Source organism: Mustela lutreola, chromosome 16 (genome assembly GCF_030435805.1).
Source record: "Mustela lutreola isolate mMusLut2 chromosome 16, mMusLut2.pri, whole genome shotgun sequence".
In the NCBI taxonomy this organism is placed as follows: domain Eukaryota; kingdom Metazoa; phylum Chordata; class Mammalia; order Carnivora; family Mustelidae; genus Mustela; species Mustela lutreola.
This window is the reverse complement of record NC_081305.1, coordinates 47,242,990-47,384,356: the sequence shown is the minus strand read 5'-3', so window position 1 is coordinate 47,384,356 and position 141,367 is coordinate 47,242,990. Positions and strand designations below refer to the sequence as shown.

Here is a 141,367-nt window from a genome sequence, read left to right as displayed (position 1 = left end):
GTACCAGCCCCCTCTTCCCTTTTTGCTCACTCCATGCACCCTTGGCTCACCCTGTGCCTTCGTCTGCCAGTGTTCCCTGCAAGATGCCAACAGCTTCCCATTGGGACACCTCCCAGCCTCCTTGTCTGTCCTCCAGCACTTTGTTACAGAGCATCTGCTGGGCCAGGTACTGGGTGCAGTCCAAGTCCTCATCATCTCATGCTCCAGAACCAGAGGCAAACAGACCACCCTCCTCCCCACCACAGCCAGGGCCTCTGCGAGCAGAGACCTGGGTACTGCTAGGTTTAGAGTCTCCCAAAATGATTTTTTTTTAAAGGATAAAATATATACACAAGGCACACTGTAATATATTTAAATGTATATATTGAACAACTTAACAAAAAGAGTGTAATGAAGTCGTGCTATCCGTGACTTGATTATAGAATTCCTTGAAACCTACACTGATTCCTGATGCAACTGCTCCTGGTGCAATCCTGTCACAGCCAGGTGGTGACCGCTGTGGTTTGAGGAAGCTGACATTGGCATGAGTGGGCCCCAGCCACTGGCTACAACATGGTCTGGAGGGGTGAAGGCCACACAGAGCTAGCCTTCAGATCATCTTCTTTAATTGACAGTGGTTTTGAACTCTTTGAATTTCCTATGAATCGAGATTTCACACACAAATACGAATCTTTGGCTCCTTTTGAGAAGTACAGCCCTAGTGCACCAGGCTTACCTGTCCGCATGGCACCTACTTGGTCGAGACCATCAGCTCCCATCTGTTTACAGCCTAGCCCCTGCAGGCATTGGAGTTTGTGAAAGCTGTTTGGAAAAAAACAACAATTAGGAGGCTAGGGGAAGATAACAGAGGGGCAAGCCCCAAGGGAGCTGGCCAGGGCAACCTGGCTCAATATTAGGGCTGGGGTATGTCCCCATGAGCATGCAAGTCTGTGTGGCACCTTCAAAAGCTTGTTACCAGGACTCGGCCCAGACCTGAGGAAAAGATTTCATCATAAATGTGTACATGCCTTCTGATACAGTTAAGGGAAAGTAAAGGGAAGCGTACACATTCCGTGGAAGAAGAAACTAAAAGTAAACAATTATCTTTTTCACATTTTGGTTTGCAGGTGAGAGAACTGATAATTGACATTTTATGTATATTTTAAAGACTTCATACTGTGGTATAGAGAAGGTGGGCTTTCCGTATGACAATCACAAATGTGAGCCTTTATAGTCTATGAATGTACAAGACACTTTAAAGAAAAGCTTGTCGTTGCCTTGTTTACATCAGTGCACTCTGTGTTTGAGCCATCTGTACTTTTCTGTAACAACCAGTGTTGTAGGGCTTATGAAATTTAAAGTCTTTTACTCATGTGAGAACCAGCCTAATCTTTTCAAGTGTCTTTATGTGTAAAGAAAAGGTTTCTAGCTAGGTTTTTCCCCAATGTGAGAACTCCTACTGTCTCTCTGCTGTTTTCAGAGTCAGAGTCGTTACAAATTGTTGTGCCAGACAAAGAAAAAACGCCCGCGTCTTGACACGTTTTCTCAGCTTCAGATCCAGCACGCCAGCCCTGGCTGGAATCAGTCTTTCTCAGCGGGCAAGTGCCCAGGCTCAGCCTCGGGCAGTCATGTCCGCTCGCGGCCCCACGGCCCGATCGCGCATCAGCGAAAGGAAGTCTGGCTCGTGGGGCTGAACGGCCACGGCGCACACCCCGTCCACTGGCGCCTGGCCCACTGCTGGCTGCCATCCTCGGGGCCCGGCGCCCGGCCGGCCCTGGTCCCACCAGCTTCGGATTCCGTCAGTGCGGACACACGAGCTCTGGACACTGCGTTGCTGCTCAAAGGCACACGTGACAGTGACGAAGAGCAGTTTAAACACGCATCCCTGGAGCCCGCGAGGGGGGTCGGTGGCAAGTGTCGACGGCTCGCACGTGTATCGGGTCGTGGTGAGTGTCTCTGTTTCAACTTGGGTGTGTGTCATTTTGTGTCTCGCATTTCCCGCTGTTTCCGGATACTCCAGTTTGTCGGACAACAATAAAGTTTACGGCACAGTGTCCACCGTGAACGCCGCACGTCGCTGCTCCCAGAGAACTCACCTCCCTCACTAGCCCTGCGCCCGCCGCCTCAGCCCGGCCGCGTCCTCCCGGCGGAGAGGGCCCCTCGGCGTCTTCCCACGGCCTCTGCTCCGCGTCCTCCCTCACCCCCTGACCACTCTACGCTAGTCCCCGGCCAGGGGCCGCGGTACGAGCGCGGGGGCGACGTCCGCGGGGCCCACCACACAGTCCGCGGGAACCGGGCACTTCCGACGGCGCCTCAAGCACCAGCGTCAAAACTCCAACTCTGCGCGACTGGACGGCCGGGGCGGAGGCGCTCGGGCCCTTGAGTGGACCTCTGGGAGTTGTAGTTCGGCGCCCGCCTGCGCAGGCGCAGTCCCGGTCAACGGCGGGCGTGGCCTTCGTCCCCGGTTATCAGACAAGGGAATGCGTCGTGGGAGGGTTTTAGGGCGGGTCGGCGAGGCTAAGGCCGGCGTGGGTCCTCGAGGCCGAGCTCGTACTGCGAGCGCGGTAGCCACGGCTCCGGACTCGGGCGAGGCGAGCACGGAAACGGCCGGAAGTGCGCGCGCCGCCCTCTGGGAGATGTAGTTGGGCACCCGCCTGCGCAAGCTCAGACCCGGCCGGTGACGGCGCGGCCTTTGTCCTGCGGTCCAGCTGGTAAGTGAGGCTGGGGTGGCCGGAACGGGAGAGGCCGAGACCGGAGGAGATCCGGGGTCTTCCCGCGAGCGCCTGTGGAGAGTCCCTTTTCCTGCTTTCAGCCCGGGGCCGGTCGCCTCAGGGGCGGTGGGGGCGGGGCCGAGTGGGGGTGTCCCCGGGTCTGAGAGTAGGAGTTGGGGTCAGTGTGGGGCCCTGGCTTTGGCCAAAGGGGTGGGAGCCACCGGCTACGGGCGTCACGGTCAGAGTGACCAGCTAGTCTGACCCTTCAGAGACGCGCCACCTGACCTGCAGCCTTCCCCTGCTTCGGTGGGACGTCCGGGGTTTGGAGGGTGGGGAGGGCCGAGGCCCCCTGCGAAGTCGTCCCTGCAGCGTCACCTTAGTGAGCAGCCGGCTTCTCTGGATGATGGTGAGGGAGTCCAAGAGCACACACTTTACTCCCAGCCGCCGGGGACCCAGGAAGCGGGCTCATGTTAAAGTCTTACTGAGTACCATCCAGGCTCCGTCATTAATTCATCAAGCACATGTTTAGATGTCCTGGGTGCCAGGCCCCACCCTATACCCCAGAGCCCCCAGGGGAATCAGGGAGATGGTAAGAAACCTGTCAACACATCACTGAACGGGAGAACTCCCATCTTGGAAACTGCTGTGGAGACAACGGGGCACAGACGGGATGGGCCGGAATCAGGGGAGCACAGGAAGCGTCAAGGGGAGGTAGAGCCACAAGGGAAATGCATACAACCTTGGGCCCGAATCAGGGGCACTCAGGGAGGAGGTGTGGGTACTCTGGAGATGCTCACTGAAGTAAGAGGCTTTTCCTGCTGCACTGACTGCCTTCATGTTTATCCTGCTGCGTACCATGCTCCATCTTCAGCCCTTGCCACACCTTAATTCCTATAATGTCTGTGCTGGCTCACCACTCTGATTTTATGAGTTGGAGAAACTGAGGTAAACAGTACCCAAAGACCCCCTATCTAGCTTTCTGTCATAGTAACAGAAATATCAAACATTTGGGCAACTGGGGGTGTGCCCTTTGCTAGCCATGGCCCTCAGTTTTCCTATTTGTGAAATGGGGTAGGAGAATTCAAGGTAGTCTGTCAGCAATGCCTGGAGTAGCACTGGGCACACAGTAGGTGCTTGGAGAATGCCAGGCTGAGGTTTTGCTGCAGTTGAGTTTGGCCTGGGCACAGGACTCCGGGCTCTAGCAGCCACAGCCCCTCCTACTTGCATGCACATCCTGGGGTGCGTGGTTCTGATCACCACAGGCACTTGCCCAGTCTCTTGCATCCCCTTCCCCACCAGAACTGCCTGCAGAGGAACTGGCTGTTTCTGGAAGAAGCCAGAGAAGGAGGGAATGACCGCTGGGCTCGTTGCTGCTGGGGCCCCGGTGAGTATACCACCACCCTCCCACTCAGGCCTCCCAGGCCTGGCCTCACACCCCCATCAGACTCATTCTGCTCTCAGGGCCTTTGCCCTTACTCTGCCCCCACCAGGAATGTGCCCAGCCAGCTCCATCTTCCCCCAGATCTCCCACCTCACCACCTCCGAGAGGATCTCCCTGAGTCTTTACCTGCCCTGTTCTATCCTGGAAGACAGTGCTAGTCCATTCCACTGATGTGTCGAGCACTTTCCTGACACAGGGTTCCGGTGTACTCCCAGCTCGCTCACTCCACTCAGTCCCCTTGGTAACCTGCCATTGACTAGGTGCCCTTCTAGGCATTGTTGTAGGAATTGCAGGTGCAGGAACAGACAAGCAAAAAATTACCATCCCTATGGGGCTTACAGTTCCTATGAGGAATGTAAATGTGCCACATGTTGTGCAAGAAAATGAGGCCCAGAAGAAGATGGCTTGGGCCCCAGGCATTACCCAGTATAGCCCAGAAGATTTCCCTGAGGAAGTGATCCCCAGAGACCTGCAAGGGGGCTGGGAGTGAGATCAAGGGCCCACAGGAAGAATGTTCCAGGCTGGGGAATACCATGAGTAAAGGCCTGAAGATGGAACCATGCCAGGCACTTTCCATAAGGGCCAGGTACATATATGTAACTGGAGAACTGAGAACAAGGTTTTCTAGGCCAGCTGTTGGGGGGCCTGAGGCTTAGGGCCTTGGGAACCAGTTCTGACCATCTTTGCCGTGTGCAAAGACCCAGAACACAGTAGGCGCTCAGTGAATGGGTAGAAATACGCCAAAGCCTGTGGTCAGTGCTGGACACACGGTAGGTGCACCGCATCCTACACCCACATCAGCCCCAGGAGGCTGCAATAAGGAAACCAGGACACAGAAGCACGTCCCAGCCCTGAGGCCACACAGCTGGGAGTGGCCAAGCCAGGCCTGAGCTCAGGACACTTGGGCCCAGCTCAGACCACGTGCCCTCATAAATGTCCCCAGCGCTCAGCACACATCCCAGTGCCTTTGTGGCTCTTGCAGACCTCTGCATGACCATTCCCGCAGCGCCCCTCCCGGCCTCCCATTTTTTCCGGCAGCTCCCAGACTCTGCGACTAGAGCAAGAGCACCCTGTGGCTAGGGGAGTGTCTGTTGTTACCTGGCCTCTGCAGTGCCCAGAACAGGGACCCACGCTCACTGGGACTCTACAGAGAACCACTAAGACCTACTAAGTGGGGAAAATGTAGCAGAAATGGGGAAATTGGGGACGCCTGGGTGGCTCAGTTGGTTGGACGACTGCCTTCGACTCAGGTCATGATCCTGGAGTCCCAGGATCGAGTCCCGCATCGGACTCCCAGCTCCATGGGGAGTCTGCTTCTCTCTCTGACCTTCTCCTCATTCATGCTCTCTGTCACTGTCTCTCTCTCAAGTAAGTAAATAAAATCTTTAAAAAAAAAAAAAAAAAAAAAAAGAAATGGGGAAATTGGTCAAAGAAAATCAACCCTGCCCCGAGCCTCCAGCACACCGGCCTGAATGGGGGCTTACGCAGGTAAAGCACCCATTCTGTGCGGGGCCTGGCACACACATCACGGGAATCTCTTTATGCCTCCCAGCAGCCTCCTTGGGGAATTCTCACTAAATCACAGACGAGGGCAGGGAGGTGCAGGGTGGACCTGGGGCTGGAGTTTGAAGCCCCATCCGTCTCAGGCCGAGTCTGGACAGCACCACCCCCAGATGCCTAGTTCACACCGTCTGCTGCCCCACATCTCCCCGCCTCTGGTGGGAGGAATGTTAGCAGAGGCAGATGCTGCTTGCTGGGCCAGGATCTAGTATTTGGACACCCTGTCTGTGTCCCTCACTCGGGGCAGTGACACCCAGTGTCAGGGTGAGCCGTGGACTTTGCCTCTGCCCCCACCCCCCCGCCCCAGCCATCCACAGCACTTGATTTGGTGAGAAGAAACTGCCTTTGTGGGGGATGGCTGCCCCCCTGCCCCTCACGTGCCTTTGAGAAAATCATGAATTCCCAACCCAATCCCGGAAGAAATTGGCCTTGTGTAGGAATTTCAGAAAACATACACAAGTGTGGTGGTGACGAGGATCACCCGAGGAGCCACCATTAGGCTTTCTCTTTGGGGATTGTGTTTTTACCCCAATATGTAAATGTCCAAAATTAGACTAAGAAATGGTTTCCAGGGGTCCCATCACTGGACACCCCTCCCATCTGGGTTCACTCCCTTGTTCTTCCCACCACTCCACTGGCTCCTTTCTTTCTCCCCACTTTGCATTCAGGTATTTGTTTGTGGGCAGTGTAGACTGACAGGAATCTGCAGCTTGGTGACTGCAGCTGTGGACACCAGGGGACATTCTACCTGACTCGTGGGAGGTTTTCAGCCTCCCGGGGCTGCTTTGTGCCCCTTCCTCGGTCACAGCCATGATGGCATTTCAGGGGTCTTGTGTTTGCATGACTTGGGTGTGTCCTCTTATATCCTAAGACCCCCTTTTCTCCAGCAGAGCCCCCAGACACACACACCCCCAGGAAAACGTGGTCCAAATTCTCAGACCTGAGAAAACCCCTCCCCCACTCATCTTGGCTGTCCCTGTCTGCCAGCTGCTCCCACTAACAGCCATCGCCGGGGTTGGCCTGGGTAAGAACACCTGTGTGTGACATTTGTTTCAGGAGCAAGTGACCTTTGAGGACGTGGTCGTGGACTTCACCCGGGAGGAGTGGGGGCAGCTGGAGCCTGCTCAGAGGACCCTGTACCTCGATGTGATGCTGGAGACCTTCAGGCTCCTGGTCTCCGTGGGTAAGGCCACACTTGAACACCCGATGGTCTGCGCCCAGCACAGACTCTAATTCTCCTGGTTTAACAGTTGGGGTAGGTCTAGGCCTTAAAAACAAATGCCTAGGAGTAGTTTGGGGTTTTAGAGACCTGATGTTTGGTTTCAAGTTACAGATCCCACCTGAAAATGCCAGGAGCCAAAAATCATGGGTTAAGAGGGCCCTAGTGGGTCCCATGACTGCAGAATCCCAGGGTAGACCTGAGTCTTCCTGTGGTCTCTCAGGAGCCCTCTCCCTTCATACCTCCTCCATCTGGGTCCAGGGCCAAGTCTTGCCAGTGCGTTACCTTCTGCCTCCATTCGCAGATGGGCCCCCTAGAGGTGATGGGAGCTGCCATAGTACCTCATCTGTGTCTTGTCCTGGGCCCCCTTGGAAGGCCCGTGGGTCGTCTTGTGTGGCAGCCAAGTCCCCTCCACACTGGTCCTTGTTGCTAGCTGTTGGTCGGGGGAGCAGCAGAGCTCTGACTGGCTGGAGCTGGGTCACACAGCCCTCTGCCCAGAGCCAGGGTTGGGTCCGTACAGGGCCAGGAATCGGGGCCTCTACCACAGCTGTGGCCTTTGGGGCCTGCAGCCAAGTGGGTCGCGGAGGAAGGAAGGTGGATTGGACAGAAGGATGAGAAGGGTCCTGGAATACCAGCGCATACTCATGGATCCTCCCCATTGAGCAGAATGCTGGCTCCCCAGGCCGAATGTCATTTCCCCGCTGGAGCAGGAGGAGCTATGGGTGGCAGATGCAGGGGTTCCCCAGCATGTGTGCCCAGGTGAGGGGAGAGCCCTGCAGGGCTGGGAGGAGCCCATTCAGCCCCGTGGCACTCTCTTTCCATATCTGCCCTCGAATTCTTCAGAGCGAACTGATGACTCAGTCTTCGGTAAACGTGCACCAAGGACCTGTTCTCCTGTGAGTGAGGCCTTCAGTGAGCCAACATCCTTGGTGAGGGAAGGGGTACGCAGTAAGCAGGTAGAATCATAGCTGCACAAGATACTTACGGTGTATGATGAATACTGAGGCTGGGCGCGAGGCGCCCTCCCCCCCGCCCTAGGTTGTGAGGAGGACCTGAGCAGAGAGGAGGCTAGCCTCTCCAGGGAGGTGATGTGTGAGCTGAAGCCCGAGTCATGAGAACAGTGCCACCTCGAGAAGGCTGGGAGAACAGAATTCCAGGCGGAAGGACCAGCAAGTGCAAAGGCACTGGGGTGGGGCAGCAGCCTGCTCTTTCTCTGTAACAAACCCTCTCACCTCAGAGATTTAAACCACAGAATCTTTAACGACTCACCTGACTGTGGGTTGGTAGATCCCATCTGGGCACTTCTGCATGTCTGTGCAGTCTGTGTTCTTGGTACATCTTACTCAGCTCCTGCGACCAGTACCAGCTCTGTAGGAAGTGGAGCTTTCCCGCACTGGTGTCAGGCCCTGACCTAGTTTAAGCAGCAGCCTGTCACCAGGGCCCAGGAAGAATGGCCAGTGTGTAGGAGGAGTCACAACCACGTCTCTATAGTTTCAGGAGCAAGCAGCCCTTGTCTAGGACATTCGCTTTCTGTGGGTGTTGTAATGAATTGCCAGCAGCTTAGTGGCTTAAAGCAGCAGGAATTGTCTCCCAGTTCCAGTGTTGGTGTTGGTGCTGCAGTCCAGGGGCAGCAGGCAGCATTCCTCCTGAGGAGCCTGCGAGAACCCATGTCCTTTCTCCTTCCGGCTCCCAGACGTGCCCGCATTCCTTGACCCACAGCCTCATCCATCCTCTCAGTGAGCACAGCTCTGAGGTATTCTCCCTTCACTCTGGTCTTCTTCCGTCACTCCCGTCACTCTGGCCCTCCCATGTCCCTCACTCACAGATCAGAACACTTGTGACCGCTTCCTCACTGGTTCCAGGAATTAGAATGTGGCCGTATTGGGGACCACTGTTTTGCCAGCCACATGTGGCTTGAGCTCTTTTTTTTTTTTTCCTGAACACTTCATCAGAGTGTGATGTAAATGGCAGGTTGCCCCCTCACACGTTTAAGCCAGTCCAGTGCTGAGCTGGGGACGCCAGGCTGAGGCTGTGGCTGTGCAGGGCACCCTGGGTACCAGGCCAGAAGGCAGTCCTGCCAGGAAGGGGGAGGAGGGGATGCATTCGTTTGTTCATTCAGCATGTCTGCTGGCCTCTGCCGTGGGTGGTGGTGCAGTGGTGACCAAGGTGGACAGAAGCCGTGCCCTTGGGGGCTCCCAGTGGCTGAAACAGACCCAACAGACGAGATCCAAGTCCTCTTGCTCACCTCCGGTCACTTATCCCTGCCTCTGGCCGTACACACGTCAGCCGGCTCCAGTCTGAGGAGCTGGTGGTTTCTCTAGATCTGGCCGAGCTGGAGCAGCAGCGTCAGGGCTGCGCCGGCTGGTCCTTCACCGGTGAGAGGCAGGTCTTCCTCCATTGGCGCCTGGCACTCAGGGGCGGCTTTCGCCAGGGCCTGGCCATTGCTCAGCCCCTTCCAGCCTGGGGCTTCTGCTGACAGCTTCCCCGGATGCTTGCCTGGATGCTCGCTGTCTGCCCTGCATCCTCTCCGTGCCCTCATTCTCCGCGTTCCCCTTGCCAAATGCCCCGTCTCTGACGATTCCCCGTGCCTTTTTCCCTGCTCCTGTTCCTCCTCTGATCTGCGAAGCTGTATTTTTAAGTGGTCGAAGCCACTGGTGCCTTCAGCCTTTCCAAACCACCAGTTTTAGTCTTTAGCCACCCGCCCATTGCAAATTCTTCCCCCCCCAAACTGGAATTAAGGGGCATCTCCATTTTTGTTTCTTTCAGACCTGGAAACTAGACCCAAAACCAGACTGTCCTCTCCAAAGCAGGACATCACGGAAGAAAGAAGCAGCAGTGACCTGGTGGAAAGGTTCCTGTGGGAAGGTCTGTGGGATGCCGAGGGTGACAATGCCGAGGGCCACTGGGGACAGAGTCACGAGAGCCAAGACAGCCGCATGGTGCAGGCAGCCTTCACGCCTGTGAGGACCCCCATGCAGCAGCAGCAGCAGCAGCAGGGGAATGGGTTCGGGGAAAATTTGATTCTAAGCCCCCGTCTCCCACCTCAGGCGATGACTCCTGAAAGGCAAGGCCTCCACATGCTGGGGACACGCGTGAAGAGGGGGAAGCCAGACCCAGGGTTCAATGCTCAACCAAAAACCTATACAAAGGAGAAGGCCTACAAGTGCCAGGCCTGTGGAAAGGCATTTAGTCACAGCTCAGCTCTTATCGAGCACCACCGAACACACACAGGAGAGAGGCCCTACGAGTGTCACGAGTGCGGAAAGGGCTTCCGCAACAGCTCAGCGCTTACCAAGCACCAGAGAATCCACACAGGCGAGAAGCCTTACAAGTGCACTCAGTGTGGGAAGACCTTCAACCAGATCGCCCCGCTGATCCAGCACCAGAGGACACATACTGGGGAGAAGCCCTACGAGTGCGGCGAGTGCGGCAAGGCCTTCAGCTTCAGGTCCTCCTTCAGCCAGCACGAGCGCACGCACACGGGCGAGAAGCCCTATGAGTGCGGCCAGTGCGGCAAGGCCTTCCGCCAGAGCATTCACCTCACGCAGCACCTGCGCATCCACACAGGCGAGAAGCCCTACGCGTGCGGCGACTGCGGCAAGGCCTTCAGCCACAGCTCATCACTAACCAAGCACCAACGCATCCACACGGGCGAGAAGCCGTACGAATGTCGCGCGTGTGGCAAGGCCTTCACACAGATCACACCGCTGATCCAGCACCAGCGCACGCACACCGGCGAGAAGCCGTACGAGTGTGATGAGTGCGGCAAGGCCTTCAGCCAGAGCACGCTCCTCACTGAGCACCGGCGCATCCACACGGGCGAGAAGCCGTACGGGTGCAACGAGTGTGGCAAGACCTTCAGCCACAGCTCGTCGCTTAGCCAGCACGAGCGCACGCACACGGGCGAGAAGCCGTACGAGTGCGGCCAGTGCGGGAAGTCCTTCAGGCAGAGCACACACCTCACACAGCACCAGCGCATCCACACAGGTGAGAAGCCGTATGCGTGTGGCGACTGTGGCAAGGCCTTCAGCCACAGCTCATCGCTCACCAAGCACCAGCGCATCCACACGGGCGAGAAGCCATATGAGTGCCGCGCATGTGGCCGCGCCTTCAGCCAGCTCGCGCCGCTCGTGCAGCACCAGCGCGTGCACACAGGCGAGAAGCCATATGAGTGCAGCTCGTGCGGCCGCGCCTTCAGCCAGAGCTCACTGCTCATCGAGCACCAGCGCATCCACACGAAGGAGAAGCCGTACGGGTGCAACGAGTGTGGCAAGTCCTTCAGCCACAGCTCGTCACTCAGCCAACACGAGCGCACGCACACGGGCGAGAAGCCGTACGAGTGCCCACACTGCGGGAAGTCCTTCAGGCAGAGCACACACCTCACGCAGCACCGGCGGATCCACACAGGTGAGAAGCCCTACATGTGTGGGGGCTGTGGCAAGGCCTTCACGCACAGCTCGTCGCTCACCAAGCACCAGAGGACTCACACCGCGTAGGCCCACCTCACACTGGCCAGGATGCTGTAGAGCCCGAAGCCCCAGCTCGTCCCTTCTGGACCTGACCCAGCCGTCCTTGACGGAAACACTGGTACAAGCACACACGAGCCTGGGTGCCCGGTCTGCGGCCTGAACGCCCTCCAACCAAAGGGATGGACATGACTGCGGGAACCCAGAGCTCTAGGTCGCCCATCCCTGGACAGCAGGTTGGAGGCAGAAGGGGAACGTGGAGTTCGTTCGTGTTGAGGGCCTTGTCATGAGTGCCCTCTAATGCCACATCCCAGAAACTACAGGAAAAAGGGGGACAAAATGTAGCCGATCTGGAGATGGCTTCTGTCCAAGGATTCGATATTCCAAACTAGGATTTTCAAAGCATTGAGAAACCCCACAAATGCGTTCTGTATACAGGAACCGGATACACAGAATTTATCATTACTACGTGTGACGTTTTGGGGAGGGGTGCTTATGGATGGTACAGGGTGGCTCTAAGTTCCTCTACAGGACTCACAGGCATTAGAAAACACACATGTTGCTGTTCCACAAAAAAGGAATATTTTTCCTTTGTTAAGCCACCATTTTAGCAACAATAGTGCCTCCACATTGAAACGTTACGTTTTGCAAGGTTTATCTCTGTTGAGAAATGTATGAGTTAATCTCTCAATTGTTGTTCACTGAGTCTTCTTCCTGGTGTTTTAAGAAGCTTTTGTTTCTGTGTTATTTATCTTGAGGGTCCACAGTACTACATTAAATCCTGAATCCGCTCACAGCAGTCTGACAACCACGACCCTTGAATGGTGACTTGCCATCCTCATTAGAACCCATACTTAAATTACATTGGCTGGATTTGGTCACCAACCATCAGGGTTCTGTCGGTTGGTTTGATTTTCTTTTTTCTTTTTTTTTTAAAGATTTTATTTATTTGTTTGACAGAGAGAGATCACAAGTAGGCAGAGAGGCGGGCAGAGAGAGAGAGGAGGAAGCAGGCTCCCTGCTGAGCAGAGAGCCCGACGCGGGACTCGATCCCAGGACTCTGAGATCATGACCTGAGCCGAAGGCAGTGGCTTAACCCACTGAGCCACCCAGGCGCCCGGTTGGTTTGATTTTCTGATCACAATGCCGGGATGTAAGTTCCCAGTTAACTTGAAATTTCTCCCCTGGGGGAAAACTATTACGAATAGTCTTCCCATAGTCCCCAGTGTGCTCGTGCAATGCCTCCTCTCCCTTTATCGGACTTCATAAGCTACTTAAGAAAACAGCTGTCTCTGGTAGAAACTATGCAGGCCACATCAGGAACTTTAGCTATTGTCATAGTCCCATTTAAGAAGCAAGAAGAAAGGTGAAATTAATGCCTGTTCCTGTAGATCCCAAATGTCCCCCTTCCAGCGTGCCACTATAAGAGACCACCCATGAGATGTTTTGCTTACTTCTGTATAGGGCACCTTTGAAATCCAGTGTATATTTGACTTTTGAGGCATATGTCAGTTCGTTGTAGCCTCCTTTCCGGTCATTTGCCACAGGGACCCAGCCAGTGGCTGGATGGGACTGGGCGGCTCAGTGGCCTTGGTCCTCCGGTCAGCTGTTTTATCCTCCTCCCTTTTCCTGGGCTTCTCTCCTTGTGTTGTGTCTTGTCCTCAAGGAAACCAGATGTTCTGAGTAGATGCGCTTCTTTAGGTGAATGTAATGACAGGCTCCTACCCCTAAATCTAGTACAGGAAGTGGGTCAGGCACAGTTCACTCTCTAGGGAGATACTTCTCATCGGAGAACACTGCATCTGGGAAAGGTTAAGGCTTCCCAATTTGAGTTCAGGTCAGTAAAAATGAAACCAACCACACTGTTTCGCACTCCTTTGAAAATGGCAGGTGACTGAAACTGAGTCACACAAGCTCTTGTCCCACACAGCCCCAGCTCTCCTGCCCCCACAATAACACACACAGGAATACAGCCCGGAGTTGGGAACCATGGGGAGGTGCCCACAGTATCACTGCCACTCTCCATGGTGAGCGAGATACACGTTTCCTGCCCAGCAGGGCCACACCAGTGGAGGGAACTTGAAGTTACACCAGAGTGTCAGGAAAATGGCAGGGACATGTGCTCCTGACCAGAGGGCCTCATTTACTTGGGAGAGTTGCTGGCATGTCTCAGTTACTGACACAGAAGTTGAAGACCCAACAAGGAAGAATGAGAGGCATGAACACAGACTCAGAAGAGGCCATGCAGTTTCTGCCTCACTCACTGGGACGCTTGTGCTCGGAACCCAGTGACGCCACGTGAGAAGTCTAACCACCACCAGGCCACCGTGAGGTTTCCTCAATGCTTTAAATATTCCAGCTACAGCCAGAAAGGATTTCAGCATCTCATTATTTTATATAGCTTTTCTAAGTTTTAAGTTTTTAAGAAAAATCACCGTGTCTAAAACTTAAGATTCAAGGGATACAAACATCATATTGGTTCTCAGTGTGAATGTGCTGTTTGCTTTCCAAAGCAGTCGCACTGGTTGACACTGGTTTACAAACTCAACCCAGAGCATGATGAAGGCCTGTATTAGTCCATTCAGGCTCCCACAACCGGATACCTTAGGGTGGGTGGCTTTTACCACAGAAACTGATTTTGTCTCAGTTCTGGAGTTGTTCTTTGCTGGAAGTCCAAGACCAAGGTGCTGTCCGGGTTGGTTTCTAGCGAGACCTCTCTTCCCCGTTTGTAGATAGCCGCCTTCTCACTGTGTCCTTGCACATGGCCTTTCTTCTGTGTGCACATGATGAAAGGGTAATCTCTGCTCTTCCTCTTATAAGGATATCGAGGCTGTGGGATTAGGGCCTCATCCCATTCCCTCCCTCCAGGCCCTATCTCCAAATACAGTTACATGGGGGGTTAGGGCTTCAGTGTGTAAGTTTGGGGTGGGAGGCAATTCAGTCTGTAAAAGAGGGTATGTAAGCATTTTCTTCTCATTGAAATTTATTCCCATCTTGCCAGTTTTCCATTTGTGGGATCCGCCCTCCCCGCCCACTCGGAACAGTCATTCTTGGACACCCTGTGGAAACTAGTCAGGAGCTCCATTCCATTCTTCCCACCAGTGCATCTAGGGCTCTCTCTTGCCCTCCAGATACCATGTCCTTTTTTGAGTTATGGCTCAGTGCCCCATGATCTGTACACTTCCCAGCCCTCCCAACTGTGTTGGAGACACTAGGGTCGCCGCCTTGTGCTTTCCATTTTCTCCATCTTTCTCAACGGGCCACATCCCTACCTCTTTGGATGGGAGACCCTTAACACAAACCCAATGCCCCTAATGCCTGAACTAAAGAAGCTTCCTCTGAGATTACCAAGTGGGAACATCTGGCTGTACTTCTGCCTCTCTGTAGAACCAATCATCCATCTGTGTGCTCTACCCTGCCTTGGTCAGGTTGGTGGCGGCAGGGACTAACAAACAAATCCTGATAGCTTTTCTAGGTTTGGTTTTTGTAGTGGTTTGGGAAGAACAATTCTGAAATGATTTTGAGAGGTCTTTTAGAATTTAGCATACTACTAAACATGCTGATTTCAGAGTTTTCACTATTGACATAATATGGGGGAATAACAGAATGTGCATTGAGGTACTGCTGTACATGTGTGTGCGTGCGCACGTACGAACACATACGGGCCTTTGTGTTTGTACCTGTGTGTCCACGTTTCCCAGCTCACTGGAAGATACTCTAGTAGCAATGAATACACCTCAGGTTTGAAGGCACTCAGATTTGGTCTCAGAGCAGCCCCACTAAAGGAACCAGTTCTCTGGAACTGGAAAATGGCTGATTTTAGGGTAGGAATAATTTGGGCTTGGAATAACTTCTTATACTAAAAAGAACCGTGCAAAAAAAACAGGCAAAAAACAGAGGCATGTCACAGGGATGCAGGAGCCTTCTTGAAGAGACTCTCATTGGCCACATCTGGGACAACTTGGGTGCCAAAATAACCAAGGATGGTACTAAGTTATAAAACTTGAAAAAACACGGAGAACACAAGAATCCCTAAATTCATTCTGATTATAAGGACAAATAAATGGAGAGAAGGGAGGGCACTGGCTTGCAGCAGGATGCCCAGGGCTGGGTGGCGAGCCCAGAAGGAGGACTGGTGTTAACCAACAACTCAGAGCACCTGCGTGGCTTGGTGGGTTAAGCCTCTGCCTTTGGCCCAGGTTGTGATCTCGGGGTCCTGGGATTGAGCCCTACATCGGACTCTCTGCTTGGTGGGGGGCCTGCTTCCCTCTCTCTCTGTCTGCTTGTGATCTGTCAAATAAATAAAATCTTCAAAAAAGAAAAAAAAAAGATAACCAACAACTCTGCAACCATCATGGCAAGAACCACTAATGGAAGAGAAACCGGGTGAGGGGGCATTTGGGTGAGAAGCAGTGTATCTCCACTATCTTCACGTGTCTCCCCACAGACTGCTTATTAGCTAAGGGGAAAAGCAACCATAAGTGGACAAACTGGGCACTTTGAGCAAAGGAATCCTCACTGGAGTAGTAACATTGACCCAGGCTCTCCAAAATGTGTGTGGAGGGGGCAGGGGGCATGAAGCACAGGCAAACGGGAAAATGTTCACAGGGAGGCAGTGGAAGATTTTCTATAAGAAAATTATTTCTAAATAAAACCTTAAAATATAAACAAAAAAGGCACCACCATGTAGCTGTGCACTAAAGACCACAGATGGGAAATGGACAGATGGAGAGCCAGGCTTTCTGGTAATGGCAGACCTATCAGTGGCCCTGAAGCTGAAAACAAGAGCACCTCAGGTGCTACCTCTCTGTGGCAGGAGAGGCAAGCTCATGGGTTAGGCTGGGAAGGAAAGTTCAGAGAGCAAATACAGGTTTATTTATGTAAGATTTTATTTATTTATTTGACAGATCGAGATCACAAGTAGGCAGAGAGGCAGGCAGAGAGAGAGGGAAGCAGGCTCCCCGCTGAGCAGAGAGCCCGATGTGGGAATGATCCCAGGACACTGAGCTCATGACCTGAGCTGAAGGCAGAGGCCCAACCCACTGAGCCACCCAGGTGCCTCCAAATACAGGTTAAAAAAAAAAGTTAACCAGAGCCACAGCCAGCTTAGGATGAGGGTGTTGGGGGAAGAGACAATCCCAGACACACACACGTGACTCGGGCTGCGAATCATGGCCCTCCAAGGACAAGAATGGAAGTGATGTGCGTGGTCTTCCAGCTGAGCAAGTGCGGCTTTCCCCCGAACACCAGGGGGTCTAGTGGGGAACAGAGCTACGGCAGGGACAGAGCCTGGGTCTCTAAATCACTACACGGAGCAGAGCTTCCCTCCCATCGACCACACACAACAGTAACAAACATGAGACTGTCACGTGAGTGCGAGAAAAAAATCCTTTATTACTTTAAGCTGCTGCTCTGGGCATCATTACAACAGACTGCCTGCTCAAACACAATGACAAAAAAGAGGCACCAGTTTATCTATAAGAAGCAGTTAAAGTTTATGCTCAGGCAAAAGAAACAATGCTGCAATCAGATTATACACACAAAGCAGAAAGTCACCTTAGGCAGCCCGAGGAGTTACGCTTCACCTGTCCAGACAGTCACATCTCATCAACCTCTACTGGTGTCTTCCACCTGCTCTGATCACGAGCCTCCATCCTCTGTGCAAGAAATCCATCGTACTTTGCAGGCTGCTCTTGTATTTAGATGCATGGCTGAGAAGTTTCACGAAACAATATCTGCCTTTACTACATGATGAATTTTTACCTATTTAATTCTACTTCATTGCTTTGTAGCACTGGTGGCCACCCACTAATTTGATTTCACAATTCACTAATGGGCAGAGATGCGTGGTTTGAAAACACTGTAACGAGGCTGCAAGCATTTCTGTGATCTCAGTTAAGCCACTCCACACTTGCAGACGCGTGCATTAACTAGGAGAGTCTGCTAGTGAGGATTCAGAAGTGAGCTTGACATCAGGTATTTATGAAAGGACCAAACAGCTTGAGCAGAAGCCCTGGGGAGCATGAACAGGAGGAGCAGAGACAAGACTGACTTCAGCAAGAGCTGGCAGATCATACCCTTTAAGGCAACTCTACGCTTAGCACAATGACAAACATTCCACTGCAAGGGTGGTGCTAAAATGGCTATGGAAGAAAGGGAATCTTCTTTCACACCTGACCGCTCGTGCTTGCATGTGGGCGTCTACATGGGTGTGTTTACAAGGAGACAAGGGCTTCCCGAGGGCCCGTCCTGGGTTCTAAGCGCTTTAGCCACATTAGCTCATTGAGAAAACAGATCACGTCCACACAGACACTGCAAAGAAGCCACGCAAGGGTTTCGAAGGACCGGATACATTACTCGGGAATCCCAGGCGGGTGAAGTTGTCCTCTAGGGACACTTTGAGCAAGTGGCTCATCTCTGTGCCTCCGAGTGCACAGGGAAAACATCGCCTGCCACAAACCCCATGCGCCCACTGAGCCTCCCGCTGTCATGGGCTCCACAGGCTGCAGGGTGGGGTCCCAGGGCCCTCCCCAATGTGTATAATTTCTCCTTCTCATGGGTCTTCTGGTGCTCGGCCAGGGCTAGGCTGAAGTGGAAGGTCTTCCAGCAGCCCGGGCATGCGTACAGCTTCCTGCCACTGTGGCTTCTGAGATGATCGATAAAGTGTGAGATCCATGCAAAGGTTTCCCCACACTCGCTGCACGCATAGGGCTTCCCGCGGGACAGCCCAGGCTCCTCAGCAGCAGGGCAAACTGCCGGAGAACCATCCTGGTCCGGCCTAGCCAGGGACCCTGCGCTGTGGCTGGCTGCACCAGGCTCTCTCACGTGGCACGGCAGGTGGCTGCTCACACGGGAGACACACTCAGGGCCCTGCCCACCCACATCCTTTGGGCAGGGCCTCTTTCTCCCAAGGCCTTGGCGCGTGGTGGCTGGCATCACAGGCACCGCGGGACTCTCCCCGGCTGTGCCCCTGTCCTGGGCTGGCTCCCGGATGACTGACCGCCTGTGGGCCATGGTGACAGGGCTTGGTTCCCCCTCCTGAGGATCCAGAGCCTTCTGCAGCTGCTGCTCCTCCTCTGGGGCGGCTCCCGTTAGGGGGCAAACGAGAATTTCCCTCGTGATCCTCTCCATCAGCGTCTCACACATGTTCTCTCTACCTTCCTGCCACCTCCTGCCGCCTGAAATAAGGTCATGATGTGAGCAGTCCCAACTCCAGGGACGCCAAAGGGGTCTGCCCTTCGGGAGAAAACTAACAAAAGGCGCAGTCCAGCGACTGAGATGAAGCAGGATGGAAAGCCGGGGCAAAAGGGAAGCAAGTGAGGACATGGTGCTCGCCACGCACACCATAGTCAATCCCCTCCACAAACCCAGGGGCGATGGATTTGAACAAGACTACTGAGAAGACTGCCGTGTGTCCCCCATCTTTTGCAGTCCCCGAGCTCAAGTGCCTGCCTAAAGACAGTCACTCCCAGCCTGCCTTGTGCTGAAGTGGCCATGTGACTGAGTTCTAGCCCACGAGATGCACATACAAGTGTAAGGGGTAGGGATGAGTCTCATTTCTGCACTGGGGATGTGAGCTGCAGCGGCCACCGTGACCCGTGTGTGAGTAGAGCCTGGCAATGGACCCATGAGCTGGTAAGCCCGCATCCTCACCAGAAGGGCCCGACGAGCACTTGCGCAGTATACTAACGTGTTCTAACGGGGGCCCCCGATGAAGCAATCTCCTGGGATTCAGGCCCTTGGGAAGTGTCCCACCACACACATTCACACATACAACCCATGCACCATGAACACTGGTTTGACCATGTGACCTGCTAGTCTAGGGGACTTATTAAGTGTGCATGATGCAAGCAAAGGCTCGCAGAGCACCACAGGACGGTGCTGACCCTCCCAGAACGCTCCCTCTCTGACCCTCGCTGCCACACTGTGAAGAAGCTCAGACCAGCCACGTGGAGAGGCAATGAGGAGAGCGCAGGCTGATTGCTGCAGCTGAGTTCCCCATCAAGAGCCAGCACCAACTGCCACGGTTGAGTGAGACCACCCAGGACAAGTCTCCGGATGACTGTGGCTGTGTACACAGCCCCACAGCCACCACAGGGAAAACAGAGGCCCAGCCAATCCCAGTCAGCCCCGCTGGTGCTCAAGTGACTAAGCTTTGGGGCTGTTATCCAGCAGGAGATAGAACGGCTGGACTGCTACCTCCTGCTCTGACATTTGTGGGGGGGGGGGGGGCGGCAAAAGTATGGGACATGGGGTGGAGTAGAGTGAGGTCCAAGTTGAGGTCTTTGTTGAGCCCAGTGGAGCTTCGAAGAGCTCCATCAGCCTCCGAAAGGCGCACCCTCCACCCTGGCCTGACCACAGCTCTTGGACCTCACCTGAGAAGCTGCCTTCCGGTGGTTCCGTTTCAACTAACCGGAGCTCCTCCATCTCCAGCCTGCAGGTATCATCAGGCTGGGCCAGCTGAAACCCTGGGTGGGATCAAAAAAACCAAAAACTGAAAGAGCCATCAAGAGCAGACTACAAACAGCCAACGATGCACCTCAGCTCTCACAGGCTGGCCGGGGCAGCCCCGATCCTTTCCTCTGTCCTGGGACATCCGCCAAAGCTGCTCTGAGCCCTAGAGAGCTGGGGACTCCCGGCAAACTGGGGAAGGTATGAAGAAGGCCCACTGAGGAAGAAAAGGAAAGCCCAACAGGAAGTGGGAAATTCAAGGGAGAGCAGTCAGAAAAGACCCTACAACTACAACCACAAGGAACTCAGAAGTCTGTGCTGGGTTCTGGTCTGTGGGCAAAGATGTCCACAAAAGAGGGAAGACCCATGAAGGCCAAGAGGCTCCGTCTCTGCACCGAGGAGGAAGGGAAAGTTGACACACTGGGGCCAGGAGGCCTTTCCACGTTCAGAAGCTTCAGGTCACAGAGCAGGGGTTACAAACTCAAAAGCCCAGGGTTCTGGCAGTCCTCAAATGTGTAGATCGAGAAGGGCAGGGCCAAGGTGGGGGCCCTGGCTAGGTCATTCATGGTCAAGTATGTTCAAAACACTGTGGGGCCTTAACCAGAGCCCCACGTGGGAGTTGGAAACCCCTAGACCAATGCTTCTGGAAGAGGGCAGAGGATGCAGTATGAGGCCGTGGGGAAAGGTCTCACCCCACAGGAGCAGCTTCCGGAAGGTCTTCAGGTTCTCCTCCGCCGGGTCCAGGTGGCCCCACTCCCCTAGGTACAGAGGCACCTCCGGAAATGTCAACTTCTGAAACAGTAGCACCGCCATGGCTAAGGCTTCCCGAGCAGAGGAAGGATGGACCCTTGTCCCACAATGCCAGGGACCATAATGGGGGTGGCACTATCCTTGGGGGGGCTCCTCCCCCCCCAACCACACAGGTCCTGGACCTGGATCCCAGCTTAACCTGATGGAAGGGTTTCTTGGCCTGAGAACTACGGACTTTTTTTTTTTTTTTTAAAGATTTTATTTATTTATTTGATGAGAGCAAGCAAGTGCACAAGCAGGGGGAGCAGGAGAGGGGGATGCAGGCTCCCTGTCAAGTGGGGAGCCCGAGGCAGGGCTCAAGCCCATTACTCGGGGATAAGCCAAAGGCAGATCCCCAACCAACCTAGTGGCCCAGGTGCCCCAGAGCTAGGGACTTTGTCAGCTGGGCCTGCCCCAGGCACTGCAGATGTTTCCCGCCCTCCTCCCTGTGGATGTCAGCAGCACCTCCTCCCCCAAGAAGTACTGACAAGCCAAGCAGTCTCTAGACATCACCCAATGTCCCCCGAGGGGTAAAGCCACCCTGGCTGAGAGCCACTGCTGTAGACGACCCCAGAGTCTCCTATGTCTGCCACCCCTGCACGCCACACAGGGCCCAGGCCAGCACCTGTGGGGACTGGGACAGCCATCCTCACTGCCGTCAGGAGAAGCAGTCACCATGACAAAGGCCACGGGCTCTGTAAGGTCTGGGGGAGCTGTCTCCCGGGGAGAGGTAAAGGCACGTCCAGGCCCAGAGTGCCGAAGGGCAGGGGGCATGGGAGTGGGGAAGGGAGTCGTGGCTAGCAACAATGGTGCACCCCAGAAGAGAGGAACAGTGCCTTGGCCACAGCCAGAGGGATGAGGGCCAGGGAGTCGCCATACCGGGTGGGCAGGTTGCTGACAGAAAGGGAGACCCTGTCCAACATTCCTAAGGGGGCAGTGGCAGCACTCAGGCTGCTTACTCTGATCCCAGAGACCTCTCCTTGCCTCATCCCCACCAACTCTCAGCCAGGCTCATGTCTTGGTTTCCTGGGGTGGCAGCAGCTCAGGTGTCCAGCCCTGGAACCTCAGCCCACCCCAGCTCCTCCTGTGGAGCGGGTGGCATGTTAACAATGGGGAGAGGGAGAGAGCCTCACAAGATAGGATGACAGATCCACCTCCTGGGAAACAGGACCGATGAGCCCCCGGACAAGAAAGACCCTACTCACCTTCGGCTCGACCTTTGCAGGCTTGGCCTCTTCAGTCTTCTTGTTGCCGATGTTCCCCTGTTCCAGAAGCACAGGGTCTGGAGAGGGACAGGCTGGGAGAAGGGGAGACAAAGATGAGGAGACTGGTTTTACACAGCTGGGCAGCCCGAACCAATGAGGGAGACCCCACCGCCTCCCTTGCATAGGTCCCAGAGAGTGAAGAGTTCTCCAACTCAGAGGAAGGGAGGACCAAGTGCTCATGTCACAGCAGGTCCCAAGCTCAAGGGGCCCCACAACTGTCCTCAACTGACAGAGCAGAGCACACCAAGAAGAAAGCAAAAAGAAGTTCGAGGTCAGTAGTGGCCCCAGGAATTCAAACTAAAGCCACAAATCAGAGAATGCTTTCATACCCATTAGCATGACGGAAATCTTAAACAGCAAGAACGTACGGTGCCGGCGTGGATGTGGGGAAGTGGGCACCCTTGTACACTGGCACTGTGTATGCTACGGAACTTCTACAAAACCACGTGGAATGTCCTCTGTCCAGTGATCCCGAGGAACCCACCAACACAAACGAAACCTCCCACACCAGGTACAGGCCTGAGGACGTTTAACAGCACATTTGTAGGAAGAGGCAGAAACCTTAATGGCAGTAACTTCCAACTCGGGACTGGGAAGGGCAGATCCTGTGAAATGCCATGAAGGTAAAAGAATGGCACTGGATATCTGGCCACCATCTGGAGGGGGCTGGCTGGGTGACACACTCTGAACAGTATGAGCTCAGGCACAAAAAAATCACCTCCAGGGAGAAGGCCACAAATCCTCTGAGGAGACTCCTGGGTGAGATGTGTGTGCACCCAAGAGATGTGCAGAGACACATAAAGGAACACATGCCAGGGGGCACCACTTGGTCTAGTTTTAGAGGACACATGGGGTGGAGAGATTATTACTTTTTTTCTTTGTACCTCAACACTTTTCACTATTAATAGCAAAGCACGTATACCTTCTATGATCTTTGATAACAAATTTAATTAGAAATACTTATCATGTTCACCAGAGCCTATAGGAAGAAGTCAGCACAGACTTCCAGGCTTCGGTTACCTGGCCTCCCTCTAACTCCCTCCCACCCTCTCCCAACCTCCCCCAATCAAACCCTGGCCCATACCCGCCCAAGGGCTAGCTGGTCACTCACAGTTGTCAGGGGATGCCTGGGTCTCGCTGGGCTCCAGGTCTTCACTGGCCCTCGCAGGCCCACCTGGTAGTAACGGACAACAGAGGCTCAGCATGCTTCCCACACTCCCCCTTCCTCAAGGCTGTGGACAGCTCCATGGGAGACTCAACAGCATTCCTGCTTATACTCAAAGGGCGCGTGAGCCCAAAAGGGAGAGATGTGCTAACAATCACACAGTAAACCTGCAGGGGATGGGCATGGACATAGGCTTCTGACCAAGAGCCCAAGGCTCCAGACCACCCCCACCACCAGTCCTTCAGGTCCTGCCCTCAAATGTGGTTAACAGCCCACCCAGCCCCACGGCTCCTCTTCTTACCTTATTGAGGGGATAGAAACAAATGCCCAGAACATTTACTCAGCTTTTAAGGGGCTGGTTCCCTTCTGCTTCCTTGCATCGGGAAGGCAGATGTGAGGGCAGGAGCCTGAGCAGTCTTCCTGGTCCATGTGACAACTCTGAGGATGCCGCCACTGGGCAGGGTGGTGAGGCTGCAGCCCCCACCAGCTCTGGGATGCTCACCTCTGTGTCTCTTATACACCAGGGAGCTCAACTCTCAGGGAAGCCACTGACTGGCTTGGGCTCTATGCTGTCAATTTTACGCCTTCCAAGGCTGACCACCCCACTTCCTATTTCTTCTGTGGTCTACTCTCCTCTGGGGTAGCTGCCTCACCTGGCTCTTCCAGGGCCTTGGTAAGGTCCTTCACCAGGGAGGCTGCCTTCTTGCAGCTCTCAGGACACTGTGCCACCACCAGGGGCCGGACATTGTCAGGCAGGACGCTCAGGAACTGCTCCAGCACCAGCAGCTCCAGCATCTGCTCCTTTGAATGCACCTCGGGCTGCAGCCACTGGCGGCACAGCTCAAAGAGCTCGGTCATGGCCTGGTGGGGTCCAGCCGCTTCCTGGTAGATGAAGTTCCGGAAATGCTGGCGGGAGAACTCAAGGTCCCTCCCGAGGACAGTCTTGGGGTCCTCCTCCTGGTCCTCAGCTGCTGATCCTAGCAGAGGCAGTTCTGGGGGAATTAGGGAGCCCCGAGGGGTGGCAAATGCCTTCTCCAAAGGCAACATCTTTTCAAACCCGCACTGGGAAATGTGACGAGCCAGGGACAGGCCAGGGGTTGTGGAGGGCGAATTCACGTAACTGCAGCTGCAAAGGACAGAGAGAATAGCAAGACGCTCTGGGATCTCAGCCAGAATCCAGACCTGCACAGGAAAGACAAGAGATGCCTACACAACGAGAAGCCAGCCACAAGGCATCCATACCAGAGAAGAACAAGTAGGGTCCCCTGAGCTCATCAGTCCCACTCACCACACCAGGAGTCCATGCAGAATTATTTCCAAGCAATCTGCTTGTTAGGTATCAGCAGAGTTTTACACTTGCATAGATAAAAATTAACATAAAAAGTGGGAGGTGGGGACGCCTGGGTGGCTCAGTTGGTTAAGCAGCTGCCTTCGGCTCAGGTCATGATCCCAGCGTCCTGGGATCGAGTCCCACATCGGGCTCCTTGCTCCGCAGGGAGCCTGCTTCTCCCTCTGACTCTGCCTTCCACTCTGTCTGCCTGTGCTCGCTCTCACTCTCTCTCTCTTACAAATAAATAAATAAAATCTTTAAAAAAAAAAAAAAAAAAGTGGGAGGCGGAAAGACTCATTTTGTAAGACTGGTATTACCAGGATTAAAAAAAAATCAGTCACAGCTAAGAGTAAAGTTAAAGGATCTCACTTTCTAAAAATGTAAAAATCTTAAAACATTACAAAACTCACTCCAACAATGTATACTCAAAGCATGTGATACCATGCCAGATTTGGGTGTATCCCAGACTTCTTTCACCTTTGGAAGGGCTAGGTATCACCATTGTCCCTCCTATTTAGATAACTGTAAAATTTGAAAACACAGCTGACCCTTGAATACCTTGAACTGCATGGTCCACTTAAGGTGGATTTTTTTTTTTTTTAAGATTTTATTTGTTTATTTGACAGACAGAGATCACAAGTAGGCAGAGAGGCAGGCAGAGAGAGGAGGAAGCAGGCTCCCTGCTGAGCAGAGAGCCTGATGTGGGGCTCGATCCCAGACCCCTGGGATCATGACCTGAGCTGAAGGCAGAGGCTTTAACCCACTGAGCCACCCAGGTGCCCCAAGGTGAATTTCTTTTTTTATAAATCAGTACCATACTTAAACGCATTCTCCCTTTTTTACAATTAGAACATTTTTTTTCTCTTAACCTTATTGTTAGAATACAATATTTAAAAAGTGTTATATACAAAACGTAAGTTAACCAACTGATTATCTGTAAGGCTTCCAGTCAACAGAAGCTATTGGTAGATAAGTGTTTGGGAAGCCAAAAATTATACACAGATTTTTGATAATGCCCTAATCTTCAACTTCTTCAGGGTCAACCATAGATCAGTAAACAATCAGCATCTACTTCTGGAAATGGCACAGGACTGCAGACCCAGCCTGACCCACCCTCAGAACCAGGTGGGAAGCAGAAGTTGGCCAGGAGGAGAGTACAATGGTGGGGGGAGAGGAGAGACTGTGGTGTTTAGGTCCTGGGAGTTCAGGTCCTGCTCTGTCCTCTCCCCACCCCCAGTGGATCCTGATGGGCAGCGGCATCATCTGAGAGAAGCTAGATTCGGGATGTTTAGGTGAACTCTCTTGACTGTAACTGCTGGCAAACAGTGAGCAAGCTGAACAAGGAACCCGGCAGGCCACCACTGGCCAGGCCACCTGCTGTTGGCTTCAGGCTCCCAGTGCCTTCACCAGCTGTGAGTACACAGGGATATGCACTCCAGCTCCTCCCAGAACCTGCTGGGTCTGCACTTTTCCCCGCATAACCGGGAGATCCACAGACCCCACCAGGAGGGAAACATCCCAGACAAAAGCTGCACCCAAACCCCGTGGGAATGCTCTCCCTGGCTGAATCACAGAAACCAACGTTTTTCTTCCGTACACGTCTGGGGAAGTCAAGAAAATGTAGTGAGGATTTTGTCTTTTTTTTTTTTTTTTTAAAGATTTTACTTATTTATTTGACAGAGAGAGATCACAGGTAGGTAGAGAGGCTGGCAGAGAGAGAGAGGGAGGGGAGCAGGCCACAGAGCCCGATGTGGGACTCGATCCCAGGACCCTGAGATCATGACCTGAGCCGAAGGCAGCGGCTTAACCCACTGAGCCACCCAGGCGCCCGAGGATTTTGTCTTTACAGAGAAAACTGCAATGAGGACCCGGGCACCAATGACCTCCTCCAGAGAAAGGGAAGATGTGCTCTGACATTCCACCAGGGCACAGGGCCCAAAGACCTTGTAGCTGGGGGTGTCAGATTCCAATCACATCAAATGTCCAGAAGAGGCAAGTCCACAGAGACAGAAAGTAGCTCAGTGGCTACCAGGGGCAGGGGGGTCAGAGTCAGAGGGACTGCCCTGCACTTCTTCCTGGAGTGATAAAATGTTCTAAAATTCACCATAGTATTGGTTGTACAACTCTGTGAATGCGCAAAAACCAACAAATTGCACATTTTAAATAGGTGAACTCTTTTGGTATGTCAACTGTATCTCAATAAAGCTGTTAAATATAGATGGGGAAAAAAAAAAAAAAACGTTGGCAGAGGCCCCAGGGCCCATCGCTCCCCCTCTCTGAGGCTACACCAGGGGTCTGAAGCCATTCCACACAGAGTTCCATTCCCTTAAGGAAGAGACAGCTGGGCCGCACCGTTTCCCTCGCACACCCCGCCTCAGCCTGCCCTGCTCCCTACAGCACTCCTCCTGTCTTGCACAGGTCTGGGCTCTGAAAGGGCCCCCCATGGAGACCTTCCCTCCATCCACACCTCCTCACTCGGTCTTACCTGCCTATCACCTGCTTTCCCTGCTGGGAACGTAAACCCCAGGAGAGTTGAGGTTACTCACGGCGAACGCTCTGGGCAGTTCCTGGCTCAGTATTTGTTGAGTGCGTAAATTATCTTTTTCAACTCATTTTAGAGAGAGAAAGAGCACAACAGGGTAGAGGGGCGGAAGGAGAGAGAATCTCAAGCAGACTCGCCACTGACTGTGGAGCCCCACCATCCCAGGACCCCGAGATCATAATCTGAGCCAAAATTAAGAGCCAGCTGCTCAACCCACTGAGCCACTCAGGTGCCCATTATTTAAATCACTTTTAAATGGTTCCAGTCCTCTAATAACAGGCATGCTGGCTATTCCTAATTTTTGCTGGCCATTACCCTCATATCAAGCTGGGGATATACCTGGAAGGTCAAAGTAGAAGGAGGACCACTGGGCATGTGCTGTGACCCACAGCAGCCCACTGGAGGCAACCCAGCCTCTGCCACCCACTACAGCAGTGCTCACCAGGGTTCTCCTTCCCCGCACTCTGCATGGGGGACCTCAGACCACAAAACCTGCTCCTTCCACTCTGTCAGTCAGCGGCCTGCTTTTCGATGGCACTTATAGCTCCCTATCTATTAAGTAATTAAAGTGGTCTCTCTCTGGCTTGGTCTTGCCAGTGTCCCCGTCTGTGGCTTGTCTTTTTAGTTTATGCTCTTTCAGCTATAAGGGTCTAATGTTTACTTTTCTTTTTTCCCCGAAATAAATTTCTGAGTTCCAAAACTTGTTTGTAAAGAGCTTCCCTGGGGCACCTGGGTGGCTCAGTCGTTAAACATCTGCCTTTGTCTCAGGTGCTTCTCCCTTTCCCACTACCCCTGCTTGTGTTCCCTCTCTCACTGCCTCTTTCTATGTCAAATAAATTTTTAAAATCTTTAAAAATAGATGAGTAAGTAAAGAGCTTCTTTCCCTACCTCAGGATGAGAAATGTACTCTTGCATTTCCTCTGCTAGGGCCACGAGGGGCAAATGCAGGACAGTCTCAGTTGTGAGAACGCAACTTTGCCTGGTGGCTAAAGCAACCAGAGAACCTGTCTGTGTCAGGTCTGGGTGTGTCCCTGTTACAAAAGAGGCTGCTGGCTGGGCTTCTGGACTCTAGCTTTTGTAACCACGTTGCTGCCGTTGACTAATCTAGAGCCTCTTCTGGCAACTGAAGTGTTGCCAGCTCCAGCCAGCAGCACAGCCATATTTATCCTAACAGGCACAGGGTACACAGAGCTCTATGTGGAGCACGGGCAGGTGTGCGGTCACACAAGCAAGTAATTTGCGTTTCCTTAGGATACCACAGGCACTACTGTTCTGTGTGGGTCCTGTCTCAGAAGCTTACCTTGAACTCACTAGAAAGTGCATGCACAGATCTCATCGTCCTGCACTGGAGCCTCATGAACTGGTCACGCTGCTGCAAGGATGTTGTTAGGCAGAGGGACCACCAGAACTCTTCCCTGTACCCAGCTCCCTTGAGTAAAGCCATTCCCCACTGCCCAAATTACTCCTGGCTCAGTCACCAGGCAGCTACCCACCCCATCACATACACATCTTGGGGCCTCGGGGGATTTACCTCAGATGGGGATGGAAATTTCCTAGAGCCCAGGCTCCCCTTGCATCCCTGCCCACAAGTCCTAGGATGCAGAGGAAGCCGTGGGGGGCCGAAGGGGGAGCAGGTGAGCTGAGAGGTCCCCAAGCCCTGTGGTGCTCCTGCAAGCAAATCCCTCTCACACTGGGCTAAGCAGAGCTCAAGGTTGGCTTCTAACTCCTCAACTCTACCTCCAGGCCTGCCCTGCCTCACTTCCCCCTCTCCACATATGCCCATCTCAGGTGACTCAAGATACTCACAGGGTCTCTTGGCCTCAACCAATAATAATTTACTCATTACAAAGGGCGCCTTTAAAATGAGAAAACGGGGGCGCCTGGGTGGCTTAGTGGGTTAAAGCCTTCAGCTCCGGTCATGATCTCAGGGTCCTGGGATAGAGCCCCGCACTGGGCTCTCTGCTCGGTGGGGAGCCTGCTTCCCCCTCTCTCTCTGCCTGCCTCTCTGCCTACTTGTGATGTCTGTGTCAAATAAATAAATAAAATCTTTAAAATAAAATAAAATAAAATGAGAAAACGAAGATCAAGGGATCATCCTTAACATCTTAGCTGTCTTCTATGGTCCCTGCCAAGAGTGCAAACTCTGGATCCACTTGGGAGAACAGATCGGCCCAAATCAAGAAAAGTCCTACACAACTGGCCTGAACTTCCCAAAAGCCTGAAGGACAGAACACAAAAGTCAGAAACTCACAGAGGCAAAGAATACACATGTGGCCCTGGACCAGAAAAGGTACAGGACATTGTTGAGGTTTGGGGGGAAAAAGGGGACCAAACCCTGGTACAGAAAAGAGGATGGTGGAGCTGTCCAGCTCAGCCTCTAGGGTGTCAGCGAAGACATACAAAAGGTATGTGAGAGAGAAGTGGAGAAGGGGAAAAAGGGAGGAGCGGGGAGAGGAGAGAGAGGGAAGGAAGTGGGGAATGAGGAGGAAAAGTGACATAAGTACAAAACAAAATATTAAGAGATGAATCTAACCAAAAGACGTGCAATTCTAAGATCTTTCCTTAAAACGCTTCTGAACATTTTCCCCCACAAACAATATCCTCAGTCATCCCCATTTCCTCTTGCCGGCTCCTCCAGCAGCAAAATAGAGAGACCCATGCTCGCCTTTCTCTTGGGTTTCTTCGCCCACCAAAGGGATCTAATACAAGGACAGACAATCCGCCCCGGGCAACTGGGAAGAGGCAGGGAGTCAGGGAGCCTGGCAGCAGAGATGACCTCTAATCCCCAGGCCCCACCTCGGGTCCCACCCCGGGTGGCTCTGCACCGCCCCCTCTCTGAGCTGCACACTCGGGGTACCGCAGCCCCCTCCCTGCTACCACCCAGGACGCCACAGTCTGCCGCTCCTCCCGCCTAGGGACACCCTCAGCCCTCGAGTCCCCTCTCGTAATCCCCTCCCTCTCCCAGGCCGCAGAAGGGTGACCTCAATCGTTCCTAGGCCCCCCTCTGCGGTCTCTCAGCCACGTCCTCCCCGCCCCATACCCTGGGGCACCGCACCCCCCACCTCATCCCCACCCCAGGAGCTCCCAGCCTCCACCCCTAAGCCGCCCGGCCTCACACCGCAGAATCTCCTCCCCTCCCCAACCCGGGGTCGCTCCCTGCCCCCACAGGTCACCTCCGAACGCAGCTGCGCGAAGCACACTGGCGGGACCGTTACGATCCGCTCGACAAAAGCACGCCGTAGAGCATCCCGGCCGCGGGCCATACCTACCTCCTGCGTAGTGGTCCTCGGCCGGTTCCAGCCGCCAGGAGCTCGGCGCGATGACGTCAGTCAGACTGCGCGTGCGCACTGGGCCTGCATCGCGGACTACGACTCCCAGACTGCAGCGGGGCGTTCCCCAGGGCGAGGGCAGAGCGAAGACGCAACGACTGAACGGACAGCCAATCAGGGACAGAGCTAGCCTTCCTCAGCTTCTAGGGCTCTCGTGCGCCTGCGTCATTTTCGATCCATGGCAACGCGCTAAAACAACGCGAGGGGGGGAAATACACCGCCCTGAGAACCAGAGACGAGGAGACACTGAGGCACTGACAGACAGAGAGAGACAAGAAGACGCAGGGACAAGGAGTGAGAGAGATGAACCCAGAGATGCAGAGACAGGGACAAGGAGACCAAGATTCCCAGAATCAAAGAAGGCGGTATACAGAGGAGGGGAAAGTGAAGGGGAGGCCGACAGACAGAAGCCCTCGAAGGAAGAAAGATCGAGAAGGGGAGGTCTAGGCACGAGGAAACTCAGACATGGATGGAGCCAGCGACAGCGACAAAGTCCGGGACAGACAGAAATGGGTAGACCCACAACTGGGAACACAAAGACACACAAAGACGGTAGACTTTGACGTAAAACCAGAGAGGGAGACAGAGAAGGTGAGAAGCGGGATGTGGAGAGACCCAGAGACTGAGCAACAACGGGGCAGACACCCAGAGACAGACGGAGGCACTGAGACCCAGGGACGCTGATTGGCTGAAAAGGGAGATGGGGTCTGCATATCCAGGAACTGACAGAACTGGAAGACTAGCCAAGCTGGGGGATTCGGGAGTCGCGAAAACGGAGGAAAATGTAACAGGCCGGCTGGGGTGAGTGCCCAGAGGCGCAAGACAGGTGTCGCCACTTGACTAGACGGGACAAACAGGGCAAGGGCTAGGACGCTCCTTCCCATTCCAGAATTTTCTAGATAACAGTTTATAGGACTGACATTCTGTGCAAATGTGATTTTCGTTTTTAATTGGGGGCTAGGGGCAGGCAGAAGAGGGAAGGAGAATCTGAAGCAGGCCCAGGGTAAAGCCCCTTGTGGGCCTCCATCTCGGGATTTTGAGATCATGACCTGAGCTGAAATCAATAATTCAAGCTTACCTAGCTGAGACACCCAAGGCGCCCCTGTAAAATCTGATTAAAAAAAAAAAAATACACACACACACACACACATTTGAGAGAGAGAGAGATCATGACCAGGGTTGGGGGTGTGGGGTAGAGGGAAAAGCAGACTTCCCAGTAAGCAGGAAGCGGGATACCAGACTCAATTCCAGGACCCTGAGATAAGCCCAGCAGAAAGCAGATGCTTAGCCAACTAAACCACCCAGGGGCCTGAAAACTGATTTTTAAAAACATTTATCTTAACAGGTCATTTTATATATTTTATTTATTTACAACAACTCTCACATTTTTGGGTATTCAGTTCTATGAGTCTTAACTTGTATAACCACCAACACAGAACAAAGAACAGATCCACTGTACAACAAACTCCTTCCTGATACTCCTCTCTCCCACCCACAACCCTGGCAGCCACTGATCCATTTTCCATGGACTTAGAATCAGAGTAGGTGGCCGTTTGAGATTTGCTTTTTTCACTGGACATAATTCCTTTGAGTTGTAGTGATAGTTTGTTCCTTTTTATTGCCACTTTTCGATGGTTTCAATATACCACAGTTTGTTCGAACATTCAACTACTAAAAGACATTTTTGTTGTTTCTGGTATTTTGCTATTACAAATAAAGCCACAATGAACATTAGTATAAATGTTTGTATGTAAACCTTCCTAAGTCTTCATTTTTCTGGGATAAATAACCAAGAGTGCAACTGCTCAATTACATGGCAAACAGATGTTTAGAAGTACCATTTTAAATTCCTAGGAGCAACATATCTGAACACATTCTTACAGCAATTGATGTTCCCCCTTTTTAAATTTTTTATTTTTTTAAGTAATCTCTACATCCAACATGGGACTCCAATTTACAGCCATTAAGTTTAAGAGTTGCTCCACCTACCAAGTCAGCCAGGTGGCCCAGTGTTTATTTTAGCCATCCTGATTTGTAGTGACATCTCATTGCTTTTAATTTGGATTTCACTAATGATTAATAATGTTGAACATACTTCCATATTCTCCATCTGTGTATCTGCAGTGAAACGTCTGTTCCTGTCTTACGCTCATATTTTACTTCTTAAAAAACTGTTTCTAAGTTTTGATATTTATATATTCTAGGTATGTTCCTTGTCAGATATACGATTTGCAAATGTTTTTTCCCAGTCTGCAGTTTGTTTGTTTTTTTAAAGGTTTTATTTATTTGACAGAGATCACAAGTAGGCAGAGAGGCATGAGGAGAGAGAGGGGGAAGTAGGCTCCCTGCTGAGCAGAGAGCCTGATGCAGGGCTCAATCCCAGGATCCTGAGATCATGACCTGAGCTGCAGGCAGAGGCTTCAACCCACTGAGCCACCCAGGCACCGCTGTAGTTTGTCTTTTTATTCCCTTAACAAAGCCATTAGCAGAGCAAACCATTTTAATTGAGCTGATGTACAGTTTGTCACTTTTTGCTTTAATGGATCATGCTTTTTGTGTTAAGTCTAAAACACTGCTTAGCCCCAAGGATTTCCTCTTACATTTTTTCTAAAAGTTTTATAGTTTGGGGGTGCTTGGGTGGTTCAGTTGATTAAGCATCTGCCTTTTGCTCGGGTCATGATCCCAGGGTCCTGGGATCAAGACCTGCATCAGGATCCCTGCTAAGTGGGGAGTCTGCTTCTCCCTGTCCCTCTGCCCCTTCTTCCTTCTCATGCTCACACACACACTGTCTCAAATCATTTTTTATAAAAATAGAAGTTTTATAGTTTCACTTTATACATTTGAGTCAATCATCAATTTTGACTTTTTTATAAAAGAGGTGAAGTTTAGGGGTGTCTGGGTGGCTCAGTGGGTTAAAGCCTCTGCTTTCAGCTCAGGTCATGATCTCAGGGTCCTGGGATTGAGCCCCGCATCGAGCTCTCTGCTTGGTGGGGAGCCTGCTTCCTCCTCTCTCTCTGCCTGCCTCTCTGCCCACTTGTTATCTCTGTCAAATAAATAAGTAAAATCTTAAAAAAAAAAAACAAAACACTGACTTAAAAGAAAAAAAAATTTTTTAAAAAGAGGTGAAGTTTATATTTAAGTTCATTTTTTTCTCCTATGGATGTTGGGCTTTTTTCCAACACTAATTCTAACACCAAATATGTAGGATTTTTTCCAACACCACCCAATTCTCCAACCCAACTGGATGTGCAACAATTCAGTTCTAAGCTACTCAGAGTTAGGACAAACTCCACATGTCAAGGGCTTACTTGCACAAGACTGTTCCCTCTCCAGATCACAGCCACAGGCTACACACACTTCTGCTCAGCTGACTACAAATTCACCGGATCTCCAGACCCCACCTCAGGTTTGAGAATTCACTAGAATGACTCACAGAACTTAAGAAAACACTTTATTATGTTTACCAATTTAATAATAAAGGCTATAACTCAGAAACAGCCAAATGGAAGAGCTACATAGGGCAAGATTTGGGAGGGGTGTGATACACACACATCTTTGCATTCTCTAGGAATGCCTCCTCCTTCTCAGCACTTCAGTGTGTTCACCAGCCCAGAAGCTCTCTGAATTTCCTTGTCCACGAGTACGTATAACAAATCTCCAGCCTCCCTTCCCTCCCTGAGATCATGGTGGGGAACTGAAAGTTCCCAACCTCCTTCTAGTGACCATTACCCATCCTGAAGCTACCTATGGGACCCAAACCAAGTCACCTTATTAGCATAAACTCAGGTGTGGTCCAAAGGGGCTCTTTATGAATAACAAGACATTCCTATCACTCAAGAAATTCTAGGGTTTCTTCCAGGAATGAGGGACAATGACCAAATATGTTTTGTTATACGACAACTGCTCCAACACCGTTCATTAAAAAGGCTATCCTTCCCCAACGGAATAGCTTTGCACACTTGTCAAAAATAAGTTGAGCATGTTCTTGTGGGTCTATTTTTGGGTTTTCTATTCTGTTTTATTCTGACTTATGTGTCAGCCAAAACCACAAACTCTGGGTTACTGTAGCGAAATAGTAAGGTTTAATATCAGTTATTCCTGGGACACCTGGGTGGCTCAGTTGGTTGAGTGGCTGCCTTCGGCTCGGGTTATGATCCTGGCATCCTGGTATTGAGTCCCGCATTGTGGTCCTTGCTCAGCGGGGAGCCTGCTTCTTCTTCTGCCTCTGCCTATGCTCACTCTCTCTGACAAATAAATAAATAAAATCTTTTTTAAAAAAATCAGTTGGGCGCCTGGGTGGCTCAGTTGGTTGAGCAACTGCCTTTGGCTCAGGTCATGATCCCGGACTTCTAGAATAAGTCCCGCATTGGGCTCCCAGCTCCTTGGGGAGTCTGCTTCTCCCTCTGACCTTCTCCTCTCTCATGTTCTCTCTCACTCATTCTCCCTCAAATAAATAAAATCTTTTTAAAAAATCAGTTATTCCTCTTTTTCAAAAATTATTTTTGGAACAATTTTTTTTCTATTCTATGTCTAGTATTTTCCCATGTAAATTGTAGAGTAAGCTTGTCTATGTTTAAAAGATTATTGTATGTCTTATGTCTCTTACCTATGTCTTCCTGGGAGTTTGATGAAAATTGCATTTTGTACACTTCTTGTATTTTTTTCTTGCCTAACTGCATTGGCTAGGACTTCCAGTATGATTCCAGTAGCAGTAGGGAGTGCTGCCATCCTTATCTGTGGTTCATCATTATGATGTTGGCTATACATTACTTACATAAGCCCTTTCAGATTAAAGAAGTTCCTCTTTATTCCTAGTTTGCTACTGTTATTATGAAAAGAGAATGAATTTTGTCAGATTCTCTGTATCTATTTGTAAGACATGTAGTTTTTGTTCTTTAGTCTGTTAATATCATGGGTTACACTGACTGGTTTTCTTTTATTTTTTTTTAAGATTTATTTAAGAGATTTAAGAGATTTTTTTTTTTTTAAGATTTACTTAAGAGAGAGCACATGAGCAGTGTTGGGGGGGAGCAGAGGCAAAAAGTAGGCTCCCCGCAGAGCAGGGAGCCTGACATGAGGCTCCAGGTCTGAGATCATAACCTGACCAAAGGCAGACACCTAAATGATGGAGCCACACGTGCACGCCATGACTGGTTTTCAAATATTGGAACAGCCCTGCATTTCCAGGATAAACCTCCTGGTCATGTTGCATTGTTGCTCTTATATCTTACAGAATTCAATTTGCTGACATTTTATTAAGAATATTTGTGTTAAATTCATGAAGTCTATCACTCTGTATTTCTCCTGTCATTGTCTGGTTTTAGTATCCCAAAATCAAGGAGGAAACACCTTGATTTTATAATCACATTTGTAAATGTGAAAACAAACATTTTCTCAAAGTGTGGAACTGGCATCATTTCTTAAGTGTTGGATAAAATTCATCAACAAAACTACCATGGCCTAGAGTTTGTTTTGAGAAAAAAAAATCAACTACTTCAGGGTGCTTGGGTGGTTCAATCAGTTAAGTGTCTGCCTTTGCCTCAGGACATGATCCTGGGGGCCAGGGATCAAGCCCTGCATTTAGCTTCTTGCTTAGCAGAGAGTCTGCTTAGCCCTCTCTCTGCCCCTCCTCCTTGCTTCTGCTCACTCACTCACTTTCAAAATAAATAAAATCTTTTTATTAAAAAACCCAACTATGGGAGCACCTGGGGGCTCAGAGAGTTAGACCTCTGCCTTTGGCTCAGGTCATGATCTCGGGGTCCTGGGGTCGAGCCCTGCGTTGGGCTCTCTGCTCAGTGGGGAGCCTGCTTCCCCCTCTCTCTCTGCCTGCCTCCCTGGCTTACTTGTGATCTTTCTGTCAAATAAATAAATAAAATCTTAAAAAAAAAAAAACCCAAACACCCCAAGTACAGGTGCCTGAGTGGCTCAGTTGGTTAAGCAGCTACCTTCAGCCAGGTCATGATCCCGGGGTCCTGGGATTGAGCCCCACTCACCAGGAAGCCTGTTCTCCCTTTCCAACTTCCTCTGGTGCTCCCTCTCTTGCTGTCTCTCTCTGTCAAATAAATAAAATCTTAAAAAACAAAAAAAGAGCATTCATGATAATAGCAACAACAAGGATGGAAGCCAGAGTGCACAACCAACTAATACACACTGAACAGTGACATCCCAGGCACTCTCCACACCTCACTTAATCCTAATGGAATAGGGCTTGTCCACATTTTAAAAGTGAGAAAGTAAGGCACAGAGAGGTTCAATAATTCAGTTAAGATCACACAGGCTATGAAGATATAAGCCTATGAGAAACCCAAGTCTGACTGACATCAAAAGATGCACTCTTAACCATGACACTAACACTCATGTGGCCTTGGTCCAATGTTTTCATACAATTTCACACAATTTTTCTGTAATTAGCTGGGTTTCTGGTACAGGCCTTCTCAGCAGCCAAGGATTTAACACTGACATGAGTACCTACTGACTGTCAGGCACAGTGTTTTCCTTTATAAATAAAAGGTTCTGGGGTTCCTGGGTGGCTCAGTGGGTTAAAGCCTCTGCCTTTGGCTCAGGTCCTGATCTTAGGGTCCTAGGATCCAGCCCCGCATCGGGTTCTCTGCTCAGCAGGAAGCCTGCTTCCCCCTCTCTCTCTGCCTGCCTCTCTGCCTACTTGTGATCTCTCTCTCTCTCTCTCTGTCAAATAAAAAAAAAAAGAAAAAGAAAAAAGTAAAGTACTTTGCAGTATTATCACTCTATATTGGCTAGTCCAAAAACTCATTCTTTTAACTCAAGAGTTTTGACTAGATTTCTTACCAAAACCTCAAACTTGTCACATTAGCCAAATCTTCTGATACAAGGAAAGGCAAGAATTCCAAATTAAAAAGAAACAGAGGGGCACCTAGGTGGCTTGGTCATTAAGCATTTTCCTTCGGCTGGGGTCATGATGCCAGGGTCCTGGATTCAAGCCCCGAATCGGGGTCCCTACTCAGCAGGAGGCCTGCTTCTCCCTTTCCCACTCCCCGTGCTTGGGTTCCTTCTCTCAATCTGTCTCTCTGTGTCAAATAAATTAGCTCTTAAAAAAAAAAAAGAAGAAGAAACATAGCAAAAGAATTCTCCCAATTTGGAAGAGAGGAAAAAATGAAACAACAGAAACCAGAGAGGAAGACAAACCATAAGAGATCTAAATCTCAGGAAACAAACTGAGGGTTGCTTGAGGGGAGGTTGAGAGGGGCTGGCTGGGTGATAGGACACTGGAGAGGGTATGTGTTGTGATGAGTGCTGGGTGTTGTGTAAGACTGATGAATCACAGAGCTGTACCCCTGAAACAAATACATTATATGTTAATTAACAAAAGAGTTCTCCCAATTTCTTCTATAGACACAATGTCTCAAAAGTTTCTGTTCCAAGGAGTAAAGGATAAATTCAATTATTTTCAAAGAACTGCTCTTCAGTACAGTCTCTGACAATAAGTAATGAGAGTCTGACAGAGTCACTGTCACATTCACTGAATCCCCTTAGGTGTCTTTCTAGTGTGCTAACTCTGGTGTCTAATAAAAGCAGAACTATTCTGGAAACTTTTCCCACAGTTGAAACACTAGTACAGGGTCTCTTGAGAATGTATCTTCTAGTGCTTGACCAGACCACAGCTGTCCCAGAAGCTTTGGCACACTGATTACTCTCATAAGGTCTCTCACCAGTATGAGTCCTCTTGTGCCAAATGAAACCAGTGATATTACTGAAGTTTTTGACACTGGTTACAGCCATAGAGTTTCGTACTAGTATGAATTCTCTGGTACCAGATGAGATTAAGGGCTCTCAAGACACATTTTCCCACACTCTTTTACACTCAATAGTGTTTCTCTCCAGAATAATTTAAGATTTTAACGCAACTTGGGACTCAAATGTACAACCCTAAGATCAAATGTTGCATGCTCTAACAACTGAGCCAGCCAGGTGCCCTGGAGGGATTTTTTTTTTTTTTAAATGCACAATGAGGTGACCGTTGCAGTTGAAGGATTTTCCACATCCATACACTTACAGGATCTCTTTCTGTTGTAATTTCTCATGAGAAAGCATGAGATATTAATGAAGGCCTTTCCACACTCTACATACATAGGACTTCTCTCCTATGTGAATTCTCAGACAATGAGGTGGGAATCATCAGGGAAGAATTTTTCTCACATCTACATCTAATGGTTTTCTCCAGAATGGATTCTGTGATACAAAACAAGGGAAGAGTGATGGTTGAAAGACTTCCCACACTGGTTGCACTCATGGGGCTTCTCTCCTGTGTGTGCCCTCTTGTGCTCAATAAAGACAACAGCTGGCACTGAAGGCTTTCCCACAATTATTACATTTATAAGGATTCTCTCTACATGGATTCTTCGATGCACAATCAGGAGGTAATCCTTAGAGACGGATATTCCATGGCCATTACAGGGATAAAGTCTGTCTCCAGTATGAGTCCTCTGGAGCCCAAGGAAGTGAGATTTTTGTCTGAAGGATTGTCCAAACTTGTTGTATTCAGAGCATTTATCTCAAGTTACTTCTGCTCAAACACCTGCTCGCATCCCATCTCTCTGCATGGCTGCCTTTCTCTGACAATTATACCATGTTTGCCAAGAGTGCAGAATGGTTGGAGAATCACCACTTTGGGTACATCTGGAGGGCTTATCTCCTGTTAGATTTCCACCAAGGTGGCCAAGTTGATCAGCTTGGCTGATGGCTCTTCTATAGTCATTTTCATCAAATGTGTGAACTTTACAGCTGTTCCAACAATTACATATGTAACAGGAATGCTTAACATCTGAGTCAGGCTCACAGAAAGTTTTTGTGGCATGACTCTTTTGAGATGGAGCAGACTGAGCAGAGACTCATCCTTTCTCCATATTCACAACAACCACAGCCTTTCACCAGACCTTTGTGTTCTTCCGGGTGTACGCAGTTTGCCTCAAATGCTTCTCAGGGGTTTTTATGAAGCATTTCTACCTCTTTCTCATATTCTCAGATTTCTCCTAATGTATATAAACAGGAGTCATCCCTCATGAATCCTTCAATTTTCATGAAATTAGGTGGTTCTACCCCAAGAACATCCTGACAAGATGAAAGGATTCACAGCTTGTGGGGAACACCTCAGGCTACATAACTACCCCTTTGTCTCAATTCTCAGGACTCCTAGCTAGACCAGATCTACATGCAGGACTACAGAGAGCCACCTCTGCTCCAGACCCTCATGACCTCCTCACATTCATCCTCTTGTCAGAATCATATTCTCTCCATGTCTGCCCATAAACCCATGTCCTCTTTTCACATCACACTCGGGTCACAAATCCATGAACTCAAGCTTACGCTGGCCTCTGGGCTGCTTTTTCATGTACCAGTCCTCACCTTAAGCCAAAGATACCCAATAGTTGGTTATGATGTATTTCAAGCTGTGGAGACGGAACTCACCAAAAGGATGCTATGATATATTTTGGTTTTTTTGTTTTGTTTTGTTTTGTTTTGTTTAAAGATTTTATTTATTTGACAGAGAGAAATCACAAGTAGATGGAGAGGCAGGCAGAGAGAGAGAAAGGGAAGCAGGCTCCCCGCTGAGCAGAGAGCCCGATGCGGGACTCAATCCCAGGACCCTGAGATCATGACCTGAGCCTAAGGCAGCGGCTTAACCCATTGAGCCACCCAGGTGCCCTATATTTTGTTTTAATTGCAATTTTTATTGAAGATAACTATAGAGGAGCGCCTGGGTGGCTCAGCGGGTTAAGGCTCTGCCTTCGGCTCAGATCATGATCTCAGGGTCCTGGGATTGAGCCCCGTATTGGGCTCTCTGTTCAAAGGGGAGCCTGCTTCCCCCTCTCTCTCTGCCTAACTCTCTGCCTACTTGTAATCTCTCTCTCTCTGTGTCAAATAAATAAGATCTTTAAAAAAAAAAAAAAGATAACTGTAGATTCACATGCATTTGTAAGTAAGATTAGGGAATGGCACCTCGCACACTTTATCTAGTTTCCCCCAATGGTAACATCTCTCAAACCTTTAGTAAATATCACCACGACAGTACTAACTTTCATATGATCCACTGATCATACTCCTATTTCTCCAATTTTAGTTGTACTCATTGGCTTGTGTGTGTATTAAGTTTTATTCAATTTTATCACTGTGGTAGGTTCCGGAGCAGTTCCAACACCAAAAGTATCTCTACCACGTATTGCCCCTTTATTACTACACTCACCTTCTTCTCAAGCCCAAAGTAATGCTTTTAATACCTTCTTTGTTTTCCAAGATCATTTTAAGTAAAAGGCATCATGGGAGGACCAACATCTGAAATCTTGCCTCTCTCTGATGATCACTCATATTCCATCCAGGGTTCCTCCTGATGCTTTTATCTTTCATTCATCCTCCACATTTCTTTTTCCTTTCCGTGTAATCAGCCCACAGCACAGAGATGCTGCACCTCATCCAGTACCTCTTGAGGCTTCAGACTGAGTTATTCTTTTAATTATGAAAAACAAAAGGTCCTCTCTCTTCTGAAGAAAACAGGGTTCTCGACAACTGCTGCTTTCTGCCATGTTTTTATTTTGTTATATTGATTCTGAAACACTGGATCATCACTCTAAGCAACCCAGCTATGATAGAAATATCCTTGGGCAGCCATTCTTCTCTCACCAAGAGACCCATCACCTCTTATTAAATATTTGACTTTGCATTTCCAATATCAGCTATTATATAAAGAGAAACAAAATTTTGAAGATGTTTTTGACGCCTATCTAATTCTATACTAATATTAATAATATAAATTTATTTCAGAGATTGTTCATAGGAAAGATAGAAAGATTTGGAAATTTGCCAAAGGCCTCACTGTGCAGAAGTTTCCATACCCTCTGGGAAGGGTGACTCCCACCGTCCCCAAACAACCCTGCACCACACGCCAACAGAGTATTTCTTCTCTTCCATGCTTACCTTGCTGTTTCTCAGAATAAAACCCCACCACTCGATTTTCTCATTTCTACCTGTGGTTTCAGCTTTCCTGCCTAGACTCTCTGCTAAAAATCACAGAATAGAAACTAGATCTGCAAAAGACGATCTCAAAGATTCCATGGAAATGAGTGAGCCAGGTATTTCTAATTACAAATACTTTCATGGATATGGGATTTCAAGCTGATAAATCCTAGGTAAGTGTCAGATTGATTGAACTGAGAGATGAAGTCAGGATCTCCAGGATCATTTTTAGTCCCAAAGGAAGAAAAGACTTCATCAAAATGGACTGCAGCATGAATACCAGTGAAATAAGAACTAAGGCTGAATAAACTGGTGAAAAGTATTCTCCTGGTGACTACTGGGAATATTTAGTGTTATTTTTACTATTTTATATTCTGATGGTTATATAATCTATTTCCAATCCTTAGCACAGTAGAATATTTTTTAAATGATTTCTCATTCTCATTGACCCTTCAGAATCCAGGATTAAACACTTTCCCAAACCTCTTTATTTGTAAGAGCAACGTGGTTATTTGCAGAGGTTCTAAAAGGACTGGTCTTCATTTTTAACAGAGAAGTTGTGTAGTCAAGCACATATCTGAAGTGTCGAACCTGAGAATAAATTCTTCCATACATCGATGCCATTATGTGACACGCCCATCATGAAAGACAGGGATAAACTTCCTTTGCCATCATCTTACCACAAAGCTCACCAAGGGACAGCTGGAACCCATTCTGCAGCTTACAGTCTTGTAGAAAGAAATGAAGGTCCCTGGCAAGCTGGGAAAACTAGCATATTTGAGATGTTCAAGGAAAGAGGAACTGACCCACATGTATATATAGTACAGATGCAGTCTTCATGAGTTTTCTGGGGTTTTTTCACACTCATTATAAAAAAGAAAACCAGAGTGAACTACAGAAACCACTGGAGGGAGTGAGGCTAGTGAAAACATGGTCCTAGATCCTTAGTAAACCTGCAGGAGGTTCAGAGTCACTGAAGAGAAGCACCATAACCGCGCTGTTTACTCTGGGTAGGAACTACCATTGAAAAAGGCCAGAAACACACTTCTAAGAAAAAAGAAATCAAGAACTAGCAATTGTGCAAACAACAAAAGCTGTTGGTTTCTACACATACCTATGCATCATATGTGACTCTGTTTTCAGAGGTTTCTAGAAAGGATCTAGCCATATAGCTGACATCCACTAATGGAGATCTTTGACCTTGAACTGTCTCCAAGATGCTGCTTTGATGACTTGTGATGCTTTGGTTCTCCTTCTGTCCAAAATCTCCTTTCTTTCCCCCTCTGCACATTGTATTCCCAAACCAGCACATTATGCTAGGCTCTCGTTTTTATACTGCCTTTCCCTTTCCCAACCTCATGGTTCCTCTGAATCTGCGTATTAGACAGCTGATGTCTCACACTCTCAGAGCTCTGCCAGACATTGTACACCGAAGAGCTAAAAAGCTGAATGCCAGCGTCCTACTCTGACAGTACCCACCCACCCATGCTGCTCCTCCCAGTAAATGGGCACTTCACATTCCCAGTGGAGTGGACCAGAAACATGGGCCTTACCCCCCATTCTGTGTCTTTTCTCAAAAGTCACATCTAATTTGTCAGCTCTGACTTACAAATTCATCCAGAATCCCACCTCTCTGCAATTCCTCCACTACTGCGGTCCAGGCTGGAGTCATTCATTTAAAAGAAGAAAGATATACACACACATGTATATGTAACCTGTTCTATTCCTGGAGAATCATTCTGGTATAGTTGAAGTAAAACTGAACTGTACATACAATTTTGGGTCCTTTTTTTTGTTTTTTCCCAGTTAATATTATGGGTAGTTTCCACATCATTAACACGTCTTTATTAGCAGAAAAAATGGTGCAGTCCCTCTTAAGAACAATTTTGGGTTGAAATTAAAATTTTAAAAATGCAAAGCGTGTGGTAGATCAACATTAAAAATTCAAAACTAGGGGCACCTGGGTGGCTCAGTGGCTTAAAGCCTCTGCTTTCAGCTCAGGTCATGATTTCAGGGTCCTGGGATCGAGTCCATCGGGCTCTCTGGTCAGCAGGGAGCCTGCTTCCCTTCCTCTCTCTCTGCCTGCCTCTCTACCTACTTGTGATCTCTGTCAAATAAATAAAATCTTAATAATAAAATTCAAAACTAACATTAAGAGGACCTGGCCCTTGGTGTTATTTCATCAAACTTTTGCTCCAATTACATATACATATGTGTTTCTTATAATGCCTGGGTCAAACAAAACAAAACAAAGAAAAAGAAAACCCCAGGCTGGAGAAACTCTTAGCCTTTTTGCAAGGACACATGTTCAAGATGCCCACTAAAGCACTGTTGGGAACACTGAAAAACTGCAAACTCCCAGATGTGCATCAACGCTGGGGAGAAGGGGTAATAATTTGTGGCAGCTTCACAAGGTAGAACACCGTACAACAGTGAAAACAGTACATGTGGAAACCAAAGATTGGTGAGAGAAGCAGACTGCAGAAGTTTACATATCAAGCATGTCAATTCCAAACACACACAAACCATACTGGAGGCTACAGGTACTATACAGGGAAAAGCTGTTAGCAGCCTGAAGACAAAGGTTAAGTGTCTGCTAGATGTGTCACAAACCCCTTCTGTGATCTTAAGTCTCTTGGGGAGGGCCTGCTTCCTCTTGTGGTCACACTGGGGTGGCCCTTTTTCATTCACTAAACAAATGTTTGCTGAATGCCTACTGTGTGCCAGGTCCTGTTCCAGGCAGGGATCAATCAACACTGGATAAGAGAGGAAGACCCTGTCTGGTGGAACTGGCTTTCTAGCGGGGAAGACACAAAGAACAAACTGCAAGGTGTCTCCATCACTCACTCTGCAAATTCAGAATGTACACATACGTGGATCCGTTTTCTTAGTTAGCACTGGTGTCTCTGACTGCCCCTATCTCTACCTGCTGTTCAAAACCCAGAAACCAAGCAGATTCTGGGAATACACTGCTCAAGGAAGGCGGCAGGACTGTGACACAAGCTCCTAACCATGTGCACCCCTGTTCTAGAGCTCCCGAGGGTTCTGGCCATTACTAGGGGTGCGGTGGGAGACCTGGGACAGAGAACAGATGTGATCTGACACGCACCCCCCACAGACTCCCACTGGCTAACAAAGGAACAACAGATGGTGGGGAGGGCAGAGGCAAGGGAGCAGGGAGGAGGTACCTGTTAAAGAGTGAAAAGGGAGTGGTGAAGGGGTTGAAATCTGGAAATACCTTAGAGTTACAGACACGAGATTTTTGGGCAGAGAATATGTGGAAGTTGGGGAAAGAGAAAGATGAAGGTGGACATTGAGGCCTGTGGGTAGAAGGAGTATCCATTTATAGAGCCTGGAAGGACTGGGCTTGGGAGAGACCTGAGGCTTAGCTACGGACCGCAAGGTCTGAGGTGTCCTGTGGGGAGGGGCAACCCCGTCCATGACCGGAGATGGAGGTCAAAACTGGGAGGGCGAATTTAGTGCATAGGAGTACGATGGGAACATTAACACGCACTCCAAAGGTGCAAAGAGGGAAATTGGACTTGGAAGGGGAGGAGGCAGGCCCAAAGAGGAGAAAGCACCCTAGAGAACGGGACCAGAGAAACAGAAAAGGCTGTGCCAGCCCAAACCCTGTGAGGGAGAGGAGGGGCGTCCACCCAGACAGGGAGAGGGCAAGGAGGCAGCGCACACCTGCGAGGCGCCAAAACAGCAAGGACGGCTGTGCTTACAAGAGTTCTGACAGCTCTTACAGCTCTTACAAGAACTCTGACGGCTCTGACGGCTCTTACAGCTCTGACTCAAGGTAAGAATGAGTCTCCGGGAGCTTTCCTAGAAAGGCTTATTGAAGCCTATAAAATGTACAGCCCAATCGATCCTGAGGCACCTGAAAATCAGAGGGCAATGAATCTTGCTTTTGCCAGTCAGTCAGCCCCAGATATAAGGAGGAAACTTCAGAAAATTGAAGGATTTGAAGGGAAGAATCTGAGTTAGTGGGAATAGCAGAAAAGGTATTTAACAACAGGGATGCACAAGAGGAAAAAAACAGACAAAAGAACTGGTTAAGATTTTGGCATTACATGAGGTGGGGAGGAGACGGGTAGGGGATAGTAAATGGAAGGAAAAGCCTAAGCACAGAGAAGGCAGGCGGGAAGACTTAGATTCAGATCAGTGCGCTTACTGTAAGGAAAAAGGACATTGGGCTAAAAGGAAGACAGCAATGCTTGCCACCAGAGACAGAAGGGGCCATGGTTTGGAGCCCCTGCCCAAACCTCGAGTAAAAACTGAAGTGGAGGGGAAATCAGTTGATTTTTTGGTGGACACGGGAGCCCAATTTTCATCATTACTTAAACCTATGAGAAAACTATCTGGAGAGGAAGTTTGGGTACAAGGAGCAAATGGCAGAGAGAGACATAAAAGGACAACAGAAAGGACTTTAAATTTGGCCTTGGGAATAGTTAAACATCGATTTTTGGTCCTCCCTAATGCCCCATATAACTTGATGGGAAGAGATCTCCTCTACAAGTCAAGAGCTGGCATTCAGTTCTCAGAAGGAGACATGACTGTAACCTTGAGACAACCCACTGTACAAGTGCTTATGGCAGCAGTAGATGAATACCTCTTTTACAAGCCAGTCTCAAAACCAGAGGGAACAAAGTGGGGGAGCCTTTTCCAAATCCTACAGGACGAGTTTCCCCAGGTCTGGGCAGAAGGGAAGCCCTGTGGCTTGGCCAAGGAACAACCTCCAGTGGTGGTACAATTAAAGGCGACAGCTATGGCTGTTCGCGTTCAGCGGTACCCCCTTCCCCAGGAAGCAAAGGAAGGGATCAGAAAACACATTAACTGCCTCCGAGGAGACAGGATCCTAGTTCCTTGCAAATCTCCATGGAACACACCTTTGCTGCCCATTAAAAAGGCCGAGACTGAGGAGTACTGACCTGTCCAGGACTTGCGGGAAGTTAATAAACAGGTTGAAATATCCACCCGATGGTGCCTAACCCCTATACCCTACTCTCCCTCCTGGGCCCCAAAGGAACTGTGTATACTGTCTTAGATCTCAAGGATGCATTTTTCTGTATATCTTTAGCAAGAGAATCTCAGCTCCTTTTTGCCTTTGAGTTGTCCAACCCACAGAAAGGGTTTCAAGGCCAGCTCACCTGGACAAGACTTCCCCAAGGGTTCAAGAATTTGCCCACTATCTTCGACAAGGCCCTACACGAGGATTTGCCTGAGTACAGAATCTCCAAGCCAGGAGTCACTCTTTTACAGTATGTTGATGACTAGCTAGTAACCGCTGAGGACTATGAGTCATGTTTGGGGGGAACGAGAGCTCTCTTACAGACTCTGCAGGAAAAAGGGTATTGGGTGTCAGCGAAGAAAGCACAGGTCTTTCAGAGCCATGCCACTTATCTAGGCTTTGACCTCCATGAGGGAGTGCGTTCACTATCTAAGTCCAGGAAACAGGTGATCACCTCATACCCCCGCCCCATCATGTCCCCAAAAGTGAGGGAGTTTCTTGGGATGGTGGGCTACTGTAGGCTGTGGATACCATGGTTTGCGGAGATTGCCCGACCTCTCTACGAACTGGCAAAAGGAGGGCTCACTATGATAGAGTGGAAAGCTGTGGCAGGAGCATTTCAGGAATTACAAACAGTCTTACTGAGTGCCCCAGCACTGGCCATCCCAGATGTTACCAAGCCCTTCCAATTGTATGTGGATGAAAAGGCAGGGATTGCCAAAGGAGTTTTAACTCAGACTCTGGGGTCTTGGTGAAGGCCAGTAGCCTATCTTAGCAAGAAACTAGATCCAGTAGCAGCTGGGTTTCCCCCTTGCCTCCGCATAATTGCTGCAATGGCCTTCCTGGTCAAGATGCACGTAAATTGACTTTGGGTCAAAATCTTATCGTAACCACCACACACGCTATTGAGGGCCTCCTCTGGACTCCACCAGACCGATGGATGACGAACGCCTGAGTGACGGGGTATCAGGCCCTTCTCCTCAACGAACCAAGAGTGACCTTCCGACCCCCAGCAGTGCTAAATCCAGCTACACTGCTGCCAGAGGAGCTAGCTGACCATCCACACGACTGTGGGGAGGTCCTAACCCAAGTCACAGAAATAAGGCCGGATCTCAGAGACATTCCCCTCCCGATGCCAAGATGACTCTGTTCACAGGTGGGAGTAGCTACATGGTCAATGGAAAGAGGTATGCAGGGGCTGCGGTGGTTTCTCCTGAGCAGAAACTCTGGACAGCAGCCCTGCCACATGGAAATTTGGCACAAAAAGCAGAAATGATTGCACTCACTAAGGTACTGCAGATGGCCAAAGGTAAAACCTCCAACATCTATACAGACAGCAGATATGCCTTTGCTACTCTTCATATACATGGGGCTATTTATAAAGGAAGGGGCCTATTAACAGCAGAAGGAAAATGAATTAGAAACAGAGGAGAAATATTGGCTCTCCTCCAGGCTATTTGGGACCCAAAAGAGGTGGCTGTTATGCATTGCCCGGGACACCAAAAGGGGACTGATCTGATTTCAAAAGGAAACCACTTAGCAGATCAAGCCGCAAAGGAAGTAGCCCAAGAAACAGTGCAAGAAATGATTACACTCCCGGCTCCAGCCCTACCAGAAAAAACGAACTATTCAGAAGAAGATTTAAAGTATTTACAGAAATGGTTTAAATTGGACTATGAAGGGTGCCGGGGTGGCTCAGTGGGTTAAAGCCTCTGCCTTCAGCTCAGGTCATGATCCCAGGGTCCTGGGATCGAGCCTCACATCGGCTCCCTGCTTAGCAGGGGGAGTCTGCTTTCTCCTCTTTCTCTCTGCCTGCCTCTCTGCCTACTTGTGATCTCTGTCTGTCAAATAAATAAATAAAAAATTTTAAAAATTGGACTATGAAGGCGACTGGGCTAAGACTAAAGCAGGAAAAATAATTCTTCCTCGAAAACTAGGTAAGAAGTTAGTAGACCAGATACATCAGGGTTCTCATTTGGGGATATGCAAACTCAAGGACCTTATAGGCAAGCAATTCCAGGTTTCTAAATTAGGGCGTATGGTTCAGGATGTAGTTGATAGATGTGCTCAATGCCAGGCAGTTAATGTGGGAAGAACTAAAATGGAAAGAGTGAAAAGAGAAAGAGGTAAGGAACCAGGAATTTATTGGGAAATAGATTTTACAGAAATGAAACCCAGAAAATATGGGCACAAGTATATGTCAGTTTTTATAGATACCTTTTCAGGCTGGGTAGAGGCTTTTCCCGCCAAACATGAGACAGCAGGAGTGGCAGCCAAAAAGCTACTAGAAGAAATAATTCCTAGGTTTGGGCTGCCTCTCACAATTGTGTCAGACAATGGCCCTGCATTTGTGAGTTCAGTCTCACAGGCATTGGCCAAGGCCGTGGGCACTAATTGGAAACTACATTGTGCCTATTAGCCTGAGTTCTGGGCAAGTAGAGAGAATGAACCAGACTCTTAAAGAGACCTTGACAAAACTAATTCTGGAGACTGACGGTGGATGGGTGGATCTCCTTCCTATCGCCCTCCTCAGGGCACGATGTACACCCTATTTAAACAAGGTGACCCCATTTGAAATAATGTTTGGGAGATCCCCTGCCCTGCTCTGTCCTCGGCTACAGGAGGTTGCCCTAGCAGAAATGACTGATCAGTCTGTACTCCAGTCACTGCAGGCATTACAGTCTGTCTTAAAAAAAAGCCCATGCAGGGATCCGGACTGCCCACACTGGGACGGAGACAGAGGTGGAACCACATCCTTACCAACCCGGGGACTTGGTTTGGATACATCGTTATCAAGTGGGGAACTTGGAGCCTCGCTGGAAGGGACCGTTTACTGTTATCCTGACCACCCCCATGGCAGTAAAAGTAGAAGGCATTAGAGCCTGGGTTCATGCAGGTCATGTCAAACGAGCCGAGAGTTTAAGGACACCCCCCAGAGATGGAAGCTGCAGCCGATAGACCTTGCTGACCATGGACTAAAGTTAAGACTAAAAAAACTGTTAGGAAAAAAAAAAATGTTAGTTTATTGTTGCTCCTATTGTTACCTGTTTATGTAAAGTATAGGTGGGAAATTAGATGAACGGAATTAGGTAAAATGGAAAAGGTTATACAAAGTGTTGAATAGCTAACTTATCAGTCGACTGTGTACTACTGTTACTTTTTGGCCCCTGTGTTATAAACGCCCTAATGTCATTTGTACCAAAGAAAATTAGAGCGATAAAATATTAGTCTTACATGCTCAATATAACATAGAACTGGCTGAAAAGTCAAGGATTTGACTAATCTCTAAAGAAAAGGGGGGAATGTAAAGGCCTGGTTGGCCAGAGGGAGCCATTTTGTTTCAGTGAACTTAGATTGACCCTGCCCCTCCCAGAGGAACTTACTTGCAAAGCCTAGATACAAGGGCGGGTCAGGCCAGGTGAAGACATCCAATCAGTGGGGCAAGCATATATTTATTGAGGTGAGTTTAAATCCCATTGGCCACCCGTGTGTGGGCTCAACCACCCCTATAAAGGTTAATCTGCGAGGCTGAGGCTGGGGAGGAGAAGGAGAGCCGATGGAGGAGTAGGAGAGTCATCCGAGCTGGGAAAGCCGTCAGAGCTCTTGTAAGAGCTGTAAGAGCCGTCAGAGCTCTTATAAGAGCTGTCAGAGCTGTAAGAGCTCTTATAAGAGCTGTCAGAGCTGTAAGAGCCGTGAGAGCCGCCAGTGGCCCCGCCGCCCCGAGCCGCGGCCTCGCCGAGCAGCCTTGCTCGGGTCATTGTCGTTACCTTTTCGTAAGAGACAGCCCTGACCGGTCAGTTTGACTCTTGATGCTTGGCGTGAAATAAAGCTTTGCTTGACCTTCACTTTGTATCAGTCTCATTCCTTTGATCATGGACCCCAACATTACCATTTACAGAAAAGTTTGCTGACCTCTGACGTATAGTGAGATATGATCACTGAATTTTAACTATTGAAAAGTTTGCAAAACCAGAAGATAATACTTCATACGCACTAGGATATCTATAATCCAACATACAGACAATAATAAGTGTGGGGGCGCCTGGGAGGCTCAATGGGTTAAAGCCTCTGCCTTTGGCTCGGGTCATGGTCCCAGCGTCCAGGGATCGAGGCCCACATTGGGCTCTTTGCTCAGGGAAGAGTCTGCTTTCTCCTCTCTGCCTACCTCTCCGCCTACTTGTGATCTCTTTCTGTAAAATAAATAAATAAAATCTTTAAAAAAAATAGTGTGCAAAGGATGTAGAGAAATCGGAACACTTAGACATTGTTGGTGGGAATCTAAAATGGTACAACTATGAACAAGTTTGGCAATCCTTCAAAAGCTTAACCAGAGACTTAAGTGAACCCAGAAGTTCCACTCCAGTTATCTGCTTAAGAGTGTTGATAGCATAAGTTGACACAAAAACCTGGACATGAAGGGTCATAGTAGCATTATTCATAATAATGGAAAAACCATGTCCACAGACGAATGAATGAAAGGTGATATAGACACACAATGGATTATTCTTCAGCCATATAAGGAATGAAGCACTGACACATGCTACATCATGAACTCTGACAACATAATGCTAAATGACAAAACTCAGTCAAAGAGGACTACATATTTTACGATCCCATTTATATGAAATGTCAAGAGAAGTCTAATCTGTGGAGACAGAGAGTAGATTAGTGGCTGTCAGGGGCTGGGAGGAGAAGGAGAATAGGCTCCCCACGAGCAGGGCTTGATTCCAGGACCCTAGGGATCATGACCTGAGCTAAAGGCGGACACCTAACTGACAGAGCCACCCAGGTGATCTTTTCTTTAACTTGAAAACTGTTGGGGCGCCTGGGTGGCTCAGTGGGTTAAGCCGCTGCCTTCGGCTCAGGTCATGATCTCAGAGTCCTGGGATCAAGTCCCGCATCGGGCTCTCTGCTCAGCAGGGAGCCTGCTTCCTCCTCTCTCTGCCTGCCTCTCTGCCTACTTGTGATCTCTGTCTGTCAAATAAATAAATAAAATCTTTAAAAAAAAAAAAAAAAAGAAAGAAAATTGCTTAATCTATTTTATCAAAAATGACCACTGATTCCGCTGAACTGCTTTGGTCACTATTGTAAGGGCCTGGTTAGCCAGAGGAACTTACTTGTAAACCCCAGATATAGGGGCGGGCCAGGCCTGATGGAGACATCCAATCAGTGGGGCGCGCATATATTTACTGTGGTGAGCTGAAATCCCATTTGCCACCTGTGTGTGGCCGGGCTCAACCACTCTATAAAGGTTAGTCTGTGAGGCTGGGCGGGGGAGTAGGAGGAGGAGTTAGAATAGCTGTTAGGATAGCCGTTAGAATAGACGTTGGGACAGCCCTTAGGGTAGTCTTCGGGAAAGTTGGAGCATTCATCGTACTCATAGGCAGAGGCGCCACGGCAAACGGCATCGCTACCAGCAGCCTAGCCACAGTAAGCGGCCTCACCACCACTGAGCCGCGGCCCTGCCGCGAGCGGCCTCGCCGCCCCGGCTGTGGCCCCACTGCCCCGGCCGGGGCCCCACCACGAGCGGCCTCACCAGAGCGGTATCATTCTGGGAGTGGCCCCATCTGGGGAGCGGCCTCGCCAGAGCAGCCTCATTCCAGGGAGCAGCAGCCCTGTCTGGTGTGCGACCTCGTCAGCAGCGGCCTCATCGGGAGTGGCCTCTTCTTGGGAGCAGCCCTGTCCAGGGAGCGGCCTCGTTGGAGCGGCCCTGTCCGGGGAGCAGCCTCTTCTGGAGCGGCCTCGTCCAGAGCGGCCTCGTCGGGAGCAGCGTCACGGAGATTAGAGTCTGCGTCGTTAGGGCTGTCGTCCTCGTCATCATCGCCTCTTCGTCGTCAGGAGCGGCCTCGTCTGTCTGGGGAGTGGCCTGTCCGGGGAGCGGCCTCATCCTGGGAGCGGCCTCCTTGGGAGAGCTGCCTCGTGGGGAGAGGCCTCATCCAGAGTGGCCTTGTCCGGCGCAGCCTTCTTGGGAGCGGCCTTGTCATCCTCTTCTCTTCATAAGAGAGGGCCCCTACCTGTAGGTTTGATTTTCCATGCTTGGCGGGAAATAAAGTTTTGCTTGACTTTCGCTTTGCATCAGTCTCGTTCCTTTGATCACGGACCCTAACAACTATAAGCTTAGAAGCCTGTATACTTACATCTTTGCTATTCCTTTCTCCTGGGACTTGGTTATACACACTCTCAACCCGTTTATCTTTTCGTGTCTCAAGTGTTGTCCTTGTAAATGTGGATTTTTTATTTGGCAAATATGCAGCCTTGCAACCCACACCCAACTTTTCTCCAGTGAAGCAATCTCCCCAATTGTTTCCCATGAAGGGATCCCAATAGCTTTGTTGCCCCTCCCTGGTATTTAACAGGTGGAGGGAGTCTCTCCTCCCTAAATCCTGTTCTCTCTTGGTCCATAACATCACCCACCCTGGCTTCCAGCCTCCCTCCTAAGCCATTTCTTCTTCACCTGGCTAACTCCTTTCTGTTCTTCCCATGATCGACTGCTTCTTTGGTCACCACTCTTGAGTGTTCACTTAACATAATCAGGTCTAACAAGCCTCTTGCCTGCCTCATCGTGCCTGCTCTGATGCCCCCACAATCCCTCCTGTGTCAGTACATACTGCTTTCTGCGTGAGGCAGTCTTCCCTCCTTACCCCTTTGTTAACCTCTCCTCCTCTTACAACTCACATTATGTTTTCATGATTGTTGGATAAATGCCCAACTTGCTCTCTAGCTGGACAGCTCCATGGGGCTGGACACGTCTGTTGTCTTCCACAGGGGATCAATGTGCCAAAAGGAGATACTCACCAAATGTTTGCTGATTTGTATGAACTGAAAGGCATATTCCAAGATATTAATAATGATTGCTGGTAACAAGGGAGATGCTGGATGCAATTTCTTAATTTTGTTATTTTTCTGTACATCCTGAATATTTTTTTTCAGTGAGGAATAATTACTTTAGAAATAGAAAATAAAAAAAAAGAAGAAGAAGAAAGAAAGAAAGGAAGGAAGGAAGAAAGGAAGAAAAGAAACAGAAAACAAAGATACGCACCCAAGATATGGCTGTCCACTGTTCACTGGTGCTGGCCACCTCCATCTAACTTAGTTCAACAAACATTCATGTGGATGTGCTACAGTATTCTAAGGGCCAGGGATACAGCAGAAACCAAACCAAGAGCTTTACAGGCCAACAGGAAAGATAAACAGGTACAATGAATCATGTATCAATCAGTTGGCAGTCAGTGCCTTGAAGATACATGAAGTAGAGAAGGAGAATGGGGGAGTGTGTGTTGGGCAGGGGCAGTCTCTCTTAAATAGAAAAGTCAGCAAAGAGCTCACTGAAAAGGTGATGTCTGAGTAATGAACTGCAGGTAACAAGGTGATCCCAAAGGTACTGGGGGGAAAGGATCCCCACAAAGTGAACACTGATTGCAGAGGCCCTGAGATAACATGACTGGCATTTGAGGATTTGAGGGAGGCCACTGAGACTGGGACAGACTAACTAAGGGCGATATCAGAGAAGAGGCCTAGGAGGTGACAGAGGCATGAATTAAAACACTGCCAGGCCATGGGGTACCTGGGTGGCTCAGCTGGTTAAGTATATGACTTGATCTCAGTTCTGGTTCTCTCTTTTAAGATTTTACTTACTTATTTGAGAGCAAGCACAGCGGGGAGAGCAGAAGGACAAGCAGATTCTTCACTGAGCTCAGAGCCCGATGCAGGGCTCGATTTCAGTACCCCGAGGTCATAAACTGAGCCAAAATCAAGAGTTGGACATCCGACCAACCAAGTCACCAGGGTACTCCTCAGCTCCAACTTCTGGTTCCATCATCACCCCTCCTCTAACTCTGACCCTATAAGGGCTCCTGTGATGACACTGTCACCACCAGATAACCCAGGATCATCTCCACATTGCAAGATCTGGATTCCATCATGTAGCCTTCCAACAAGTGTTCCTGATTGTTGTATTGAAGAATTGCAACCCAGCCTGTGTGAGGATGAAGAAGACATTGGGTCTGCACATATGGTTAAAACTAGTCATATTGGGGGCGTCTGGGTAGCCTGGTCAGCTCAACATCTGCCTTTGGCTGTCATCCCAGGGCCTGGGATTGAGCCCCACATCTGAGCAGGGATCCCATTTCTCCCTCTCCCCGGGCTTGTGCTCTCAAATAGAATCTGTTAGAAACAAAAGCCAATAAAACAATAAACTATTGTTTTGGCCATGTACTGATCATGAGTTGGGCAGGGCCTTTAAGGGGCAACGCACGAGACTCCTCACAGTCCATCAACCTCACAGTTTCAGCTGTTAGCCCTACGTACCCAGCTGCAGTATCTCCAAAGCAAATGAAGAGATTTTCTTCTATACTACCCCAAGGAGCTCCTTTTCTTAACTAGTATGGAAGGGAAATGTAAATTGGCAGTGGCCCTGCTGGAGTTTCAGGAAGAAGCAAGCAAAAAGAGCAAAAGAAGAGAGAAAAAGGGCTGGTGAAAATTTCCTATAATGCTTGTGTTAGTTTTCTATCACTGCCATAACAAATTACCACAAACTTAGCAGCTTAAAACAACACAAACTTATTATCTCATTTATTATCTCACAGCCTTTATTCCATGGCTCTCAAGGGGAGCCACCCACAGGGCTCTGAGGCTATGCCAACCAGCTGTGGCCAGCACTGTATTTCCACAGGTGGGACGTCCCTATGTGGCCAGCACTGTATTTCCATAGGTGGGACGTCCCTAGATCATCCTACACCTCTCCTGGCCTCCTACTCCTCATTTTCCGAGACCCATCCTCTCCTCACAATGACCTCCAAGTCTCAAAGAAGGAAGTTATTCCTATTCCCCTAACCATGGGATGCTCTCACATGAGAGAAAACTTCTTCCCAGATGTTTCCCATCTGTGCTTACAGTGGCCCTGTGACCCTTCTGGTAACAAAAGATCCAAAGAAACCCAAAATTTCCCTTCCTCTGGCTCCCTCTTTGTACCCCTTATCAAATTATTATAGCAACAAAGTATGGCTTATAAGAGAAAAAAAAATCATACATGATTGTAGGCCCCAAGAAAACCACATTTATTTCTCCATGACCAATATCCAGTCTACATCCACATGTGTACATACCTTTACATGGCAGTAATAACAGCAAGTCTTCTATTTTACGCCTCTTTTACTGTTGTTCTTGCCTACCATATTATAAGCATTTTCAGCACGGTAACAAAACCTTCATAATTACGGTTCAGCATGACTGCATAGAACAAATTAGAAATGTCCTGGATGAACAATGGGGGGAGGTGATAACAGAAACATAGGAACTCATTATATTTTTATTTCCACAACTAAAATAACACATCCCATTTCTCAAAAGCAGCCCTTTCCATCTTGGTACAAGCCAGCTTCAGTCCTCACAGGGACAATTTCATTGTTGACTCACAAGCAACAACCTCATCCAGTCGCCCCTTCCGAAACAAATCCTTTGTGCTTGAGAGGATTGTGACAGAGGCAGACATACAAACAGCAAAATCTAACTACAGTTCTGTGGTTGCCATAGGGTAGAGAATTGTGTGCAGGCTATCACCAGGATGTCTTCGCTGACACAGAGTAGACGGTATGAGCTGCCAAAAGCTTTTCTCACTGATTATACTGGATCCTACTAAGAGTTTGCTTATGTACGAGGCTGACATTCCTTATTAACGAGTTCCACAGACCAATTACTTACTGAATGCGTTCACAGCCTCTTTACTGTTTAAGCACTCTGACGCATCTCCAGGAAGCATCTTGCTGACATTCACAGATTTTATTCCAGTGTGTGTGCTGTTACATTTGGTATTGGCTACATAATTCCTGAAGGCTTTTCTACACTTATTACCATCCTGCTTTCCCCAGGAGTTGCTTACTGTACAGATTTAACAGTATGGCTAAGGAAAGCCTCACATTCAGTAATTCACTGGGTAGCTCAAAGACTCCTGTTCTACCCCTGAAGACATTCCTCCTTCATTCAGCTTTCTGAGACCAAGGCAGGAGACGAATGTGGCCCACATTCATCATATTTCCATGGGTTGTTCTCCAGAGTGTGTTCTTTGATGTCGGATGAGGGAAGAGCTCCTTCTGAATGTCTTCCCACACTGAGGACACTGGCTGGAACCCTCTCTGCTGTGGAGTCTCTGATGTACTGCAAGGTGAGAGTTCTGCTTGAAGGACTTTCCACATTCAGGACACTGGTATGGGGTCTCCTTTGTGTGAATTCTCTGGTGCTTGGTCAGACAGGAGCTATCCCTGAAAGCTTTGCCACACTGATTACACTCATAGGGCTTCTCACCAGTATGAGTCCTCTGGTGCCGGATGAGGCCAGCAATGTTTCTGAAAAGTTTCTGACACTGGTTACAGCCATAGGGCTTCTCACCAGTATGAATCCTCTGGTGCCGAATGAGGTAAGCACTCTCAATGAATGTTTTCCCACACTCTTTACATTCATAGGGTTTCTCCCCAGAGTGGATTTTTTGATGTACAATGAGGTGAGAGTTTCGGTTGAAGGACTTCCCGCACTCCACACATTCAAAGGGTTTCTCTCCAGTGTGAGTCCTCTCATGCTGGGTAAGGTATGAGCCATCCCGGAAAGCCTTTCCACATTTGCTACATTCATAGGGCTTTTCCCCAGTGTGGATTCTGAGATGCACAGTGAGATGGGAGATGTCGGTGAAAGGTTTTCCACACTCATTACACCTATATGGTTTTTCTCCTGTATGAGTCCTTTGATGCAAAATCAGAGACGAATTTCGGTTGAAGGTTTTCCCACATTCTAGACATTCATAAGGTTTCTCACCAGTGTGAATTCTCTGGTGTTGTGTGAGAGCTGACCCATCACTGAAGGCTTTCCCACATTTATTGCATTTATAGGGCTTCTCTCCTGTATGGATTCTTTGATGCACAATCAAGTTATAGTTCTTGGAAAATGATTTTCCACATTCATTACAGGTATAAGGTTTCTCTCCAGTGTGAGTTCGGTGATGCAGAACAAGAGAAGAGTTCCGTTTGAAGCATTTGCCACATTCAGTGCATTTATACAGTTTCTCTCCAAGGTGATTCCTCCTGTTTTCATTAAGAGATGAATTCAGCGTAAAGATGTCCCCAAAGTCCTTACCTTCATACAGTTTCTTCCCTCTTTTCACTATTTTTTCTTCACCAAGAGGGGTAAAATGGTTGAAAGATTTACCACTTTCAGGGTATTTATAAGGTTTCTCTCTCGTTTGATCTCTTCCAAGTTGAAAAACTTCCACAGAGTGGTTGAAGGCTTTTCCACATGTGTCACTGTCACTATTTCGCTTAGCTACATAATTTTTCTGACAACTCTGTAAAGCTGGGTCACAATCCAAACTTTTAACATCTGAATCACATATATGAAAACCATTTGTAGGTACTCTCTTAGATGGCAGAAGGTCTGAGCTTGCACTCAAATGCTCTCCAAGTCCAGAATATTGACAGATTGCTTCCTGAGCCCCTGGTTTCTCCTGAGTTAAAGCTGATTGCCTCAAATAACCCTCCCGGTTCTTACAGTCCCAATTATCACCTAGAATGGAAAGATGGGGACCCTCTCTTGTAAATCCTTCCATTTCCACGTCACAGGTTGGTTCTTCCTCAGAAATATTCTGTCATTTTCAATCTCATGTCTCAGGCTGAAAAGTAAACAATGAAAAAGACAGACTTAAGTATGTAAAGCTATACCTGGAAGAGGAATAAAAAATAATGACAGGCCAGGTATGTGGATCCATATTTTTATTTTTTTTAATTTTTTTTAAAGTTTTTATTTATTTATTTGACACAGAGAGAGAGAGATCACAAGTAGGCAGAAAGGCAGGCAGAAAGAGAGGGGGAAGCAGGCTCTCCGCGGAGCAGAGAGCCCGACACAGGGCTCGATCCCAGAACCCTGAGATCATGACCTGAGCCAAAAGCAGAGGCTTAACTTACTTGGCCACCCAGGCGCCCCCATACATACCACATCTTAGCCATTCATCTATCAGTGGGCACTTGGGTTGCTTCCATATCTTGGCTATTATAAATAATACTGCAATGAATAGTAGGGCATATATTTTTTCCAATTAGTGTTTTGTTTCCTTTTTGGAGGTAAATAACCAGTAGTGGAATTACTACATCATACGGCATTTTTGTTTTTAATTTCTTGAGGAAACTCCATTCTGTTTTAGACAGAGGCTGAACCAATTTACATTTGTGGGTATTTTGACTTCTTCAAACTAACACCTGTACAAGGGGAAGGTAAAGAGTGTCAAGAGACGGAGCCAAGAACAGTTTCAAAGACCTATATGGCATCTTCATTCCCCTAGAGAACAAGCAGGAGGAACAGTACAAACAAGTATCACCAAAAGAATGAAACTGAGATGTAGGAGACCAGAGGTCAGGGGTCACTGCTCACACTGGAACACCATCTTGGCTATTGTGTGCTAGCCCCTTCCACCCACTGCCCACATCGACATTCAATACATATTTTCAAAGACCCAACCTCTCCATGTGCTTATGATAGTGCTGAATGAGCAGTTTTCACCCCAGCTTTGTAGTCAGAGTTCTGTCTCCATGGATGGGACAAAGCATAAACTTGAAGACATGAAGGTTTAAAAGTCCTAGATCTGTCACGCTGCAGGGTTACTATGAGAGTTAGATCATGTCTAACACTGCCTCTGACCTCGGGAATGGATGGCATTTTGTATGTGGCTGCTAGGTCTCCACCATTATTGATCTTCCTCTAACCAACCCCCTACCCCTTTGATTTCATGATAACAAGACAACTGGCTCCTCGTTTCTTTTAAGCAAAATGAAATTTGCTCCTTACCTCAGAAAGAAGTATTTTTTTTTTTTAAACTCTAGATGGAGAAAAATACCGACACAAAATCAAAGTTTAAATTACACAGGATACCTTCATGATCAATAAACATAAACCACACAGATAAAGAATAATAAATTTAATATCAACATTTTAAATTTCCTCACAAAAACAAAAACAAGTAAGAGCCAAAACACAGGGGCAAATGAAGAAATAATGTCATAATATATAAAAGAGACAAAGGAAAAGTGCCTAAGATCTATAAAGAATTCTTACAAAATAGCACATAAAGGGGAAAAGGGACACCAAAAGGCACTTTATAGAAAACACAAATATCCTGAAAACATGAGTATCTGCTCACTTTTCATTCAAGTGAAAATAAAACAAGGCATGAGAATATAAAGCTTAGGCACCTCATGGAAAAGAGTGTTGGTGGGCATGTAAAGTGGTCAGTACACTCAGCAATACAGAATGGTAGCAACATCAAAACATAAAATGGGGGACGCCTGGGTGGCTCAGTGGGTTAAAGCCTCTGCCTTCGGCTCAGGTCATGATCCCAGGGTCCTGGGATCGAGCCCAGCATCGGGCTCTCTGCTCAGCAGGGAGCCTGCTTCCCCTTCTCTCTCTGCCTGCCTCTCTGCCTACTTGTGACCTCTATCTGTCAAATAAATAAATAAAATCTTAAAAAAAAAAAAAAACCATAAAATGGGCACATTCCAATGTCCAGCAATTCCACATGTAGGCATCTCATACTGAGAAGCAGGAGTCCCAAGCATAAGTGGGTATCAATCTATACCTAGGAAGACAGTCTTAAAGACCAACAGAGAGAAAAAAGAACACTGGGGAAGGAGTAAAAAGTATCTTAACAGATTTTTTTTTTTTAAAGTTTTATTTGAAAGAGAGCACGAGAGGAGGGAGGGTCAGAGGAAGAAGCAGAATCCCCACTGAGCAGGGAGCCTGAAGTGAGACTCGATCCTGGGACTCCAGGATCATGACCTGAGCTGAAGACAGTTGCTTAACCAACTGAGCCACCCAGGCGTCCAACAGATCACTTAATAATAGCAAAAGTAGAAACCTGAAAGTAATGGAAGGTCATTTTAAAGGTGCTGAGGGAGGGGTGCCTGGGTGGCTCAGTGGGTTAAGCCTCTGCCTTTGGCCTGGGTTGTAGTCTCAGGGTCCTGGGATCGAGCCCCGCATCAGGCTCTCTGCTTGGTGGGGAGTCTGCTTCCCCCTCTCCCTCTGCCTGCCTCTCCGCCTACTTGTGATCTTTGTGTCAAATAAATAAAATCTATTTTTTATAAAAAAGTGCTAAGGGAGATATGAGGAATTTGAGAGGCAAAGTGGGGGGGCTTGGGGGGAAGGGAAGAAAAAAAAAATGAAACAAGATGGGATCAGAAGGGAGACAAACCATAAGAGACTCTTAATCTCACAAAACAAACTGAGGGTTGCCGGGGGCAGGGGGGTATAGAGAAGGTGGTTGGGCTATGGATATTGGGGAGGGTATGTGCTATGGTGAGTGCTGTGAAGTGTAAGCCTGAGGACCCACAGACCTGTACCCCCGGGGGCAAATAACACATTATATGTTAATTTTAAAAATGTGGAGAAAAAAATAAAAATAAAAGCATCCGATTGGGGGAAATTGCTGAGGGGGAAATACTCTCAGATACACTACTGCATGGGGTAAGACAAAGACAACTTCAGAAAAGCAAGAGTTTATCTCCAAGGATACTAGCCAAAAGAATTAGGAAAAGTTGGGGGTGCCTGGGTGGTTCAGAGGGTTAAGCCTCTGCCTTTGGCTCAGGTCATGATCTCAGGGTCCCGGGATCAAGCCCGGCATCGGGCTCCCTGCTCAGCAGGGAGCCTGCTTTCCCCTCTCTCTCTGCCTGCTTGTGATCTCCCTCACTCTCTCTCTGTCAAATAAATTAATAAAATCTTAAAAAAAAAAGAATTAGGAAAAGTTGTTCTTCACAGGGGGAAAAAAAAGAGAAAAAAAGAGAAGGAAATGATGAAAATGTATTTAAATCAAATCCAATGTATCAAACGCAACATCACAAAAAAACGCAGCAGTAACAATGACGGGGAGTTAACAACAGGATGGACTAAAATGTCAAATGGCAATGCGTTTTGAGATGAGAAAGGCATAACAAAATTAAGTGTCCTGACATCCATCCATTGGTCAGAATTCACATTAGACCTAGTCAAATCAGAAATAAGAGAATAAATACAATGTAAAACTTCCAAACCCACAGAGCAGTGGTTTTCAACCAGACTCAGTGTTACTCCCTAAAGGACATCTGAAATGTGTGAAAACGTTTTAGGTTATCATGAATGTGGGGGGCACATGCTACAGGAATCTAGGAAGCAGAGGCCAGGGATGCTGCTAAACACCTTTAAATACACAGGATAGTCCCTCAAAACACAGAATGGCCCAGCCCCAAGTGTCAATAGTGCTGAGGTAGAAAGCCCCTGTTGTAGTAAGACAGAATGAAGGAGAGAATGTAATTAGCTAGCTTGACCCACAGCAGGATGAAGAGCCACAAAACAACAGTTAGAGCCAAACAAGTGCTTTCTGAGTGCAAGCAGGACATTTGCTAACACTGCCAATAAACCCGGCCAAAGAACAAGTTCAAACAAAGACCACAGTATGACACAGACCATGCAGCCTGCTTTTTATTTTTAAGATTCTTATTTATTTGAGTGAGCAAGTGAGAGAAAGAGCACAGTGGGGAGTGGGGGGAAGCAAAGGGAGAGGGAGCAGCAGACTCTCCCCTGAGCAGGGAGCCCAAAGAGTGTGTGTGTGTGTGTGTGTGTGTGTGTGTGTGTGTGTTTTAAGGATTTTTTTTATTTTTTATTTTTTTTTTAAGATTTTTATTTATTTATTTATTTGATAGACAGAGATCCCAAGTAGGCAGAGAGGCAGGCAGAGAGAGAGGGGGAAACAGGCTCCCCGCTGAGCAGAGAGCCCGATGTGGGGCTCGATCCCAGGACCCCGGGATCATGACCTGAGCCGAAGGCAGAGGCTTTAACCCACTGAGCCACTCAGGCGCCCGTTTTAAGGATTTGATTTATTTATTTGACAGGGAGAGACGCAGTGAGAGAGGGAACACAAGCAGGGGAAGTGGGAGAGGGAGGAGGAGGGAGTCTGATGCAGGGCTCTATCCCAGGACTCTGGGGTCATGACCTGAGCAGAAGGCAGACGCTTAAATCACTGAGCCACCCAGGCATCCCAGATCCCAACCTCTTAATTAACTAGAAATGTGGTCAAGTTAAGAACCAGTGGCAGAAAGAAAACCAAATACAAGAAAAACATTAAGTAAAACAAAGTTCTACTTATTGGGAAAAACAAAAACCTATTTCTCAGAATTCAGAGATCAAAGAGAAATCTCAACAAAAATTAGAAAACACCTAGAACCAAACTGAACAGTGGAAATGGTATATCTCAAAACATGTGGCAAATCAGGATGCAGCTAATACCATTCCTCAGGAAATATTGACCTTTAAGATTTATGTTTAAAAAAAAGACAAATAAATAAAATCTTTTAAAAAAATAAAAAATATATAAAAAAGACTAAGTCACGGTTCAACTTAAGACTTATGGGAAAGAGCGAAGGAGTAAGCCAACAGGAATAGAAGGAAGGTGATAATAAAGGTAACAGCAGAAATTAAAGAACAAAATAAAGAATATACAAGAAGATAAAGAAAACCAGGTGCCTGGGTGGCTCAGTGGGTTAAAGCCTCTGCCTTCAGCTCAGGTCATGAACCCGGGGTCCTGGGATCGAGCCCCACATTCAGGCCCTCTGCTCAGCATGGAGCCTGCTTCCCTTCCTTTCTCTCTCTTCCTGCCTCTCTGCCTACTTGTGATCTCTGTCAAATAAATAAATAAATAAATCTTAAAAAAAAAAAAAAAAGAAAGAAAGAAAACCAAATCTGTTATCTGAAAACCAAGTCTGTTATTTGAAAGACATACTTTGGCAAGAGTGACCCAAGAAAAAGAGAAGGCACACATTAGCACTATCAATCATGGAAAGGGGATTTAACTAAGACACAGAAGAAAGTTACCAAAATGGCAACATTGGATTTACCCTAAGAATGTAAGGACTGTAAAACATTAGAATGTTTAGGGGCACCTGGATAGCTCAGTCATTAAGTGTCTGCTTTCAGCTCAGGTCAGGATGCCATGGTCCTGGGATAGAGCCCTGCATCAGGCTCTCTGCTCCTTCTCTTCCACTTCCCCTGCTTGTATTCCCTCTCTCACTGCATCTCTCCCTGTCAAATAAATCAAATCCTTAAAACACACACACACACACACACACACACACAAATTAGAATGTCTACTAATGTAACTCCCCATATCTTCTGAAAAAAGTAAAAAACAGTCCCCTACACCATGTCTCAATAAACTAAGTAATTTGAGGAAATCTCACCCAAACTCGTGACCAAACTGCTCTCAGATTCAAGTCGTAGACCCCCTTAACCTCTATCAATAAATTCAGAAAGTGCTTTAAGGAAACTCAACTCTTGATGAAAATTTCTAACAATTAGGGACACAAGGAATCAAAGTAAACATCACACCTAATGTGAAAACACCTGCTACATCCACAGCATTCAACGCTGATATGGAGGGGCTAGGTGGGCAGTAGGACCATGTCCCAAAATGTTACTCCTGAACGTTTTGCATTCCTCACCTACAGAAAAGGCCTCCTAAGGATGCCCTGCCACCATACTGCATGTTTCCCATACTGGGTCTCCTGAGTACACTGGGGCCTGGGTGGCCTGTGGAGGTCCCGTGAAGACAAGAGATAGAGAGCACCTTACTTCGGGTCTGTAGGGGAAGGATGCATTTGTGTTCTTAAAAGAAATGAGTCAGACATATATACACCAGGATATCACTTGGGGAAATTTTCTAGACACACATATTCTGCAAGTAATGCCCTAGCAAGACACCTACCAAAGCTGTGATCACGACTGCCGTGGGCACATGGAGAATGGGCCTTGAGGAGCAAAGGGAACACCCATTCAATCTATAATAGCTACCTCCTTTATTGCAGTACGAGTTAGACACCACTAAGAGAGTGAAAAGTTGGGCACCTGAGTGGCTCAGCTGGTTAAGAGACTGCCTTCAGCTCAGGTGACAATTGCCAGGGTCCTGGGATCAAGCCCCAAATTGGGCTCCTTGCTCAACAGGGAGCTTGCTTCTCCTTCTCCCTCTCCCTTTATCTGCTACTCTGCCTGCCTGCGCGCGCTCTCCCTCTCGCTCTGGCAAATAAATGAATAAAATTATTTTAAAAAGTGAAATGTTGGGACGCCTGGGTGGCTCAGTTGGTTAAGCAGCTGCCTTCAGCTCAGGTCATGATCCCAGCGTCCTGGGATCGAGTCCCACATCGGGCTCCTTGCTTGGCAGAGAGTCTGCTTCTCCCTCTGCCTCTGCCTGTGTTCGCTCTCTCTCCCTCTCTCTCTCTCTGACAAATAAATAAAAAATCTTTAAAACTTAAAAAAAATAGCAGCACTTCAGAGTGGACGGAAAGCCACCACGTCTGACTCACACGCCCTGTGGGGGAGGCGGACTGTGCCCACCACACTCCCAGCGATGAGGAGTGGCACTTTGTGAGGGCCAAGTGGAGACTTGAACCTGGGGCCTCAAGCAGCACATCTTGAACCCTTTCACTCCACGGCTGCCTCCTAAGAGGGTGGCAGGGAGACCGGACCCCGGGGTCCTCAGGCTGGGGGCCTTTCCATCCGCCCGCTTTTCCCTCACTCCCTCTCCGGGAGAAGGAGCTGCTCGGGATTTTGGGGAGGGAGGGTTTCCGGGGCCCCTGGGCGGGTGCGGCTCACATTGCATTGTGTTTATGACCATGTAGCTCATGTTGAAAATTAAAGTTTTTGGCTTTTCTAAAAAAAAAAAAACCAAAAACAAAAACAAAACAAAAAAACTTAAAAAAAAAAAAAAGTGAAATGTTAACCCATCAAATGGGAGAAACTATTTACAAAGCATACGACTAATAATGGACTTATATATAGAAGATATAAAAAAAAACTCTAACAACTAAAAAACAAAACAACTCAAATTTTAAAAAGAGGCAATGGATGTGAACAGGCATTTCTCTAAATAAGACATACAGATGGCCAATAAGCACATGAAAAGATGATCAATATCATGGTCATTGGAGAAATGCTAATCAAAACCACAGTGAGATACCACTTCATAACCATGAGTGTGGTCAATATAAAAAACAGACAATAACAGGGCACCAGGCTGGCTCAGTCAGTTGAACGTCCGACTCTTGGTTTTGGCTCAGGCCATGATCTCAGGGTTGTGGGATCAAACCCCACATATGCTGCTTGGGAGTCTGCTTGGGATTCTCCCCCTTTCTGTTTCCCTCCTCCTCTCCTCTGACCCTCTAAGATAGAAAAATAAATAAACAAATAAATAAATAAAATCTTAAAAAAAAAAGTTTAAGATAGTTATGTTAAACTTTATCAACTCTATTCCTGGTTTTCTACTCAGGAAAAATGCAAACATATGTCCAACACATAAACTTGTACACGAATTACAAGTTGATAGCAGCACTATTCATGATAAACAAAAAGTAGAAACTCAAATAAAGGGGTGCCTAGGGGACGCCCGGGGGGCTCAGTGGGTTTAAGCCTCTGCCTTCAGCTCAGGTCATGATCTTAGGATCCAGCCCCGCACTGGGCTTTCTGCTCAGCAGGGAACCTGCTTCTCCCTCTCTCTACCTGCCTCTTTGCCTACTTGTGACCTCTGTCTGTCAAATAAATAAATAAAACATTTTAAAACAAAAAATGGGGGCGCCTAGGTGGCTCAGTGGGTTAAGCCTCTGCCTTCAGCTCAGGTCATGATCTTAGGGTCCTGGGATTGAGCCCCGCATCTGGCTCTCTGCTCAGCAGGGAGCCTGCTTCCCCCTCCCCAACTCTGCCTGCCTCTCTGCCTACTTGTGATCTCTTTCTCTGTCAAATAAATAAATAAAATCTTTTTTTAAAAAAACCCACAAATAAATGTCCAACAACTGAGGAATAGCTCAACAAAAACACAGAAATCCACATAATGGAATACTGTTCAGCCACAAGAAGGAATTAATTACTAATAGATGGTCTAACAACATAGATGAACCTTAAAAACATTACGTCCGGTGAAAGAACATTGACACAAAAGACTACATTTTATATGATCTCATGAAATGTCCAGAACAGACAATCCCATATAGACAGTGGTTGTGGTTGCCAGGAGCTGGGAGAAAAGGGGAATGATTACTAATCGGTACATGGTTTCTTGCTGGCCTAATGAAAACATTTTGGAATTACACAGTGGTGATGGTTGCACAACTTTGTGAATATACTAAAAACCACGACTTGTGCACTTTGGATGAATCGTATGATATTATGAATTAAATCTCAATAAACCTGTAATAAGTAAATTTTCACCTTCAAGAATGATGCCAGTGATGCTAGACATAGTCTCTTTCACCCTGTATCTTGACCACTCTTGACCTTGATAGTACTTCCGGCAAGCATCTCAAAATCCGGGGAGGTGTTAGGTTGTCAGAAAGCTGCAGGCAGCTGGGAATACTAGATTTGCTACAAGGCTCAGGACCACATGATGTTCGAACACCCTGTGGACCAAAGTCCCTGCAGGTATCAACTCGGGATACCTTAGAACAGAACAATACTTCATGTACTACAAGACATTAAGAAAAAGGTGCCTTCATTCAAGAGAACCAAGCTAAAAAGAAATCAAGCTAATTCCCTGAATTTATGGACTCATTGCCTATTCTACATCTCCTTGACAAAAACTGGCCATTCCAACTATACCCTCCATCAATGAGGGCCTGAGGGCCATAGTGAAATTACAGGGGAAAAAAAGAGAGAGAGAGACAGACAGACAGACCTGAGGCACCTGGGTGGCTCAGTCAGTTAAGCGTCTGCTTTTGGCTAAGGCCATGATCTCAGAATCCTGGGACTGAGTTCCATATCGGGCTCCCTGCTTAACAGGATGGAGTCTGCTCCTCCCTCTACCCCTCCTTCTTGCTTGTGCTCTCTTTCTCATGCACTCTCTCTCTCTAATATATAAATAAAGTCTTTTTTGGGGGGGAAAAAAAAGAGCAAATGATCTCCAGTACACAGGAGGACATTAGAATAGGCTTTAGGGAAATAATATTAGGAAATTTAACATGGGAATTATACTGAATTTTGTTAATAAAGATTGTCTTAAAAATATCTCAGGTTGGGGCATCTGTCTGGCTCAGAAGAACACGCCGACTCTTGATTCTAGTGTTGTGAGTCAAGCCACACACTGGGTGCAGAGATTACATAAATAAGTAAAACTTAAAAAAAAAAATATTGGTGCGCCTGGGTGGCTCAGTAGGTTAAGCCTCTGCCTTTGGCTCGGGTCACGGTCTCAGGGTACTGGCATTGAGCCCTGCATCTGGCTCTCTGCTCAGCTGGGGGCCTGCTTCCCTTCTCTCTGCCTGCCTCTCTGGCTGCTTGTGATCTCTCTCTCTCTCTCTCTCTGTGAAATAAATAAATAAAATCTTTAAGAAATTAAATAAATATCTCAGATTATTGACTTCCTATATATTTATGCACTATTCCTTTTAGTAATATAATACAAAATTTATGCTGTAAAAAATTTACCTTGGTGCCATATACATATTTTGGGGGTTCCGTTTCACCCCAACTCTTCTTCTGAACCTGTCCTCAGATGTCTATCATACTACTTCTCTGAAGCCCCAGTACTCTCCCCAGCCTGTCCTTCTCTTCCTGTGGCCATCAAAGAAGGCAGTCTCCAAGGCCTTTCACACACTGAATGTTGCCCCAGCACAGGCTGAGACCTCAGGTCTGAGGAGTTATTTTCTGTCATAAATTGTCCTGATGCTGTTCCAGGCCAAATGCCAAGGGGTGACGGATCCTCCACCTGTGACTAAGTTCCAACTCATCTCAACAGCCTGGGCTGCCTTAATGCATCTGTACTTAGAATCTGCTTTCAGCAAAGTAAGGTCTGTCTCCCTTTTCCATGCAATACAGCTGGTCTGGGTCCAACCCCAGCCCTCATAGTTCCAGCAGCATCCACATACACACCCCGTTCAGTTTCACTGAGGACAGTAACTTATTCCTGCCCTGTTTGTCTTAATTCAAACCTTCAGCACTGGACTGCTTCTTATGTCTTCTAAGATATTGTGCCCAAGCATTTAAATAAAGAAACACATATTTTTACACAAATGCCTTTCCTGTATTGTTTTTTTTAACATTTTATTTATTTGAGAGAGTGAGTGAGTGAGAGAGAGCAAGAGAGCAGCTGGTGAGAAGCAGAAGGAGAGGGAGAGTTAGACTCTTCACTGACAGGGAGCCCGATGATGGGCTCAATACTGGGACTACAGGATCATGACCTGAGCCAAAGACAGATGCTTAACCCACTGAGCCACCCAGGAGTCCCTGCCTTTCCTTTTATTGATTCTTTTCATGCATGTAAGACCTTAGCATTTTTAAGTTACATGGATGTTTAATATTATCTATAAAATTTCTTTTATACATATTCCAGAATAGTAAAACACACAGTGGAACCACATAGGGCTCCCTGCTCAGCAGAGAGCCTGCTTCTCTCTCCCCCTCTCCCTGCCATTCTGCTTACTTGTGCTCTCCATTTCTCTGTGAAATAAATAAATAAAATCTTAAAAAAGAAAATAAAAATTTTATGTATTTATTTGACAGAGGGAGAGAACGCATGGGCTCACAAGCAGGGGGAGCAGCAGCACAGGGAGAGGGAGAAGCAGGCTCCCTTCTGAGCAAGGAGCAGATGCCAGGCTGGGTTTAATGTCTGTCTGCCTTAGGCTCAGGTCATGATCCCAGGTCCCTGGGATGGAGCACTGTCAGGCTCCCTGCTCAGAGGGGAACCTACTTTTCCTTCTCCCTCTACCTATCTCCTCCACTCATGCTCTCTCCCCAATAAATAAAATCATTTTTTAAAAGATTTTATTTATTTGTATGAGAGAGAGAGAGAGAGCACATGCACGAGCACACAAGCAAGGGAGCAGCAGAGAGAGAGGGAGAAGCAGGCTCTCCACAGAGCAGCAGATCAATAACCCGCTTAATAAAGGGGCAAAGGTCTGAATTGGTAATTCTCCCAAGAAATATATAAATGGCCAAATAAACACTATGAAAAGATGCTCAACACCAGTAACTATTAGGAAATGCATATCAATACCACATTGAGCTACCGCTTCACATCCAGTAGGATAGCTGTAATAGGTTTCATCCCTAGGTTGTTATCCAAGAGAAATGAAAACACACATCTACCAAAAAATAAAAAATTTTAAAAAGCATACATCAGGGGCACCTGGGTGGCTCAGTGGGTTAAAGCCTCTGCCTTCGGCTCAGGTCATGATCCCAGGGTCCTGGGATCGAGCCCTGCATCGGGCTGTCTACTCCGCAGAGAGCCTGCTTCCTCCTCTCTCTCTCTGCCTGCCTCTCTGCCTACTTGTGATCTCTGTCTGTCAAATAAATAAATAAAATCTTTTAAAAATTAAAAAAAAAAAGCATACATCAATCTTTACAGAAGCATTATTCACAATATCCAAAAAGTGGAAGCAACTCAAATGTCCATCTACTGATGAACTGATAAACAAAATGAGGTACACCAATAAACGAAACATTTCTCATCCATAAAAATAAGCTAGGTACTGATAGATGCTACTCTCCTACACAGATGATCCGTAAAAACATCATGCTAAGTCAAGGAAAGCCCCCAAAAGGACTATTTATTGAATGGTCATTTATTTGAAATGTCTAGAATAGGCAAATGCATAGAGACATAAAGTATATTAATTACTGTCTAGAGGTTGCAGGGATAAAAGATGAGGACTGACTGCTAATGGGCATAGGTTTTGTTTTTTGGGGGGTGATGAAAATATTTTAAAAATTGGGGGCACCTGGGTGGCTCAGTCGCTGGGCGTCTGCCTTTGGCTCAGGTCATGATCCCAGGGTCCTGAGATTGAGTTCTGCCTTGGGCTCCTTGCTCAGCGGGAAGACTGCTTCTCCCTCTCCCACTCCCCCTGCTTGTAAGCCCATGTGTTCTCTCCCTCTGTCGCTGTGTCTCTACCAGATAAATGAATAAAATAAAAAAAAAAAAATTAAAAAAAATTGATAGCAGCGATATATGCACAACCTAGTGAGTATACTTAAAAACACTGACTTGTATACCTTAAATGATGAATGGTATACTATATAAACTATATCTCAATAAAGCTCTTTTCTGGGGCGCCTGGGTGGCTCAGTGGGTTGGGTCTCTGCCTTTGGCTGGGGTCATCATCTCAGGGATTTGGAATCGTGTTCCACGTTGGGCGCTCTGCTCAGCGGGGAGCCTCCCCCCTCCCCCTGCCCGCCTCTCTACCTACTTGTGATCTCTATTCTGTCAAATAAATAAACAGAATCTTTTAAAAAGAAATAAAGCTCTTTTCTTTTTCTTTTTTTTTTTCTTCCATGCTCCACCCCAACCCCCGTTTTCTTTACTGGCAAAGAATAACGGGCCTTTCTGAGGTGACAGTAATTTTGATAAAGCTTTGGGTTCTATTTGTCAAAACTCATCCGGTGGTACAATGAAGATCTACGCATTTCACCGTTTCACTCTAAGTCAGTTTTGCCTCATATTTTTCGAAGAGCAATAATAAGGTGCTTGAGGGGGGCGCTCTGTGAAATCTGCAACTCACTTTAAATGTTCCCCCAAAAGATGAATGGATGGTTGAAAAGACGGAAAGGGGAATACGTGGGATAAAGCAAGCAGAGTAGATCTTAACGGGTCGCAGGAAGTCGCACAAGACGTCAGCTTCTATGTACGAACACTTTCTCCACGAACCAGTGCGCGAAGAGGAGTCGGGAAAGCGAACGACACGAAGGAACAGTAAAGCCGGACACCCACGAAACGGGTGGGGAAACGCGGCCCGAGCTGGCTGGGCAGCTATTAGGTGGAGGAAAACCGGGATCTCACCCCTGCGGGGCTCCGCGGTAAACAGCACAGTCGCCGGCGCAAGGTGGTCACTCGGGCCTGAGACCCAACGACCGGGACCCACCGGCTCCCGGCAGAAGCGCGGCCGGGCCAGGACATCCGGCAGCCCGGGCTGAACGGTCCCTGCGGAAGGACCGGCCGGATGCGAACGCGGAATCCCGGAGCGACGCGCAGGAAAAAACAGAAGCGTCCTCACCCCCGCCGGGTGCGTCCACACCCGCGGCAGACGTTGCGTCCTTCGTCGCCGGGGCAGTCGCGCCCTGGGCCGACCGGCGCCTCTGCGAGCCGGACGCGCCCACTGCCCTCGTGAAACCGCCCGCGGACGCGCACGCACACGCCACACCAGGATTCGGCGGACCTCTCCCCGCCTCAGCACGCCCCGCTACATACACACATCACCTTCCCCAGGGAGTGTGAGGAACCGAGAGGTCCAGAGCACGGGGGTACTCACCTCAGGCGGCAAGGCAGACGAGCGCGAGGCGGCGGCCATGTTTGGGGCGGCTACGCGTGCGCGCGCCGGGACCCGGATGTGCGCGCCCAGGAGCCTCCGCGGCTGCGACCTCCGCGAGCCGTGGAAACGGGTGTGTGCGATGTGCCGCCGATCGTGGACACCACGGCCGGTGTACCCCTCCGCCTGGGCCCCGGCCGCCCCGCGTCTGCACCTCGCTCATCCTTGACCCCAGCAGCGCGGGTCGGGGGAGAGAGTTCTCCGGCAGAGCCGTCCCTACTCCCCTTTTTACTTATTGACCCGAATATTTATTGAAATCAATACGGGCTCACGGGTAATTTTTTTCTCCTATGGTTTTAATCTGACGCCATCATGATTGTGCAGCCTTATGTTTATTTACAGCATATTTTATAATTTTAAATAATTTAATGTAATTTAATTCTATAGTTATAATTTAATTAATACAACTTAATAATTTTAAAATAAACTCTATACCATAATAGGTACCGTAATTCTATACCATATACTATAATTTATACCATAATTTATCATTTATTTATAATTTGCCATTTATTAATTTATCTTTTATTAATTTATCATTTATTTCTGAGAAAGATAAGTTAAAAATTCAGGTAAGTACATCTCATTATTCGTTGACAATATAATTATTTCCTTAGAACAAACTACACAATTTTGAATAAGACAGCTAAGTAAGGATTTTAGATAGAATATTAATAAAAATCAGTAAATACATTATGGAAAATATATATTGGTAACAAGCAGAAAATATGCTTTGAAAAGAAATACTTGAGGGCGCCTGGGTGGCTCAGTGGGTTAAGCCGCTGCCTTCGGCTCAGGTCATGATCTCAGAGTCCTGAGATCGAGTCCCGCATCGGGCTCTCTGCTCGGCAGAGAGCCTGCTTCCCTCTCTCTCTCTCTCTGGCTGCCTCTCTGTCTACTTGTGATTTCTCTCTGTCAAATTAATAAATAAAATCTTTAAAAAAAAAAAATAAATAAAAAAAAATAAAAAAAAAAAAAGAAAAAAGAAAAGAAATACTTGTTATCAATTTTATGTACATATGTGTAATTATTTATTATGGGTAATTAATTCCACATGTGTAATTAATAATTCCAATAACAATTTAGATTGATGGCTAACCCACTGGATGGCTCAGTGCAGTGGGTTAGGCCTCTACCTTCTACACAGGTCATGATCTCAGGGTCTTGGGATCGAGACCTGCATTGGGCTCTGCTCAGCAAGGAGCCTGCTTCCCCCTCTCCCTCTGCCTGCCTCTCTGCCTACTTGTGATCTCTATCTGTCAAATAAATAAATAAAATCTTTAAAAAAAAAAAAAGAAAGAAAGAAAGAAAGAAAGAAATACTCCTATTCCCACCATCCAGCAGTAACATTGGGGAAGAATGTGCGAGACCCCAGAGTAGCCCCAGCAGGGTTTGAGGCTCAGGGTCCTAGGTCGGGATCCTCCAGCACAGCCTGGGAAAGCATGAGGAGACTCAGAATCTCCACCAATGTATTTTTTTATTCTAAAGGGCAAAACAGTACCTTGACAATGGAGAAAACTGGCAGGCACCACCTTAACCATCACTTCAATGGAATTCTTGTCAAAAATGCATTGTCTCGGGACGCCTGGGTGGCTCAGTTGGTTAAGCAGCTGCCTTCGGCTCAGGTCATGATCCCAGCGTCCTGGGATTGAGTCCCACATCGGGCTCCTTGCTCAGCAGGGAGCCTGCTTCTCCCTCTGACCCTGCCTTGCACTCTGTCTGCCTGTGCTCGCTCTCGCTCTGTCTCTCTGACAAATAAATAAATAAAATCTTAAAAAAAAAAAAATGCATTGTCTCAATCTAATCAAGAAAAGCACCAAAGCCAAACTGAGCGACATTACCAAAAATAACTGAGCAGTACTATGTAGAAGGATCAGGGTCATGAAAGCGAAGGAAAGACGAAGGAATTGTCACCAATTGGAAAAGACTAAGGAGATACCACAAATAAATGCAATGTGGGATCCTGGAACAAAAGTGGACGTTTGGGGAAAAACAGAATTCAAGTTTGTACTTCAGTCATTAACAGTGAACCAGTGATCATTTCTTAGTTGTTTATTTTATTTTTAGACTTTTATTTGAGAGAGAGAGCATAAGCAGGGGGAGCAGCAGGCAGAGGGAGAGGGAGAAGCAGGCCCTGGCTGAGGAGAGCCTGAAATAGGCTCCATCCCAGGACTGCTCAGGAGATCAGGACATGAGCAGAAGGCAGATGCTTAACTGAGTCACTCAGGTGCCCCACCTAGTTGTTGTTTTTAAAGTTATTTCTACACCCAACATGGGGGACTCAGACGTTGAGAGCAGGAATTGCGAACTCTTGCCACTAGAGCCATCCAGGCACTCTGGTAGTTTCCTCAGTTTGCTAAGTATGTCATGGCTACCTAAAATGTTAGCATTAGGGGAAGCTGGTGAAAGGTCTATGAAAGTCTATTATTTGCAGCTTTTCTATGTTAAAAAGAAAACCACAGGGGAACCTGGCTGGTTCAGTCAGTGGAGCATGTGACTCTTGATCTTGAATTTGTGAGTTTCAGCCGCACTATGGAAGTAGAGATTACTTAATAAAAATGTTTTAAGGGGCGCCTGGGTGGCTCAGTGGATTAAGCCGCTGCCTTCAGCTCAGGTCATGATCCCAGGGTCCTGGAATCGAGCCCCGCATGGGGCTCTCTGCTCAGCGGGGAGCCTGCTTCCTCCTCTCTCTCTGCCTGCCTCTCTGCCTACTTGTGATCTCTGTCTGTCAAATAAATAAATAAAATAAATAAATTTAAAAAAATAAATAAATAAAAATGTTTTAAAAAAGAAAACCACAGGCCCAAAATGGTATTACTTAGGCCAAGCCACCAAACCAGGGCTTAATACCTAAACTAACTGCACTCCAGTCTCCCTCAGAAATGCAGTGCTAGGGGGGCGCCTGGGTGGTTCAGTGGGTTAAGGCCTCTGCCTTCTCGGGTCATGATCTCAGGGTCCTCTGATCGAGCCCCGCATTGGGCTCTCTGCTCAGCGGGGAGCCTGCTTCCCTTCCTCTTTCTCTGCCTGCCTCTCTGCCTACCTGTGATCTCTCTGTCAAATAAATAAATAAATAAATATCTTAAAAAAAAAAAATGCAGTACTAATCCATTGTCAGGACCAAAAGGACTGATGAGCACCAAAAAGGTAATCTGTCACAAGGGCCCTTTTCATTCCCCAAAGGAAAGTGAATCCACCTAATAAGACCTAAGACCTGGGGCGCCTGGGTGGCTCAGTGGGTTAAGCCGCTGCCTTCGGCTCAGGTCATGATCTCAGGGTCCTGGGATCGAGTCCTGCATCGGGCTCTCTTCTCAGTGGGGAGTCTGCTTCCTCCTCTCTCTCTGCCTGCCTCTCTGCCTATTTGTGATCTCTGTCAAATAAATAAATAGAATCTTTAAAAAAAAAAAAAAAAAGACCTAAGACCCTTTTGTCCCGAAATGAAGTGACCTCACTAATAATCTTTTTTTCTTGCTTGTCCTGCCCTTAAAAACATTTCCCATTCTGTAGCCCTTTGGCGCTCCTCTCTATTTATTAGATGGGATGCTGCCCAATTCATGGATCCTTTAATAAACCGAATCAGAGTTCAAATGTACTGGGTTGAATTTTGTTTTTTAACAGTTGTAAGATTAAAATTACTTATAAAATAAAAATTTTAGGAAAAAAGCTCTACTCCTGATGAGGGATAGAAACAGAAAGATGTTCTCCTTTAGCCCAGAGGACTGAACTACAGCCTGTATAGTTCCTTTAAGGATCAAATAAGTGCTGGTTGCTACATTCTTGAACAGTCTCACGAAGGCCTGTACACCTCACCAATAGTTAATACCAAGCTGAATGATAAGCACCAGAGAAATCTTGCAAAAGAAGTTTACGAGTAGAAATTCGAAGAAGACATTGATGTTTTAAAACTGCCTGCACAGTCCCTCCCCCTTGAGCACTAGCATATAACCAAGTTTCATACAGCAAAAATGCAGCTCTTTCTGCTTACAAATACTGTCCCTGTGCTACTTATTAATTGCACCAGAAAATGTATTAAGAATTCTTTTTTGACCTTAATGCTCAACAATCTCACAACACCCCTGTAATTATTCATATCAAATAAATTCATCTTAATAGTAGGCAAAAGCTTACACTGAACAATACTGTGATTCAATTTTTGTAAAAAAAAAAATAGAAAAAGAATTGAAAAACCATAAATGTGGCTTATGATGGGGCAAATCACAAATCGGTTAAGTCTGTTGATAGTGTTGTTTGAGTCTTTATATCCCTATCAGCCTCCAACACTTTTCTGTTAATTACAGAGAGAGGAGTATTAAAGTCTCCAACTACAATTATGTATCTACTTTTCCTTTTTTTTTTTTTCCTACTTTTCCTTTAATTCTACCAGTTTTTGCTTCATTTGTTTTGGAATTCTGTTGTCAGGTGCATACATAGATAGGATAGTTATGTCTTCTTCATAAATTTCATCTTTTATCTTTATGTAATTTCCTTTCTTATCCTGAGTAATTTTCTTTGCTCTAAAGTCTACTTTGGGGGCACCTGGGTGGCTTAGTCAGTTAAAACCTCTGCCTTCGGCTAGGGTCATGACCCAGTGGCTCAAAGACTCTGCCGTTGGCTAGGGTCATGATCCCAGGACCCTAGCCAAAGGCAGTCTTTAATCCACTGAGCCACCCAGGAGCCCGTACATCATTCGCTTTTAATGTAATTATTGATAAGGTTAAATTTAAGGCTTACAATATTATTATGTTTTCTCTTTGTGTCTCCTATAATTTTCCTTTGTTTCCCCTTTTCTGCCTACTCTGGATTATTCAAATTTTTGTAGCATTCCATCCTAGTTTATCTGTTGGCATTTTAGCTATATATCTTCACATTTTTTTAGTGGTTCTGATGAGGCGGGCAAGCTAGTGGAGAACAAAGCGGAAGCTGACACCCCACAACCTTCTCCCCCCACCCCTGTGTGGGATTATGAGTGACATTTCTCTTGGATTCTTCCAATTATCTTAGCATGAATGCCTTGCTAAAGGGAAAAACAACCTTAACTTCACAAAGGCAAGGACTCAAGTATCCTAAATCTTTAACATATGAAAATCCTTTTGAAACCTCCCTTTTCCTTACCTCTCCCAACTCCCAAGTATATAATCAGTCACCCCACACAACTTCCCCACTACAGCAACTCTTTCTGCTATGAATCCTCTCCCCGTGCTTTAATAAAACTATCATTTTGCACCAAAGACATCTCAAGAATTCTTTCTTGGTCGTCAGCTCCGGACCTCACCCCCACCAAACCTCATCTACATTCCAAAACTACATCAGTTCCTCTAGGGATTATGGTATGCATATCTAACGTTTAGTAGTCTACCTAGGGTTAGTATTTATGTTATACTTCAAATAAAATATAGAGGGGCGCCTGGGTGGCTCAGTGGGTTAAGCCTCTGCCTTCGGCTCGGGTCATGATCTCAGGGTCCTGGGATGGAGCCCCGCATGGGGCTCTCTGCTCAGCGGGGAGCCTGCTTCCCCCTCTCTCTTTGCCTGCCTCTCTGCCTACTTGTGATCTCTGTCAAATAAATAAACAAAATCTTAAAAAAAAAAAGTTTAAAAAATATTTTTTCTCGTTGCTTTCAATATTCTCCCTTCCTTCCTTCCCTCCCCTCCTTCCTTCCTTTTTTTTTTTTTTTTTTTTTTGACAGATGGCAGTTTTCCGCAGTTTGATTATCATATATCTGGGCAGGGCATAGTTTTCTGTTGGGGATGACTGAAATTCCTGATTTTGTAAATTTGTGCCTTTTACCAAATTTGGGGAGTTTGTAGCCATTATTTCTTTTTTGTTTTAAGATAAATTGATAATTGCTAATTATATAATAAGATAAATTGATAATTTTTAAAGATAAGTTGATAATTGATAATTTTTTTAAAGATAAATTGATAATTGCAACAACTGATTCATCTCAGGATTGGCATCCAGGTCTTTTCCTTTAAGTGTTGGTCATTGTTCACTTGCCTGGTTCTCTTTATGTCAAATAATTTGCATTGTGTCCTGGATATTTTGAATATTATGTGATAAGACTCTGGGATTTGTTAAAATCAGCTGGAAAATGTTGAATTTTTGTTTTATCAGCAATCAACCAAGCTAGGTTTAAAGTGTAAGTTCTGCTTCATTTTCAGCAGATGATGGTTCCAATTTCAGTTCAGTTTTGTTTTATTTTATTTTATTTGAGGGAGACAAGGAGAGCAAGAACTGAGGTGGGGGGGCAGAAGGAGAGGGGAAACAGATTTCATGCTGAGTAGGGAGCTACTGTGGGGCTCTATTCCAGGACCCTGAGATCAAGACCTGAGCAGAAGCTGGAGGCTTAATCAACTGAGCCACCCAGTTTTCCCCCAGTGTCATCTGTTTTAGTTCTGGTATGGTGTGTGGGTCTACCTGACATATGCATCACTCAGAGTTATTCTAGAATTTTGGTGGTGGCTTATATTTTAGTTCTCAAACCCTTTCCTTTTGGCTGTTTCAATATTTGCTCACAAGGGTGAGGCCAGGATTTATGTCATTTCAGAAATGGATTTCAGGATGCTCTTCTTCAGCTCTCTCCTTACCAGGATCCCCCTTGCCCCCCCCCCCCACACACACACTTGGGCACCCAGCAGCTCTTTTTCCTAGTTTCTCTGGCCAGAAATTTGGGGTTCTTTAAGAGTTCAGTTCTATCCACTGGAGCCACCATTTGCGTATAGCAGTGAGGAAAACAACAGAAAAAGTAACAGAGATTTCCCCCGCCCCCACAGTCTTCAGACAGTAGTGGCCTTTTTTGGTTTCTCTGGCCAGAGAGACAAGCTTCTCTGTTTTAGCCCCTGTGCTATTATGCAGTTCCATCCAATGGGGTATGGTTTCCAGGCAATTGGTGGGTGAAAAAAGTAAGAAAAATTAACAGAAATCCCCTGAAACTCTTTGGTCAAGTACAGTTTCTCTTACTGGTCCTCTGGCTAGAAATATGGAGGTGGGGGAAGGGTCCTGGAGTTTTGCTCTTTGTGCGTACGGTATAGTTCCAGGATTTGGCCTGCTCTTGTGTCAAAACTAGGAGAAAATGTAGGGGGAGAAAATACAAACCACACCTCTATTACATACATATCATCATTCAAGTTTTTATTTTGGTCCCCAATCTGCCCGCTGTTGTTTACTTTTCAGAGTTCTTAAGTAGCTGGGGTTTTTTGTTTGTTTGTTTTTAAGATTTTATTTATTTGACAGAGAGAGAGGGAAGGAGGCTCTCTGCTGAGAGAGAGCCTGATGTGGGGCTCAATCCCAGGACCCTGAGATCATGACCTGAGCCGAAGGCAGAGGCTTAACCCACTGAGCCACCCAGGTGCCCCTTAAGTAGCTGTTTTTGAACTCTATTCAGAGATTTCATTTGTAGTCAATTGGAGAGGTAGGCTGTAATTGGCTTACACCAGCTTGACCAGCACCAGAAACTATATGCAATTTTAGAACAAAACTGTAGAAACAGAAAGCAGGTCAGGATTGCAAGCATCTTGGGTGAAGAGAGGGAATCAACTAAAAGGGTCACAGGGCACTTTTGAAGTAATGGAAACTTTCTCTATATTGGTTGTGTTGACCATTATAGAATTGCATACATTTCTCAGAACACAATCAACATAAAACGGGTACATTTTATTGTTCATAAATTATATCTCAATGGTGATAATTAAAAAACAGGATACTAAATCTCACCTACCAGAATGGCTAAAATAAAAATGATTAATAGTATCTTTGCATTGGCAAGAATGTAGTGCAACTGGAACTTTCATATACTACTTGCAGGAGTATAAGTTAGTAGAAGTACTTTGGAAGACTGGCAGCATCTACTAAAGCTGAACAGGACAACCTGTCACCCAGCAATTCCACTCTGAGGCATAGTCTCAATCAGAAAGGCATACGAAGCGGCGCCCGAGTGGCTCAGTGGGTTAAGCTGCTGCCTTCGGCTCGGGTCATGATCTCTGGTCCTGGGATCGAGTACGGCATCGGGCTCTCCACTCAGCGGGGAGCCTGCTTCCCTTCCTCTCTCTCTGCCTGCCTCTCTGCTCACTTGTGATCTCTTTCTGTCAAATTAATAAAACCTTAAGAAAAAAAAAATACACTCATCTTTAAAAAAAAAAAAAAAGGGCATATGAAGATGCGACTAAAGCTATATGCAAGAATGTCCCTAACAGTAGTTTCATAAAGGTCCCAAAGTATAATCAACCCAAATACCTACCAGTGGTAGAATGAACTGAATCTGGCATTTTCATACAGCGGGATATGAGACCAAATAAACCACTGCTTACTCAATTAAAGGATGTCTTTAAAACACAGTGTTGGGCAAAAGAAGGCAAAAAGAATACGTACTTAACTCCATTTATGCAAAGTTCAAAAACTGCCAAAAGGAATCCATGGCAATAGAAATCAGGATAGTGTTTGTAAACCTTCGGAGGAGAGATGATATTGACTAGAATGAAACAGAAAGGAAGCATCTTGGGGGCACGTTAGTATTTTATTTTGGGGGGCGCCTGGGTGGCTCAGTGGGTTAAAGCCTCTGCCTTTGGCTCAGGTCACTATCCCAGGGTCCTGGAATGAAGCCAGGCATCAGGCTCTCTGCTCAGCAGGGAGCCTGCTACCCCTGTGTCTCTGCCTGCCTCTCTGCCTACTTGTGATCTCTGTTAAATAAAATCTTTAAAAAAATATATTTTATTTTTGATTTGTGTATTTGTGATAACTCCTTCCAGAATTGAGAAAAGGCCTCCCAGAGACCAGGCCAGGGACCCTGGAGGACACAGAAAAGGACGTTCTCTTCCAGAGGGAAGAAGCAGGGCAAACAAAATAAAACAAACCCCGCCTAATCACTAAACTCTACCTCTGAAACTAATAATACACTATATATTGATTTTAAATTAAAACAAACAAACAAAAGTCTCCTCTGTGGTCAGGACAGGATTTTTAAAGGGCCGTACACTGGAATCTGCCTTTTCCATTGAGAATCTGGTTCCTGTTCACCACTGTACATGGGGAGTGGGGGGGGGGGGGCTCAGAACTTGCCCTTTAGCTTCAAGGTCAGTGGATCCCAAGGACTCTAGGGCCCTCAGCAGTCTCTTGTGACTGGACAGGAACTGAGCTACCCCCTGGGAGGGGAGCGCAGTATGTGTGGGATGTACAGATATACAGGGGCCAGAGAGGGTCTGCTCCTCTCTACAGGGGCCAGAGAGGGTCTGCTCCAGTGCCTCTCCTCCTCCAGAAGACGGACGTCTTGCTGGGAAGCGAGGTTGGATCTGCGAAAGGCTCTGTCCAGACAGCGTATCTGGAAGAAGACACCCCAGTGACAGCCAGCAGCAGCCACCTGGCCCCACTAAAGCCACCCGCGACCCTGCCCGGGGTCCTCCCGGCAGCCCCACCGCCGCCTCAGCCCTAACGCTAATCGCGCAGCTTTCCCACCAACAGCAAGATAGACGCCAGGATCTCCACCACTTCCCAGTCGCAACGCTACCGCCCACCCCTGCCGGAGCAGGTGCACCCGCTTCCGATTCTCCGCTACGCGTGCGTACTCCACCGTCGCCTACATCTCCCAGAGGCGGAGGGACGCGGCGCAACGCCTTTTCCTGTAGGTTGCATTGGCTGCGGCGGCGGCGCCCTCTATTGGCGATAAGAGGAGACGACAGCGGATCCTGGAATGTTAAGATCCTCGGGGCGTTCACGAAGGATTCCGATCGCGACGCTCTAAGGTGACCCCACAAGTAAAAGGGAAACTCATCTGCTGAGTTCAGCCTCGAGCACAGGCCAACAAGAGCCTGAAATCCACCGCAGCCTCATTGGATTCCCCTTGGCCGACTACACGCGGAGCACCCAGCCGGCCTGTAGGGGCGGTAGAGACCTTTTTCTGGTGACTGAAATGTACTTTGGGCTCTTACTATTTTTAATATAAGGAAAAGTCAGTGGCTTGGAGACGATCTGTCTAAAAACGAATGAGGGGTAACTCCCTCAGCCAGAGATATGTGAACCTCAGAAAATATTGCATTTATTGGATTTACTTTTCCTCAACATTCTGTTTACAACATTTTCGGATATTCAGATAACGAGATTGTGTGAGCAGCCGTGTACCCTGCTCCTAAATTAGACAATATACGTTTGACAATGTATTTTATCACTGTACACATCTGATAATAATCAAATGGGATTAAGAGTGACTGGATTTAAACAGACACAACCTGTGCCTCAGATTAGCACAGATGCTTCCCAGCTCCCTAACCCAAGTAAAAAGACCCCAACTCTCTAAGACTTACCATCATCTGCAAATCAGAGTAATAAGAAAACTGTGAGACTATACTGCTCATATCTGTGCGCTCGACGCACACTAAACCCTCAATGTAAATTCACTATTGTTTAATTACTAAGGTCTTTTAAAGAAGAACTTCTAGAAGTGCAACTCCTAAATATATAAACTCATATATATATATATATATATATATATATATATTTTGTTTTTTTGTTTTTTTTTTACAGAGACATAGCGAGAGAGGGTACACAAGCAGGGGGAGTGGGAGAAGGAGAAGAACGCCTCCCGTTGAACCAGGAACCAGACGCTGGCTCCATCCCACCACCCCAGGATCACAACCTGAGCTGAAGGCAGAAGCTTAAGGACTGAGCCACCCAGGCGCCCCATAGCATAGTATAAACATTTTAAATACTTTCATGTTTTATGAAATCTCCCTTCATACTTTTCGCACCCACATTGGCCAGCAGGTGTTTCTGAAGTCAGGTCTTTGGGACCAACAATAGAAATGGGGGGCGGGGCGCCTGGGTGGCTCAGTGGGTTAAAGCCTCTGCCTTTGGCCCAGGTCGTGATCCCAGAGTCCCGGGATCTAGCCCCACATTGGTCTCTCTGCTCAGTGGGGAACCTGCTTCCCTTCCTCTCTCTGCTTGCCTGTCAACCTGTGGTCTCTGTCTGTCAAATAAATAAATAAAATCTTTAAAAAAAGAATAGAAAGAAATGAGGCAGGACCAGAAATCAAAGGCAAGGATATATTGGGGTGACAGCTCAAATGAAGGAAGACAGCACTGACACAGGACAACTAAATTCACCAGTCCTAGCTGTGGAGAGGCCCTGCTTATATAAAGTGCCGCCCTGCTAGGTCTCCTCCTCAGGCCCAATATGCTAACGGTGGAAAGGGGGGAAATGATGCATTCTGATTGGTAGATACTGGCAGTCAACTCAGGCAACTCGTTGGTGCTTTTTGGAGTCAGGGTCCTCTGTTTTAAGTCTGGGTTGTATATGGGGTTGGTCATATCCTGGCTGCACCCCGGTTCTGCTCTTTGGTAGAAGCGCCTAACAGTAACAAAGCGCCCAGGTATACAGCGTTTTTCACCTGGACTTGCGCCTATTTCTATTGTTGCTCTTGCTGTATAACAAGCTACCGTAAATTTAATAGCTTAAAACAACATGCGTTTATTTTCTCATTGCTCCTGTGAGTCAGAAGTCTGGCAAGGCTTAGCTGGATCCTCTGTCTTCGGGTCTCCAAAAGTAGCAGTCAAGGTGGCAGCGGGCTGCATTCTCATCAATAAACTTAATGTGTAAGAACCTGCTTCCAAGCTCATTCAGATTGTGACTAAATACATTTCCTTGTAGCTGTAGAGCTCACAGCAGCTTGCCTCTTCCAAGCCAGCAGGAGAGTGTCCTGGGCACCTGGGTGGTACAGTAGGTTAAGTGTCTGCCTTAGGTTCAAGTCGTGATACCAGTTTCCTAGGATGGAGTCCCGCATCTGGCTCTCTGCTCAGCGGGGAGCCTGCTTCTCTCTCCCTCTGCCTGCTGCTCTGCCTACTTGCGATCTTTCTTTCTGTGTCAAATAAATAAATAAAATCTTTAAAAAAAAAATGGATAGAGTCTCTTAACACTCTTTTCAAGACTTCACACTGGCCAAATCAGGCCGACCCACAAGAATCTCCCATTTGATTCAATTAAATCAATTAATCTGTAACCTTAATTGCATCTTCCAAATCCCATCGTCTTTCATACAAGCTAAACTACTCATGGTGTCACATCGTTAGTTTCTGTTTGATCCTCCTGTAATTTCCCCTCCCTTCCCTATTCTACCTGCCTCAAATGGGTTAGTGGGGAATAACACCGATGAGAGACAAAAAGACTAAAAAGGGGAGGAAGCACTCTGTGACCACAGTGCCGCCCAGCAGTGTGCTCCAGAGAAGAGACTGCTGGTTACAGGAGCGTCATGTTAAATGCAAACATTCAGGCTTTTGGAACATGGCCTTACTCGCTTAGTGGCCAGGGCTGCTAGGAAAGGAGCATGACCTTGGCTCCTGGAGGAACTCACCGCTTATGATGGCAGGCCCCTCCTTAAAGGGGAACTCTAGCAGCAGCCAAACCAAGTCTCTATCCGTGGCACCTTCTCCTCTGTTGATACAGGTGTCCCTTTTTTTTTTTTTTTTAAGATTTTATTTATTTATTTGACAGAGATCACAGGTAGGCAGAGAGGCAGGCAGAGAGAGAGGGGAAGAAGGCTCCCCACTGAGCAGAGAGCCCAATAATTCGGGGCTTGATCCCAGAACCCTGAAATCATGACCTGAGCTGAAGGCAGAGGTCTAATCCACTGAGCCACCCAGGTGCCCCACAGGTGTTCCTTTTAAGACTAGATTCCTTCATTCAGTTCACAAGGCCATGCCCCTCGGCTACGGCAGTTCTAGCCCCTTGGTGTGTGTGGCCTCTGATCTTTCAATTCCTAGACATCCTAGATTTCCATGAGGCACAGAAATCACAGTACCCAGGGTCAAAGCTATCTTTAGGGGACCACAAAAATGGTATTTTTGGGGGTGACTAGGTGGCTCAGTTGGTTGAGCATCTGCCTTTGGCTCAGGTCATGATCCCAGGATCCTGGGATCAAGCCCCACATCGGGCTCCCTGCTCAGCAGGAAGCCAGCTTCTCCCTCTCCCCTCCCCCTGCTTGTATTCCCTCTATTGCTGTGTCTCTCTCTGTCAAATAAATAAATAATATCTTTTTTTTTTAAAAAAAAAGATAGCCAACTATATTAGGCCTGGATGCTGCAAGTTTGCTGACTCCTAGCTTAAAACACCAAACATTTGATATTGTCACAGTTTCTGTGGGTCAGGAATTTAGGAGCAACTTAACTGGGTGATTCTTCCTCAAGGTCTCTCATGAGGCTATAATCAAGATATTGTCTGGGGCTGTGGTCACGTGAGGCTTAACTGTAATGGAGGATACATTTTACAAGTTTTCTTTAAAATTTTTTTTTTAATTTATTTATTTGTCAGAGAGAGAGGGAGAGAGAGCGAGCACAGGCAGACAGAATGGCAGGCAGAGGCAGAGGGAGAAGCAGGCTCCCTGCCAAGCAAGGAGCCCAATGTGGGACTCGATCCCAGGACGCTGGGATCATGACCTGAGCCGAAGGCAGCTGCCTAACCAACTGAGCCACCCAGGCGTCCCACATTTTACAAGTTTATTTATTTTCTTTCTTTCTTTTTTTTTTTTTTTTAAAGATTTTATTTATTTATTTATTTATTTGACAGAGAGAGAAATCACAAGCAGGCAGAGAGGCAGGCAGAGAGAGAGGGGGGGGGAAGCAGGCTCCCCGCTGAGCAGAGAGCCCGACGCGGGGCTTGATCCCAGGACCCTGAGATCATGACCCGAGCCGAAGGCAGCGGCTTAACCCACTGAGCCACCCAGGCGCCCCTACAAGTTTATTTATGTAGTTGTTGGCAAGAAGCCTTAGATCATCATTGCTTGAGCCTCTGTACATGGCTGCTTGAGTGTCCTCATAACATTCCTCCAGAATGAGGAGAGAGAGAGAAACAAGTCAAGACTAAAGCCACAGTGTCTTTTACAATCTACTCTTGGAAGGGATGTACCATCACTTCTACCACATTCTATGAGTTACACAGACCAATCCTGGCACAGTGCAGGAGGAGGGAACCACAGGACAGTGTGAATTCCAGGAATGGGGAATCACCAGAGGCCATCTTGGAAGCTGCCTACAACAAAGCATTTATTTATTTTCCTTCTACTTGATCTCTTGTGAAACATAGTACTTATCAGGAAACACTGATTCAGGACAGAGGCTGCAATAATAATGAATTTGGGGGAAAAGCTGATTAGAACTTGACCCTTCTTCCACTATGCAATGATATCAGAGAAGTCATACGCAAGAGAGATCATATAAATGTAATGAATGTAGAGAAGCTCAAACAGAGCTCAACCCTTTTAACTGAGAGCAAATTCACTCAGGAGACAAACTTCACAAATGTGTTGAGTGTGGGAGACTTTTCACTGAGAAATACTGCCTTTCATAGGTTTCAGAATTCATACAGGATAAAAACCTTATAAATGTATAAACACCAATGAGCCATTACTCAGTACGAGAGAATTTATACTTAAAGAAAACTTTATATTTGCAGTAAGTTCAGGAAATAATTTTCAAGGATGGACTGCTTTACTCTACAACTAATAATTTATAAAGAAGGGAAACACTACAATGCAATCGTTCAGGAAAAATTTCATGCTTTTCTCATTCTTTTCTCAACACCACAGAATTCACGCTGGAGAGAAACCTATGGAGATACTCATTGTAGAAAAGGCTTTAAACATAGCACTTATGTTGCTATATCAGAGAACTCATACTGGGAAAACCCCTGTATATGTAATCAACATGGACCAGCCTTCAGGAGGTGTTCTCACTTTTTCAACACAAGAGGACTCATACTAGAGAACACTATGAATAGAGTCAATGTCGGCAGGCTTTCATCTATGGCTTTCACCTTAGTTGACCCTGGGAAATTCATACAGATTTGAGAAACTCATTGATTGTAATCAATATGGAAAAGCTGTTAGTTGGAGTTCCATTTCATTTAACATCAGACATAAACCACAAAGGAGGCAGAATCCACAAAGTGACAGAGGATGAGGCCATGGGCCAAGGAATGCACGAAGTCTCTACAATGGAAAGGACAAGGAAACGGATTCTCCCCTACAGCCTCTGAAAGGACTGCATTTCTTCCAATGTCTTCATTTTAGCCCATTAAGATACATTTGGCCTTTTTATTTTATTTTAGAGAGAGCAGAGAAAGAGAGAACACAAGTGGGGGGAGGGACAGAGACAGAGGGAGAAGCAGACTCCCCCCTGAGCAGGGAGCCAGATGTGGGGTTTGATTCCAGAACCCTGCAGATCATGACCTGGGCCAAAGGCAGGTGCTTGACTGAGTCACTCAGGCACTCATATTTTGGTCTTCTGACCTCCAGAGCTTTGGATGAAAAATTTGTGTTGTTTTAGGCCACTAAATTTGTCGTAATTTGTTAAAGTAGCACAGGAAACAAATATACCCCCCAATGCCGATATTTTCAGCCAAATGTTTTATGGCTCCATGTAGTGCTTGAAACTGTGATAACCACTTTGAGACCATGGGGACACAAGCCTTAGGAATAACCAAGACAGTACACTACAAGGGACAGTACCTGGCTAAAGGTGATAGTCGAGCCCAGGAACTATCCCTGGAAGCCCTTTGCCTCTGGATTATGCAGTGTCAGATAATGAATGGTGGCATATTCTGTTACCTGGAAGAGAAAACCCACAAATTTCTTTATTGTAACCCTTTCTCACTCCCAGCCAGCTTCTGCTTTCAAGGCTCTTCCTTAGTCATGCTGAACCATGATTTAGGGAGAGAAGTAGCTATCATAGGTAATCAAGTTCTGCAGGCTCGGGTTGACCCGTGCTCATTTGATTTAGAGCCAATCCTCAGGAGGTGGACAGCCCACAAAGAGCACAAATCCACCACAATCAGCAGGAAGGGCCAATCCTCTCAGCTGCAGTCTCACAGGCATAGCCAAGGGGCTACAGAGAAGGCAGAGAGACATTTCAGAGATCCAAAGGTACTAGGTGAAAACACAGAGCAGCTCCAGGCTGAGATGGTGGCTTGATCAAATTACACATACACACATGGGTAGTCTCTCCCTCATGTCCCTTTTCATAGTAGGTGACATAAGAATGCTTGAAACAAACCATATGCCTTTATCTAAAAATGTGCCAACTTGCTGAACCATAAAATGAGTCTCCCACCACCACCATAAAAAATGTTCTGTGATGGGGCACCTAGTTGGCTCAGTGGGTTAAAGCCTCTGCCTTTGGATCAGGTCATGATCCCAGGGTCCTGGAATCGAGCCCTGCATCAGGCTCTCGGCTCAATGGGGAGCCTGCTTCCACCTCTCTTTCTCTGCCTGCCTTTCTGCCTACAAGTGATCTCTGCCTGTCAAGTAAATAAATTATAAATCTTGAAAAAAATAAATTTACTGGCAAAAAAACAAGGACTTTTTAAATTTTATTTTTTTTAAAGATTTTATTTATTTGACAGAGAAATCACAAGTAGGCAGAGAGGTAGGCAGAAAGAGAGGGGGGAAGCAGGCTCCCCACTGAGCAGCGAGCCCTATGCTAGGGCCCAATCCCAGGACCTCAGGACCACGACCGGAGCTGAAGGTAGAGATTTTAACCCACCGAGCCACCCAGGTGCCACACAAGGGACATTTTTGAAGTAGTAGTTTCTGGGACCATTTCTCCTTAAGATGAGTTTGAATCCATCTTGATTTTTCTTTTCTTTTTTTCAAGATTTATTTATTTATTTATTTATTTATTTATTTGAGGAAGAGAGTGGGGAGGGAAAGGGAGAATTAAGCAATCTCCACTCTGAGCATGGAGCCCATTTCAGGACTCCATGCAGAGATCCATGACCCTGAGATCATGACCCAAGCAGAAACCAAGAGTCGAATGCTTAACTGACTGCACTACCCAACCACACCAACCTTGATTGTTCTTGTGAAGAACTAGTCAGTTCCTTCCCTCACATTTTGAGGAAGAAGGAAATACAGAGTAAAGTCCAAGGTCCAGGATCCCAACAGGCCCTGCTATAATCCTGTTTCCTCTTGAATTGAACCTAGTGATCATTTGGGATTTATAATTGGACTTCCCATCCTGAAATATGATAAGCGTTTTTTAAAATGTAAGTTTACTTGTAACTCTTTCCAGAAACTTATTTTCCTATAGGTCCCCTGCATTTCCCAACAAATTAATCCCAGATATTTTATGTACATTTATTTATATAGTATTACTATTTACATGGTAATAATTTATAGGTAAAATGCTAATTCATTCCTGCTTCTCCAACCTTAAGTTTTAAAGGTCTGAGGAATTCTGAGAAGTGGCCTAGAGGCCTGTGTTTCTTCTTTTTTTTAAGTGACTTTTAAACATGTGCTCCCCTTTGCATGAAACAATCTGAGATGCTCTGTGTGATGAAAAAAGAAAAGAGAATGGTGAGTGGAGATCAAATCGGGTTCATGATTGAGTCTCATGGCAGGTTTAAGACTCAAATGAATGCCACTAGCTGCCATAGAGATTTGGCCAATATACAGTTCTATATCTCTTATTCTTAGTCATATGTTGTTTAAATTAAATCAGTAGAATACCAAGGAAGCATAAGGAAGAATGCTAATATATTTCAATAATAAATATGTCTTTGACTATACGGGGTATATGAAGAGAGGAAAAGTACAAATTAAACTTTGGTATGGAATGAAACAAGTATTATTGCTAATCCAGCCATTTTTACATAACCCAAATGCCCTTTCTGCAGTTCTAAATTCCCAAATCTTTGCTAATCAAGATTCTTCCTCTATCATGTATCTGCCAAATTTATCAGAAATAACCAGGGTATGTACACATTGTCTTTCTCCAGCTTAGGGTGACTCTTCATGTATTTTGCTACAGCTATATGTATATAAAGCCAGATGTTGTCTCAGACCTGCTGAGCTTGTTACATACTGTGTGGTGAATGCACCCTACCACCCTGCTAAAACCCTTGTGGGTTGCAAACTAGTTCTGGCCCTGAAGGTTTGAATGAAGGATTGGGGCCCTGAGTGCAAACAGGATGCATAACATTTTTGATATATTACATGCATAATAGTTAACATTTGTTCAGAAATGCTCTAACACGGGGTGCCTAGGTGGCTCAGTCATTAAGGGTCTGCCTTTGGCTCAGGTCATGATCTGGGGGTCCTGGGATCGAGCCCGCCATATGGACGTTGTTAAAGTTCACCATCAAACTTGTTGGTGAACCACAACAAGCATCCCTAGTCACATCCAAAATAAAGCAATAATAACATGACTAATTAATGTGGCTCTGTTGCATTACCTAGGGCTTTACAACATCAATTTTTTAAGTCAAAATATGGAAAGGGAAGAAGCCAAATTACCTATGGAATGTGGATGGTGTTTTATCTACAGTAGCCTCAGAAAAATCCAAGGATACTGTTAAAATGAAAAACATCTGTATGGTCTCTGAGTAAATATTAATCAAAATCAAGACTGTTTAATTGCAACAAATAAGATAAACAATGAGCAGTCTGCAAATGGCTGCTCTCCACAGTGACCATAAAAATTAACAGCTCCAGGAACAAGTGTGGTAGCCAGCAGGCAGGATGACCCAAAGGGATGCACAGGGCTGCTCAAATCTGCTAGGAAACTCCAAGAGGACAGTATGTCACGTCCTGGGCCCAAGAATGATAGGAGAGCCCCAAGAACATCAGCGCCTGGGCCCTGAGGAAGACAAGACCACAGTATGCCCTGGGACCTAAGGAAGATGCATGAACACCAGATACTGGACTCTGAGGAAGATAGGAGACTATCTGGTCCTTGGCTCCCAAGGAAGATGAGAACACACTGGGCCACACTGAGCACACATCAGATCCTGCACAGTGGCAGACCCCTCATTTCCTGACACAGGCACCCGCTCACAGAGGAGGAGGCTCTACCAAGGATCTTACCCACCTCACTCCTCCTCCCTAACAAAGATTCTTTGCTTACCCACCCATTAGTCAGGCTCCCCTGAAGCGCTCCCTAACAGACAAGGCCCATCCACGTGCCTCCTCCTAGGACCTAGTTTTAGCAAGAATCCTGCTAAGTCAGTTTAACAAGACTTCTCTACCTTCGAAACCGATCGAACTTCTCATACCCACTGTTGCCCTCAGCTGGCATCTGATCACCCCCACCTGCCTTCAGCGAGAATCTTATTGGGTTGCTTCAGCCAGCAGCCCCCAGACTGTCATTTTCTTTTCTTTTTTAAGATTTTATTTATTTATTTGACAGAGAGAGATCACAAGCAGACGGAGAGGCAAGCGGGGAGAGAGAGAGAGAGAGAGACACGGAAGCAGGCTCCCTGCTGAGCAGGGAGCCCGATGCGGGACTCAATCCCAGGACCCCGAGACCATGACCTGAGCCGAAGGCAGCGGCTTAACCCACTGAGCCACCCAGGCGCCCCCAGACTGTCATTTTCCATCACCCAACAACCCCCACCGCCTCCCTCACACTCCAACTGCTTCTTAGCTATGAGGTCCCACTCGATCTAGTTGTATTCAGAACGGAGCCCAGGTCCATACTGCAGTGTCTCCTTCCCTGCGACATTTTTGTAAATAAAATTTATTTCTACTGTTTTAACGTCTTTCCAGCTCTGGTTTTGACAACCTCCCCCCACACCTGTGTTTAGGGCACAATTAACCCTGTTCTCCCCACAGCTTGAGCGGACATTTATGCATGCTTCTCCTCCCCACCCCTCCCCTCCCATGGAGGGCACAGAACCCCGCCAGGTGCACGTTCTAGGCAGGTGCTACCCGCCCTTCCTCTCAGAACGCCGGGGTGACCTTAGCGCCGCGTCCGGCACACTTCTGCCCTCCCCCTTCCGCCCCTTCTCCCTCCCCTAGACTAGGATCCACATTCGGCGCTGCCCCCACTCACTTCCGTCTTCCGTCTCACAGTCTCATCCCTGAACTTGGGTGGATTTTAGCTCCGCCCTTCCACGTCACTCGCCCGTCCCTACCCCTCCCCCGAGCGTGGCTGGACTTTAGCTCCGTCCCCTACGCGCTTCCCGCCCGCCTTGCTCCCACCCCTCCTTCCTCTACATTGGGTAGGACTAGCAGTTTGCCCCAACCCTCTGCGCTTCCGTCCCTGCCCGCTCTTCCTCCTCCGCGCAAGGATTTAGTAATCCGCCAACCACACCCTCAACCCAATTTAAATTAACTTCCGGCCTAACCCCTGGGCGCTCCTTCCCTTCCCAACTTCCGGTTCATCCCACGAGTGCTCGCCCTCGTGGCGGAGCTCGACTCTGTCCTGGCCTGCCCTGTTACTTGGAAAATTGTTGAGGCCCCGCGGCCTGGCGTACCCAACTCGAGCCATCCCCCAATCCAGCTGGCCCACCGAGGGTCGCCGGCGAGGGCCCTCCACTGGGCGGCCCGGGCTTCGCCTGCTATTCGAGATGGCCGGCCAAGATGGCCGCCACTTGGGCTAGGTCGGGCGGGCACGCCGCAGGGGTGGCTGGGAGTTGTAGTCCAGGCTGACGCGCTGACGCATTTCGCCGCAGGCGGACGGTAGCCATTGCGCGCCGCGCGCTGGGTGAGTGTGGCGCGAAATCTCCCGTCGGGGCTGTGCGGAACGGTCCCAGAGCCACTCTTCGGGGTGTGCAGCCTCAGTCCATTACCAGCCAAGCTCAGCAGCCGGAGGCCGGCCTTGCCTGCCGTCTTCCCGCCGCGGGGCCGGAAGGAGCGGTGTGGCTGGGGACTCGGGGCCCTGAGGAAAGCAAACTCTGCAGGCGTGGGGTCAGGGCGGCCCGACCCGCTCCGAGCGGTGTGCGGATTGGGAAAGGGAGTAACTCCCTTTTGGGTGGGAAGATATGAGGAGGGTCTCCTCTCGACTAGGGGAAACGGGTCCTCTAGGTGTCGGGAGTAGGTGGAGACGACCCTTTCAGGGCCTTTTTCTAGGTTGGGGTTATCATTTCACGTTGATAGGACTGCTACTGGGCAAAGGAGGGGCCACCCCTCTGCGTAGCCCTCACACCCCTTCTACCTCCCAAATTCGACCTTCTCAGAACTGCCCACTCCCACGAGATACGTCGAGAAGGAAGGTATGGCCTCCGGGCTTCCGACGGCCTGGCTCCGTGTGAGTAGAGTTTCTGAGTCTACCCCTGGATCTGGGTGTGGGGGCGGCCGGATGGTAGTGGGATGCCACCTTCCCTGAAGTAATGTCAGGCCGCAGAGCATCTTGGGGAGGGTTGAGAGACTGGCCGGGAATGAGACGCTGCTGAACGGATGAACCGAAGGTTGCTTAGCTTTCCCAGAAAAAGGTTAGAGTACAGGCTGGGGTCTGGGGGATTCTGATTCATCCTTTCTATTGTGGGTAGGCACGAGTAGGTTTAAACAGGGATTAGACTCAACATTTTTATTTCAGTAGTACTTTGGCGTCTAAGCTGGAGGGGATTAAGGGAAAACAGGATGGATCCTTGACCCGTGAAGGAAGTATAGAAGCAGTACAGGCAGTGGGTGGGGGCTGAAGGCTTGGGTGTGATGATTCCGTTCTCAGGATTCCCTGCTAGGGGGTATAGACGCTAATTGCAGTATCCCCGAGTTAATGAAAAATGGAGAGGTCCAGAGAAAGAAGAGCCCTCTCTGAACTCTCATGCTGTCCTCCTTGCCGTGACCTGAACAGGGTCAAGTTTGCCTTTGCTCAGTTTAATACAATTGCAGGAACACTTGAGCCACCTGGAATGCATGCAGGTCACCTTGTAGACTGTGCCCTCACGTGCTGGGTCAGCCTTCCCCCTCATGTCAGTGTAGGTGACGACACACCGTGGCTGAACAGAAACCTGTGGGTTTTAGGAACCAGTGGCCTTTGAAGATGTGACCCTCGGTTTTACTTCAGAGGAATGGGGACTGCTGGACCTCGAACAGAAGTCCCTGTACAGGGAGGTGATGCTGGAGAACTACAGGAACCTGGTCTCAGTGGGTAAGGATGGTCTCCGTGTCAATAAAGATATGCGCTTTGCAGCACGAATGTGGTGCCTCTGAAGTGTGTGTCTGCTTGGGCTCAGGTTGCAGGGAGGAGCGTGCAGTTGTCATGGCCCTGGGGCCTGAGGGAGGCTTTAATTTGTACTTGCAGGGAAAGGGCAACTTCACATATGACTTCTGAAGCCACCTAGTCTGTCCCTCAGAGGTTTTGAACACTAGGGAGGAAGGTCTGTCAGGGATGTAGCTGACTGTAGTAGATGCTCATTCATGTAACAGAAATTCCATAGGATGTGGGGTCAAGTGTTCCAGCAGTTCAGGAGTATCACTGGAGACTGATTGCTTCCATTTCTTTGTGGTGTGAACTTTTCCACTCTTAGGTTAGTGACTGCATGGCTGTGGCATCCAGCATCATGTTCATATTCAGGGCGGAAAGAAGTGGAGGGGGCAGCCCTGACTAGTTCTCTTTTTCCACTTCCATATTTAGCAAGGGAGAAAAAAGCCTTAAGGTCCCCAGCTGACATATTTTCTTTGTATCTTGCCAGCCAGAACTGGGTCCCATTGCTTCTTTTAGTGGCAAGGGAGTCCAGGAAGGCACGTAGCTAAAAAAGGGAATGGATTGGGTTATCATCACCACGGTAGACCCGAAGTCATGCCCTTGGAGGGAAGAATTCAGGGACAGCATATGCCGCAGCACAAACGCATTTTCTCCTGAACACAGACCCCCAAGCCCTGTCTCTTTTCCCTTGGGCAGAACATCAGCTTTCCAAGCCCGATGTGGTATCTCAGTTAGAGGAGGAGGAAGCGCTCTGGTCGGTGGAGAGAGGAATTCCTCAAGACACCTTTTCAGGTGAGAACCGGGCTCACAGAGTCCTGGTAGGGAATGGGCTGACGGGTTAGTCAGGGACTAGTGTCTGAGAAAAGGAGATGGACAGGAGAAAACCCAGATGGGGTTGTATGAGGAGTAGCTGCAGACAAGCTGAATCAAACTGTTTTCCTCTGGTCTCAAGGGTCAGGGGTGTCCGACTTGGTTGAACATGAACTTGTTGCCAGTGGCAGCTTGGCCCTGGGGCTCCATCTGTTCTACTGTTCTTTCATGTAATCACCAGTAACTGGTGTGTCTTTCCAGACTTTTTCTTTATAGATCTTTGCAGGTATGTTTATGACTTGGGGGTGTTATACTATATACAAACAGGCCTGTTTTAATCATTTTAACATACTGTGATCCACATTTGATTTTTTCCTCTTGATAAAATCTTTCAAGTTGTTGGCAGAAAACTTCTTTGCATACATCTTTTTGCACTTTCAAGCTTTTTTGTGTGTGTGATTTTTTTTGTAGGTAGGATTTGTGAGATAGAACTTCAGAATCAGGGCGCCTGGGTGGCTCAGTGGGTTAAGCCGCTGCCTTTGGCTCAGGTCATGATCTCAGGGTCCTGGGATCGAGTCCTGCATCGGGCTCTCTGCTCAGCAGAGAGCCTGCTTCCTCCTCTCTCTCTCTGCCTCTCTGCCTACTTATAATCTCTCTCTGTCAAATAAATAAATAAAATCTTTAAAAAAAAAAAAAAAAAAGAACTTCAGAATCAACCAAATAGAAGCTAAAAATTTGGTAGCAACAGATTGCTGTCTAAAATCCTTTAAAATACATGGAGCTTCTCAGTTACGTGAGAGATTTTCCTGTTCATTGCCAGAAATTTAGAGTGATCTTAAGGTTTTCAGATTTGATAGTATGTTGAGTTTAGTTCACATTTCCCTCATGAAGTTGTTGTTGTTGTTTTAAAGATTTATTTATTTATTTATTTGACAGAGATCACAAGCAGGCAGAGAGGCAGGCAGAGAGAGAGGGGGAAGCAGGCTCCCCACCAAGCAGAGAGCCCGATGTGGGGCTTGATTCCAAGACCCAAAGACAGAGGCTTAACCCACTGAGCCACCCAGGAGCCCCATCCGTCATGAAGTATTTTTACAAGTTTACAGACCATTTATATTTTTTCTTTTGTGAGTTATATACCTTACTCCCCCTTTTTTTTTCTGTTGATTTTTGGGTTTTTTGGGTGCAATATTTTGTTGGGAACTCTTGATTATGGGTCTTAGTAATACAAATATCCCAGACAAACATTTATCACTACCTTTAAATTTAGTCGCCATAAAGAAGTTTTATGATTCAGGTATTTTTCCTTTCAAATCTGTTTTTATTCCTATTCATAACACAGAAAGGAAGATTTTATAAATACTTTCTTATGTTTCAGTATTGGTTTTTGTTTATGGCTGCACTTACATGGAGTTTCTTTATGTATAAGGCATGGAACGTAAGTTCTGTCAGCATATTTTCTGACCAGATTCTTCCACTTACCAGAAACACTTTCTTTATCATAGACGTAACTTCCCACAGTCCTCATGGGGTGCAGGCCTCCGTCTTGGTCCCTTCTGTGTCCTTCATCTCGGTCTGAGTAAACAACTTTTTTGCTGTATGGTTGGTAGTTTTATAACAAACTTGGATAAATGGGAGCTCCTCTCATTTAAAAAAAAATTCTTTGTTGTTCTCAACCGCATGGTTTACCATATGAACACTTAGCATCAGCTTGTCAGGGATTCTTTGAGAAAATCCTGTTAGAATGATTGGATTTAGAATTCCTTGAGGCAGAATTGGTCTGTCTAGTCAAGATTTGACACAAGTAGGGCGCCTGAGTGTCTCATTTGGTTAAACGACTGCCTTTGGCTTGGGTCATGATCCCAGAGTCCTGGGATCGAGTCCTGCATGGGGCTCCCAGCTCTGTGGGGAGTCTGCTTCTCCCTCTAACTGTCTCCTCTCTCATGATTTCTCTCTCTCTCTCTCAAATAAATAAATGAAAAATCTTAAAAAAAAAAAAAAAGATTTGACACAAGTATATAAAGAGATCTGCTCTCCTCACTGTGCTATGTCAAGCCTTCTGAGTGCTGTTGGGCTTTCTTTGTGGTTGCGGTCGATCTGCTCATATTAGTCTTTGCAATGTCACTTAGTTGACCAGATGAGCCTGGCATGCTGCTAACTTCTATTACTAGTTGCCTTACTAGTTTCTTACTGATTTTCTCAGTTCAGTCATTTTATCAGCAAGTATAAAGAGGCGACTGTATTAGTGGTTTTTTTTTTGTTTGTTTGTTTGTTTTACTTCTTTTGCCCAATTACATAATGACATTCATCACAGCTGGTACTTCTAAAACACTGAAGCTGAGAGGGTGAAGAGTGAATGTCTGACCTAAATAAGAAAGTTTCTCACCTTTGATGAGCATGTGCTAGACTCTGATTTAATTTAAATCAGTTATATCTGGGTAAAGAAATCGTCATTTAGTCCTTTCTGATAAATTATAGCAGTAGCCCCAGTTTTCCCTCATAGCCTTCCAAGGTAATCATAGTGATTATCTCTTTTGAACAGTTAACACAGTGACCTAATAAAAATAGAAGTACCTTTGTTGTAACATGATGCTGGCATCCACTGACACATCAGTATTCATAAATTAGGTGGGGGAGGTGGCTGGATTTCTTTCTTGTGGTTTTTCTTTTAAATTCTTTTTTTTTTTTTTTTTAAGATTTTATTTATTTATTTATTTGACAGACAGAGATCACAAGTAGCCAGAGAGGCAGGTAGAAAGAGAGAGAGGAGGAAGCAGGCTATCTGCGGAGCGGACAGCCCAATGCGGGGCTCGATCCCAGGACCCTGGGATCATGAACTGAGCCGAAGGCAGAGGCTTTAACCCACTGAGCCACCCAGGTGCCCCCCTTTTTTTTCTTTTAAATATTTTATTTTATTTATTTGACAGAAATCACAAGTAGACGGAGAGGCAGGCTGAGAGAGAGAGAGGGAACAGGCTCCCTGCTGAGCAGAGCCCAATGCGGGACTCGATCCCAGGACCCTGAGATCATGACCTGAGCCGAAGGCAGCGGCTTAACCCACTGAGCCACCCAGGCACCCTGTTGTGGTTTTTCTTAGTCAGCTTTTATATTGGGATGTGCTGACTTTATAAAGAAAACTTGGGATGCTCTCCCTTCCCTTTGTTCTGTGTGTTCTAATGCAAGTGATATTGGAACTACCTGCTTCTAGCTGTATTCACCTATGAAATCTGCACCTGATCCCCATCTTTGGTGATGATTTTCCACTTGCTACAACACAGACTGGCATCTGTTGTGACTTTCTGCCCTTCCTTTCCTGGACTAGTTTGATGGCTCAGCATTAGTGTTTTTTTCTTTTCCATAATCAGAGTCATTCCTTTCATTCCCTATGAATTCCAGCCATTAGCACAGGTCACTAGACTATACCTCACGTGGAAGGTTCCCAGCAACACAGGCACTTTGTATCTACCCACTGAGGTGTCTTTCCTAGTTGTTGCCCTTGCTCTGGCCTTCCACAGCCCCTTCCTCGGTGGTGGCACTGGTTGTGGCAGGTCTGTGTTTCATCCTCCCTGGAGCTCAAGTCCTGTGTTGGCAAACCTTCCAGCTTTGCATTTCTGGATGATCTAGTAGTTCCTCTAACCTCGCTGCCTGAGGGATTTGGGGCACATCTTGGGAGGACTGGCTTAAAAGGTGACGGGAGATTCTGAGGTGATATCCCAGAGCAAGAGACTATGTGCAGGGAGGCTTACCAGGACACTTTATTACAGACTGTGCCTGAGGTAATAGGTGTTTTCTGCTTTGTCACAGAGTCCTTTGCTTGTTGTTTTCCCTCCACTGCCTGTCCTGGTTACACCTCACAAATACTTGTGGAAGTTCTCTTGGGTCTTACATAGTACACTAACCACTTTGGTAGGGAACCAGAGATAACATAAGCCTTGCCATGCTGGACTTTGTAGTCTGATGGATTATGGCCTCTACAAACAAGTTCCCCAGATACAACTCTGAACAGATAAGTAGTGGAAGGACTGAGAAGAAAAAGAATGTGATGTGGGGGTCATTGGGAATTACGCTAGAGGAAGTGGTTGTGGGGGCACTGCAGGAGTGAAATTTTAAGCCAGTTCCCAAAGAAGAAGAAGTCTGCAGACATGTGAGTGGTGGTAAAGAGAGCTTTCAGATACAGAGACCGTATCTGGGGTGACCATGAGAATGGCGTAAGCTGGGCACACTCAGGAAACAGCCACTGAGTGGGCTGGGAGGAGGTAGCTGAGGTACACTGACAAACAAGCTAGGTTTGGCAATGCACACAGGGCTTCCACTGTGAGTAGAGTTTTGATTGTTATCAGGCAGGTGTGTGATGTGGCTTTTCAAGCACGCTTCAGGTGGTTATGAAGATGGAACTATAGCAGGGCACAGATGAAAGCAGGCCGGGGAGCTGTGGTAGGTAGCATCTAGGGAAGAGGTGATGACTCCTGGCCTGAGAATAACAGAGGGGCTGGGGAGAAGCCTGCATGGCCTTCTCCCAGTTCATAAGTGGATTCACTGGAGCCAGGTGAGTAGTGGCCAAAGGAAAGGAAGCTGCCAAGAATCCTTCAGAGGTGAAAGCTTCAGGGATTTCCTACGACTATTTGTAATGTATGCATTTACCATATACACTCTTTGTATGTATCATCATCTAACTTAAAAAGGAGAAAAATTATTCTTCCTGAATATTTGGTTTTAGTCAGTGACATGAGGAAATCTGGTAAAGGCATAAACTTCTGAAGGGTAGAAATAAAGGTTTGGTTTAGTCTTCTCTTTGTTGAAGTAATTTTAAAGAGACTTACATGAATGGTACAAAGAACTCCCCTACAGCGTTCACCTAGATTCAAGTTTGTGGAACTGTCCTATGTCCTGGCTCCTTCTGTTAATGAAGTGTGAATGAGAAGGGACTTGGAGACCTCCAAGTAGAGGTTTGTGAAGCCAGTGGAATGCCCTTCTCTGGACTTCAGAAGGAGTCGTGGCGAGGCATAAAGTCTTGGGAATCATAGGTGTTTGGAATGGCATGCTTTATTTACTGTAAGATGAGACCATCATCTCCAGCAGTGGTCTCTGCCATCACTGGTGTAGTGGTACCTCTTCCAATGCAGGGAACGGGGTTTAAGTGGAAAGCTCAGCCTTTCTGATACAACTCATTTTGTGTGGCTCTGCAGCTCTCCATGACAGCAAAAATGCCAGCACAGACACTGGCTGAAGTAGAAGGGACACTGAGTAATAAGTGCTTAAGACATGGCATTCTTTTTTTTTTTTTTTTTTTTTTAAGATTTTATTTATTTATTTGACAGAGATCACACGTAGGCAGAGAGGGGGGAGGGGAAGCAGGCTCCCCGCCGAGCAGAGAGCCCAATTTGGGGCTCGATCCCAGAACCCTAGGATCATGACCCAAGCTAAAGGCAGAAGCTTTAACCCACTGAGCCACCCATGCGCCCCTACATGACATTCATCTTTAAGAAGGCACTGATTGGGGAAGATGTTGTGAATATAAGGAATGTGGACCACTCTTTGATGGCACTCAGGTGTTTAGCCATCACTCTATCCTTTCAAGAAAGTATTGCCACATGTGTGTTTTGGCTGGAAAATGATATAACCTGGATTTAATCTGTCGGAAAGTAGATCTTTAGGAAAGCAATGGAGTAAAGACACTGAATCATGACCTTCAGGTTTTACAACCTTCGGATTACAGCTTGCAGGACATTTAATTCTTTGGACCTGTCAAGGAATGAAGCAGGAGAGATGAACCCTACAAATATGAATGTAGCAACACATAATTATTGTGAGCTTTAGCAAAAAAAAATAATTTCTACAAGGAGATTATTTTTGGGGAGGATGAGAAGGAATCCTTTTCTATCTTTTCACCCTTTGTGTAGCCTGAGAGGACTCAAACTATAAAGCAAATGTGTAGTGGGTGTAGGAAATCAGTTGTTTTACACAAAGGATAATTCATTTAAGAATAAGAGTACATAAATGTGTTTAGTGTGAGAAAGGCTGTTTTCATGTCAGCCTAAGGAAAGGCTCACATGGGAGACTAATGTGCAAAGTCCTTGAATGGAGGAAATTCTTGAGTTTTTTGATGTGAGAATTCAGGGAAGAAAGCCCAGGAATATTATCATAGCGGGAAAGGCTTCCGGCCTAGTTCACTTTGGTCTGACTTGAGAAAGTTCACACTGGAAAAAATAAAAACACAAAAACCCAGTTGTATCAAATGTGGTAAAGTTCTCACGCCAAATAATTACCTCTGAGAACTCCAAAGCCAAGGGAACATGACTGCTGTGGTAAGATTTCGTGCACAGCTCTCTTACTCAACATCATAGCAGTCATACTGGAAAACACCTGAGAATGCAATAAGCAGTGTTAGGAAGGCTTCAGAGGCACTGAACCCACTGGCAAGAAGTCCTTCAGTAGGAGTCCTCATTGTACTCAGCATCAGAGGACTCATATGAAAGCAGACCCTCAATGTAATCTCTGCAGGCAAATCATAAACCATAGTTCCCACTGTATTTGACAGAGTAGCAACAACAAAACAAAAAACGTATACTGGAGAAAACCACATTAAAGAATAAAAAAGAGGGGAACCTGGGTGGCTCAGTGGGTTAAGCCGCTGCCTTCGGCTCAGGTCATGATCTCAGGGTCCTGGAAACGAGTCCCGCATCAGGCTCCCTGCCTGGCAGGGAGCCTGCTTCCCTCTCTCTCTGCCTGCCTGCCTCTCTGTCTACTGTGATCTCTGTCAAATAAATAAATAAATAAATAAAATTTAAAAAAAAAATAAAAATGAAATATCTTATTCTATTTTTATATCAGATAAGCATGCAGTAGGCAAACTCTAAATAAAACTTTGGTCACGTAAGTATACAGATACAACAAAACAGATCTTGTCTTTCCTATCTTGTTCTGTTATCTGACCTGAACGTCTAGAACAAATATTAAACAACATGAGGGGAGTCTTTTAGTTTCCCATGTATGTTCCAAGTTGCTAAGACAGTGACAGTCTCTAGCTCAGGAAACTTGGGAGAAGGAATGGAACAAGAGGATGTCTTCAAATCAGAGATTTTTTTTTTTTTTTTAAGACTTATTTATTCGACAGAGATCACAGGTAGGCAGAGAGGGAGGCAGAGAGAGAGGAGGAAGCAGGCTCCCTGCTGAGCAGAGACTTGATCCCAGGACCCTGGGATCATGACCTGAGCCGAAGGCAGAGGCTTTAACCCACTGAGCCACCCAGGCGCCCCCAACTCGGAGATTTTGAAGACAATGCCAGGCTGTGAGACAGGAGGGTGGGTAATGATATAGGGAAATCTTGAAGTACATAATACCGTTAAGAACTCTGACAGGCTCACATCCTAGGGAGTGGGCCAAGAGTTTTGAATCTTGAGGGACTATCAGAACATTTTTGGCAAGAATTCAGCCTGGCAGAGTGTGGTCATATACTGTGCAACTGTTACTCAAGAAAACATTCTCTGTCACCTTCCATATATTTGCTCTTTTGGACCCATGTAATCTTGATCCTTTTATCTGGAAACTGCTTTGCCTGGAGTCCAGATGTAATTCCTGGGATAATTTTAAGGCCCGAAAATGCCTTTTAATTGATAAGAAGGACAATAGGGGCACCTGGCTGGCTCAGAAGGAGGAACATGTAACTCAATCTCAGGGGTCTTGAGTTCAAGCTCCACAATGGGTATAGAGATTGCTTTAAAAAAAAAAAAAAGAAGAAGAAGAAGAAGGAAAAAAAATGAACTATGAAGCATTTGACTCCAGAAGTCCAAAGGAAGGAGGAAAGATAAATATGGTTCAAATATGTGAATCAAAAATGGAGAAGAATAAAAAGGAACCCAAGCTAATTTTCTGGGAGGGTAAAATGCAAAAACCAACTGATAAAATAGAGGATAAATAAAAGGCAATTTAAAAACCTGCAGGGGGAAAAAATAAAATAAAAACCTGCAGGGAAACCGCAGTACACACATTCAGCAATATGTATAGTTTTCAGTGTAATACTTTGTACAGCTGTAACAAAGTGAGCCAGGTCTGTGTACTGATGTGAAAGTCTCCAAGATATATGTGTTTCTTAAATATATAGTTTAAGATGTATAAAGTACATAGATGCACGTGATATCAATGTCTTTAAGAAAATAGACAAAAACAATTGTGTCACTTGGTTATCACTGAATATAGAAGCTGGTAGGCTGTGATGGCTTCCTGAGAAGAAACTGGTTGGGAGGGTAACGTTGCATTTTAAGAAATGTTGCCCATAACCATGCTGATAAATCGAAAATTGCTGTCTCCTTCCTGCTGTATTACTAGTCCCTGACACGGTATAGGTGCCCAGTAATCGTTGAGGGTAGGGATGAACAAACAATAAAATGCAGAGATATCTAGAAAAGTGTAAGGTTGTCAAAATTGGTCACAGGAAAAATACCAAAGTTAACTTTATTAGAACAAAGTGGCCAGCTGCCTGTTACTGACTTGGGCAGTGAGTATTTCCCTACCTCTTGTTAAAAGACAATTTCCATGAACATGAGCAGTTCAGTGACAGAACAGGTTGGAATGTTGACCGATTCCACAAAGTATACTTAGCACTGTTCTCACTAAAGCATAGAGTAAGAAAAATATTAAAAAGGAAATATTTGTAATTCAGCGATGACTTGGAAAAAAATGAATCCTCTGAAATAGTTTTTAAAGAGTTAATCAGTGTGACAAATTATAAAATAATAGACTAATAGCCTTGGCTTATACCAGGAGTAGCCAACTTAAAAGATTTTAATAGGTTTTTGAAATGGGATCTAGGAATAAATTATTTAAGAAATGATTTGGAACTGATAAGGAATAAAGTATTAAGGCATTTCTATTTGAAAAAATTGTAAGTGGGATATAGAATAAGTGGAAGCAATGACTTTTTTTAAATCATTAGTTTCAGAGGTAGAATGCAGTGACTTCTTTTTGAGGACTTAACAAAGGCTAGAAGTGTATGAAGTCCCTTTCTTAAATCCTACCATTATTCCAGCCAGCAGCCTCTAGAGAAGTGTTGATGGAGCCATCCTACCAGTGGAAGCAGAAATGCAAGTCTCTGTCCTGGCTGGTCTGGGAAGAAGCAGGAATGTAAACCAGGTGTCCTCTTACCTGATGGCCTGCATTCCTATCCTGCTCAGGCTCTAAAGTAGAAGGGAACTTTGTAGCAACAGCAATCATCTCGTAATAATTTACAGGTGGGATCCAATTAAAATGCTAGTGAGATTTCCTGTATTTTGATAAAAATATGGGAAAATCAGACAGCTAAAACACTCAAATCACTCTTTGAAGCTGTGTTGCGTCAGTAAATACTGCTTGAGCGCCTGTCAAAATGCCTTAAGTGTTGCGCAGGGTAGTAAAGCCCCTGTCTCCTTGGGTCTGCATTCCAGAGGAGGGGCTAGCATGTGGCTGATTACATGTGAACAGAATACAGTGAACTTGAGCAGTTCAGTTCCTCAGTCACACTGGCCATCTTTCAGATGGTCACTGGTCACCTGCTGCTAAAGACTACTGTGCTGGATAGTGTATCAAGAACATTTTTTTTTTTTAAGATTTTATTTATTTGACAGAGATCATAAGTAGGCAGAGAGGCAGGCAGAGAGAGAGAGAGAGGATGGGAAGCAGGCTCCCCGCTGAGCAGAGAGCCCAATGCGGGGCTCCATCCCAGGACCTGGGGATCATGACTTGAACTGAAGGCAGACGCTTAATGACTGAAACACCCAGGCACCCAGTCTATTTTCTGATTCTGCATCTTGAAACGATCCCAAACACCAACACAGACTTAATATTTTTTTTTTTTTAAGATTTTATTTATTTATTTGACAGGCAGAGATCACAAGAGGCAGAGAGGCAGGCAGAGAGGAGGAAGCAGGTTCCCCAATGAGCAGAGAGCCCGATGAGGGGCTCGATCCCAGGACCCCGGGGATCATGAACTGAGCCAAAGACAGGGGCTTTTTTATTTTTATTTTTTTTTAAGATTTTATTTATTTATTTGACAGATCACAAGTAGGCAGAGAGGAGGAAGCAGGCCCCCTGCTGAGCAGAGAGCCCGATGCGGGGCTAGATCCCAGGACCCTGAGATCACAACCTGAGCTGAAGGCAGAGGCTTAATGCACTGAGCCACCCAGGCACCCCTATCAAGAACACTTCTTTTTTTTTTTTTTTTTTTTTTTTTTTTTTTTTTAAGATTTTATTTATTTATTTGACAGAGAGAAATCACAAGTAGGCAGAGAGGCAGGCAGAGAGAGAGAGAGAGGAGGAAGCAGGCTCCCTGCTGAGCAGTGAGCCCGATGCGGGACTCGATCCCAGGACCCTGAGATCATGACCTGAGCCGAAGGCAGCGGCTTAACCACTGAGCCACCCAGGCGCCCCTCAAGAACACTTCTTAAAGAGCTGCATTGGGCAGTGCTGTAGAGAAGGTAGAGAGTGAGTGATAATGAAGCAGATACTTCAAACTGGCAGTCAGTGCCCTGAAGAAAAATGAAACTGTGGAATATGCTGGAGGGAAATGGCATGGGTAGGCAGAAGTACTTCAGAACTGAGCAGGAAGACTGTTCTAAGGAGGTGATACTTGAGTTAAAAACTGGAAGAGGGGGGCGCCTGGGTGGCTCAGTGGGTTGGGCCGCTGCCTTCAGCTCATCATGGTCTCGGGGTCCTGGGATCGAGTCCCGCATTGGGCTCTCTGCTCAGCGGGGAGCCTGATTCCCTTTCTCTCTGCCTGCCTCTCCATCTACTTGTGATTTCTCTCTGTCAAATAAATAAATAAAATCTTTAAAAAAAAAAAAAACCTAGAAGAGGTGCCAAGTGAAGATGTCAAAAAGACTACGAGGCAGGGATAAGGGGAGTACAAATACCTATAGACAAGGCATACTTTGGCACGTTGTGAGAAGCACCCTTTGCTGTAAAGGACATAAAATAAAGGGTTTGGATCCCAGCTGTGGCCTGGGCAGGGCTCCTAGGTGCTCCCAGCATGGATTTCCCCTTGTATGAAGGACGGAAGGTTTTTTTTTTTTTTTTTTAAGTTTTTATTTATTCGACAGAGAGAGATCACAAGTAGGCAGAGAGGCAGGCAGAGAGAGAGAGAGGAGGAAGCAGGCTCCCTGCTGAGCAGAGAGCCCGATGTGGGACTCGATCCCAGGACCCCGAGATCATGACCTGAGCCGAAGGCAGCGGCTTAACCCACTGAGCCACCCAGGCGCCCAAAGGATGGAAGTTATTGCTTAAGGGATTATGGTATGTAAAGCCCAGGTCTTGGAGACCTTCATGTAACAGTAATTATTGTTACTCAAAGACTTTGATGTAAAGAAGATCATCAACACCTTTGGCAGGTCCTCTGGGCCTGGCTTTAGGGTTTTGAAGGCACAAGACCCGGTTGACATCCTCAGCAGTCCAGTGGGGTAGACAAACTTAGGTGATGGCATTGGGTGCCCAGCAGAGCTGAAGAGTGAATGATGGGGAGAGGAGGAGAAAGGATGACGAGCAGGGGACATTCTGGACAAGGAGGAAAAGGAACAGGGGAGCGCACAGAGATGAGGGGCGCTGAGAGAAGCACTCTTCCTGATCCTGACCCCCAGCAAGAGTGTGAAAAGTCACTATTAGTAACTGTTAGATTTGTGGACTGGTAGCCTTAGGATACCAGATTATTCATGAACTCTTGAGCACTGAGGGAGAGCTGGCTTACCACGGAAGGGAAGCAGCAGAGACAACATGGGAGAAGAAAAGTAAGGACGAAGAAAACAGCAGCTCCCATCAGCCTTTCCTACATACTATACCTAATCACTTGTGTCTCTAATAAATTAAAAAGGATTAAACACCTTGCCTAAAGGCTTGGGAATTTGTAAACAACTCACTTAATAGATAGTTGCAAATGAGGGGACTAAATTACTCAAATGCCCAGCCCAGATCATTTAGCTGGGGGACTGGAAACCAGTTCTTGGAGTTGAAGTCGATAGACTGTTTTGTGTAGCCCCACGCAGACAAGCGGGTCAGTGATTCCCAGTATGCCCCAGTGAGTTGAGGATCCAATTCTAGCTCTGCCGGCTGGTAAACTTAAGAGGTTTCACTTTGTGAAGTGGGACGGCACAGACAGTGGTTGAGGGACGTCTAAAGGATGAGATTCAGAGGACTACAGTGCCTAGAATGATGCATACCCACCAGCCTCTAGGTTTGAGGCCCGTCTCATTCACTGCGTAGCACCCAGTCGGTGCTCTACGATTACCCTGCAAAATGTGCTGTCCTGAAGCACGGCTACAGCCGGGAGAGCCAGGCTGCAGATGCACTGAGCTCTCAGCACCACAAGGATCAGCACAGTTCCCAATGTACAAACCTACAGGCTCTAAAACTTAAAACGGTAAGAGTTAAACATTTTTGAATGAGCATTAAGTTCAAGATCTGGAGAAATTGCCCTGGTTCCTCCAAGGATAAGAGGAGGAACAAAATACATGATCAGGATTAGATAAACCGGGGCATGAAGTGAAATAAAAACCTACAGTTAATTTAAAGAGAGAAAGTACTAAATAATGCCTGTGATTAACCAAGGAGTAAAACCGAGTTTTAGAAGTTAGAAGGCTGGGAAGCATTGTGAAGAATGAAGTTTTGTTTTGGTTTTGCTCAAGTTTAATGCACGATTATTGCTCAAAATGGTACTCGTGGCCCAGCAAGGAGCCGCTAGGGAGCGCTACCTCCCCTCGCGCCCCAATATCTCTATCAGGGGCACTTTGAAGGTCCAGGGCTGCTGGGAATTCGGGAACTTGCCGTCCCTGGCTTCCTGAGTTACTCTAGGGAAATTTCAGGCTCTTAAGAGCTCTAACTGAAAGGGAGGGAATACGTGAACTCTGCCTTCAAATCAGGAATTGGGGCTGGGGTAGTGAGCCAACAGAAGTCCTGAGCACAGGAAGGTAATTAAACGCCAGACACAACGCAGGTGTAAACGAGTTGGAAAGGAAAGCCCCCCGGTAAAATTAATACAAAAGTTTAGGGGAAGGGGTCGGAAAAGGGATATAAGCCTAGGAAAGGATGTGGCTGTGGCTGTTGCCAAGATTAAAAGCGCGGACCAGGACGGGTTTTGCAACCTCAAGCGCCCAAGGCCCGTCCCGGGCGGCGGGCGCGGCCCCACCCATCGCGAGCGATTCTTGACCCCGCGCTGACTCACTTCTTGGATAGCGCGCCAGCAGTCTCCAGCAACAGGTTTGTGAAACCGGTAAACGAGGAACCCACAGGCGAACCAAGACTTGTAATCAGGAATTTGGAGTTGGGGGATGGGAAGCTCTACGGGAACGGGAAGGATTTCGAGTCGGGGGCACGAAGATGGACTAGGAGTCCGGGTGCGTCGCTGCCTTAAGGGGAAGCGACTGCGCTCTACCACATTTGCCCCAAGGGGAAAAAATGCGCAAACCAGCAAGGAGGGTGTGGAAGTTCCAGCTGCGCCCGCGCCGCCCCAGGGCGCGCCCGCCCTCACGGGGGGTCGTAGGAGGTCATGGGAGGGACAGAGCGGAAGAGGCCGCAGCCCCAAGGAGCCGCCGCCGGGGCAGGGCCTGGGCCGGGCCCAGAACCTCAACATGGCGGCACCGGAGGTCTATGTCGCGGAGGCCCCTGGGAGCTGTAGTGCGCCCTTGTCGGGCGAGTGACGCACTTCTGGGCTGGGCCGGAAGTTGCGGCCTGCGGTCTTCCGGACCGGGGATGGGGCGTGGCTGTGCTGACTTGGTGTCACCGCGTTTACCGCGGGGAGCGGGAGGGAGGCTGCTTCAGTCTCCCGAAAGCGAGCGGAAACGTTTGCTTGTGGCTGCAGCCTCCGCCGGAGCGTCTTTCACGCCAATGGGGAAGCCCAGCCGCCCAGCACTGTTTGAAAAGCTGCTTGATGGCGGATTTGATCTGCAGGTGCTAGCAGTGGGCGGGGAACTGGCGGCGCTTGGGCAGGCCGCCGCTGTTCGCGTCTTTAACGAGTCGGTGGTTCTTTCTCTTTCTCTTTTTCAATAACACAGCTGCAGTGACGCCATACCAGTAGCTTCCTGCTTTTTTTTTTTTTTTTTTTTTTCCCCGTGGCAGCAGCTTTTCTGCGCTGGAAGAGTCACACTAAAATAACGCTTGCACGTGAATCCACAGTTTCTTGAGCCCTGTTTTAACACCGCCTGTTTTCCAGTTCTGCTCCGTCGTGTGCCCTTGCTCAGCGATGTGTTGTGCAAGAAGGACCCCCCAGGTGAGGGTGGGCAGAGGCTGCCTTTTGGGAGCGCGCTGCGAAGGAGGCAGGGACTGGGGAGAGTTACAGCGAGAAAGGAAGGTTTTCCCTGGAGGTTACTGACTTGGATGGGCATGAGGAGACACTGGCAGTCGTGACACAGGCCCTGGTGGTCTGGGCTTGTTGACACGGGTTCCAGTGTCAAGAGTTTTACGGTCTTAAGTGGTCTCGCTCTGAATACTCCTTTTCTTCGTGTCTTTTTTCTTTTTTTCTTCAAGATTTTATTTATTTGACAGAGATCACAAGTAGGCGGAGAGGCAGGCAGCGGGCGGTGGGGTTGAGAGGCAGGAAGCAGGCTCCCCGCTGTGCAGAGAGCCCGATGTAGGGCTCAATCCAAGGACTCTGGGATCATGACCTGAGCGGAAGGCAGAGGCTTAACCCGCTGAGCCACCCAGGCGCTCCTCTTGTTGTCTTTACATCTGTGTTTGTCTTCAGAAAGCTCCTGGACCACCAGTAGATTTATCTGATGAAAGTCCCCCAGCCTTCCCCTGGGCATTTGTTGCTAAGGCTTTGAATCCACATTGTTCCAGGTAGAGTTGTGCTAATCAGGTGTATTGAAAACAGCAAGGGTGAGAGAGTACTTTTTTTTCTAGACATCAGCCCTGCCATTTCTGTGTTTATAGAATCATAAATCTAATGAAAGTAAACTATAATCCGTGGTTAAATTTTTTCTATAAACTTTTTTTCTTAAAGCTTTTAAGTCCTTTAGTCAATTAGCATTTCTTTCTGGGAGTCTAGAGAGCTTTCTTATTTCCTATTGGCTCGTGTTTTCTCCTTAGCATCATAGGGCCATGTTGGAGTTCTGTTCAGTGTTCAGCAGATGCTCTTGTGAACTCTGTGCCAAGACACAGAGCCGCTGACTTTCCCAGTCATCTTGGCCCCCATGGAGGCAGGATCAGATTCTGTTCCCTGTGCATGGCTGCAGACTTATACAGCATCACAGGTCTCTTAATCTTTCTTGCCTCTTCGTTTTTTCCCCCACTCTGTATTGGAATATAATTTATATACCATGAAGTTCACCTTTTGATAGTGTATGTTTAGTGATTTTCGTTATATTCACAGGGTTGTGTAGCCATCACTGCAATCTAATTTCTTTTTTTTTTTTTTTTAAAGATTTTATTTATTTATTTGTCAGAGAGACAGCGAGCGAGAGCGAGCATAGGCAGACAGAGTGGAAGGCAGAGTCAGAGGGAGAAGCAGGCTCCCTGCGGAGCAAGGAGCCTGATGTGGGACTCGATCCCAGGACGCTTAACCAAGGCAGCTGCTTAACCAACTGAGCCACCCAGGCGTCCCTGCAATCTAATTTCAAAACCTTTTCCTCATCCTCCAAAAAAATCATTTTTATTAGCCAACACTCCCCAACTGCCTCAATTCCCTATTTCCTGGGAACCACTAATCTATTTTGTGTCTGTGTTGGTTTCTTCTGGACATTTCATGTAAATGCAGTCATACCATAGGTAGCCTTTGGTGTTTGACTTCTTGCACTCAGCATAATGTTGTCAGGTTTCAGCCGTACTGTAGCCTGTGTCAGTACTTTATTCCTTTTTACTGCAAAATAATATTCCATTGTGTGGGTATAACAAATTTGGTTTATCCATTCTTCATTTGGTGGATATTTTGAGTTGTTTCTGGTTTCGGCTCTTATGAATAGTGCTGCTGTGAACATTCCTCTGCAAGTGTTGGTATTGACCTCTTTTCATTTCTCTGGAAGGTATACCTAGGAGAATTCCTGGGTCATAACATAAGTCTGTTTAACTTTTTGAGGAGCTCACAGGCTGTTTTGCAAAATGGTGCAGCATTCTGTGTTCCCACCAATAGCGATTTCTCCACATCGTCACCAACAGTTGTTACCATTCATCTCTGATAATAGCCTTCCTTGTGAGTGTGAGGTAGTATCTCACAGTGGTTTGGATTTACATTTTTCTGGTGGCAGATAATGTTGATGTGCTTGTTGGCCATCTGTCTGGCTGTGCTTTTTTGACTCACAGAGTATCCTACAGCTCCACTGGACCCTCAGTTGGATCCTCTTCCTGCTGGGAATCCCCTGATGAAGATTGAAGTCGTTGAAGTCCTCACACTGAACCAAGAGGTAGCTCGTCCCCGAAACGCCCAGATCCGGGCCCTCTATGCCGAAGATGAGGGCCTGAGCTCAGATGTGCTCGGGGAGCCCACTCAACAGCTAGGCAAGCAGCCAGCTGACCCTGAGGTCGCGCGCCAGAGGTTCCGGGGCTTTTGCTTTGAGGAGGTGGCGGGGCCCCGAGAGGCCCTGGCCCGGCTGCGTGAGCTGTGCCGCCAGTGGCTGCAGCCCGAGGTGCACTCCAAGGAGCAGATGCTGGAGCTGCTGGTGCTGGAGCAGTTCCTGGGCTCACTGCCCAGGAAGCTCCGGATGTGGGTGGAGTCGCAGCACCCAGAGGACTGCCAGGAGGCAGTGTCCCTGGTGGAGGATGTAACCTGGATGTCTGAGGAGGAAAGTAAGTGCAATGGAGGGGTAGAGAGAGACACTCCTGTGGGGGCATACTGGAGGATGGGGAGAGGAGGAACTCAGGCTTCCTGGGAGAGCTTGGGGAAAGGTCGTGCTGTTTCCATTTAGGCCAAGGGCATCTGCTTCCCGAACATGTTTCTGAGTCAGTTTTAGATGCTTCCTGGCTGAAGTACCTACCATAGTCTCTAGGTCATAGAATCTGAGAATGGCCTTATCCCTGGACCTCTCTGTGGAAATGGAGAGTCTCAGGCTGCACCTCACAGCTACCGAAACCTTTGGGTAGGCTCTGGGACTACACTCTAACCAGCCGTCCCGAGGCTTCTGAGAGAAGCTTACAGTTAAAGCCTTCATTTTCGTCCTTTTGGGATCTTTTCTGTACTACAAGCTAATAGAAAATATTATTTTAATCACATAGGTATACTCCCAGAATGCACTTTTTTTTTTAAGATTTTATTTTCTTAGGTAATTTTTGTACCCCATGTGAGGTTTGAACTTACAGCCCCAGATCAAGAGTGACATGCTCTACCAACTGAGCCAGCCAGACGCCCTCCCAGAGTGCCTTCTGATGTCATGCGCTCAGTGGGGGCTATGGATAAAGTGGTGACCAAGACAGACAGGACTCAGACTCATGAGTTCAGTAAGCCTTAGGTCCAGCAGGACTGATGGGAATTTGACAAATATGCATGTGACAAATACGGGGTTGAGAAGAACTCAAGGGTGCCTGCGGAGCTCCAGGAGGCAAACTGCTGTAGCCAACATCTGGTGTGGAGTGGAACTCAGAAGTGGGCAGGAAGGGGCACCTGGGTGGCTCAGTTGGTTAACTGGCTGACTGTTGATTTCAGCTAAGGTAGAGAGATTGAGCCCCAGGGCAGGCTCCATGCTCAGCAGGGAGTCTGCTTCTTTCCCTCTCAAGCTCCCCTTTATCCCTCCCCCAATTATCTCTCTCCCAAATAAGTAAATCTTTTTTTTTTAAGATTTTATTTATTTGTTTGACAGACAGAGATCACAAGTAGGCAGAGAAGCAGGCAGAGCGAGGAGGAAGCAGGCTCCCTACTGAGCAGAGAGCCCTTTGTGGGGCTCGATCCCAGGACCCTGGGATCATGACCTGAGCCGAAGGCAGAGGCTTTAACCCACTGAGCCACCCAGGCGCCCCCAAAATAAATAAATCTTTAAGAAAAAAAAAGAAAAAGAAAAAAAGAAGTGGGCAGGATGTGCCAGGCAGGGAGCATCACCTGTGAAGGGCCAAAATAGGAGCAGTAACAGTATAATCCAAAATTAGAAATTGGGAAGGTCTTTAGTAGAAGGGAGCAGGGGCAGGGCTGGCAGGCCCCTTGAAGAGATTTTTTATGTTGTCCTAAAGCAATGAGAGGTGTCACTCTAAAGCAGTGGGAACCAATCCATGAACCCTCCCTAGAGACATGTGGCATGGTGTGACTGCATTTTAAAGACCGACCAGGTAGCAGCTTGCTCTGGATGGTGGACAGAGAAGAAGGTCAAAATGAGAAGCAGATTGGCCACCCAGAGCTATCACTGTGCCCTTCACGCAGTGTGGTGCCTAGGGCAGGAGTGACAATGGTGGGGAGAGGAGATGGGAGTACATGTGTAGGGTGCATTTGGGCGTGAGATGCCATGAAACTTGATTTCTGTCCGGCTGAGTTCCATGGAACACGGACGCTGAATATATAACCTCACACACTGAGAGTGATTTTTCAGATGCCATTGATTAAACCGAGGGTCTTGAGACGGGGAGGTTATCTTGGATTACTTAGGTGGACTCAAATGCAATCACAAGGGTACCTACAGAGAAGTAGTCATGAATTAAGGGTGGAGAAGACATATGACCCCTGAAGTGAGGTGACACGAGAAAGGGCCAGAAGCCAAGTATTTTAGGTGGCCTCCAGAAACTGGAAAGGTGAGGAATACATTTTCCCACAGAGCTTCCAAAAGGAAGGTAGCCCTGCCAACACCTTGATTTTAGCCCAATGAGGCTGGTGTCAGACTTCTGATCCATATAATCACAAGAAAGCAAATTCATACTATTTTTAGCCACTGTTGTGGCCATTTGTTATAGCAGCAACAGGAAACTGATAGAGATGCCGAGGAGATAGTTGTAGAGCTCACGAGATGAAAGCGAGTCTGTCATAGGTTGCACACCTTGGGATGAAGTCAGTTTATATCATAGAGGACGGGGCAGAGAGGGCTTACAGATAATTCTAAAAATCCTGCATTTGTGATCAGCAAGTTAGTTGGGACTCTCAATTGTGATTGCCAAGGGAGGAGAATTTACTGAAAAAGTCCCAGGGTGATCTGCTAGCTTCAGGCATGGCTGGACCCAGGGCCTCCTGTAGTGTCCTCAGGACTCATCTCTCCTCTGTCATACTTCTCCTGGCCTCTGTCAGTTTCACTCACAGGCAAGCTATCTCCATGTGGTACCTCCCCACACAGAATTTCTCTTTCCTAAGTGTTAACAAAAGCCTCTTTGGCTCTGATTGTCTAGCTGTGGGCCCTGTATTCATCCACGATCCAATCACTTTGGCCAGAAGGAAGCAACAGCCTGGTGTGCAAGCTTGTGTCACTTAAGTGTTCCCCTTGATGGGGGGGGTGAGGTCATTATAGAAGCCCATGGACCACCTGGGGACAGATGAAGAGTCAGGCATGAAGGAGCTGTGGTTGAAAGGGGGCCGTAAGGCCAGTTAGAGCTGTTTTCTAAGGTAGAGGAAACTTGATAGAATTCTCATCAAGATGGGTATGTGTTATGAGAATAAATCTAGTCTTGGGAGTTAGAGGCCAGAAATGGGGTCTTTGTTCTGAGGACAGGTGTGAGGCCAGCTGCCGACGCTAATGGAGAGAAGAGGCAGCTGCCTTGGAGTTGGGACTGGGTCCAGAACAGTGTCTGGTGAGGGAAGGAGTGAGATCAGGGGTCTCAGCAGTGGGGACACCAGTGCTCTATAGTCATATGGGGTGATGCATCCTGAACGATCCAGATGTGGGGATTTGGGCACGGGCTGTGAAGAGGAGCCAGCATGGGGACCTGAGCTGGCGAGGAGAAGGTGGGCACAGATGTCCCTGACAGCAGCAGCAACAAGATACACATGTGCTGGCCCCATGGGTCCCAGAAAGAGAAATGGCTGTCACTGTCCTGTCCTGGAAGTAGCACCACACCTGGCTGATCACCTGTGCTGATGTCTCCTCCCAGCATTACCCGGCCAGGACACCACCTGCTCTCTCCAGACCACGGCTCCTGAGGAAGAGGAGGAGGAGCAAGTGACTACGTGGCCAGCAATTGAACCACCTGAGGTGAGTGAGGAGTGCCACCCCTTCCTTCTCTGGTCAGAACATCTCCTGTGAGATGACCTCCCCTTCCACCTCTCATCTCCCACCATTCAGGCCTTTCAGAGTTTCTGATTGTGAAGGGCTGGACTGCCTTGCTGCGACCATGGAGACCAAGAAAGGGCACAGTGACTAGAAGTCAAAAAATTTGGAGGCAAGAGGGAAGGGCCAAGTATTGAAAGACACTTAGGAGCTCCAGGTAGGGGCTTGTGGACCATGTCTGGATCTGGGTGAGAACAAGAGAGCTCTTGTCCTTCAGAAATGCATATGTAGGTATTTATGACAGAAAAAATTGTCTTGGATTTGCTTCAAAAATATCCCAGAGCCAGGACATAGGTGAAACAGCATTGTCCCTGTCTTGCTAACTACTGAGGCTCAGAGAGTACGACTGAATGATGGTGTGTGTGTGACATTGGTCAGCACTCTTTCTGATGCAGGTGGCTCACAGCTGGCTCAAGCATAAGGTAAACTTACTGGCTCTCACATAACGAGTGGTCTTGAGTAGGCTTCAGGCAAGGCTGTATCCAGGGGCTTCCTGGTGTTGAGAGAGGGGTATGTCTGTCTAGTCCTGGTCTAATGGTTCTGCTTTCTCCCATTCCTTCTCAAGCAGACTCTGCCCCTCATGGGCAGAAGACATCCCACATATAGGCCCAGTGCCATGGGGAGGCCTCTTCCTGCTGGAGTTCTTACCAGCTCCCCAGAAGGACTGACCTCAGTGTAGCCTCTGGTTACCCACCCTCAAGCAGCCCTAGTCCACAAAGGCAGTTCCTCCACATGTCGGGGGTGGGGGGTATGGCTAGTCGGGGGGTTTGTCTCAGGGGCAGCCTTCTGTAGGGAGTTGCTGGGAAATGGTGAGCTGCACCCAGGGGTGGGTAGAGTGGAAGCAGTTTGCTTATAGCACCTGTAGCTCTTAGCGAAGCAGGGACTCTGCCTCCAGCCTGGACCCCACACTCTGATTTTGTGAGAATTTTGTGAGAAGGGACTTACTGGGCCTCTTATGGCCCAAGTCAGCATTTCTGTGCAAACAGGGGTGCCCTCTACTCAGCAGACTGTTGGGAGGCACCAGTCATCCTTCCTTCTGTCCCTGTCAATGACCCTACCGCTTAGCAGACACAGAATGTGGCATTGCAGGAACCAGTGACCTTCCTGGATGTGGCTGTGGACTTCAGCAAGGAAGAGTGGGGGCTGCTGGACCCAACACAGAGGACTGAGTACCATGATGTGATGTTGGAAACCTTTGGACACCTGGTCTCTTTGGGTAAGGTTCTGCCCGTGCTGGCCACTCCAGCCTTCCAGGACTGGGAGCACCAGAAGCCCTGGGCTGGGGCTCTTGCCTTCTCTGGACCTAGTGTGAGAACTGGGTATGCCCCGGAGAGTTCCGTGCACCATCTGTGCCTTCAGCTGGCCCTGTGGACCTGGAGGGGTGGACACTGTGTGGGCAGCAGCAGCCTCAGATCCAGTGAAGGACTGACTTGCTGCCTACCTTGAAGGCATAAGAAGAGTCAGAGAGCCAGGAGAGTGTTCCCAGTTCCAGCCCCGGCCCCGGCCCCAGCCGCCGAGCTCATGTTCCTCCCTTTGCTCCTTCATGCTCTTCAGAGTCCCCCCAGGCTGTAGGACTGTTCTTGGGGGGGAAAAGCAGCTTTTGAATACTTAGCTATGTCATAACTCCTAGCCCATTTAGCACTTTCTCTCTACCGTATCCATACCTTTTGGGTTCTTTTAGGGTGGGAGACTACACTGGAAAGTAAAGCGTTAACTCCGAAGTCTGATACTCCTGAGAAAGAACCAGCCCATGACCTGAAACTGGAAGAATTCTCAAGGGATGACACCTGGTCCCCTATGTCAAGAGATGTCTCACAGGGTGAGGCCCAGGAAGTCTTAGACGCAGCACTGAAGCGGGTAGGGCCAATTCGGGAAGAAACCCTCCCTCAGAAAAGCTCCTTGTTGCGGGTGAACACTGGCCTTGGCACAAGCCATATTTCACTCCAGAAAACTCTCCCTAGAAAACGCTTGCGTAAGCGTGGCTCACGGGTTAAGAAGGTGACACGTAGTCCAGGTGTAAAAATTCATCAGAAGGACCGCAAAGGGGAAAAAGCCAGAGAAAACAGTGGTTGTGGGAGAGCCTTCAGCCGGAGCACTCAGCAGATCACATTCACAAGAATCCACAAAGGGAGCCAAGTCTGCCGATGCAGCGAATGTGGCAAAACGTTCCGGAACCCAAGATATTTCTCTGTACATAAAAAAATCCACACAGGAGAGAAGCCGTATGTGTGTCAAGACTGCGGGAAGGCATTTGTTCAGAGCTCCTCCCTCACACAGCATCAGAGAATCCACACTGGAGAGAGGCCGTTTGAGTGTCCAGAGTGCGGGCGGACCTTCAATGACCGCTCGGCCATCTCCCAGCACCTGCGGACTCACACCGGAGCCAAGCCCTACCAGTGTCAGGACTGCGGTAAAGCCTTCCGCCAGAGCTCCCATCTCATCAGGCACCAGAGGACGCACACTGGGGAGCGCCCCTACACGTGCAACAAATGCGGAAAGGCTTTCACCCAGAGCTCACATCTCATCGGGCATCAGAAGACACACAGTAGGGTAAGATGCAAGAAGAAACAGCCTGCCTCACAGCCGTCCAGCTGAGCCAGGCGAAGATGTCGCCTCTTCAGCCTGACCCTGCCACGTAACACAAACGGGCCTGAACCGAATATGAAAGCAGCACTGAGTGATGATCTCAAAAGCAAAGGACAACCAAGGAGACCGCCCTGCACAGGAGTAAAAAAGAAAACTGGTGGGGGAGTTGTTGCTAATGAATATAGGTTGGGAAAACATTTTTCACTCACTTGATTTGCTGGTCCAATTTGGTCATTAAAAATGATAACAGTAAAACTCGAAAATGCTTATAATGTAAGTTTAAAAAGTCAGGTACCAAAAAGTCTGTGCACTGATACTTTATTTGTGGTAAAGTATTTATCCATATGGACAAGGCCTAAAAGAGAACAAGGATAAATAAACTGTATATTTCTGTGATAGAATCTGTGTGTTTTCCTCACCTATTAAATATCTTTTCATTAATAATTTCATATTTATAGTAAGCAGCACGAAAACAAAACATTGTCAGACCAGTTCTAGAAGACTCTGCAAGGCTGCAGTGCCTCTGGCCCAAGATTCCAGATGAGGTAAGATGAGTGGATCACTCTGATCCTTAGAACATCATCAACATGCAGGGAATGTTAGGTTAAGGGAATGGGAGCCTTGAACAACCACTGGAGGCCTAGAGGGAAGGAAACCCCAGGCCAGTGTGGGAACTCCCCGGGAATGTTCATTCACTTCACACATCCACTTTTCCCACAGGACTCCTTCAAGGGAAGGAGTTACCCTTACTGGATGCTCATCACCAAGTTAAGGAAACTGGCAGCATTAGGGCACGTGTTTGATGCCCACATTTCATGTTTTACCTGAAAGGACAGATTAAAAGCCTTTCTCTAGGTCACACAGCCTGTAACCTGCAGCCCATCCCACTCCTTGCTCTACAACTCCACCTCTGCTCTCTTGAGTTGTGCATAATATTTCAATACATGTTTAAAATTCTGGGTCAGATACTGAACTTGTGCTCACCAGACATTGGCTGAATGCTGCTAGGCACACCTCTGGAGAGCATGTCAGCCCATGCTAACAAGGATGAGGCACAGTCATGCCTTCTGGAATGAGAGTACCTCACTCCTTTCTCTACAGGAATGAACAGACCCTGGAGAGAGACCAGAAAGAGCCAGGAGGCCAGGTGCCTGGAGACTGGTGATGGCACGCCCCCTGTCCTATTGCCCTTCATGCATCAGGCACTGCGCTCAGGGCTGCTATATCACATTTAAACATATTAACACGTTCACATCTTCGAGAGATGAACTATCTGGGGGCTGGAGAATTTACCAGGGCCTGCTGCCCGCCCTCCCCTGGAGACCTTTCAGGAGGGGGAGAGCACTTTGGTTTTTTTTTTTTTTTTTTTAAGATTTTATTTATTTATTTGACAGAGATCACAAGTAGGCAGAGAAGCAGGCAGAGAGAGAGGAGGAAGCAGGCCCCCCGCTGAGCAGGGAGCCCAGTGCGGGGCTCGATCCCAGGACCCTGGGATCATGATCCCAGCCGAAGGCAGAGGCCTCGACCCACTGAGCCACCCAGGTGCTCCGAGAGAACACTTTTAATGGAGAACATCAGCAGTTCCTTTTCCAAGTCCTAGTGATGCAGAGATGTCTGTTTGTTTACCTTGGGACTGGCCTCACCGTGATGCCTAGTGTCCACTGGTGAAGGCCATAACCGTATCCTCAAACAAGGTCAGTTCATCTTGAAATGTCATATACTGATTTGTTGCCAGAAGATGGTCTCTGAAGGAGGTGAGCTAACTGCTTTCACATCCGTGCTGGTTTAAGATATGGCTACAAATGCTTTGCCTTTCCTCCAGTCCTAGAATCTGGTTGGGCTTGTGACTGCTTCCATTCATAGCGTCGGCAGAAGTCACGCTGTGTAAATTCCATGAGATGAGGCCATTAAGGATGCTGGGGTTTTCTGTTTCCTCAGGGAAAGGAGAGGCGGTGTTGTCTGCTGGAACTGGAACCAGGCTACATGATGTTGGGTGGCAAATGAGGAGAGGAGAAATCATCCCCTCAGGGTGAACAGATGAGGGGGAGCTTGCCTAGAAGCTCAGCCAGGGCCTCTGAGGTTTGGGGTCACTTACTGTAAGTGACCAAGTTGGAAATCCCATTGGCTGCTTTAGAAGGCCAGAGAAATTCCTCTCTGAAGTAAATGGGAGAATTCCCACTTTCCTTAAAGTAAGACGAGTTGGTGTAGGATTTGAATATACTAAGGTGGTGGTTCCCCATCTTTTCCCACCCACATAAATCATAGCAGCAGCACCCACTGTTACATTCACAAGTTTGTCATCAGGGTTCAGTGTATCTGAATCTCCTGGGGGGGTCACAGGAGGCAGAGAGACGGCCCCACAGATGTCCACTGCTAGTCCCCAGAACCTGTGAAAATGGTACTTCACAAGGCCAGAGGGACTTTGCATATGTGATCGATTATGTTAGGATTTGGAAACAGGGAGATCATCCTGGATTATCCCATGGGCCTAGTGTCATCACAAGGGTCAGTACAAGAGGGAGACAGGAGTGTCCAAGTAAGAGAGGAAGATACGATGATGAAAACTGGTTGGAGTGATGCAGGGCCATAAGCCAAGGAATATGAGTGGCTTCTAGAGGTCGATAAAGGCAAGGAAATTGACTCATTTCCTAGAGCCTTCAGAATGAACAGTCTTGGAGATACCTTGATTTCAGGCCAGTGATAGACTTCTGACCTCCAGGATAGTAAAATAACAAATCTGTATTGTTCAAACCACTAATTTTGTGGTATTTTATTTCTGCAATGATAGCAAACTAAAGCACAGGGTATACGTGATTTCACAGTTTCTACATATGGGTGCTGATCTGCACCCTAAGGAATGGTATATCTCAACGGAAAGCACTGGATCTGCAGGAGGGAATGGGGTAGACACTGTGCCCTGGATTGACAATCTGAAAGGAACTAGTGCTTTGGTTCAAGTGGAATGACTCTTAGTTCTCACAGAAATGCAGAGATTGGTTAGGGAGGAAGTCTAACAGTCAGAATGAGTGGGATGCTTAGACTTTTTGGTGAGCTTGGGACAAGGACTGTTGTCTGCGAGAAAAGGGTACAAATGTAACATCTGGGGGAGAGGCAGCTGCACTTGCAGAAGTGGATGAGGTAGAATTATGAGTCATTTGAAGGCTGGAGAAAATGGTCCAGTTCACAAGCCGAGACCTGGCTTTCCTCAGAGCCTTGGATCACAACATAGAAGCAACCGTATTACTCTTCAGAGCTGGCATTTAGTGACAGCCAACAATCTGGACAACCATCAGAACCCCTGCTTGGTTTTAGTGTCTTCTTCGTGCCCACAATAACCTGGACAGGTGGGGCGCCCGGGTGGCTCAGTTGGTTAAGCCTTCGGCTCCGGTCATGATTCCAGGGTCCTGGGATCGAGCCCCGCATTGGGTTCCCTGCTCAGCGGAGAGCCTGCTTCTCTCTCTCCCCCTCTCCCTGCCGCTCTGCTTACTTGTGCTCTCTCGTTAGCTCTCTGTCAAATAAACAAATAAAATATTTAAAAAAAAATAATAAAGAACCTGGACAGGTCAGCAGTATTCCTCCTGAATTGTGGGTGAACAGAAGGAAACTCAGCAAGTTATTCAAAGGGTAGAAGTAGAAGTGGCAGACAGGGAGATCTACATGCTTTTGGTCACTTGCTCAACAAGCAGTCATGCCTGGAAAATATTCAAAGGCCACATGAGAATCATCCATCTGCCTCCAGGGACTTCAGTTATATTCAGAAAAATATGGCCAATGGAAGATCATAAAAGAGGGACACCTTGGGGGCTCAGTTGGTTAAGTATCTGCCTTCGGCTCGGGTCATGACCACAGGGCCCTGGGATGGAGCCCTGCATGAGCTCACTGGTCATTGGGGAGCCTGCTTCTCCTTCTGCCTCCCCCCAACTCTCTTAAAAAAGAAAACATGGAGTGCCTGAGTGGCTTAATCACTTGGGCATCTGACTCTTGATTTTGGCTCAGGTCATGATCTCAGGGTCATGGGATTAAGCCCCAAGTCAGGCTCTGTGTTCAGCATGCAGCATTCTTGAGATTCTCTCTCTTCCTCTCCCCTTGCCCTTGTCCCTGATGCTCGCACATGCATGTGCATACTGTCTCTCTCTCTCTCTCGCTCTCTCTCAAATAAATAAATCTTTTAAAAAAATAATCAAAATGAGAACACAAAATAAATGGTGCACAGCTAAGCTGTATAACAGGAAAAATTAGGGCCTTGATTGTATTATTAAAGTAGAATTATCAAGAAGAAAGAAATTAATATTTTGCTTTAAGGAATTGGGAAAACAGTATAATAAAGTTTTTTCAATACAATAAACCAAATTGTTCAAGTTCATTGAGATTAAAGCCAAAGTTAGTGAAAAACAAAGGGAAAGGAAAGGTTAAGATGATAGACAAACCCCTCACAAGCCTGACAGAAAATAAAAGTAGTATAAATGAAAAAAAGGTAACCCAGATAGAGAAAAGAGTAAAGGAATTATAAGAACTTACACAGAACTATATGAATATTTTCCCAATACAAATAACCAGAAGTGACCCAAGAAGCAGAAATAATTATCATGGAAGTGACATGGGCACAAAGCCCAGGAGACTATACAGCTGACTTGAATAGACTGTTCCGAATTGTTAAATAATTCCACATCAAAACAAAATGGACAGCTTCGCAAAATATTAAATGAAGATAACATAATATCCACATCTGATTAGGATGGTATAAAAAAGAAATTTACCACTCAGACTCATCTATGAATATAAATACATAAGTTGGAAATAAAGTATCTTAAAAAGAGAGAAAAGAAGAATTTAATCAAACCCAGCAGTGTGTCTAAAGAACAGCATTATGACAATTTATTTCAAGAATACAAGAATGCTTCAGTTTCAGAAAATTTATCAATGAAGTTTATTCAACAGTCTAAAGAACTCATCCCCAAGAAAAACTATGAATAATCAACATGGGATGCCTTTTAGCTGACCTTCCCTACCTCTTAGACATTCTATAATGCATACTGGAGAGGGATCCCATGAATATCATGAATGTGGCAGAGCTTTTGGTAGGACATCTCAACTAATTAGACATCAGAAAACTCACACTGAAGGGAAATTATTCTGTTGTAATTAGTTTGGGAAATCTTTCAGTCACATGTTTTCTGTTTTAAAAAAGATTTATTTATTTGACAGAGATCACAAGTAGGCAGAGAGACAGGTAGAGAGAGAGGAGGAAGCAGGCTCTCCACTGAGAAGAGAGCCCCATGCTGGGCCGGATCGCAGGACCCTGAGATCATGACCTGGGGCGAAGGCAGAGGCTTAACCCACTGAGCCACCCAAGCACCCCCACATCCTTGATTTTAATATTTATCAAAGAAAGCATCTCAGAGAGAAGCCTTATGAGTGTAGTCAATATAGGAAATCTTTTTCAGAGCTCTGGTTTATTTCACAGCAGAGAACTCACATTGAAGAGAAACCTTATGGTTGTGATCAGTGTGGGAAATACTTCAGTGGGAGTTCTCACTTTGTTATTCTTCAGAGAATTCATACTGGAAAGAAAGGGCATGTGTACCCTCAGTGCAGAAAATCTTCCCGCCGGAGTTCTTTACTTATTGAGCATAGAGAAATCACACTGGAGAGCAATCTCATGAGTGTCACAAATGTGAAAACTCTTTCAACTAGAATTCCAACTTTACTGAACATCAAAGAACTCATATTGTAGTCTATGTTCCCCAGTTACAGCGTAACCCCAGGGCCAGGGAGTGGGTGCACAGAATGGGATAAATCTAGTGTTGTAATACTGGAGCAAAATTAAAAAGTAGCCATTTGATGTTATACAGGATTTTTTTTAAAGATTTTATTTGAGAGGGAAAGAGATCAAGCAAGAGCATAAGAGCAGGGAGAGGGAGAAGCAGACCCTCTCCTGAGCAGGGAACTCAACATGGGGCTCGATCCCAGGACATTGGGAACATGACCCTAGCCAAAGGCAGCTGCTTAACGAACTGAGCCACAAAGGTGCCCCACAGAGTTGTTGTTTTTTTAAATATGATTTCCATTATCTTCATTACTTTATCTACCTGTGACAGGGCCATGGTATGAGACTAAAGTTCCATATGTCCTTCCATCTCAACTCTTTCTGCGTAGAAAGATTGGGGAAGAATGCCCAAGTTAAAGTAAGTTGTTCTTGGGGATGAAAGGGTCAGCCCCTAAGACAACACATCCAGCTCTGGAGGGAAAATGGTAAAGTAACCAAGTCCAAGTCAGTAAAGTGACTATTCAGGAATCCAGAAGACTGAGAAGATAGCAGCTATGTCCTAAAGAACCATGCTAGCGTGAAGTTTGAGCTGCTTTTGTAGCCCAAAATTTTGTAGCCCAAAATAGGTTTAGCCACTCAATGCCAACAAAATCCAAAGGCAGGGACGCCTGGGTGGCTCAGCTTGTTAAGCGGCTGCATTCGGCTCAGGTTATGATCCAGCTTCCTGGGACCAAGTCCCACATCGGGATCCTTGCTTGGCAGGGAGCCTGCTTCTCCCTCTGCCTCTGCCTGCTACTCTATCTGCCTGTGCTTGCTCTTGCTTCTCTCTCTATGACAAATAAATAAAATCTTTTTTAAAAAATTCCAAAGGCAGAGAGACAAGTGGTGGTGAAACAGGAAAGAAATTTATTTCAGTGAGGCCAACCCCAGGAAGACAGTGGACTAATATCTCAAAGAGTATTTCCAAAGTACTGAAAATACTTCCATATTTATAAAAGGAATATGTGGAGCAAAGGTGGGTAGGTATGTGAAGGTAAACACTGAGGGTCAAATCAATCACTGTCTCAGAGTCAATCACAGGTGGGGACTTGCTGGCTCAGGGTCAAGAGACAAGCTGTAAAGAATCCCAACTAGAAAATTGGAAGTCAAAACAGAGGGACCTGAAGTCCTTTTTCTTTCTCTCTCTCTCTCTTTTTTATAGATTCTATTTATGTATTTGAGAGATCAATACAGAAATAGGGAGAGAAAAGACCACAAGTGTGTAGGAGAGGGAGAAGCAGTTTCCCTGCTGAGCAGGGAGCCTGATGCAGGGCTCGATCCCAGGACCTGAGATTATGACCTGAGCTGAAGGCAGATGCTTAGCCATACGAGCCACCCAGGGGCCCCAGTCCTCTTTTATTTTTATGTTAGGAAGAGGGGGAGTTGGGAGGGGTTGGAATCAAGATGTAACTGAGATCTGTGAATCTTCAGGTGCCCAAGGGTCCAGGGAAGGTTGTGAAACTGTCACCTGCTAGACCACCTCCCGACCCCAATATCTGACCTTTACTCCTTACCTGCTTGTACGTACCGACCTCTGTCCCACATTTTCCCTTTAGCTCTTCTTTCCAGCTTATCCCTGAACTCAGGCAAAAGACTCAAGGGGCATAGCATCCCATGGTGGAAACCAAAACCGCTCCTCAAGCAATAACAAATCGCTCTAAAAAATACAGTCTCTCAGGGCGCCTGGGTGGCTCAGTCGTTAAGCATCTGCCTTTGGCTCAGGTCATGATCCCAGAGTCCTGGGATCGAGTCTCTCTTCCTGCTCGGCAGGAAGCCTGTTTCTCCCTCTCCAGCTTCCCCTGCTTGTGTTCACTCTCTCACTGTCTCTGTCAAATAAATAAAATCTTTTTTTAAAAAGTCTCTCAGGTTGACAGGAGGAGGAGGAGCAGCAGTAGTGGCAGCAGCACGATGGAGTTGAGACTCAGTGCGGCAAGGCAAAAAGCCCTGAGTTCAAATCCTGTCAGCAACACTTCCTAATTGGTTGATTGTGAACTTGCTCTCTCTAGATTCAGTCTCTCTGCATTTAGAATGAAGAAAATAAAAGCTACTTCACAAAGTATTGTGGATATCAAACTGTTTAGTGTGTGCATTTAGTATTTAAAAGAACGCAGAGCTCTGCCAGCACTAACTTCCCAGTTCTCTCAGATTTCTGCAGAGGGGCTTAACCCTGACTGCACACTGGACTCACTTGGAGCACTTGAAGAATACTCATGCTGGGACCCATGCCCAGAAAGCCCATATTGCTTACAAATTGTTGGATTTTTTAAAAAAGATTTTATTTATTTATTTGACAGGCAGAGATTACAAGTAGGCAGAGAGGCAGGCAGAGAGAGAGAGGAGGAAGCAGGCTCCCCGCCAAGCAGATAGCCCGATGCAGGGCTCGATCCCACAACCCTGGGACCATGACCCGAGCCGAAGGCAGAGGCTTTAACCCACTAAGCCACCCAGGCGCCCCTCCTTCTTACCTTTTTAAAAGTAAACTGTACATCCAACATGGAGCTTTAACTCACAACCCCAAGCTTGAGTTGCACACTCTACAGACTGATCCAGACAGGCATCCCAAGGTCTGAAATAGTTTGTTCCAGCTGATCAACAGGGACAAATAATTCTGCTAATCTTGTATGAGACAAAGAATGGGAAAGTGTCTGGCCTTATCCTAGATAAACAATGGTGTTATCTGGGGTCTTAGCTAATTCAAGTGGGGAATGGTTGTTTTTTGTAGTAAGACGTTTCCAGGAACATAAGGCTGGGGAGATTTCTTCGCTGCTGCTGTTTTCCAGGAATAAAGGCTGGGATAAAGTGAACATTCTCACAAGAAACAAGATGTTAACAGAAATGTATCATCAGGGATATAACGGTTATAAAATAATCAGAATTGGGAAACTATACTTAGAGGTTAACATTTTCTCAAAGAGGGCATGATAACATCTAAAGTCCAGCTGGCTCACAGGTCTTCTTACTCTACAAAGTAGCCTTTCTGCAGCCTTAGTGGCAAAGGGGATATCCCTGCTCTCATCTCACTGGGGCTTTTCTACCTGCATTGAGAAGAGCCAATGGTAGGAATTCCATTCACAACATCAAGAGAAAGGAAAGCAGGTTTAAGAAGCTAAAAATTCAGGCACCTGGGTGGCTCAGTGGGTTAAGCCGCTGCCTTCGGTTCAGGTCATGATCTCAGGGTCCTGGGATCGAGTCTCTGCTTGGCAGGGAGCCTGCTTCCTCCTCTCTCTCTCTGCCTACTTGTGATCTCTGTCTATCAAATAAATAAATAAGATCTTAAAAAAAAAAAAAAGAAGCATCATCAGCAGCTAAAAATTCAGGACACTGGGATGGTTCAATTCGTTGAGCCTCTGCCTTCAGCTCGGGTCATGGTCTCAGGGTCCTGGGATCAAGCCCTGTATCAGGCTCCCTGCTCAGCGGGTAGCCTGCTTCCCCGTCTCTCTCTACCTCTCTGCCAACTTGTGATCTCTCTGTTAAATAAACTTTTTAAAAAGAAGCTAAAAACTCACAAAACAGGAAGAAAAATGATGAGTGAGCAATGTCCTATAAGGGAGTGATGCCCCCTGGAGTTGTGTGAGGGGCTGTCCAATGGGGTAATTAATGTCAGGCAGAGTGTTTTGTTCTTGTTGCTAGGAACACATCCAAACCTAGGAGGCCCAGCTGGGTCAAAGGAGAGCTGATCAGCAGCACTCCATCCAGTCCCAGGGTGGGATGCTCTGGGCTGCTTCTGCCTGTCATCTCCCCTCCTGTGTGTGAGAAGGAGTGGTACCTAACAGGGGCACCAATGCTCAGCCTGAACACCCTGACTTTGAGGGCTCCAATTAAGGGTGCCCTCCCTGGAAGCAATGAAAAATTGAGGTTCCAGGAGAAGAGGAGACATGGCTGAGACCAAACCAGGAGTGGGAGAAATCCAGGATTTCTAAGTCAGTGTGGTCTAAAACTGACATATAGTGGGGAAAAACCCAAGCTCTGGAGTGAGATGGTTTCAGTTCTAATCTCAGCTTTTCTGCTTATCAGCTGTGCCACCTTGAGCTAGTTACTTAACCTCTCCTGTGCCTCAGTTTTCCTAGCTATTCCACAGGGAAGTTTAAAATAGTGTCTATCTTACAGGATTGCTGAGAAAAGTACTGAGTTAATACATACGTGTGCTTTACAGGCTGACAGTAGGTCCTTAATCTATTACTATTGTTATTACAATTATTATTAGCTCCTTTTCCAACCCTCCAATTTATAAGCCCTAAAAATAATAAAAAAGTGAGAAGAGCCAGAATCACCCTGAAAAAGGACAATGAGAGAGGGTGAGCTCCACTAAATAGTAAGACATAAAGCATCTATAATTTTTAAATTGTTAATATAGGCACATGAATAGATCAGCTCAACACAAAATCCAAAAATACTCAAATGCATAGGGAAATTTAGTGCATGATAAAAGGGGCACCCCCAAACAGTGAGGAAATGGAAACTATTTAGCTGGTATAACTATGGAGCCATATAGCAAAAGATAAAATGAAAGTCATTCCTCACACCATACACTAGGTTGAAGTACTAACTATCGATCTAGCACTACACAAGTTCTAGAAGATACATGGGTAAATTCCCCCATAACTTGAGAATATTTCTTGTCTGTGAATCAAAATCCAGAGGCAATAAAGGAAATAAACTTCTACATGGAAAAAAAAAAAACCCACAACATGATTAGCAAGCTAAAGAAAAGATTATAAACTGAAAAACTACAATTTGTAATTTAAACCATTTAAAATATTGCCAATCAAGAACTTCTAAAGCTAGAGTAAAAGACTAACAACCCTACAGAAAAATGGGCAAAATATGAACAAGACATAAAATCGCTCTTAAACATATTAGAAGATGCTCATAATTAGAGAAATTCTTACTCATAAAAATATGCCAACTAGAACTACACTGAAATACTGTTTCTTACCTATCAGATTTGCAAAGAGTCAAAAGTCTGATGCCACATCCAGCTGATGAGACTGTGTGCACTTCCATACATTGTTTGTGGGATGCAAAAAGGCACAACCCCAAAGGAGAGAAATTGGGCAAAATTACATATACATTTACCTTTGACCAACCAATTCCACTTCTACTCTATTCCAAATATACGGTTGCAGAAATACAAAATGACCCAGACACGGAAGTATCCACTGCAGCACTATTTTTTTAAAAGATCTATTTATTGTATTTTAGAAAGAGAAAGGGGGGGTCAGAGGGAGGGGAAGAGAATCTCAAGCAGACTTCTCCCTGAGCACAGAGCTCAGTCATGATGTGAGCCAAAACTAGGAGTCTAGCTTAAGCAACTGAGCCAAGCAGTCACCCCATGCATCACTGTTTTTAGTAGCAAAAATCTGGACACAGCTTATATGTCATCAATAGAGGACTGATGGAAGGAACCGCCATCCTGCCACTCAACAATGCTAAGGGCAACTGTCAGACAATGGTCTCCCCAGCCAGTTGGTTAGATGGGAACAACAAAGCACATCACAGGACTATGCGTGGCATAGGACCTTTACCTAAGGAAGGGGATGTACTACAAAAGCAAAATGTTATTTGCATATGGAAGGAGTGGGGAGCCGGGATGGGGAAGAAAAATAAAATGGAAGGATAATCCAAAACATATATAAATTGTTACCAGTGGAGGAGAGCAGGAATAGAGGGATGAACAGGCATAGAGTCTAGGCTTCTGAGTGTAAGTTGTTTTTGTAGTTTTTTCTTTGGAGCCATGAAAGTGTTCTGTATTAATATAAATTAGGTTTAAAATTTTTTTTTAATTTTGATTTTTTAAAAGATTTTGAGAGAGAAAGAAAGGGAGAGAGCACAAGTCAGTAGAGGGGGTAGGGATCGAGATGTCGGGCTTGATCCACGACCCCGGGATCATGACTGAGCCAAAGGAAGACATGTAACCAACTGAGCCACCCAGGTGCCCCAAATTAGGTTTTTTCTAAGTGATCTCTAAAAATTTAAACTTCAGTGAAAAGGTTACCACATTGATAATAATTATTTCCAGTAACTTTAGAGCGTAGTAATCTCACTATGGAGATATAGTCTAAGGGCAAAAAGAATTGCAGAGAAATCTTGAATTCTCAGTAATAATATTGAAGATAATTTGAAACATAAACCAAGTAATCCTATTGATGTAATTAAGAACCAAGATTTCAGCAATAATAATTAGTCCTGTAATCCTAAATTTGAAAGAGAATACTATCAAGATTAATCCAAAATTTTTTTTCTCTTAAAAATATATATCCTAATTTTGTCCAGTGAAGAGGTTTGTAACAAAAACTGCCCTAGTAGTAACGGTACTCTACGTGCCTGATCTCTAAAACACATTTCCTGCTAAAAAATAACAAGGGTTCCTCAAGGATGTAGCTAATTCCAGGGCCAAGGCAGGAGATTTACAGAATGAGCCTTGTAACATCTTCACTGACTGGAAAGCAAAGAAGTTATCAAAACCTACTCAGATCATGTCAAAAGTACACAGAAGACACCTTGAAAGAGATGCTTGTGGCCACCATTTGGACAACCAGAGCATTATTCACTACAACTGATTAAAACACACAGAATATGTTAAAAATCCATGTATATAAAACATACTCACTGGCTACCTTTGGAGATTGCTAGCACATCTGATTTCTCAAAGGAAAGGCAAAGAATGCCTTTATTTTTTTTATCCTGCTTATGTTTTTCCTGAACTCTACCTCCTCAAAGTAACCAAAAATTTAGTACGGGAAAGATTTCCTTGATAGAATTCCAGCAAAAAGATGCAAAAGAAATGATATAATTAGAAAACTACCATTTTATAACTCCTAATGAAATAATGGGTATAAGCAATGATGGCTAAAACTGTTCTGCAAAAAATATTGGACAAATCTATGATAGATGAATCAGGCTGTCAACCCTTCCTCAAAATAAACATTACAGAAGTGCACCAGACATTATGTACTTTTGCTTTCTTCATTTTCTCTTTTTCTCTCTTTTTGTTTAAATATTTTATTTATTCATTTGAGAGAGAGAGAGACAAAGCATGAGCAGGGAGGAGAGGGAGAAGCAGGCCCCCTGCGGGTAGGGAGCCTGTCACAGGGCTCAGTTCTAGGACCCCAGGATCATGACCTGAGCTGGAAGGCAGAGGCTTAACCGAATGAGCCACCCAGGTGCTCCTATGCACTTTCGGCTATGATGCAAAAGAACACACATGCACCATTATGAAGGACTGTCAAATATACAAACTTGAATCTAATTAAGCCTCTAGACCCAATTACCAGTTTACTGGAAAAACAAGGGAATGAGAAATGACATCATAAGGATACCATCACCAAAATCCAGAATGTAGTAAATCCTATGGGAAAAATTTACCTGGTTTCAACAGAAACAAAAGGGAAAAGTGCATGTCAGGGAAACCCATAAATTACAAGACTTAAGCACACATTAACCAAATGCAAAGTGTGAGCCTTGTTCAGATCCTAATTTAAATAAAATGTAAAAAAAAAAATGGACCCACATAGAGTGAACAATGGATATTTGGTATTTAGGAATTATTGCTAATACTTTTGGATGTGTTTATTAATGTAGTTATGTACTTAAAGGTCATCTGTTTTGGGGCGCCTGGGTGGCTCAGTGGGTTAAAGCCTCTGCCTTCGGCTCAGGTCATGATCCTCAGGGTCCTGTGATTGAGCCCTGCATTGGGCTCTCTGCTCAGTGGAGAGCCTGCTTCCCCCCCCTTCTCTGCCTACTTGTGATCTGTCAAATAAATGAAAAATCTTTAAAAAGAAAAGTCATCTTTTCCCCCACTGTATTTTTATTTCCCCAATAGATGCTGGCACCCTTATGTACTGTTTTTTTTTCTTCAAGATTTTATTCATTCATTTGAGATAGACCATGAGCAGGTGTCAGAGGGAGAAGCAGACTCCTGCTGAGCAGGGGACCAAACTCAGCAATCTCAACATGGGGCTCCACACGGGACTCAATCCGAGTCCTGAGATCATGACCAGAGTAGAAGACAGATGCTTTAACCAGCTGAGCCACCGAGATGCCCCTTTATGTACTCATTTTTTTTTAAAGATTTTTATTTATGTATTTGACAGAGATCACAAGTAGGCAGACAGACTGGCAGAGAGAGGAGGAAGCAGGCTCCCCAAGAGCAGAGCCTTCGATGCAGGGCTTCATCACAGGACCCTGGGATCATGATCTGAGCCAAAGGCAGAGGCTTTAACCCACTGAGCCACCCAGGCGCCCCATTATGTACTGATTTTTAAGTAGCCTTAGTGAGACATAAGTCACACATACCCACTTAAAACTGTATAATTCAATGGTTTTTAATGTTTTACCATCATTACAATCAACTTTGTGTAACATTTTCATCAACCCCAAAAGAAACTGATACCCATGTAGCAGTCCCTCATGTTTTTATTCAAACTTCCCCAGTGCTAGGCAACCACTATTTATTTTCTGTATGGATTTTTGTATTCTACCAAAAATAATTCTTGGGCTCCTGGTTGGCTCAGAGGGTTAAGCATCTGCCTTAGGCTCAGGTTATCATTTCTAGGTCCTGGGATCGGGCTCCCACATCAGGCTCCCAGCTCAGTGAGGCATCTCCTTATCCTTCTTTCTCTGCCTCTCCCCCTGCTTGTGTTCTCCTTCTCTCTCAATTGAATAAAATCTTTAAAAAGTTAAAAATTATTTTTTATAGATAGAATCTTAGATATTTATGAGTGAAACAATAGGGGATTTGCTTCAAAATAATGCAGCAGTGGCTGGGATCAAGTGGGGAGAAGATTAAGCTTAAAAAGCTGAATGAGGGGGAACCTGGTTGGCTCAGTGGGTTAAGGCCTTTGCCTGCGGCTCAGGTCATGATCTCAGGGTCCTGGGATCGGGCCCCACCTCCGGCTCTCTGCTCAGCGGGGAGCCTGCTTCCCCTCTGTCTCTGCCTGCTGCTGATCTGTCAAATAAATAAAATCTTTAAAAATAAAAATAAAAAGCCGAATGAGGACAGTAAATGAAGTTGAATAAATGCATGGAGGGAAGCATGGGTTTTCATCACACTATTCACTTTTTTACATTTGAAGTTTTCCATAATAAAAACAAGGTCATGTATGATAGAAGGAAAAGTCTCCAGGGGGACACAGGCAACATTAGTTGATTCGGTGACGCAAGGAGGATGCCATTACTGACTCTGGTTTTTTCCATCTTTCTGTTCTGCCATTCTCAGCATGTCGACTTTGTTGGCCTCTTGGGCTGGCTTCCCGAAGGTGCTGGCATGGCCTTACCATTCTACACACTACAGAGACAGCACTGCCCAGAGACAATGAAAGGGGACACACTAGTGTCTTACGTCCGTTTTTGAAAGAGGAACTTCCCCAGAAGCCCCTGTCAGCCATGTCACTTCTTGGCCAGCATGCCCTTCCCTGATTCAGTAAGCAAGAGGCGCGAGCCCACTCCACCAAGAGTCTCCCTTTGGAGGCCAGATTCCAGACTTCCTGGAAGAATCTACAAATTGCAGGGTCGTGTTAACGAGCATGAAGGAGTCAAGTGAGAAGATGATGGCCGTTGGGTCAGCCTCAGGAGGAGTCCAAGCAAGGAAGGCTGGTCACAGGAGCACCCCAGTCATGAGAGGTACCAATGCAGGAGCTGACGAGTTTCGAGCAGAGCTAAAGTCGCGGACGCCAGTCGCCCGGCCGGGGAAGGTGAGTGAGAGCCGCATCTGTCAGCCGGGGGCGGGTCTGACTCGACCCCACGACGCGGTGAGACCGCACACACAGCCACCGACGGCCCCGCACCCTCTGCAGCCGCAGGGCCCAGTCAGGACTTGCTCACGAACTGCCAGCTTCCCTACTTTTTGCCCCGTCCCTCTCAGGGGCGACCATTCTGCGGTCAAAGCCAAATATGCTCCCCTAAGCAATCCTAACCCTAGGAGGCCCGCCTAGAGTTAGCCGGCCCCTGGCTTCCACACTCGACCAAGACCGTCGAGGCGCAGCGAGGCCGCCCCCCCGTCCTGCCTCGGAACCTCCACGAACAGGCCGCGGACGGACTGCCTCGCTTTAGTGGGTTCCGGGTCAACGGCTGTTCCTTGCTCCCTTCAAGGCGTCCTCGTTCACTTCCGCGGCGGGTCGGTCGGCGAGAAAAGGGTGCGGCCGAGCGCAGTTCGAACGCCAGCCCAAGCGTTGATGCAGGTCGCAGACGTCCGCCACTGTGGCGTCGCGGCCTCGGTTGCCGGCCTCAGGGAATGCGTCGGGTCTGTGAGCCCGGGCTACGGGCAGAGGCACGCCACAGAATACGCCCAAGGGAAACAAGTGTCGAAACCATAACACGAGCCGCTGCAGAAGTGAGAAGGTAGCTTTCGTATCTCTCTCAGGTCGCCGCTCCGGCCAAGACACGTCCCGGCCGCCGCAGGTAGGGAGCAACGGTCGCCGCCGCGCTGCCTTCTGGGACTTGCAGTTGCGGCGCGCGCACTTCCGCCGTCCGCCGGAAGTGCCGCCATTGTCTCACGAACTCAGGGGAGCCTGAAATCCGGGATCGGCGCAGAGGCTGGGCTGTGAGCTGGGCGGGGCGGGATGGAGGGCGGCGCCGGGCCGCCGCGTCTTGTGCGGTGCCGGGGGAGGGAGCGGGGCGGGTGGAGGGTCCTTCTGAGGGGCTGCGCAGGGGTCTGTCCGATGCGAGCCCCTCCGGCTGCAGAAAGCGGGAGGAAGCTGGTCCCGCGAGAGCCCCTCCTGCAGCAGAGCGCGGCTGGGTGTGATCGTGTCTGAGGTTCTGCTGCTCCGGGACAGAAGCTCTCCCCCTGCAGAGGAGGCCGGCTGTTGCGGGTATCGGGCCGGCGTGTGGGCATCTGGGGCCTGTCCACCCAGACGCGTCTTTTTCCCTCCCTGGGTTCGACAGGGCCGCCTTCCGCGGAGGCGCTCGATGCCGCAGGTGGTAGCCTAGAGTCTCCCGGGCGAGCGAGGCTTGCTTTCCCCCCAGAGGCCGCTCCTGCCTCAAGAACTTGGACACGTTTTCTTCCACGGGTACGTGCTCTTGAACTCAGCTTGAACACAGAGTGCATGTTTTCCCAGTGAACAAAAAATGAGAGACAGTCCAGGAAGAGCAGCAGCAGCCTCTGGGTCTGTGGTGTTGGGGCGCCTGCGTTGGTTGTGTCTGTTCATGCCCCGTGTTAGGGGCTGCGGGACACGGGGCTTGGAGGTGTAAAGAGCCGGGACGTGAAACCGCCCTGTGCGTGATGGCTTCGAAGTGGATGCCAGAGAGCCTCAGAGTAGGAGCATCTGGCTGTAGAAGTAACTCGGCTCAAGAGAGAATGCGAAGTGGGAATAGCCGAGGAGGCCGCTGAGTGTCCATTTCTAGTTCGGAACTCCGATGGAGGCCATAAAGAAAATTCCTGGTCACCCAGAGGTGTCGAGTTGAGGAATGAGTACAGATGTAGGGCTGGAAGTAAAGGAGGAAGCAGCAGTGGCAGGGAGGTCTGGGCAGAACATGAAGCCGGGGGCAACACTTGAGACCCCACCCGACAGGCAGGGAAAGAGCAAACTGCCCTAAACCTGCAGCCCCAGAGAACCTGCCACACCAGCCCTCTCTCAGGTCCAGCATGAGGAATGGAAAAGGAATTTTCCATGTGACTAGATCTACCGTGTCCTGTGTGTCCGCATGACATTAAGCTCTATAAATGCTACTTATTAATCCTCACAGTAGCATCATGACACCAGACCTGCTGTTCTCCCACATGTCTACAGAGGAAGAATCTGAGGCCTAGAGAGGGTAAGGGGGTCTTCTTAGGAGCTAGGAACTACAGAGGCAAGCGGTGGAGCAGAGTGGCATTCCAGCCGTTGCCCTCAGATGCCTCCAGGCAAGGAAGGAGAAGATGGGAGGGTGGAAGTGGTCACGGGTAATAGGAGACTGCCCAGGGGTGGGCAGTAGTACCAGAACAATATAAATGGATGCAGAACCTTGGTCAGCTTTCTTGGGTGTGGGGTACATTTCTAGTGTGTGTGTTTAGGAGTGAGAGGACAGAGAGAGGATGGACAGGGTGAAGTAGGGGAGACCGGAGTGCTGGCTACTCTGAGGGCCTACCTGTGAGGAACAGGAGCATGGAAGTAACTGGAAGGGAGGGCTGAGCACTGGGATGCAGGAGTTTACTTGACCAGACGGAAAATCTCTCCCCTGAGAAGTTGAAGAGAGCCATTTGGGAGGGTGTGGGCTTAGAGAGGTGTGTGTGCCAGGAAGGTGGTGGAGTCTAGGGTCACTGATTGGAGTGAATTAAGAGGCAGTTTTATCTGCACAGATCAGATAATAGTGAAATGGCAGGAAGGGTGAGTGAGAGCATGGACCAGTAGCTGTGGGAGCAATAGAGACGGTCTCATACCAGCTAGGACTCAAAAACCATCAGGGGCAGGCAGAGAGGGTGGCCAGTAGTCCAAGGCAGATTGCACAGAGCTCCTAGGTAAGAGAGGCTGAGAGGTGGGTCGTTGATGGAGGATGCTAAGAAGGAGGGTAGGGGGGAGTCCCTGGGTGGCTCAGTTGTTAAGCATCTTCCTTAGGTTCAGGTCATGATCCCACATAGGGCTCCCTGCGCAGTGGGAATCCTGCTTCTCCCTCTTCCACTTCTCCTGCTTGTGTTCCCTCTCTTGCTATCTCTCTCTATGTCAAATGAATAGAGAAAATCTTTAAAAAGAAAAAGAAGAAAGGGGGCAGTCGGGTGGGCAGGGCTGTATATACAATTCAGCTTGACATATTTTAAATAACTTAAATTTATATAAATTTTATTTTCTATTCTACTCTTTTTGATCAGTCACATTCTAAACATAGGTAGACATTTCCTGTGTGGTTTTCTCATATTTCTTTGAGGTTACCAAGTTTTTGCTTTATGTTTTTGCTATAGTAGCTGTTGGGCAAATAAATAGTCAAGATTATTATGTCTTCCTACGGCCTAACTTTTATCCCTAAAAAATGTCGTTCTCTTAGTGATCTTGCACTAAAGTGTAGGCCATATCCTTTTTTTTTTTAACTATCCTTTTATCACCATCTTCATACTTAGAACTTGTTCCGTCTTTTTTTTTTAAGATTTTATTTATTTATTTGATAGAGATTATAAGTAGTCAGAGAGGCAGGCAGATAGAGAGGAGGAAGCAGGTTCCCCACTGAGCAGAGAGCCTGAGGCCGCGCTGGATCCCAGAACTCCGAGACCATGACCTGACCCAAAGGCAGAGGCTTTAACCCACTGAGCCACCCAGGCGCCCTTTGTTCCGTCTTTTGATGGTGGGATTTCTGCACTCATGCTCTTGATAATTCAGACCGCTGTTGGACATTGCCACGCTGCTTTGCATTTAACAATTCCCTTCTCCGTGGTAGCTCTTGGCACCACACTTTGGTCTTCCCTTCTGGTGACGCAGGGCAGCTTCCTGACTGTTTGTTCTCTTGTTTGTGCCTTTGCTATTCTGACCCTTTGCATTTATCTGTTGGTGACTTTTTAAAAGAAAATAATGAGGGGCACCTGGGTGGCTCAGTGGGTTAAAGCCTCTGCCTTCGGCTCAGGTCATGATCTCAGGGTCCTGGGATCGAGCCCCGCATCGGGCTCTCTGCTCAGCTGAGAGCCTGCTTCCCTCTCTCTCTCCGCCTGCCTCTCTGCCTACTCATGATCTTTGTCTGTCAAATAAATAAATAAAATCTTAAAAAAAAAAAAAAAGAAAATAAAATAATGAGTTAAGAAGGCCCTCCTAGAGGTTCTAAAGGCTCAGCTTACATATTTCTCAGAACAAAGCACAGAGATCAAAGCAATAAATGAGAAAGGTAGCAGCAGAAAAGCTTGTAGCCTCCAGAGCTGTAGGAGACCAAATTTCTGCTGCTGTAAGGTGCCAAGCTACCTGTAGCAGTTCCGGCACCCTCAGAGGCGGTGTAGCAGGCAAGCAAGCAGCTGGCTCATCCGTAGAAGGGTTCTTCAGCAGATTTGTCAGCAAGTGGTGGAAAGGGGACTGTGGCTCTGGTTTAAGATTACAGCCTTCGCTCTGGCAAAGCCCAGGCTAGAACATAGTTCATGCTCTGGTGCTGTAGAAACCAGACCCCACATTCACCACCACTTGTCTTTCCTTTCCTTTCATTCATAGAAATATCAGTGCTGCTTTTTGTCCCTGCCGTGTCTCTTACATTTAAAAAATTTTTTTAAAGATTTTATTTATTTATATGAGGGAGAGAGAGAGAGATCACAGGGAGGCAGAGAGGCAGGCAGAGAGAGAGAGAGGGGGAAGCAGGCTCCCTACTGAGCAGAGAGCCCAATGCAGGGGCTCGATCCCAGGACCCTGGGATCATGACCTGAGCCAAAGGCAGAGGCTTAACCCACTGAGCCACCCAGGCGCCCCATCATTGGAATATTTTTAAATTGTGCAGTTTTCTTAACACTCTGCTCCTACCTCCCCTTATTTAGTCTCTTGAAATGACAGGGAAAACTGGCCGGTCTTTTATTTGGGTGTTGAAGGATGGGTGTGTATCTGTGGGGTCACCGTTCAGATATACCTGCACGTGGCGGGGCATTTTCCTTGAGCCTGGGATAGCCCAGGTCCATCCCTAGGCTCAGATCTGGGCAGGCTGGCCCATTCCACATCTGGAAAGCTGGCTTGGTTGCCACAGAGGACCTCAGAGTCTTGGACTTTTTAAGGTACTTGGTCAGAGCCCTATCTCCCAACTCCCCATACCCTAAGGGAATGTTCCTCAAAAGGCACCGGCAGCCCTCTCCTTTGTCTGGGGTTGGGAGTGGGCTCAGTCTCATGGGCTTACTGAGGTGGGGCTGAATTCCTCATTGTTCCCTTCTTCACTAGCCCTGCCTTCTGAGGACCTCTGCTTTCTTCACCACAGCTTCTTCAGGTATGAGGAGGAGATGGAAGCACATTCTCATGCGGTCCCATCCCTGGTGAGTTAGGGACATTTTTTTCCTCTCTTTGCCTCAGTCTCGTCAGCTGTAAAAATAGGTCTAGGAATACCATCCTCCTTATCAGTCTGACACATGTAATGTGTCCTGTGCCTTTATGTGAAAGCCAAAGGGTCTCTGTAGATAAAGTACCTTCCCTGTGTGGATGAGCTAGGACCTCCTAGGACCAGACCGAACATGAGTCTCCCATGCCTGGTCGCCTGGGACAGGCCTCTGGCTCAGACTCTGTCTGTGACAGCTGCATGGCAGGATCTTGAGGATGGGCAGAACTAAGCCTCCTTAACACATTCATCCACCCTGGGGATCTCTGAGTGGGGTTCCTGTTGTTCCTACGACCAAAAATCAGAAGCACTGGTATGACCAGTGATAGATGAGCCCCTCGGAGAGAAGTGAAAACATGAGCCTGATCCCAAAGGTGGGAACCCCAGGAGTGCTCATAGATATCATCTTGAACACATGTTCTCTCCTTCCCAGTGCTGCCCCATCCCCCTGACCCAACCTCCACACTGGGGAGGCAGAGCCCCATGGTAACATGGGTGATATTTCAGCCAGCTGTGAGCTTCAAGGACGTGGCTGTAACCTTCACGCAGGAGGAGTGGGGACAACGATCTGGCCCAGAGGAGACCACACCGTGACTCTGGAGACCTGCAGCCATCTGGTCTCTCTGGGTAAGGCAAGCTCTGCCCATCATAGCAGTTTTCTGCTTCAGGGACTCAAAGATCTGGCTCTTCTTACAGAAAGGTGAGAGCAGTCCAGTGACCTGGTGAGTTAACATGGTGAAGTTGCTCTCCACAGGAGCCTGGGTCCAAGGAGGGAAGGAGGTACAGGGAACTTTCTTGGGTGTTCTCTGTTGCTTCCTTGCATCCAAGGCAGCTACATTCTGACCCATGTAGGGCTGTCCCTCTGTCCCCAATCCATGAAAAACACATGTCATTGTTGTCCCAACATTTCTCATGTGTGGGTTCATTTCTGTTCCCATCTTCACTTTGATCTTCACCTCTCATATCCTTCATCTATTCCCAGGTGCTTGTGCCCCCTCTTTTCCTTGAGTCTCCCATCCTCACTTCCACTCAGGGCAGATGGATCTCTCCGTCATGCCTTGTCTTTACCCTGTAGTTGGGTGTCCATCCCTCCTCATGTTGGACATTCTTACAACTTGTAGATGATCCAGAGATGTGGTGAGAACTTCTGCATCCTAGGAAATGGCAACAACCTATTCCTTCCAGGATTCCTACTAAATCAGTTCCTGGACTTGTTTTCCCACCTCTCCTCATGCCATCGGTCCACCTGCCCTCCATGGGTCTTGTCCTTGCTCCAGCCAGCTGATCACATCCGGTGTGGAAAGCAGAAGCCCTGGTCAATGGGGAAAAAATACAGGACTTTGTGCTCTGCTCAGAGAGTAGGAGAACCATGTCCTCTGGCCCAACCCTCAGTCCCTGGGGTCAGATGTGGAAGTATTTATTTATTCATCAGAGAGAGAGAAAGAGAGAGGAGTACGAGCAGGCAGAGGGCAGGCCAAGGCAGAAAGAGAAGCAGGCTCCCCGCTGAGCAAGGAGCCTGATGTGGGACTCAATCCCAGGACCCTGGAATCATGACCCGACCCAAAGGCAGTGGCCTAACCGACTGAGCTACCCAGGTGCCCCCCTTTTTTTCTTTAATAGTGGTACCAAGATATAATTCACATGCCATATGATTCATTCATTTGAAGTATGCAAAGGATTATAGTATATTCACAGCATCTGCGTCTATCACTATAATCAATTTTAGAACATGTTCATTACCCCCAACTAATTGGGCTGCTTATGATATTTGTTTTTGTTTTGCTTTAATTAATAGGTTTTATTTATTAGAGTTTTATGTTTACGGAAAGTTGAGCAGAAAGTACAGAGTTCCCATTTATAACCCTTCCTCACCACACACAGACACACACATACACACACAGTTTCCTCTATTATTAATATCCTGTATTCTGTGGTACATTTGTTACAATGGGTGCAGCTGTATTCACACATTACCAGTAGAGATCAGTTTACATTAGGTTCACTCTTGGTGTTGGACATTCTGCGGGTTTGGGTAAATGTATAATGCCACATCTCCATCTTTATCAAGCAAAGTAGTTCCACTGCCCTAAGTATTCTCTGTGCTCCACCTGTTTTTCCCTCCCTCAACCCTAGCTCCTAGAAACCACTGGTTATTTTACTCTTTATTGTCGGGAGCCAGTACAGGAGGCCTACTCTAAGAGCTGTAAGGGACTGAATATGATTGGCTGTTCATTTAGGTCCACTCACACGGGAGGTGCATGAGCACTGCGGTGATTGGCTAGGCGGGCTAAGCTGCCGGTGTATATATGCTTGAATGTACTTGTAGAGGGGCGGGCCCGCCGGGAGCCAGGCCGAGCTGCACCGGCCGGAGGGGGCTGCAGCCGCGGTGGTGGCGGCGGCTGCGGTGGTGGTGGTGGTGGCGGCGGCGGCAGGCGCTGAGGAGCGGCGCACGGCCCTGGAGGCGGCGGCGGCGACGCCCGAGCGGGGCGGCGGGAGCTGCGTGCTGTGCTGCGCCAGAGGGGGAAGAAGATAAAAAGAAGCCATTAAAGAAGTTTGCCTCCACACGTGTCTCCGTGTCGTTCTTGCTGGCGAGAGCGACACTTTATAGTTTTACCTTTTCCAGAATCTCCTGTAGTTGGAATCACACAGTAAGTGGCATTTCTTTCTTTTTTTTTTCTAAAGATTTTACTTATTTGTTTGACTCAGAGAGAGAGATCACAAGTAGGCAGAGCAGCAGGCAGAGAGAGAGGAGGAGGCAGGCTCCCCGCTGAGCAGAGAGCCCGATGTGGGCTCAATTCCAGGATCCTGAGATCATGACCTGAGCCAAAGGCAGAGGCTTAACCCACTGAGCCACCCAGGCACCCCAGTAAGTGGCCTTTCTTAACTGGCTGCTTTCAGTTAGCTGTAAACATCATGTGTGTCCTTCACACCACTTTGGACCTTCACAGTACCATCAAGACGTTCCCCTAGCTAGAAGTGTTGGGTTTATCTTGTATTTTCCTGCTCTTTCTTACCTTGTAACTCTCACCTACAGCCTTTGTTACTTTTTCCTCTGAAGTGTCACCCGCTTTTACTTGTCCTTGGTCCTTAAAATGATGCCATTCTGAATTCAGTATGTGGACAGCGTCTTTCTTCTCATCTATCATAGATACTACTTTCTAGCTGACCCACACAGTCTGTTTTCCTCATTTTGAAATCTTGATGGAGACACTGTGTAAAATGTCTGGCCTCCTTTACCCAGTTTCCAATGACCAGGCACAACTCAGACACATCTTAACCACCCTGAGACTTATTTCCTTCTTCCTGTCTCCACATACCCTTTCACTCCCTTTCAGTGGGCCACTGTTTTATTTGAAAAAGTTCTCATCATCAGGGATTCCAAGACAACACCAAAAAGGAACACAGCTGAGTCTTGGGAAGGAGAACAGTGTTGGTTGTGGAGGGTGTTAGGCTTAGAGAAGGACTTTGTCCAAGAGGGAAATGCCCCCCAGAAGTCAAAGGAAGGCCACAGAGTGTAGTTAATACTTTGCCAAATGGAGGAGACTTGTCTCCTTAGCACTCCTGGAGAGTGAAGCATGGGGACTTGATCAGAGGCCTTGATAGTACTAGATGTGGGTGGCTAC

The 141,367-nt window shown here is 47.3% G+C and overlaps 4 protein-coding genes and 2 long non-coding RNA genes across 21 annotated transcripts; 3 read left to right on the top strand and 3 right to left on the bottom strand.

Moving 5' to 3' along the window:
* The first annotated feature begins 2,438 nt into the window (after positions 1–2,438).
* On the top strand, positions 2,439–12,170 carry ZNF135 (zinc finger protein 135). 3 transcript variants are annotated; one of them, XM_059152300.1, is made up of 4 exons: positions 2,439–2,690; positions 3,990–4,074; positions 6,748–6,874; positions 9,677–12,170. In XM_059152300.1, exons 2-4 carry the CDS (start codon positions 4,042–4,044, stop codon positions 11,404–11,406), a joined length of 1,890 nt encoding a protein of 629 aa, XP_059008283.1. In that variant the 5' UTR covers positions 2,439–2,690; positions 3,990–4,041; the 3' UTR covers positions 11,407–12,170. The 3 variants fall into 3 exon arrangements, with proteins under 3 accessions (XP_059008283.1, XP_059008282.1, XP_059008284.1); XM_059152299.1 differs by lacking the exon at positions 2,439–2,690 and adding an exon at positions 2,852–3,401; XM_059152301.1 differs by lacking the exons at positions 2,439–2,690; positions 3,990–4,074 and having other exon boundaries at positions 6,866–6,874; positions 9,677–9,775; positions 9,958–12,170.
* A 4,580-nt stretch (positions 12,171–16,750) lies between these two features.
* ZSCAN18 (zinc finger and SCAN domain containing 18) lies at positions 16,751–30,188 on the bottom strand. Of its 4 annotated transcripts, none has more exons than XM_059152351.1 (8): positions 30,092–30,181; positions 28,219–28,290; positions 23,700–24,228; positions 22,993–23,055; positions 21,822–21,913; positions 20,520–20,619; positions 19,752–19,844; positions 16,751–18,554 (listed from the first exon to the last, which is right to left on the bottom strand). In XM_059152351.1, the coding sequence occupies exons 1-8, from the start codon at positions 30,179–30,181 to the stop codon at positions 17,788–17,790; spliced, it is 1,806 nt and encodes a 601-aa protein (XP_059008334.1). In that variant the 3' UTR covers positions 16,751–17,787. The 4 variants fall into 4 exon arrangements, with proteins under 4 accessions (XP_059008334.1, XP_059008337.1, XP_059008338.1 ...); XM_059152354.1 differs by having other exon boundaries at positions 23,700–24,172; positions 30,092–30,175; XM_059152355.1 differs by lacking the exon at positions 28,219–28,290 and having other exon boundaries at positions 23,700–24,172; positions 30,092–30,188.
* Positions 30,189–55,276: 25,088 nt separating this feature from the next.
* Positions 55,277–71,783, bottom strand: ZNF329 (zinc finger protein 329). The gene is given in 3 exon segments (XM_059152384.1): positions 55,277–56,450; positions 56,452–57,897; positions 71,522–71,783. Coding segments are annotated over 2 exon segments (1,611 nt in total). The 5' UTR covers positions 57,835–57,897; positions 71,522–71,783; the 3' UTR covers positions 55,277–56,222.
* Positions 71,784–82,390: 10,607 nt separating this feature from the next.
* On the bottom strand, positions 82,391–91,600 carry LOC131818221 (uncharacterized). Its single transcript, XR_009348732.1, has 3 exons — positions 91,380–91,600; positions 87,059–87,157; positions 82,391–83,416 (listed from the first exon to the last, which is right to left on the bottom strand). It is a non-coding gene; the product is annotated as an uncharacterized LOC131818221 (long non-coding RNA).
* Positions 91,601–91,898: 298 nt separating this feature from the next.
* Positions 91,899–117,387, top strand: ZNF274 (zinc finger protein 274). 8 transcript variants are annotated; one of them, XM_059152334.1, is made up of 8 exons: positions 91,899–92,033; positions 92,506–92,576; positions 93,293–93,419; positions 94,173–94,268; positions 110,535–111,017; positions 114,225–114,325; positions 115,490–115,616; positions 116,082–117,387. In XM_059152334.1, the coding sequence occupies exons 2-8, from the start codon at positions 92,544–92,546 to the stop codon at positions 116,993–116,995; spliced, it is 1,881 nt and encodes a 626-aa protein (XP_059008317.1). In that variant the 5' UTR covers positions 91,899–92,033; positions 92,506–92,543; the 3' UTR covers positions 116,996–117,387. The 8 variants fall into 8 exon arrangements, with proteins under 8 accessions (XP_059008317.1, XP_059008324.1, XP_059008318.1 ...); XM_059152335.1 differs by having other exon boundaries at positions 91,910–92,033; positions 92,426–92,576; XM_059152341.1 differs by lacking the exons at positions 115,490–115,616; positions 116,082–117,387 and adding an exon at positions 114,416–115,483 and having other exon boundaries at positions 91,903–92,033.
* Positions 117,388–133,381: 15,994 nt separating this feature from the next.
* On the top strand, positions 133,382–140,158 carry LOC131818213 (uncharacterized). Of its 4 annotated transcripts, none has more exons than XR_009348719.1 (4): positions 133,382–133,798; positions 137,594–137,685; positions 138,178–138,444; positions 138,866–140,149. It is a non-coding gene; the product is annotated as an uncharacterized LOC131818213 (long non-coding RNA). The 4 variants fall into 4 exon arrangements; XR_009348721.1 differs by having other exon boundaries at positions 140,071–140,091; XR_009348722.1 differs by having other exon boundaries at positions 133,385–133,798; positions 138,178–138,371; positions 140,071–140,158.
* Positions 140,159–141,367: the final 1,209 nt, after the last annotated feature.

Coding starts and splice junctions, on each gene's coding strand:
- ZSCAN18 (XM_059152351.1), bottom strand. CDS start 30,181: ATGGCCCGCGGCCGGGATGCTCTACGGCGTGCTTTTGTCGAGCGGATC. Junction 19,845..20,519: donor CCGGAAGCTGCTCCTGTGGG/GTGAGACCTTTC, acceptor GATCCCACCCAG/GGTTTCAGCTGGCCCAGCCT. Junction 18,555..19,751: donor ACCGGAAGGCAGCTTCTCAG/GTGAGGTCCAAG, acceptor ACCTTATTTCAG/GCGGCAGGAGGTGGCAGGAA.
- ZNF135 (XM_059152299.1), top strand. CDS start 3,361: ATGGGCCGGAATCAGGGGAGCACAGGAAGCGTCAAGGGGAG. Junction 4,075..6,747: donor TCGTTGCTGCTGGGGCCCCG/GTGAGTATACCA, acceptor CATTTGTTTCAG/GAGCAAGTGACCTTTGAGGA. Junction 6,875..9,676: donor CAGGCTCCTGGTCTCCGTGG/GTAAGGCCACAC, acceptor TGTTTCTTTCAG/ACCTGGAAACTAGACCCAAA.
- ZNF274 (XM_059152334.1), top strand. CDS start 92,544: ATGGCCTCCGGGCTTCCGACGGCCTGGCTCCGT. Junction 114,326..115,489: donor CAGCAATTGAACCACCTGAG/GTGAGTGAGGAG, acceptor GTGGCATTGCAG/GAACCAGTGACCTTCCTGGA. Junction 115,617..116,081: donor TGGACACCTGGTCTCTTTGG/GTAAGGTTCTGC, acceptor GGGTTCTTTTAG/GGTGGGAGACTACACTGGAA.